This window comes from Globicephala melas, chromosome 13, assembly GCF_963455315.2.
Source record: "Globicephala melas chromosome 13, mGloMel1.2, whole genome shotgun sequence".
NCBI classification, from domain to species: domain Eukaryota; kingdom Metazoa; phylum Chordata; class Mammalia; order Artiodactyla; family Delphinidae; genus Globicephala; species Globicephala melas.
Genome location: NC_083326.1, coordinates 42,660,952 through 42,805,130, shown reverse-complemented (window position 1 = coordinate 42,805,130; position 144,179 = coordinate 42,660,952). Strand labels below are relative to the sequence as shown.

Below are 144,179 nucleotides of genomic sequence, written 5' to 3'. Positions count from 1 at the left end.
GTCTGAATGCAATAGGATTTGATGAATCCCAGGAAAGAATCATACCAAAATTTCCTCTTACCTGGGTCTGCTATGATGAATGGATTTTCCACTCTGAAAGAAAAATTATTTTTGTTAAAATGTTGTCCTTTTTTAAAATGTAAAATATCCCAAGAAAACTAACACCAAGCAAAGATCCAGATTTAATACCTTAGTTGATCAATGGTAACTGACAGAAGATACTGACTGGATGGAAAGATGCCCATTCATGCTTTATACCTGGCTAGAGTAGGGTTTCTCCACCTTACTACTACCGACATCTGGACCTGGATAATTCTTTGGAGTCAGGTGCGGGGAGGGAGCTGTCCTTGAAGGACTAAACATTCAGCAGCATCCTTGGCCTCTAACCACTATATGCCAGTAACAACCCACACAGGGTGACATCCAAAAATGTCTCCAGGGAATCCCCTGGTGGTCCAGTGGTTAGGGCTCGGCACTCTTACTGCCAGGGCCTGGGTTCAATCCCTGGTCGGGGAACTAAGATCCCACAAGCTGCACAATGTGCCCCCCCACCAAAAAAAAATGTTTCCGGACATTGTTAACCGTCTTCTGGGGGCAAAATTGCCCTTGATTGAGAACCACCAGACAAGAGTTTTAGACGAAGTAAAGTTACTGATACATGCAACAACATGGACGAATCTCAAAAACATTATGAGTGAAAAAAGCCTTGCCCGAAAAGAGCATATATTGTGTAATTCCATTTATATGCTGTTCTAGTACAGGCAAAACTAATCTTTGGTGGTAAGAAGTAGAAGAGTGGTTGCCTGTAGGTCACAGGGATTACTGGGATGAGACATGAGGTAAATTTCTGAGGTGAAAGTAATGTTCTATATCATGATCAGAATTTGGGTTATACAGGTGTATGCATACTTAAGATTTGTGCATTTCATTTTACGTACAGGAAAAATAAAACTAAAAAAAATTGAACTAATGCTATGTATGCTGAAGTATTTAGGGGAAACTATTCAAATGTCTTCAATTTACTTTCAAATGTGTCAAAAAAAGATGATTGATGGATGACTAGAAGATGGGCAGAGAGATGTGTGATAAAGCAAAATGTTGGTGGTAGAATCTAGGTGGTGGTATTGGTGTTCATTGTAAAATTATTTCAACTTTTGTAAATGTTTAAAAAAAATGATGTGGCCGGTTAGTGGTGTCAGATGGCCTAAATCAGCAGCTTCATAAATATTCATGCTGATAAAGCCAGTCCTTTGCTCCCTCACTGCATTCAGGTCTCCACTCAAATTTCACCTTATCAGAGCTCTCTCTGACTCTTTCTGTAAAAATAATGCCACAACCCCTCTCAAGCCCCTAATGCTATCTTCTGCATTATTTTACTCTATAGTTCATATTATAACCTGACATACATTTATTTCCTAGTTGCTTATCTCCTTCTGCTAGAACATAAGCTCCATGCAATCAGATTCATTGTTTTATACGCTACTGACTCCCCAAAATCTAGAACAATGTCTGACACATAGTAGCAGCTCAATAAATAGGTGTTGGATGAAAAAAATGCTGAAAGAACCAAGATTTCTCATGTGCAATTGCTGTGTGCAAGACGCTGGGCCAAACATAGCAAGTAAGACTGGCTATCATCCCTCTTCTCAACAGATCTTCAGCCTAGTTGGATGTCACAGGATAGTAATAAATACAATAATAGCAATACACAGTGGCAAATGCAAAGTGCCCAAGGAAAGCTAAACAACAAAACAAGAAAGGGCCTCTTGGAGATGAGATTTAAGCTTTGTCTCAAAGAAACAGTAATGACTTTTTGGTTTCCTTGGAAGGTACACCTGTCACTCTAAATTAATACATTGGGATGCCACTTTTCAGGATTGTTTGATATATCAGTTCTCGTGAATTCACTCAACTTCGCAGATGTTGACATAATTGAGCTTTGGGGAATCACGAAGCTAGAAAAAGCCAATGAAAGAAAGAATTTGAAGACAGGAAATAACTGAGAGAACCGGGTCTCAGAAGAGGGATTTACCTGGGACAGGAAAAAGCATTTCTTGTCCTGAGCCTGGAGGGAAAGAAGTTGTTTATCAGTATAGAACTGAGTAGATGAAAGACAAGAAGGTAATGGTGCTTATGCTTTCATCATCTCTTTGTAAGAGAGGACCTTGGTCAGAGCCCAAATGTACAGGAAACAGAGGCAACGTCACATAGTGATTAAGAGATTCTGCAGACAGGATGCCTACATTTAAATCTTAGTTCTGGTACTTAGTAGTTATGTGACCTTGAGCAAGTTATATAACTTCTCTGTGCCTTAATTTCCTCATCTATAAAATGAGGTGAGAAGTAATAATTGTAGTATCTACCTCCCAGGGTTGTTATGAGAATTAAATTTAAATGACTTAAAACATAAGAAGGGTTTGGAATAGTGACTGACACATATTAAGTGTATTATTATTTGCAGACTTAAGGTTGGTAAAGAGCTACTGTGAGAAACCAGAGCAAGAGGTAGGTAAAATGAAATTCCAGTGATGCTTAAATGAGGTTGCAGCTGATGGGTTGATTGTTGTATTAATCTAAAGATGTTTAGGGAGGGATAAATTGGGAGATTGGGATTGACATATACACACTACTATATGTAGATAACTAATGAGAACCCACTGGATAGCACAGGGAACTCTACTCAATGCTCTGTAATGACCTATATGGGAAGAGAATCTAAAAAAGAGTGGATATATGTGTATGTGTAACTGATTCACTTTGCTGTGTACCTGAAACTAACACAACATTGTAAATCAACTGTACTCCAATAAAAATTAATTTAAAAAAATAAAGATGTTTAGATTTTCTCAAGAAGAGCTAAGCTACCTAGTGCTGGAGAAGAGAAAGTGAGCTTTAAGACATATCCAAGGTCGAGGGCCTACAAAGTGAGCTGTATGGGGCCACAGTGGATCTACAAGCTGAGACTGGTAGTGAGGGAGTAGTCCAATGGGTCGACCTGGTTGTAAAGATGTGAGTCCCGGGGGAGAAGTGTTCCACTTGCTGAAGTCACCCACGGTGACAGCATGAGGAAGGGTGGGGTCAAGGCCGGACTCTGGGGTGAGCGTCACCATGTGTAGGGGAGCCTCCTGATGCTCAGTCAGTGGTGACAAGGACTGTATGGGGAGTTGATGCGGTCATAGAGAAGGGTCATTAGGGAAGGGTTGTCTAGGGAGAGCAGTTGGTTTCTTTGGGCCTCACAGAGAGGTATTCCTGGGGTTGCGGGAGAGAAGAAGGAGGGTATTGTGAACAAAATTGTGCCCCCCAAATTCATGTTGAAGCCCTATTACTCAATGTGATAGAACAGAATTTGTAGACAGAACCTTTAAAGAAGTAATTAAGGTCAATAAGGGTGGGGCCTTAATTCAGTATGATCGGTGTCCTTTATAAGAAGAGAAAGAGACACCAGGGGTGGGCGCACAGAGAAAAGGCCGAGTGAGTATACAGTAAGAACACAGCCATCTGCAAGCCAAAGAGAGAGGCCTCAGGAGAAACCAAACCTGCCAACACCTGATCTTGGATTCTCAGCCTCCAGAACTGTGAGAAAATAAAATTCTGCTGTCTGAGCCACCCAGTCTATGGTACTTTGCTCTGGCAGCCAGAGCAGACTAATATAAGAGGCTATGGACCCAGATCACACCCTCAACCCTGCAGAAACAAAAGTCTGATTTGTTCGTGTGCACACTAGATAATCATTCAAGGACTGACTCATAGGTAGCAAACTCATAAAAGGTTATTTTATGGACCAGAAGAGTAATATTGACTAACAAGCAAAATAAAGCCTGCAGGAGAACTGGAATACATATTACTACTACTACCAGTGTGTCCTCTCCCTGTTGGCAAATCCTGGGGAAGGTAAATCATTATTTAAAGGTCACTCGGTGAGCATGGCTTTAGGAGAAAGGGAAGTGGAGGGTGTGAAAGACACTGCCGCAACTCCTGTTGCCAGTGACAAGGGCCTGTGACCTCAGAATGGGCTTACATCTTTGTTTATTCAACTCATTATGATTCAGACATCCACAGGCCTGCTTCCTCCAAAGTGCCTTCCTAGCTATTTGCTGGCGTTTCCAAGGTCCTGCCTCAGGGGAATTTTACCGCAGGTGCCCCGGTTTCTTCTTAACCTGCAACCCTGATGAGTCTTGTGAAGCGGCCCCCTAGTGGGGTCAGCTGTCCCTCGTGCTTGCACTCGGTCCTCAGCTTGGGGATCCTGTTGCCACTAATGCCCAGAGAACAGCTGAGACCAGATGGCAGCTTTTATTAACTTTTAGTAAAGTGGGAATACAGAAAAGGATGCTGAGAACACTGTGTAACTGCTACAAACCTAACCTCTAGACTTGCTTAACCGACTTGCAACAGACCTCCTCCTGCCAGGAGCAGGCCTTGCTCCCCAGTGGGAATCCAGGCATCTCTAAGCAACCCCACAAATTGACTCCAGACCCAACTCTACCCCAGATGGTGTCCTCCCTCCTCCCATCCTACCTCAGGATGATTAACAGTAGAAACATGTATTCTCTTCAGCGGAGACCTCACACACACACACAACACACACACACAACACACACACAACACACACCACACACACTCACACACACACACCACACACACACCACACACACACAACACACTCACACACACAACACCCACACACACACACACACACACACAGCGTGGTGTGGGGTCCAAGGTTCAGCCAGTGCCACGGCAACAGTCAGCAGTCCCCCAAGTCCAAAATCCCTCCTTTCGTGACATTTCCACCTTCTGATAATGACACATATATGGATGGGACTGTGAAATCTCCCCCAATAAATTTTAAGAAAGAGATACCATATTAACCCCTGAGTGTTAAACCAGTGGATTATAACAGATGTGGTTCAATCTGCTCAAAGTTTCTCTTATAGGTTAGCGTTTCTCCCAGGCCATGAATGGGAAGAAAGGAGAAGAAAAGCCACTGATGCTTGACTGAACACAGAAGGAAACCAGCTTTATCACGGCCACAGGAGTATCTGAAGAGGGAACAGGTGAGCAGAGGAGGTCATCCGCAGGGAAGGTAATACATGGGTATTGAATGATGAGAAGGAATTCCTCAGGGTTCAGCCAGGAAGAAGAAACATTGAATCTGAGAAACTCCATCACCAGAAAGTACTTTTTTGGAGGCTGTGGTTTATGGAGAAACAGGAATGCAGGCTAGAGAAACAAGAAGAAAGCAGAGGAAAGCTGCTTCCTCATTTCCCAGAGGGGGACCCACCTCAGCTCTCTTTGGCCTGTGGCTCTTGTTAAATTAGACAAGGAGGCCATTAGACTGAGATGGCTCTGATACCCTGCCATCCTCCATTAGCAAACAGTGTTACAGATCAAAACACTAAGGCCACAAACAGCCACGCAGGCTTTAAGCTGTAGCCAGTCAAATACACTAAGTCCCCTACATACCAACCTTCAAGTTGTGAACTTTCAAAGATGCGAACATGCTTTCACACGTCCAATCACGTAAGTCAGTTCACGTGTCTGGCGTACATTGTCATGTGCATGCATCCTCCACAAAAGGTTGTGCTACTGTGTACTTTACTGCACAGTATGGTATAGAGTACAGCAGTACAGTATCTTTATTTCAAGCCCAGCATGTCCGGAAGCAAGCGTAAAAGCGGCGGTGATGTAGCTGGTACTACTGTACTTTTCAAGGTACTGTATTGTAAGGTAAAAAATGTTTTCTTTATTTTTTGTGTTTGTTTTTTATGTATTATTTGTGTGAAAAGTATCATAAACCTATTACAGTGCAGTACTATATGGTTGATTGTTAGTTGGGTACGTCGGCTAACTTTGTTGGACTTATGAACAAATTGGACTTACAAATGCACTCTCGGAACAGAACTCATTCATAGGTAGGGGACTTACTGTAATTTCCCTTCTGTGAATTTTCTCTGACTGTCCCGCAGCTCCTTGTCCTTGGATGCCCCTAATCACTTCCAGTTTACCGCTGCCTGATTCTCATAGATTTTTGCTCAGATAAACTCAACATTTTTAATATGCCTCAGCTTAACACTCTTGAGAAGTCCTATTTATTTGGATTCTGCTGTACAGTTCACAGAGGGTTTCATCTGCATCTCACTGACTGCAATCTCCATGAGGGGAGCAAAGAAGGTGGTGTCAGGCTCCCCTTGCTAAGAGGAAACAGGCAATACCATTGCTAGTATGCAGCAAACTGATCTAAAACCGATCTTCAGAGTCCAAGTCAAAGAAACTTCCCCTGTAGGATTTTTGACCCCAAAACAATGCTTGCCTCCCCAGATATGCCCTTTCTCGTCAAGCCTCTGTCATTTCTCTTTCCTGCTTGCTGCTCCATCCTTCCCCTTTACGTTCCTCCCAATTTGTGCCTCTTGGTGGCGCTGTGTCTAGACTGTTGTGAGGACCACGTAGAAACGTCGCAGCAGCGCCACTCTCTCCCCTCACTCTGTGAGGCCACCGCTCTTTGCCTTGGGATTTTTCATTTAGGTAATAACTGAACTGTAAATTACAAGCCCTATTCTGTCCTCTTTTAGCAAGGAGTCCTAAGGCAAGGCAACACTAACCTGGACGGGTTCTGGGAAGAGAAGATTGGGAGGAGAAAGAAGAAAAACAGCCATTTATCACAATCTGGATTGTTAAGTGGTGAAGCAAAACGGATACCCTTTGTCCCCGCAAATACTTGTTACAGCTCATGAGATGCAAAATAGGTGGGAAATGGACTACTACACTTTTAAAAGATTATGTTCCTTGCTTATTTTCTTGTGTGTCCTTGACCCTGAAACTTAGGGAAAAAAAACTTTCAAAGTTGAGGAGATACCAAAAGGTGACCTAACCAGAATGCGAGAACATCATTTACGTCAGAAATCATCTGCTAGTCTTTACTGTTAAGCAAAATCTGTTAGCCTGGTTTAACAGGGATGGCTCGGTCTGAATGGGGTGAATTGTGCTGAAAGAAAACATTATGCATTTATCTTCCTTTCCTGTGGGTGTAAAGCTTGTTCTGACTGTTATCTATGCAGGGAAAACTGACATTTAATGACCTTGTATTTGCATAATGACCAGCCTTTGCAGCTTTTGCTGTCCCAGCTAATTGCCTTAGAATACTTCTGCTACATCTGTTGGGTTTGACCAGTTTCTAATAGAATCAAAATCCTCAATCCCAGCCAAATCCACACCACTTATATACAAATTTTGAAACAGGCGGTTGTATGAAACATTCAGAATTCATGTGATTTGCCTGCTGACAAGATCACGCTCTATCAGAAAGAAGGTCACAACCCAGAAAGGACACACAGTCATCAAAGAAAAAAAAAATCAAAATCCTGTTTTCTATGTCCTCTGTACCTCACTGGAATAAGCTTTGAACAAACTTTGTTTCCTCTCATGATAGAGTTATCTTCCTACGAATAGAATCCAAGATTCTACACACCAGGCGGTTCTCGGGAGCTCAGTGGGGTCTCTTTTATAAGATCACTAATTTCATTCGTGAAGGCTCCACCCTCGTGACCTAATCACCTCCTAACACCATCACGCTGGGCATTCGGATTCACCATGTGAATTGTACAGGGGTGCAAACATTCAGACCATACATAGCACTTGGTGTGAGGACGCTTTTCATTTTCTAATGAGGAAACTGTACTTGACGTCAAGGTCAATGACTGGTGGGATTGAGGCAGGACACAAGGGCACAGGTCTGGACGGGGTGCCCTCTCTCCTAAACCTGTTTGGGTGGGTGCTGCCAATGGCTGGTTCTTTGGGAACAAGTTTTATAGGTTTCAAATTGACCAAGCCACTTGTGTTTCTGCAGGCTTTCTCCAAAGAAGGCATCATATAACTTGGTTTTCCCCTTACTAAATTATAATCACTTTGCAGTCCCTTGCTTTAGAGTAATCTAGATTGAAGGATTAGATATCTGTAGGCTTTTCAGACACATTATTTATCTACAGTTTACTCCCAAATCTCCTATCCGAAATCTTCTTCATGGAGATTGATATAGGTCAGTGAAATTAAAGATTCCAATCAAAAAACTCCCCTTGCTCTGACCCTACACTCTCCAAACCACATTTGGATGATAACTTGACTCCTTAGTAGCTTGTCCGCATGAAGCCCAAGGGGAGATCTGACAATGTAAGCGTTCTGATCAATTTGTCGGTGCTGTTGTTTTTGTAAGTTAATAAATGGGTGTACACGATACACTCCCCTCAGTTATTATGCATGTGTCAGGGCAGGGCTTGTGTGCCTACCTCAGTCTATACAAGTATTGAATCTTTTTCTCGGTTTTTGTCAAAGCCAGATTTCTGAGAGTTGGAGGCTTTGGAACATCCCTTCAGAGGGTGTGGAGAAAAGGGAACACTCTTGCACTGCTGGTGGGAATGTGAATTGGTACAGCTACTATGGAGAACAGTATGGAGGTTCCTTAAAAAACTACAAATAGAACTACCATATGACCCAGCAATCCCACTACTGGGCATATACCCTGAGAAAACCGTAATTCAGAAAGAGTCATGTACCACAATGTTCATTGCAGCTCTATTTACAATAGCCCGGAGATGGAAACAACCTAAGTGCCCATCATCGGATGAATGGATAAAGAAGATGTGGCACATATATACAATGGAATATTACTCAGCCATAAAAAGAAACGAAATTGAGCTATTTGTAATGAGGTGGATAGACCTAGAGTCTCTCATACAGAGTGAAGTAAGTCAGAAAGAGAAAGACAAATACCGTATGCTAACACATATATATGGAATTTAAGAAAAACAAAATGTCATGAAGAACCTAGGGGTAAAACAGGAATAAAGACACAGACCTACTGGAGAATGGATGAGGATATGGGGAGGGGGAAGGGTGAGCTGTGACAAAGCGAGAGAGAGGCATGGACATATATACACTACCAAACGTAAGGTAGATAGCTAGTGGGAAGCAGCCGCATAGCACAGGGATATCATCTCGGTGCTTTGTGACCGCCTGGAGGGGTGGGATAGGGAGGGTGGGAGGGAGGGAGACGCAAGAGGGAAGAGATATGGGAACATATGTATATGTATAACCGATTCACTTTGTTATAAAGCAGAAACTAACACACGATTGTAAAGCAATTATACTCCAATAAAGATGTTTAAAAAAAGCCGTGAACTGGCTGAGGCGAATACCACCTGTGAACGCTCTTGGGAGTGGCAGCTGGTCTCTGCCAGCGACAGACACCTTCCTGCAACACCTGGGCATGTATCTTAACGTTCAAAATGGCAACAGTATAAGATCCTGTGTGTTAAGAACATTTAACAGGTGAAAATTTGAGCTTCATTTAAATCAACAAATTAGAGAACTTCCTTTGTATAAAACCTCATCAGTTCCAACCAAATAGGGACATTGTTTTGATTATTGCAAACAATTCTAATTTTCAGAATAACTATTTCTATGAAACAGTCTCTGAATTAATAAATATACACATATATGTATTTTAATATTACAAACAAGAAAATGTATATCACACACACACACTTTCTAATTCACAAATTGGAGCACATAGAATTTTGATTCCCAAAGCCACAATCACTTAAATGTTGACATAAAGTTCAGAGTTTAATTTGCTCAATTAGAGTCAGCTTGTCTCTTTCTTTCTCTTTAAAATTATATTTTTTCTATCATATTATTCCATCACATAAAAAATGAAAGAATTAAAAATACTACAGAATATGAGAGTTGTGATATTTCTGTCATAAATAAGGAAAAGGTAAAGCTACATTACTTGGCAAGAGTTAACAGTCCTCTATGATATCACCCCATCTCGTATTGGGGAAGAGTTATGCTAAATACAGAACATTTGAATGCATGCAAGGCCAAACTGGTGAATAAGAAAAAGGAAATAACAAGCTGTGGACCAGGTGCCAGCCTCCCCAAATAGAAAAATTTGTGTGAGTATCAGGAACCCTGGAATTGCTTTATCAGTCATTTGAGGACAGACTGTAGAACAACCGTCTTCATCTGCAAAGAATTCCTGATTAGGATCAGATTATTAAGGCAAGATACCAAGAAATAAATGTCTAGCACAGATTTTTGTTTATGATGGAACAGAAGAGGGTATAGATATCGTTTCTAAGGCTATCCATGTTCCTCGGTTCTTGGCTAGCAATCCCAACAATTTCTTGATAGAACCTGTTCCTTGTTCTTTTAAGATTACATGCTGAGGTGTAAAAGTGTTTTGCTAGTCTTAACATTACTCAGGAAACTCCTCAAATGTTCAAGTAGCCTCAAGAGACAAAATGCTGCTTTCTGGTGGGAGACAGCTCTCCACGGGGCTCCTGCATTTCTACTTGTCTCGTGAGCCGAAGCATCGCGTGGCCGTTGGTTTCAGACTACCCTTTCCAGGATGTGTAGTGAACAGCCTTGTAAGCTTAGCGTCCAGGATAACCCTAGTTAATGACCCTCTCTGCAGTCAGGTTCAAGCAGGTTGGCTTATAGCCCATTATAAAAGGTATCTTACAAATGATGAAATAAAATTCATATTTTACGGCAAGACAAGAAAAATTTAAACATAAAAGTTTTCTCTGCCCGTTTAGGCCTCCTCCCTCTCGTCTAGTGTGTATTGTGCATCGGCATGAACCAGCCCTCCTAGGAGATAACCTTACTTCTTAATCTCGTAAGGGATCACGATGACCTACTATTTGCTTTGTACATGCAGATCTGGATTATGTAAACTGTGAGTGCGCTATTTAATGTATAATCTTTTGTTTCAAAAACGTACATAACTATGCTTTGATCTCTAATGGGCAGAACAGCCCTCAGAACTTTCTGAAAGACTATCTCTTGGGTTGGCTCGAATAAAATTTTCCATTTCTTTCTTAGATCAACTATTGATTAATTTTTTGTTGGAATAAATATTCTATAAACAGCCTTTTGAACTTATGTTGTCCCATAAATCAGTCAGTGAAAGCCCTTTGAGAAAAATGGATTGATGAAGACTGGACTTTAAACTTTTGTTTAAATTAGGAAACTTGGCCATTTAGGCAATTTCACTCCATTTGAAAACAGACCCTAGTTTGTGTTCTTGTTAACAGTAAGCCTTCAGTGAATTCTTGTTTCAATGCTACAGCTTAGTAACAGCTGTCCTTTGAGGACTTAATCAAGGGCCCAGGTTGGCCACACTTGGGGCAAAGCAGCCTGGGAGAAGCTGCAGCTGAAGAGAAGCCTGTTACCTTCCCAATGGCCAGAGGTGGCCCAGAAGCCAGAGCAGCAGCTGTCCTGACAAGCATTACCAGGATGAACATGAGGCAGGAGATGGGCTCCAGGTTAGAAATTTACAGCCAGCCTCCTGTTTATACTTCAAGATAGAAATAACAACAGGAACAGGGTAAACAGCTGGACTTTGTCTCCTGTGGACACTTTAAGAAAATAGTAATGGCAGAGACAGAGGGGGGCTAACCACTGCCTGCATAAGAAATCAAGAGGTCACATATTTTTCATCCTTGGGGTCACAGAGATCTCGACTGCACACGAGTAGAAAGGCTCCTCGGGGATCAAAAAGGGAGGGGACGCCAGACCATAATAAGTTTTGCTAACTTCCCAAAGGTCCTTGCACTGAAATCCATCTTGGCTAAAGGATGCATGCACACATAAGAGAGGGTCCTGAGTCAAAGAACAAAGCAAGACGATTGGCCAGAGGAAAACAAAGACCTGGAAGACTGGTCCCTTATAAATGATTTAAACTTCCCAAAGGCACGACTTTCTCTCCGAGCTCCCCCGTGCATCTGTCTGCATGTACTCTGTTTTTCTAAAACAACGCCTTACTTTCCTTTCTACCTTCTGTGTCCTCGTCTATTTTTTTTCAAGGCATATGAGAACTGGGACCCAGACTCTAGCCACTGACCCGCGTGGTCTAGTGTTTAGGACTTAGCACTCTCACCACCAAGACCAAGGTTTGATCCCCAGTCAGGGAACTAAGATCTTGCTTCAAGCTGCTACTCACTGCAAGCTAGCACTCACTGCTGTCTCTCCAAAATCAGACTTACAGTAGGGTAAACTTCCTTGGGAATGGTGAGGGGAATCTGGTCAAAGACTAGACTTTAAAAGGATGAGTCTGGGAAATGGAGAATTAGGGGGAATAACTGGTTAACAATAGCAATGCTAACCTCAACCAAATTAACTGCTGTATTAAAAGTTGGGTTTAAATAATAAAATATGGGGGACTTCCCTGGTGGCGCAGTGGTTAAGAATCCGCCTGCCAATGCAGAGGACACAGGTTCGAGCCCTGGTGCAGGAAGATCCCACATACCGCGGAGCAACTAAGCCCGTGAGCCACAACTACTGAGCCCATGCGCTCTAAGGTCTGTGTGCCACAACTACTGAGCCCGCGTGCCGCAACTACTGAAGCCTGCGCACCTAGAGGCTATGCTCTTCAACAAGAGAAGCCACCCAATGAGAAGCCCACGCACCGCAATGAAGAGTAGCCCCCGCTCACCGCAACTAGAGAAAGCCTGTGCGCAGCAATGAAGACCCAAAGCAGCAAAAAAAAAAAAAAAAAGCAAAAATATATAAAGAAATAAAAATTAAAAAAATAAAATATGGCACACCAAACCAGCCTGCCTCCATAAATCTATCGGAGTGATCCACTCATTGGACAAATACTTCTGAGGATATAGTTGCCGGCCAGCACTATGCTAAGATGCAGAGGTGCAATGGCGAACATGATGCGTGCCCTCGAGGATCTTAACTGTTAAAGGTAACAACACATCTTACTGACAATGGCTACACAGTTTTATTATGTTTTATTTAGGGTTATGTTCAGTAAAAAGAGCAATGGCTTAAATAAAATTAAGGTTCATTTGTGTTTCACCAAAGTTCAGGTAGATAGGCTACTACGTAGACTCCACAATCACTAGGACCACGGGCTTCTACTAATTGGTTTCTCCATTCTCAACACATGGCTTCCACCTTGTGGCTGAGGATGGCTGTTCTAGCTTCAGTCATCCCAGCCTGTGTTTCCTGGCCTTTAGCAAGGATGAAAAGAGAGAAGGAAGGTATACCCCCTCCCTTTTGGGACACTCCCCAGAAGTCCCACATAATACTTCCAATTACATACCAGAGGCTGGAGTTTAGAAACGTAGCTACATCAACTCTACCAGAGAGTTCCTTATTCTGACCAGCCATGTGCCAGCTAAAGATGTGGGGCTCTACTATGTGAAATGAGGGGAGATGACCAGCACCGCCATAGCTTGTATAACACAATGCGGTAGGCAGCCCACTGGGAGCTATGGGAACTACTTCTGGGATTTAGGGGACCTTTGGGGAAGAGATCTAACTGGAATCCTGAAGGACAGATAGGCTTGTCCTGAAGGCATGAGTGGGAGGGTACATTGCAGGTAGAGGGAGGAGTTTATATAAAGACCTGGAAGTGAGAGAAAGCACAATGCATTAGAGAAGCTCAAAGTCCTTTTGAAAGCTGAGCACAGAGTGCAAGGTTGAGGCGGGTGTGAGATGCAGCTAAAATCAAACTCACAATGAAGAGCTTGCTGGGAGTTTAGATTTTCTTTTTGGAAAATGAAGGGGGTCAAACAGGGAAATAACTTGATCACCTTTGCACTTTAGAAAGAGACTCTGGCTGCAATGTGGAAACTGGATTGGAGGTGGGGTAGCACAAGGGTTAGACACATTAGGTCACTTTCGTAGTAAACCAGACTAGCCATCACAGCAGCCTGGAGTCTGGGAGTAGCAAGGGAAAAGGAGAAAGGAAGACAAATGCACCTGGTAGGAGATAGTATCAAGAGGACATGGCGGTTCATTGGATGTGGAGAATGGGGGCGAGGAAAAAGTTAGGGACAAGTCTACGTGTCCTGGCTTTGATGTGGCTGATGGCGGTGCCACATCCAAGACAAGGAAGTTGGTAGGCGCATCAGGGTTTGGGAGGGTTGGGGAGCTCAGAACATGCTGAGGTCAAATGTCCAGGGCTACGGCTCAGAGAGAAATTTTGGCGAATAGAGAGAGAAATTTGTGATTGACCATCATGTTCAAAATGGTGGATCTAAGCTTACATTTTAAATTAATTATAACTGACAAATGTGTGTTTGTGGAAAGTATCCAATTCCAAATTCCTATATGGTAGACCTAAATTTACATTTTAAAAGAATTATAATAGGCAGATGAATGTTTATGTAAAGTAGCCCCTTCCAAGTTCCTGTATACAGGAATATAGGAATTACTACATCACATTAATTGTATTAGGTTATTACATTAGCAATAATCATTTATTTTTAAATCATACCTGAATTGCAGTTATCCACTTTCTGACTGATTCAACATGAAATATGCATCATAAAAATTTAACTGCTAGGCAGATGGTCCCAATTTTTTAAATATTAAACTTAACAAGGAGTTTTCTTTGGGGGGGGGTTGTAAAATCAAATACATTTTATTTTGCATTTTTAGATCCTTTTTAAAAATTAAGTTGATAACTTCCATAAATATTTTGTCTGCTGGTGGCTTGAGTCTGTTTATTTATTTAAAAATTCAGTTAGCTTTGGCTAAGTGAATAGTTGTACCTCAATTAAATGACAAGATTCATCAATTATAGGGACACGTGGCCTGCATGTCATGGGTGATCTAGGATCCTTAACAAGGAGTTTTGAATCTCCCCAAACGGCAATTCATTTTAGACTAACAGACATTTCCTAGATTTTAATTAACTTTCCTTGAGTCTACAATTCTGTTTTTCATAACAAAATAATAACTTTCTAAAGAATAGCATTTATTATATAAGAATATTTTTTAAATTCGTTTTATCTCATTTCTCTGGAGTGTTTTTCTATTATACAGCAATTTCTCTGTTGTCTTTCTTATTAATTCATCTAGTCCTTGAGCACTGTTGATTTTTAAATGCTTAATTACGCACCCTGAAAATTCAGGACAAAGGTCACTTTCCCTATGATTTTCTATGCTTATTAACCCCAAATCCCAGGGAAGTGTGGACATAAAAAATAGGAGTAGAATCAAGCCCCCCCTTTTAATGGAAACCTCATTCTGTGCCCAAACCAGCTCACTCTTTAAGAAAATAATTAGGCCTGTGGAAGTGGTTGAAGAAAGGAAAACGAGCTTAAAAAGGACACACAAACGGAGCATCAGATTTGCCTGAGGAAAACCAGAAGGGTGTTCTAACATAAAAGTCAAGATGACAGTCTCTCCTGTCTCAGTTTGAATCTGAAGAAAAGCAGAGAAGGCAGGGCTGAACTAGAAATTACACTGACCAGCCATTTTTCTAAGAAAAATCTTGCAGTGAGGCAGAGTGCAACCCTGCAACAACTTCTGCAGCTATTAATCCTAGTTGGCTAAAAAATAGCAAAGCCTAAAATTATCTATCTATCTCTATCTATAGAAATATATATATAATAAAATTATCTATCTATCTATCTATATATATATATATATAAAACCCTCAATCATAAGGAAACTACTGGGACACAACAAGATCAAACATAACACAGCCCTCTCTCCATGGGCTTCTTGCAAATGGGAACAATAGGTCGGGGAACTCATTTCTTTTAAAGATAGGTTTAGAAATTGGACTAGAAAATATATAAAAAATACTACAAGGAAAAAGGAACGACAAGAAAAATTATCAGAATAATGTTGACACAGAGCAGACAGAATATGCAACCAAAGATACTGATACACCCATCAGATAAAAAAACAAACACAGGGGCTTCCCTGGTGGCGCAGTGGTTGAGAGTCAGCCTGCCGATGCAGGGGACACGGGTTCGTGCCCCGGTCCGGGAGGATCCCACATGCCGCGGAGCGGTTGGGCCCGTGAGCCATGGCCGCTGAGCCTGCGTGTCCGGCGCCTGTGCTCCACAACGGGAGAGGCCACGACAGTGAGAGGCCCGCGTACCGCAAAAACAAAACAAAACAAAACAAAACAAACACAATGAACCAAACCCCTCTGTAACAAAAGCACAAGGCAGAGAGATACAAGATCACAAACACAAGACGTTGAGAAGGAGTTTTAAACAGCTACCAAGACCAGAGTGCCCACAGGACGTCAATGCCAGATTCCCACAGCACCAGGGAGGGAGGACAAATTCTGGGAGGTTCCGAGGCAGCCAGGTATACTGAGACAGAAGAGGCAGTGCCCACGATAGAAGAAGGGAGGTTTGGCCACCCTCCTCCCTAATTTAAGGCTTCCCAGCAGAAAGCTAGAGCTTTAACATTATGACATTCAGAATGCTGGTTGTTAAAGTGCTTAGAAAATTTAATTATTGAAATCGAGGCTGTTCTTAAGATTTAAAGTGACAGGAGCACATTGACTGAAAGAGTTACCAACATTTCATTCAATGTTTCTGGGTGGGTTTGGGTGCATGTGTTGGGGGCAGGGGGAGGGAGGGAAAAGAATAGAATTGTTTTCTGCTGCATCCTATGAAGTCCTGCTCTTTCCAGGTAACAGCTACACAAGACAGGAAGACTGCATTTCAGGAGGCAGTGCAAAAGGGAGACACGTTTGGGAGCCAGATGATGAGATGGAAACTGTGTGAAAGTAGGTCAGTGGGAAATGATGCCCAAGGATAAGGGTTGTCAAAGGACTTCTACCTAGATGTCTGGTTTTCAGTTTTCACTTGCTATAGGGCTGGCTTCAAGGTAACAACCCTCCAATGCCACAAACCTTCGAGCTTCTGTTACACATAGAGTTTGGGTTATTGGTAATTCAGAGAGTGAAACAACAGAGCATTGTGTGAGGAAATGGGACATGTTTTGCCCATGAGTGATGTAAAGTACTTCTTGAGAATCTCTGTGAGAACATGCCACTCCCTCGTCAACAAGGGGAATTGACCCAAAAACATCAGTTAGAGGCAAAAAAAACCAGATTATTATGAATCTAGTTAATGTGAAAACTACAGCAATTAACAGCAACAACTGGTAAATATTGATACTACGCATTCCTTCAGGAGGTAATTCTAAATTCTATCGTTACACTCATACCAATGACAAATTCCTGAGGAAACCTAAAAAGTTAACTTTTTTGTTGTTAAATATGTAAATTCATGATTTCCTACTCACAGCTGCTTAATTAAACGTTGGAAATTAGCTTTTAAGTTATTTAGTTTTAGTTATTTCAATTTTTAAAATAAAGATATTTGCCTAGTTTGAAATATAAATGGTGACAAAGAATATGGAGTGGAAAGCAAGTTTCCCTCCCACTCCTGTCCCACTATTATCAATTTTCCAGTCTAGAGGCAACCACCATGACTTGGTTTTTCTGTAACCTTCCATAAATATAATCTAAACATCATGCAGTTTTCAAAATCTGTATTTAAATAGTAGCAACAACCAACTCCTGTGGGCTTAGAAGTCATAAACCATTCAAATTTTAGAAAGCATATTGTAACCTAGTTTTTTTTAATAGGTAGTAACACTCGTGATGCTTCGGGAAACCATATTTTTTTCTTGACAAAATAAAATTGTTGGATTTTTTACTTGTTTTAAGGTAAAATACTATATTTCAATGCAAGAAACCAAGAAATAAGAAAGTAGCATCAAACTGAGGCTAAGAGTAAAGGCATGATGGCAGAATTAAGTCATATGCTCCTTGATATATTACAACAAGGTTTAAACCTCTAATGAAAACAATGATTTTCTTTATAAGCAAAAACATACAAAGAGAGTCCTCAAATATCAAGAGATGACAGGATTTATACAGCATAACTATTACAGTACAAACAGCAGGTACCCATCATATTAACAAAAAAATTTTTAAGTGATGACTATTAGAGAAATGTTAATTAAAACCACGAAGAAATGCTAATTAAAACCACTAACCCTGGCGGTCCAGTGGTTAAGACTCTGTGCTTCCACTGCAGGGGGCGCGGGTTTGATCCCTAGTCCGGGAACTAAGATCCCCGCAAGCCACATGACACAGCCAAAAAAAAAAAAAAAAAAAAAGCTAAGAATTACCATACCTATTAGAATGGCTAAAATAAACCGACAATATTAATTGCTGGCAAGAATGCAGAGCAACAAGAACTCTCATTCATTGCTGGTGAGAATGCCAACTGGTAGAGCCACTTTAGAAAACAATTTGGGAGTTTCTTATCAAGTTAAACATATACTACCTGAACAGTATGTGACACAGTACTCCCACTCCTAGGAAATCACTAAAAAAAAACAAATCAAAACTATGTTCATATAAAACCACGAATGTGACTGTTAATAGCAAGCTTATCTGTGACCTCCAAAAACTGGTATTAATTCAACAATGTGTATGAATCTCAAATGCAGTATACTAAGTGAAAGAAGCCAGAGACAAGAGTCTATACTGTATAATGCTACTTACATGACTTTCTGAAAAAGGAACAATTATGGACCTGAAAACAGGTCAGTGGCTGCCAGGGATGATGGTCGGGGTAGTGGTTGGCTACTACCACTTGTAGTGTAGGAATTGTGTCCCCCCCCCGACCCCAGTTCATATGAAGTCGTAACTCCCCAGTACCTCAAAAGGTGACCTTATTTGGAAATGGAGTCACTGCAGATGTAACTAGCTAAGATGAAGTCGTACTGGAGTAGGGTGGGCCCTTCGTTTGAAATGACTGGTGTCCTTACAAAAACGAGAAATTGGGACATGGACATGACCACAGAGAGAACCCATGCGAAGATGGAGGCAGAGATAGGATGATGATTCTACACAGCAAAGGATACCAAAGATTGCCAGCAAACTGTCCGAAGGGAGGGGAGAGGCATGGAACAGATTCTCACAGCTCTCAGAAGGAACCAGCTCTGCCAAACCTTGATCTTGGACTTCTGGCCTCCAAAACAATATGAAAATGAATTTCTATTGTGTGATTCAGCCAATTTGTGGTTCTTTATTACAGCAGCCCTAGGAAACTAAAAAGGGGTGGCACAAGGGAATTTTGGGGGTGATGAACTCTTCTGTCTCTGAATCATGATGGTAGTCACATGATTACATGTGTTCGTCAAAACTCAGAAGTGTATACCGAAAGGAATGAATTTACAGTATGTAAATAAAGTGAACAAAAATTTTAAGGTAGTAGCTTGAAAAATGTAATCAAAAGATTTCATTGCTTGGTCTAGTAAATTCACATAGCAAAACACTTTCCTGTAACTTTCAAATATGAAATTCTGATTCTTCACAAATGTACTATTCATATAGTTGCTGTCTGAAGGGTGCCACACTTAAGTTAAAAATACTTTTTTTTTTTTGGTCCCACCGGGCAGCATGCAGGATCTTAGTTCCCCGATCAGGGTTTGAACCTGTGCTCCCTGCTGTGAAAGCGTGGAACCCTAACCACTGGACTCCAGGGAATTCCCCCCCACCTCAAATTCGTATCTTTAAATTAACATTAGCTATTACTGCAGCCAATGCCCAGGATCGTCTTGCTAGCACCTAGAACAGTGCCAAGGCAAAACCCTATTAATAACTGTTGAACGAATGACCCATTAGAAGTTCTATACTTGAAATCACTTTCAGTGAAAATGTTAGCAAAAAGGCACAATACAGAAGCAAACCCAATGTTTCCACTTCTCTAAAACCCTTAAACTTTTTGTCATGAATAAAAGACTCAGTTATTCTTGCTGTTTTCTTCCATTCTTTTAACAGGAAAATGAATTCATATGAATGCAAGTATGCAAATTCAGTTTTAAAAGCTCATTTTTATCAAACTAAATGCCAGGATTATGAATATTTCTCACTTATAAAGCATTACACGTCATATTAAAGTCATTGAAGAGCTGTTGCCTGTTGGCACTGCGAATCACAAGATTCATTGCACTTGTAATAGACCAAAGGTAATTTAATTCTTATATTCAACTCAACAAGAATTTCTAGCATGTGTCCCGCACCGTTCTAAGTATTAAGGGATGATATGAAGGGAGCAAATCTCATAGTTGATGTGCATGAGGCCTAAGCCTGCAATCAAAATAAAGCCTATAATCTTGAACAAAATTGGAAACTTAAAATAGTGTGGTGGCTGCTATAGATAGAATTATGGGTTTATGGCTCATACAGCCATTTGAAATGGCATCTATTAGAGGAGCTTACAAAGAGCATTCTTAAATGGGATTTAAGTAAATCATGTTTAAAAATAGCAGATTATTGAGTGTTCACTACCAGTCAGTCACTGAACTAAGAAATTCATGGAATTTAGTCATTTGATCACCACAATGACCTAGTCATATGGGAACTATTGTTGTCACACTATACAGATGAGAAAACTAAGGTAGTTAAGTTACCTTTACTTTCCCAAGGTCTCGCATTTGGTAAGGAGCAAAGCTGTGGATTCAAATCCATGTAGGCTTAGGAGCCATTGGTATTAGATCTTCCAAGGCAGTCTTGTCTGCAGAGATTATGGTCCATTATCCACAAGTAAATTCATATGCCCCGAATCATAGCCCCTTACATTTTTGCTCAGAAAATATTACAACCTCCCTTTAAATATCAAAAATACTTAAGTATTACACTTGACATCTCGATCTTGGTATTGATTTTGAAATCAATGTTTTAGTTTATAATATTGTAACTTCTGTTACAAAATTTGAAAGATTATGCAAGCCAACTTCTTAACAGCCCCAGATTGTGACTTTTGGGTAACTGTGTGATACTTTAAAAAACTGCCCAAATGACTGAATTAAGCTGGTAAGTTTTCCTGTTCTCCACAATGCGTGGGCATTCTTCTGGTTTGAGTCATCTTGCCCTATAACGTCATATCCTGCTGGGAGGAATTCTCCAGGTACACTGGTAGCTCACCAACACATGATTTAGCCAGCATGCACTGGACACCAACCACGTTCTAGGAACTTTAAAACCCATTATCTCACCATATACCATACAAGAATCCTGTGATATAAGGAAAGAAAAAGGTTAAGAGGTGTGTCCATAGCCACCAAGCAGGGATGGAAGAATTCTTACCCACATATTTTATCAGAATTTTCATTGATTTAACAATGTTCCATTTTAGCCTCCATTTTAAATTGCACTATGACAAATTGACTTTCTGATCAATAAAACTTTACAATGTCTGAAAAGATTAAGTTTCAGGAAAATCCATCTATCTTGATTCTCTGAATGAAGTAAAGACTACTGAAAAGTCTGCAACAGTTTTTTTTTAAAAAAATTTATTTATTTATTTAATGTATTTTTGGCTGCACTGGGTCTTCGTTGCTGCATGCGGGCTTTTCTCTAGTTGTGGCGAGCGGGGGCTACTCTTTGTTGTGGTGCGCGGGCTTATTGCTGTGGCTTTTTTTTCCCCCCCAATAAATTTATTTATTTTATTTATTTATTTCTGGTTGTGTTGGGTCTTCTTTGCTGGGCGCCGGCTTTCTCCAGTTGCGGCGAACGGGGCTACTCTCCGTTGCAGTGCACGGGCTTCTCATTGCGATGGCTTCTCTTGTTGCGGAGCACGGGCTCTAGGCACGCGGGCTTCAGTAGTTGTGGCGCACGGGCTTAGTTGCCCCATGGCATGTGGGATCTTCCCGGACCAGGGCTCGAACCCGTGTTCCCTGCATTAGCAGGCGGATTCTTAACCACTGCGCCACCAAGGAAGCCCTGTGACTTGTTGCAGAGCATGGGCTCTAGGCGCACGGGCTTCAGTAGTTGTGGCACGCAGGCTTAGTTACTCCACGGCATGTGGGATCTTCCTGGACCAGGTCTCGAACCTGTTTCCTGCACTGGCAGGCGGATTCTTTTTTTTTTTTTTCTTTGACATCTTTATTGGGGTATAATTGTTTTACAATGATGTGTTAGTTTCTGCTGTATAACAAAGTGAATCAGCTATACATATACATATATCCCCATATCTCCTCCCTCTTGCGTCTCCCTCCCACCCTCCCTATCCCATCCCTCTAGGTGGTCACACAGCACCAAGTTGATCTCCCTGTGCCATGCAGCTGCTTCCCACTAGCTATTTTACATTTGTGGTGTATATATGTCCATGCCATTCTCTCACTTCGTCCCAGCTTACCCTTCCCCCTCCCCGTGTCCTTAAGTCCATTCTCTACATCCAGCAGGCAGATTCTTAACCACTGTGCCACCAGGGAAGCGCAGCAGCAACAGTTTTAATTATGAGGTATTTCCTGAGTTAATATCGTAACTTTAGGTTGGTAGATTACCATTAACTTGCCTGATTCTAATTCTCTGTAGCAGAAGAAAAAAATGTCTAATGTGAAACCCAACCCCAATAAGTGTTACCTCATAAAATGCTAATTGCAATATTTTACATGTAAATAGAATGGCACTGATGCAAAATTGCACTTCTGGTGCCCTCCAGTGGATACAGTTGGTTTCAAGAATCACTTGCTAGGTTTTAACAAGAAACCTGCCTTAGAAAGGAATGAGGCATCCCTTCTCCCTACAATCGATCCTCTCCTTTCTCCTCTATTGTCTAGTCTTATCCAGGTTTCCAAGATATGCTGACAATGTCATTCAGTGCTAAAGCTAATATAACTTTATTTACAGAAACAGGTATTTACAAAAATAGCCACACCCACATATTTGGCGGCTTTTGCGCTACAGCTGGAATAGTTAAGTAGCTTCAACAGAGACTGTATGACCTGTAAGGCCTAAACTACTATCTGCCACTTTGCAGAAAAAGTTTACCAAGCATGTCACCAGTTATGAAAGAATGTCACCAGTTATGAAAAATGCTTTGTCTGGGAAGAGCTGGCTGGTCCCTATCAATATGTTTGGGAAACCCCCCATGAATGCACATGAGCAATAAAGAAACCTCTTTAATTTCATTTAATTCCACATTTCCCTAATTTGTTTAGTCAGGGAACTCCTTTTTCACCTAATACCTATTAACATCCTATTCAGTGAAAGGGAAATACTATTTTATAATATTGTGCTTAAATTTAAAATTCAAGTCATTATTACTACACTTCTTCTTGATATAAGAGGAAATTCTGTCTTGGAACCTTGTACCTTAGGAATCAAATGTTATACTGAGTATAATTTACTTTAAAATATTTCACCAAAAACAGTGTGATATATATGTAAGGTAAGTTAGTTTTAACCACCTAGGAGTAATTAAAAAACATTTCAAGTACCTAACCCAGGAGTGGTTATTTAGCCTTTGAAAAACTCTGGTCAGTCCATAATCCAGAAGCGGCTACCAAAAGCCTTTCAAATATGAGCTATCTCAGCAAATATTAGCACTAACAAGTTTGCAAATCAACATAAAGGACATGTAAGTGGTGTTCAAGATACGATACGTGTACTGGCTAAAAATATTGTACAAGCTCCTTCACACTTGAATGAAAAGGGTTTAGGAATCTAGTTAGGCGAGTAGCCTATACTCATTGCAGTGGCATTCTTAGCCCAGGGCTAAAATTCAGTCCTGGTTCCAGGCATTAGGTAACCAGAGGATTCTGCCACCGGATTCTCATCTGAAGGTTAGCTGAATCTTGCCACTCATCATCACATCTGAATTGAGTGAACATTTCTGCCCAAAAAACAGGGAACTAGGACTCCCCCAAACATCTAAGGATAAGCCATACGACTTTCCTGAATATGCAGTATTTGTATGTGTAGCAGAATTCACTGTAACATACCAGCCAGCAGAGAGCCTAAGAGGAGAGCTGAGGCCAGTATGAACTCACACTCCAGCGTGTCTGGAACACACCGTAATTGTTAAAGTGCCCCCTTTCACTCTCAAAATGCCTCATTTTGGGTGAAAACTTCAGCAATTATCCTATCTACAGCTCTCATCTACCTGTACCTAGTAGAGACTACAAATATCTGTCCAAAAGAGCCTAACCATCGTGAATGGCAAAACGGACAATACCAAAAGCTAGTAAGTGGTAGCAGTTATGATCAATGGCCAAGAAATAAAACTGACAGGCAAGCTGGGATTGAGTGTCAATCCCAGCCTTTAGTGTGTTTAACTAATTGAGCAAATGAGTTATTGTAAACCCAATTTTTATTTCAACTGTCCTTAAGCAGAAAATTAATCTTTGAGCAATTTGCCATGTCTTAGGGGCATATATTCAAAACACTGGCACAGCCACCCAGAACTTTTAAAGACTAGTAACGTTTCCATGATGTGCCTGAAAACTTGATAGAAACAAACAAACTTTATAAAAGTCTGCTGCTAGACACAGTGCTTCTAAGGCTCCCCAGGGCAACGTTTCCCAAAGTGTGGTATCTAGGTCTTCTCTTCTGAGTCAGAGCTTGTTAAAAACCCCACGATCTAAAAACAACAAACGAAACAAAACCCAACAACAAAAATAAGATTCCACACTCAAACCAGACCAACAAAAACTGATCGAGGCAGGTAGACCAAATTGCTGGGGAGGTAGCCTCTGGAATTGCATTTCTGGTAGCTACCCCAATGATCATGCCCATACATTTCGAGAACCACTGCTTTATGGGGTCCTAATGGCTGGAAGATTCAGCAAGACACCTTACGTCTTGGCTAAGAGCAACGTGGATATCAGGACACTAACTTTTTCATGGTCTATGCTCATACCCTGAGGTGTGCTGATAAATGTTTATCAAATCCTCTCCAGGAAAAAAACTTTTTTTTAACTGATATAGTCTTTGTAGCACATAATTTACAAACAAAAATAAAATATGCAATACTCAGGCTTCCCTGGTGGTGCAGTGGTTGAGAGTCTGCCTGCCGATGCAGGGGACACGAGTTCGTGCCCCAGTCCGGGAAGATCCCACATGCCGTGGAGCAGCTGGGCCCGTGAGCCACGGCCGCGGAGCCTGCACGTCTGGAGCCTGTGCTCCACAACGGGAGAGGCCACAACAGTGAGAGGCCCGCGTACCGCAAAAAAAAAAAAAATATATATATGCAATACTCTTTACTGCAAATTCCATATAGCCTATTGATTCTCACAAAGGACTTTTGTTGAGTTTTGCCGAGCTCTTGGATAACCAACCTGGGTTCCGATTCACAAATGAGAATAATTCCAGTATGATGCTGGCTGATATTTTTGTTTATGCTAAGGAGGAAGAGGAAAGTGAGACGGCACATCTGCTCCTGTTCACCAATGACATGAGCAACTTTGCTGACCTGGGTAACAGTTTTTGGACACCAGAGGAATATCTTCTCAATTATTTGTGCTATTCATAATGTGTTGCCTGCTACAGGCAGGCAACGCTTTAAAGTTTAACCTGCATTAACATTTTCTGCATGACTTTCTTAGTTTGAGAATAAACAGCAAAAATCAATACAGCAAGCCCCGATGTTCAGCATTTGATTTTTCCAGAGGCCAAAGTTCCCACTCTGGCCAATTTCAAGCTCCCAGAGCCAGATAACATGGAGTTGGGAAGAGATGGGATTGAATGCAGAGTTGGGAGGAGATGCGCAGGGGCTCCCCATTAGGTAGTATTACATAACTTGATTTTTCAGTAGTGTCTGTGTTTAACAGTCGGTTCACAGAAGTCCTGAACATTAATAACTGGCCCTCCTGCGTGTTGTGAACGTGTTTCTGAGACAAGAGGGAAGGGGGCAGGGTACAATACACAGCCCTTGAGAAAAACTGGATAGACAAAAACCGGTTAGAACTGATTAGGCCCAAGATGGTGGAAGAGTCAACCTCCACTGGACCTTGAGCCTCATTATGCGCTCACTGTAATATATTAGCATATGCTAAATGACACACCCACAGGTGCCAGGGCAGTTCCCAGGCTGACCATAAAAGGCCAAAAAGTGTGCAGTGGCCCTATTCCTGGAAATCCCCTTCCCCTCCCCCAAATAGTTGGACTAATCCTCCCGCTTGTCAGCCCATAAAAACTATCCACCCCATATTCTGGGGTCGCTCTTGCCTTCTGAGAGGGGCCGCATTCTGCCTATGGAATGTGTATCTCTCAATAAGCTTACTTCTTACATATCACTCTGCTGCTTGCTGAATTCCTTCTGCGCTGAGACATAAAGAACCTGAGCTTCATTAAGTCCTCAGACAAGTTGTGTGGATTCAGTTGGAAGATGGTGGGTTCCAGTCCCATCTGAGGTGTACGGTGTCACCTCAGCAGTGACTACACCTCCCTCTCACTCTCAAATTTGCTCTCTTTGCTGAACATTTTTTGCAAACCATGGCCCTAAACTTCCAGGAAAGAAATACGTGCCCCCAAATGTGACCTTCCTCTCCACCTTGCCCTACACGCAGGGAAACGCAGGGCGGAAGGCGTGGAGCAGCAGAAGAGATGCCCACGTGAGACGTGGCAGGCACAGACCAGCAACCCCTGCTCTCAACAAGAGTTGCTCTGCACCCAGGCTTTGAATCGTCCGTCTTTTTGAACCTGGAAAATGGGGTTTATTGATCTTGCCTCACTTTCGTGCAGTTCCCCTGGAGGGTTGCTGGGATGCAGACTGGAACAGACCCTGGAGTGGCACAGGGCTCGGGCTCCCGCAGCTACCCTCTCGCCCACAGCCCTTCTCCTTCAAGGACAAGAGCCTCCCTTCCAAGCACTCTCCTCCCCTTCCTCTGCGCTTTGCATTAAAATTCCCTATTGCTCCCTCTTGCGGCCAAATGCCTCTTCTCTAGTGCAAAAAGTTATTTTTAGAGCAGACTTTCTAAGCAACAGATTATTAATAGTCTTCAAAAGATTTCACGTTGTTTTATATACTACATCCTGGTGGAATGTTAATTCAACTAAGACATACCATTCGTTAACATGTGAAAAAGAACACTCGTTTTTGCCTTTTCACAAACATCCTGTTACCAGACGCGTCCTTTCCTGCCACCAAGTACAGCATACTCAAGTAGGTGAGAAACTGAAAACTGTTCCAAGTTAGGAAAGCTGACATCTATCATAGCTTAAAAATCAAAACAAAAACACAGGGAGTGGGACTTCCCTGGTGGCGCAGCGGCTAAGAAGCTGCTGCCTATGCAGGGGACACGGGTTTGAGCCCTGGTCCGGGAAGATCCCACATGCCGCAGAGCAACTAAGCCCGTGCGCCACAACTACCGAGCCTGCACTCTAGAGCCCGTGCTCCCCAACCAGAGAAGCCACTGCAATGAGAAGCCCGCGCACCGCAACGAAGAGTAGCCCCCGCTCGCCGCAACTAGAGAAAGCCCGCGCGCAGCAACGAAGACCCAACACAGCCAAAAATAAATTAGAAAAAAAAACAACACAGGGTGTAGGGACAGACGACACATGACATGCAAACTTTTCTCCCGAGGTGAAAACCTACAGCCCGATAATCCTGAGGAACAAGGGAATACTACCAAACAGGGTTGACCCTAAGCAAGATTATGAAACGGGCCAAGTTTTCCTTCAGCAATCTATCCCTTCCTCCTTCCCCTCTCCCCATTTCCTGCTCCTCCCACCAGTTCCCCTCACCTCCCTTCTAGACACTGTTGTGTGTCCCATTCCATTTCAAGGCTTGCCTCACTCTTATAGGCTGCCTGACAAATCTTAACATTTTAAAGGACAATGAGGGTGAGTTATTAGGGTACCTACAGGCAGTTGCATTTTAATGGAGTCTTCTGGAACTCAGCCCTAAGGGTATGAAGCTTTAATGGAACAATTTCACTTGATTCGGGGTGCACAAACCTCAAAATACTCAACACTCTAAGTAGCCGACTTATAAGGTAATTCCTATTAGGATGTATTTCCTTAGCTGTGTGATAAATGGACCCCGTTCCTTTCTGCTCCTACAAGACCCCACTGCAAGGTCTCAAGTGCCTTGCCTGTCACCAGGGCTCTGATCTACCAGATGTCTTGTACTTTTACAGTCAGCATGACTTTCTTTGTTTAGAGTGATTGCAGCTCACCCTTAAGCCCTGTCCTCTTATTTCCTTTCCACAGGGTCTTTCTGGATTCCGGTCTTCCCCACCTGCATCCACTCTGTACAAAGGCTTGACATAGATGCTTGACATAGCCAGCTGGAATTTAAGGCTAAATTTTCCATGTGCAGATAATTTGAAGTTAATATTGTCTAGTTATGCTAAACACACGAGCTAGGTGTGGTTTCACTTGCTCTTGTTGATTTGTATACTTATTTGGAGAATGAGTGGAAAGATTTAGATTTAGGCAGATTATCCTAGAGTCACCTGAAGTAAACTCTCTGGTTTTATTTGTCTGAAAATGTCTTTCACTTTCATTCTGAAAGGTATCCTTGCCATTTAGAATTTGGGCTTAGCAGTTAGTAGAGCATCTTCAAAGGGTTGAAAGAAACTATCTTCTGGCTTCCATTATTTTTGTTGAGAAGTCTGCCATCAGTTGAATTACTGCTACCACTCAAGTAAGTTTTGCCTTCTGTACTCAAGACTGTTTCTCCCTTTGTCTTTGATTTCTAGCAGTTCCACTATGATGCATCTGTATATAGGTTCCTTTACATTTATGTTGTTTGGAATTTACTGAACTACTTGAATCTGTAACTTGTTGTCCATCTTGGAAAATTCTCAGATTCTATACTGCTTCTGCCCTATCCTCTCCCCTTTCTAGGACTCCAAATAAATACGTAAGACTTTCTCACTGAATCCAGGTTTCTTACCTTTTTTTGGCCTATTTTCCATCCTTTTCTTCTCTTTGCTTCAGTTTTAGTTATTTCTCCTAACCTATACTTCTTGTCTCAAAATAAGTCAAACATACGCTCTGCCTCTCAGCTGCTTCTTCCTAAGTGGGCAAACCTCCCAAGGCAAAGTAGGCCCAAATATCCTCTCTCTAGACTTTCTTCTACTGGATTTTGGTCCTCTAATAACGGACTATATTGATAACACTTTGTTTTTAGTAAAACATTTTCTTCTATTTTGTTCTGACTTTTTACTTTTCTCCAGCAGGAGGGCTAAATTACCTAGTCTGCCATAACCAGCATAAGAGTCTGCAATGTGGTTATTTACAGTAGGGTCAATAAGCATAGATCTTCCTTTCTCCCAGGATATAAAAAGGTTATCCAAAATTGTAACTGGGTATCAGACATGAAACATTTAAAAACAAAATTCATTTGTTCATGTATAACACGGCCACCAAGGACTATAGGAACAAAGATTGTCATTCACTTTTAGAAACAAAGATAACGCTTTCTCAGGAAATTGATCTGGCACCTGCTATAATAATATGGTTGGCATTCTTTTTTTTAAAATATCCACCTACCCATCTATTTATTCGACTGCATTGGGTCCTAGTTGTGACGTGCGGGATCCTTAGCTGCAGTGTGTGGGATCCCCAGCTGCGGCACGCGGGACCTTCTAGTTGCAGCATGCAGGAACTTTAGTTGCGGCAGGTGAACTCCTAGTTGTCGCACGTGAGATTCAGCTTCTGACCTGGGATCGAACCCAGGCCCCCTGTGCTGGGTGCACGGAGCCCCAGCCACTGGACCACCAGGGAAGTCTTGGATGACATTCATTTTCAATAATATGTTAAGTTCTCAGAATTTTTTAAAAAAGGCATCTAATAAATCTATACAGTGAATAGCATGTCTTTATTCTATTTACAGTACATTTGTTATAAATATAATACATTTTTGAAAAGCTGATTTTTAATTAACTTGAGTAGATTTATATTTTAAACAGATCATCTCAATTGTTAAAGTTACATAATAAAGAATATGATAATTTAAATGACAAAAATCTCATATTGTGAAATAGTGCACTGTATGCTGAGATGAATGGGGGGGAGTCAAACTCTTTCCAAAACTATAATCAAAGCATCAGAAAAAAAAGTTCTTCTTTTTACAAAGTTATGTATAAGCCATAGGAACAACCAGATACTGAAGTATGAAGACCCTATAACCAACGTTCAAAACTGATTTTAGAGAATTGTGTGAAGCAAGACAGCAAAGTCTGTATTTAACACTCTATAGAACTTCACAGTAAAGCTGGAATTTATAGACTAATGGCTTAACAGGAATACTGCCAACAAGGCCTTTTCTTCCTCAAAATCATCTCCTAATGTTCATATACCATTGATAAGTTGTAACAGCAGACTTAGACACTGGTTTTAAGTGGGGCTTAATAAGGTGCATGGATATGCTGAAATTCTGTATTATGAGCATGTAAATTATTACCAGGGGTTAAAGAAATACAAAAAAAGAATTTAAGTACTCTCAGTCCAACGTGCTTTGCATCATCAACAAATTGACAAATCAAAAGTATTTTACAATGATCTAACACCAACCTCCCAAACAAGTTAGGTATTTCAAATACTGCTGTAAAAACCATTCAGTAAAATAAAACTGATTCCTGTGGATTTCAGTACAAATTTGAAAGTTATCACACATTATTGATGATGATCAGGGCAGGCATGGAGCTCTGCTGACTTGTTTCAAACACTGTAACTTGGTCCGATAACTTGGCAAATACCCTAGGAGTTCCAAGGTTATAAACACCTGTATGGACAAAGCATGCTTTCAGCTGCAAACTGTGAAGCTCCTGGCTTTTAAGATGAAGTTTATATTGTGTTTGTCCAAGCCATGTAAATGATCCATGGATTTCCAATGCTTCTGGGCTAAGGGAGGAGGCAAGTAGTAAGTTGGAGAATTTTTTTCTTCATAAATTTTTTCCCAAAGTCCCAATAACACATCCCTTTCATCTAGCAATTCTATTTCTAGAAATTATTTTATGACACCAACTGTATTAATAACAATAACGGCAATAGCTAACATTACAATTTCTATAATAGCTAAAATTTATTAACACTTACTATGTTCCAGGCACAATGTTAAGAATGAATTATCTCACTTAACACTCGCAACAGCAGCTAGTAAATAATGGAACCTGATTTCAAACCTGAGCTTTTAACCACTTGGTTATCCATACATAAAAATAAATGTGCATATAAGAATGCTTATAATATTGAAATTGTTTATAATACTGAAAAATGGAAAGCAACCAAGGGTCTACCAATAAGGCATTAGCAAATTAATTTATGATACACATAATCATACACAAAATGTTTGGATTTCACACAGCTAACCCAGATCCTGTTTGGAGTGTTATACAATAATAATCAGTATACGCTTCACACTGCTTTTCTAAAAACCCCAAAATTTCTGAATTCTGAAAAGCATCTAGATCTTGGAGTGCCAGTATGGACCAGCATTTTCGTTGTTGTTGTTGTTAAGCATTATTTTATAAATCAGAAAACAGACAAAAAAAACTTCTATTCTGAACTTGCTGATTTTCAATTTTAGAGTTCTTTATCACCAACAAACTTTTATAAAAATTGTTGTCTCTGGTCAAAATAATTTGCTGCTTTTGGAAATTGCTTTCCATTTGCCACTATTGAAATTCTAAGACAATCTTCGTTAAGTCTTCTCTAACACTTCTTAATACTAAACAAAAAAATAAAGGCATGCCTGAGTAAACTTTCTCTATGTTAGGTAATTATTTGCATAATTTCAAAATATTAAATTGCTTTCAAATCAATCTTTAACTGCAAAATAAACTTGCCCTGAATAAATCTTTACCTTGTTGTTTTATGCCTAAGATCAACTATTACATCGACGTCGGCCTTTGAACAATTGGAAAGTAAAAGAGTCACTGGTACTAAACAAAGGCTGTGGAAAAAAAATAAATAAAAAAGGTTAGCAGGATATTAAAAAACAACAACAAAAAAACCCCACTTTCTTGAAAATAAAACTTAAGAGTACCTAATAGCATAAGCTCCTCAAAAACAATTAGATTCAAGTAAGGAAAAAAACTGAATTCTAAAATCACTCAAGCCAAATTATTTGCATAAACAAGAAGTAAAACATATTAATACAATGCCTGAATACTAAATACCAGAATATATACATCTACAAAACCATTTTATTTATATTTATTAAAGCTAATCTGAAAAAATAACCAAAATGTTTCTAGGTGGTTATTTCCCAAAATGCAAAACAGAATAATCGCAACTAAGAAAGATCAACGGAGATAAAAAATCATGAAAATGCCAACAACTAATCCTGTTCTCTATGCTTCGTGAAAATTACTTAATTTTGAGAACTGACATTTGCTCTTCTATCAAATTTGCATAAAAGCCATCACGTTCGGGAGAATATGATAATTATTTCTGTACAGCAAGTTATGAGGAGAGCCCTTTCAAGTAGACACATTTGCTCAGTTAACCTAATTTCTGATCTCACTTTATAATTAGTAAATCACTAAAGCATAGGAGAAAGGACATGGAGTGATAGAAGAGGACCTAATGAACAGACTGGTGCAGATTTAAAATCAAGAACATAATAAATGAACGTATCTATGCACAAATGGTTACATACTATTATTGAAAATAGTTTACTCTATTAACACAAAGAACAAAGGGATAGTAAAAAAGAAAAAAGTAATTCTATAAGCTCCCACAAAATTAACTTTAAAATTCTGCTCAGATAATATATTTTATGCTTTCAGAAATTTTATATCCTCTTACTAAGAAATACTTTCTGAACCATACTGCAAATAACAGATTTCCCTAAACAAAAACTAAGATAATTTCAAAGACTTATTCTTAGGTTGTACCGGTGCTATGCCCTTACCTCCTCCACAAACTTCTAACAAGGAAAAGAGGACAGCAAAGACTACCGAATAGGTTTCCAGTCTAGAGCACCCCATTAAGTTAAATTCCAATCGCATAATTTGTAACCCAAAGCAAAACCTCAGAAACTTTGCTATTCTGTTACCATTTGGGGCTCAAATTCTCCATGCTTTATCTAAATGCTTCTAGTAAAAGAAGAAATCAGAACATCTGGATGTTTCTTAGCCCCAAAATCATTACCTTCATTCCTCTTCTTCCTCCATTCACTGCTTCAGTGAATAGCACCCCCATCTCCCCAGCAAACCTTAGGCATCATACTAAGTGTTAATAAGTGGGAATGGGGGCTACTGCCTCACTAGCCCCCATTCCCAATTTTCTACTATTCTTCACAAATTCCTGTCAATTTATTTGATTCATATCTTTGTTATCTCTGGTCACCTGCTGTTTCTCATATTCTCATTCCTCTGCTGCCCTGTGTTCCACTGCTATGACCAAACCTCTTCCCTGTCCCATCCCTCCCACATTTCTATATCATGAACAACACTCCTCTAGATCCTCAGTCTCCTCTCTTTATATGTCTACATCTTACTTTAACTGAAATTTGGCTGAGTACACAGCTTCCTCTGCAGTCCTCTCAATAACACATGCTGTTCTTCTTCCAATATCTTCCATATCTCTAGCCAGAATGTCTCATTAATATAGTTAATACCACTTCTTGAGTTCTTCCTCCTACCTCTCCTATAAAAACACCTCATTTTTTTGGTCATAAACTACTCCAAGGTTTTTATTCTTTTTTTTCTGTCCCCATACTGACAAACTAATACCAGTGACAGTAACTCAGTACAGCAGAGATTCTTTGGGGGAGGGGGATGGGATGAGTCTTTCGAAATATCTGCTTCACCCTCTTCCCCCCACCCCAAATTCATCTAGTATATCTGTCAAGCAGAGGCCTACCATCTAGACAGGAAACATTGCTCAAGATTTTTCTTCCATATCATCTTATTGGCTTCATTTATTAAAAGCTTCTGGATGAGTTTGCTTTCTTCTTTTCAATCCTGAATTTTGTCATCTTTTTGGAGAACTTTACTGTCAAGGCAGACAACTCACTCAACTCCTTCTCAAACCCTTGATCTGTCACCTCCATGACCACCAATACTATTCAAAACTCAGCCATCTAACTTCCATGACCATACTGTGAAATTTGTTTTAGTCACCTAAAATAACTGCCTCTGAAATACTACTGAGATTCTCCACTCTCTGACCACTATCTCCAGCTCTCTCACTCAATTACACTTCTGATCTTTAGTTTCACAAGGATGCCCAATCACTTGACCCTCTACTTCACTGATTCGCAATCCTGGTTACTGTGATAATAATGGTAATTATTGTTTAGCAGTTATTCATTCCCCTCACCTCCCACTGTGCAACGGTGGAGCATCCTTGTTGATTGTGAAGGAGAGGCTATTTGGCAATGGAAGATTAATGACTCTGATGCAAACAGAAGCCTTAAACGTGCTACTGCAATGTGGCTCACTTTTTGTACTCCAGAGATATGCCATGAGAAGAACATAACCCAGCTGGCTGCTGCCCATTTGGACTGACCCCAAATGTATGTGGCACAAACATGAACCCAACCAACCCACAGCCTGAAGCAGAGCTTCAGCCAAACTGTCATTGGCCTGCAGACCCATGAGCGTGGGAATAAATGCCTTGTAAACTACTGAATTCTGTAGTGGGTTCTTACGAAGCATTATTTAGCAATAGAAACTGATACAGATTCACTCTGGTATCATCTGAGGATTTATTTAAAATATATAGACACATAGGTCCTACTCCCAGAGATTGTGATTTAACTGGCCTAAGTATCAGGATTTTCAAAAATTCTTCAGGTGATTCTAATGTGGAGCCAAAGTTGGAAGAAACTGCCATATCTTATCCTTCTCAAATCTGCCTTGTTTTCACATACTTCCGTGCACAGTTTTAATTCTATGATGCTTTATTTTAGCCCACTGCTCTCCTTTTAGTTTGATCAAAACTGTCCTGTTTCACACACTTCCCTGAACTGCCTAGAGTCTATGATGCTTTTTACCCTAATAGAAGCACATGGAGAAGTCCTACATATCCCAGCCTCTAAGGCATAGCCAGGGTTTCAACCACTAAGCAGCACCATGGCATCTAAGATATTCAGGAAGTACGTGAAGCAGGACAGGTTTGATAAACAGGGACAAAGTAGAACGGTGGGTTAAAATGAAACATTATGGAATCAAAACTGTCTATGGAAGAGTGGGAAGATAGGTTCACTAGGGATAAAACAAGAAATTTTTTCTCAGCTTTGGCTGTACATTAGAATCACCTGGAGAACTTTAGGTAATCTAGATGTCCAGCCCCCAACCTTCAGCCAATCGAATCAGAATCTCTGGGAGTAGGACCAAAGCATCTGTATTTCTTAAATTTCCCCAAGTGACCCCAGTGTGCCTCTGTCAGTCAAAGGCATACAGAATGACTACTGAGCAATTAAGACCTAGACAAAGATTTAAGACCAAAAGTATTTAAAAATAACTTAAATGGCTAAAATCTTTAAAAGTGTGACAACAGAAAGTGTTGCTGAAGGTTATGAGCAGAGGGAACTCCCAAACACTACTAGTGCGATATACGAATTAGTAAAACTACTTTGAAAAAATTCCTAGATAAATGTGGGAAAAAAAGAGGGGAGCAAACACACATGCACCAGGAGATATATACAAGAATATTCAAGAGCATAAAGTTGAAATTTGAAAATAATCCAAAAGTTCATCAACAATAGAGTAGATAAACTAATTCTAATATGTTCAAACATATTCATTTGGCAATGAAAATTCCACAGCTTCGTCAATGGCTGATGAATAACATAATATTAAGTGAAAGAAACTGGACGTAACAAGAATATACTCTGTATAATTCCATTCATAAATAAAGTTCAAAAAAACCCACAGGACTTCCCTGGTGGTGCAGTGGTTGAGAATCCACCTGCCAATGCGGGCGACACGGGTTCGAGCCCTGGTCCAGGAAGATCCAACATGCCATGGAGCAACTAAGCCCATGCGCCACAACTACCAAGCCTGCCCTCTAGAGCCCGCGACCCACAATTACTGAAGCCCACAGGCCTAGAGCCCGTGCTCCACAACAAGAGAAGCCACCACAATGAGAAGCCCGTGCACCGCAATGGAGAGTAGCCCTTGCTCGCCGCAACTAGAGAAAGCCCACGCAGAGCAACGAGGACCCAACGCAGCCAATAAATAAATTAATTAATTATATATATTTTTAAAAACCATGACAATCAAAATACAGATATGTAACACTTGGTTGGAAAATTATAAAGAGGAGCAAAGAAATGACTGTTAATACTGGGGATGGACAGGGGAGTGACTGGAAGGGAGTACACAGGGGGCTTCTGAGATTGCTAGCAATATTCTAATTTCTTCCCTAGATGTGATTATTTGGGTATTACTTTTGTGAAAAATAATCACTATGGCCACAAGTTTTCATTTTTGAGCACTTTTCTGTGTGTTATATCTCACGATAAAAGGGTTTAAAAATGGTTAGCACCATTTAAGCTACTTTTTAAATATTTCCGATGCTAAGTCAACATCTTAATTTTGCCCAGCACTCCTTCTGTGTGTCCTTGGCCAGCTCCTCATTCCTCTCAGTAGCTGTTCTCAAATTTCACTTTTAAAAATTCTCTACCCTTTATTCTCTTATTTCCTAGATTACTTTGAGTACTTAACCGTGCTTCTATAAACTTCCGAAAAGTGAAGGCACTCCAATAATGTGTAAACTTGTTAAAATTTCTCCCTACTTTCATCTTTCCCCGTTTCCATAGTAAGGAGGTCCGTTCTTCAGTCCAAAGCTAATCCTGCCACTCTTTGGTGTATCTTTCCATCTATTAAGGATTCTGTTGCCCTTCCTGTATCCCATCATTTCCTTCAAGACCATAAATACATCCATATCTTACCTAGTAAAACAATAATATTGCATGGCTATTCCCTGATCCCCATTCATAGCCCAGCTTCTTGAAAGGGTGGTCTACACGAATATCTTTACTTACTTCCTCCCATTTCTCCTCAACCTACTATATCATGCTTCCACCCTCACTATATAATAACATTCTTCTCAAAAGCATGAGCAATTTCTTTACTGTCAGAGCCAATGAATGACTTTTCTGCAGCATTTAAAACTGTTAACTGCTCTCCCTCCTTGAACTGTTCTCACTCCGCCACTGTGATGCCACTTTCTCCTCATTGGTCTTTTCTTCCTAATTGTTTGATTGCTACTTCCCAATCAGTCTTCTTCGTGGACTTTTTCCTTAGCTCATCTCTCAAACACCACTGTTCTATAGGTCACCATTCTCTTTTGTTCTATCCCACCCCATCCCTACCTCTATCCAAGGTGACTTCACCAAAATTTATACCTTCAGTTATAATTCACAGACTGGCTCTAACAGACTTCTCTCCATCTTCTTTTATATCTATAAACCAGCCACTTTTTGAAGTGTCATCTGACTTAGCACTTTTTATTTTAGAACCTTAAGTTTATATGATCAGGCTATTTACCAAAGTTATAAATACATCAATCCCCCAAAAGTTTAATACTTAATAAATCTTAAGTAAATGATGCTATCTAAATTTAAACTGTTTGATGAGTCTATACTATAGTCATGTCTTAGATTTAATTTCTGTACTTAAAACAAAAACAGAATGACGGTATTTTTTCCTTCTTCTTGACTTAATGATAAACCTGCTCATCAAAAGAAAACTTTTTTTGGCGGTATGCAGGCCTCTCACTGTTGTGGCCTCTCCTGTTGCGGAGCACAGGCTCCAGACGCGCAGGCTCAGCGGCCATGGCTCACGGGCCCAGCCGCTCCGCGGCATGTGGGATCTTCCCGGACCAGGGCACGAACCTGTGTCCCCTGCATCGGCAGGCGGACTCTCAACCACTGCGCCACCAGGGAAGCCCCAAAAGAAAACTTTTGACAACTAACTGGCTGAGGAAATACCCATCTTTTAATTACAGCAGCAACATATGGTAATCATAGTAAAGGGTAAATTACTTAAGGGCAATTTCTACAGACTCAATAGTATTCTAAATTGTTTCTTCAATATCTGGGTTAATGCTATTAATAAATGTGTGTATGTCTGTGTGTGCATGCACACACAGGTGTGTATATTGTAGAAAAATGTTAACAAAAATACATCTCAAACCTTTTTTGATGAAAAGGATGACTAAATGATTCTGGATAGTGAAGACTCGTTCTAATCAGATTAGAAAGCTGCTCTACTGATGGTCTTGAGGAAACTGTAGTGTTTTCTGGTCTGAAAAATTTTAATAGTTCCATTTCTGGTGGCTCCTGAGAAAAGAAAAAATATATGACAATAAAAACACTGCCTTGTTAAAATAAAGTATAGCACACACAAACTAAAGAAGTTAAAACCAGTAGAGATAAAGTAAAGCACGGACAATACTTTTTCTGCTGTAAAAACTAACAAACTAACAGTTGAAATCATATGCAATACATACAACCTAGGATAAAAAAACTAGGATCTGTAATCATTTATTCATTCTCTATTTATTATGTGCTGGGGTTAGACTTGAAATCCAGCAACCTCACATATTAGCTCTGTGATCCTGGATAAGTTATTTAATACTTTAAGACAATTTCCTCATATGTAAAAAAGGGGTTTACAATAATAATAATTTCAAAAGTTGCTGTGGTTCTCATCTAATAAAATTGCTGAGTACTTAGGCTGTAGATATTCAATTGTATAGCATCTGTTTTAATAGTTGAAAAACTAAAATTGCCTTAAAGAGTCATTTTTGAAAATAGCTTCCTGAGTTTTTACAGATTATAGTGCCTCAACTATATTAACTGAAGGTTAACATACATGTAAAAGTCTCAATATAGCTAGTGTGAGGCACACTGTATAAACATTTCAATAAATATTATTATTGTCTAAATGAAAACAGAGAATCATGTCCCACTTCTAGTATTATTATTTCTTTCTTGATAATTTTTTTCTCCATTTTCCTTCACCGTCCAGAAAATTTTGATTTTTTAATTTCCTGCTAGCCTAGCTGGATTCTGATCTACACCAAGGACTGGCAAACTACAGCCCATGGGCCAAATTCAGCCTGCTTCCTCTTTATGTAAAGAAAGTTTTATGGAAACAGAGCCACATCTATTTGTTTACACACTGGCTATGGTTGCTTTTGGACTCCAAACAACACAGATGAGTAATTCTGACAAAGACTCTGAGCCAGCAAAGTCTAAAATATTTACCATCTGGCTTTTCTCAGAAAAAGTTTGCTGACCCTTGATTTATACAGCTGCAAAAGCAAGAATTAAAACTGCTTTTGACCTATGAGTGAGAGAAAAGTGACTAGAGGTTTACTCTGGAGGAGGGAAGACTTGCGCCTGGAAGCGAGCAGGAGCAAAACTTCTGGGTTCGGGTCATGTTCTCTTTCTTGATCTGGGTCCTCCTTATACTGAAGTGTTCTTCAATTTGTGAAGAGTCAATGACCTAGTCACTATTCTGCATTTACGTTACACTTTAATAAAAAGTCCAAAAAATGTACTATTATTATAATCTAATCATCTAAGAAAAATAAGCTGTTATTTGAGACTTCTAAATTATACTAAATGAATCTCTACATACTACTTACCAGGAGGAATACACACGAACAACGGCCAGAAAAGGATACCAAAAACCTGAAGCTAATTTACTGAGGGAATGTTTAGAAGAGCTTCCCTCTCTTCTACCTTAAAAGCAACAACAGGTATTTTTGCAATGAGTGCTGGACAATTTGTACAGTAGTTTTATAATAAGGGTTTGATTCAACCTTATGACAGACAGTCCCATCACAAGAGAGGCAAGGTATAAAGTACTATTACCCGTTTTATATGTAAGCTAAAAGTTTATCAAATTATGCGAGTAACTTGCACTAGGCCATCAATCTGAAAGTCTCTGGGCTCCAAATATATTATTCTTAGTATGATGAACATGCTGCATCTCCCAACTCAGTTAATCATATAAAGAGAATATAAAGTATTTCAAAGGTGAAATACAGAGGAAAAAAAGGATATGCCCTACACAGTATTTTAGTAAAATGGGACTATAACTTGAGTGAATTTTATAGAAATCACTTTGTTTCATTTTCTAAGTGAAAAACCTTGCCTTGAGATGTTCGAAATTATCAAAATATGACAATTTGCAATTAAAACTTGGGACTTTTTTAACTAATCAAATCAATTTGAGAAAAACAATTTTCTTAAAGTAAGAAACAGATTTGGGTTTAAATATTTACACATACTATGAGAACTTTTGGTAAGAGTAAACAGTATTTTAGGAAAAGTAAGTAAATAAACAGTATTACCAGCTTCTGCACAACTCCAGAGGCCATCCTTTACACTCTATGATAGGCCCCATAGAGTTCTGCAATGGTATGGGCCTGTTAAACAACAAACAAGATAATATAGAGAATATGGTTCCCTTCCTCTCAAGCTAACTGTGAGTTCTAGATTCAATAAAGAATATATCTTAGGAAATCCCAAGATCACAAATGCATCTCAATACTCTTATGAAGTGCTAGTGAATTTTAAAATCAATTTATGTTCATTTCTAATTTTAATCAGCTTTCTGCCACCAAGCCCCAACTCAAATTCCAATATAAAAGCTTGCACAAACCAGATACCTTCAAAAACACAAAAAACAACCAAACAAAAAACCCCACAAGTTCACAGGAAGGCCCCAAAGCAAACTCTGTCATTACCTGTTTCTGAGGATATGAAAAAGCTTCTTTTCCTATAGTGCGAAGAACAACATGGTGCTGACCTTCCAAAATAAGCTGCTTACTGTCTTCCACTACGTATGCCTAAGAAGTACAAAGCACAAAAATGTTAGCCTGCTTGGCAGTAACCTCAAAAGTAACCAATGCAATATCTGATGGAAAGCAGAGGTATTATGGCTAATATCTATCAATTACCAACACTCATGGCTGTGTCAACCTTTCTACTTTTGTTCATTCATTCAATCAATTAAGTATCTGTCAAAATCTGCTCTGCCTCAATATAAAACAGTTGGCCTGGATACGTGAGAGACACTTCTTGAAATATTTTCCAATTTTCTCTAGAGCGCTTAAGAAACTAGTCCAAAAGAACAGTGCCATACCATAACACAAGTTTTCTTCTTTACTGGACTGCCAATATACAGGCAAAAGGCTTTTTCTTTTTTTTCTTTTTTAAAAATATATTTATTTATTTTTGGCTGCGTTGGGTCTTCATTGCTATGTGCAGGCTTTCTCTAGTTGTGGCAAGTGGGGCCTACTCTTCGTTGCGGTGCATGGGCTTCTCACTGCAGTGGCTTCTCTTGTTGCGGAGCACAGGCTCTAGGTGCACGGGCTTCAACAGTTGTGGCTCACAGGCTTCAGTAGTTGTGGCTCGTGGGCTCTAGAGCGCAGGCTCAGTAGTTGTGGCGCGTGGGCTTAGTTGCTCCACGGCATGTGGGATCTTCCCAGACCAGGGCTCAAACCCATGTCCCCTACACTGGCAGGCGGATTCTCAACCACTGAGCCACCAGGGAATTCCCAAGGCTTTTTCTTATCGTCTTGCTTCTGAAATGTACCAGGGTTTATCATATAATGCAGCAGAATCAGTGAGTACAATCATAAATCCTAGAAGTGGAAATGCCATGTCCTTGGAGATCTTAAATTTAAGTATTGATACATATGCTTAAAAGAGAAAAAAAAAAGTTTTTTTTCTTCCTATACAATGAACTGATCTCATCTAAATTAAAACACTTACTCCAGCACGTAACTTTTCTTCTTGAACTTCTTCTGTGTTGGAGAACATAAAATCTGTACATGGCTCTGATATACTGGTACTGTCACACTATGCAAATACAGATGCTTAATTTTTTTTTTGATAAGCCCAATTTCTTTTACTATTAGATTCAACAGATTCAAAATTACTCAGTCAGAATGCTATAAACACTCCTAAATGTTTATTTTCAATTTCTATACTTATCATGAGTGACAATTTGCCATCCATGGATCACACTTGGAGAACTGCTGCACTAAGGCAGAGGCAGGCCCAGGACCTGCTCAGCACCCATCCATGCACAACCCAGAAATGCAGGAGGAGTTAAATACTCGATGGAGTGACCTTTAATCAAGAGAGGATGACAACTGATAGATAACATCCTGAGACAGGTCACACATCTTTTCCAATGGTCTCAGGGACCAAACAGAAGTCACCCATAGCCATGTATAACCCTATAATGCATTCTCTTTCCTGCACAAAGTCTTAGTTTTTCAAAACAAACCTTTATTTTTGGTTAAGATTGGTTATAAGTTATACTATACTCCCTTACCAACTAAATTTTTTTACAAAAATGTTGTCCAAGGTCTTAGTTTTCTCCTGAATCATAATTTTTTAGAGTACTATGTTCCCTATGCATCAACTCCACAACTTAAATGACTTGTCAAGTTTTCTTCCGTTCAAGGGGTCCTTTGTGCACTATCTAGAGTCTTCACTAAAGAAAATCTACTAGTCACTTCCTCAAATGAATTGAATAATAAACTTATCATAGCTACTAGCCCCTACCAAATTTAATATCCCATCCTGTAATCTATTCAAACTTCCATTTTCTAACTAAGGAGTATCATAATCTTGGGTAGTGTTCTTCTTCTTCAATGATAATCAGCAATACTAGTAATTGGTTTTTATTCAGGGTGATTTTTTGAAAGATAACCCCTGGCCGCCCCGCCCCCACCAAGGTTACTGTGGGCTCAACGATGAGTACAGAATACAGCACACATAACTCAAAATCTTGTCTCACGAATATTACAAATTGTTACATGGCAGGAATCTGTGGAGTTACAGCTACAAATGCTAAAGGTCTACCATACATTTAATGGATGGGTGGTTTACATTAAGGGGCAATGCTACTGAGCCTGAAAACAGGATTCTCTTTTTTTTTTTTTTTTTTTTTTTTTTGCGGTACGTGGGCCTCTCACTGCTGTGGCCTCTCCCGTTGCAGAGCACAGGCTCCGGACGCGCAGGCTCAGCGGCCATGGCTCACGTGCCCAGCTGCTCCGCGGCATGTGGGATCCTCCCGGACCGGGGCACGAACCCGTGTCCCCTGCATCGGCAGGCGGACTCTCAACCACTGCGCCACCAGGGAAGCCCAGGATTCTCTTGATTCTGAGCTCCAAGAACATTTGATTTCAAACTAATAACGTGTAACTTATCTTTTTAACATTAAACACCTTCACCTTCTATAGTCAACAAAAGTATCAATTTGCTTAAGCAGTTTTACTGGAATTCATGTAAAGCCAGCTTGGTTTCAAGAAAGTTTACTTAAAAGTGTACAGTTTAGTAAAAAGAACACTTTAGAACATCTGAATCAATTTAAAATAACATGTTCTAATCATCTACTATGAGCATGTCTCCATGTTAGGCCTTATATCAGACAGTACAAAATCAAACCTCCTCACATAGTTCAGGTGAATATCCCTGGGCAAGATCCTAAATTTCACTGTAGAATCATTTCTACAGTGGAAAAAAAAAAGATACATACTTAAGATACAAAAGGGTGTACTGTGAAAAATAAACCTCTTCTGCATTACAGTTAACTTTAGGGAAGACCAATGCCTAAACAACCTCATTCTGGTCTGCCATGTGTATGTGCAAATCTTAGCTGAATCTGATTTTTTTTAATTAAAATATTTTCAAATAATCTGAAAAATTTCAACACAGACCAACAATTAGATAATTGTAAAGAATTACTGTTAATTTGGGTGAGATAGTAATATGGTGGGGTTATATTAAACAAGAAAGTCCTTATCTGCTAGAAGTACACATAAAAGCAGATGAAATATGTCATTAAAACATATATACTGCAGCTAAAAAATAAAGGAAGGTAAAAATAAAACAAAGTAAAGGAATAGGTGAAAACGAACAGCAGCAAATTAGTGGCTGTTGGAGCCTAAGTAATGGGTACTTAGAGGTTCATAGTGCTATTTTTCCTTTTTCAGAGTTTGAAAATGCTCACAATAAAGAGTTTAATAACAGCATTTTTGCTTTCATGGAGCTTATCATGTCTACAATATTCTCAGTACCTCTTACAAGTAATAAGTAACACAGAATAAAGTCATCTAATTTGAATGAATTCTTCCCTTTAGGCAAAAAAAAAAGTTATTTTGGAACTGCTGAAAAACTTATAAAACTATTTCAATATTCAAATTGGAAAATTTAAGCAGAGAAAATATAAAGAGCAGCTTACATTTACTCTTCAGCTTAAGAATCAAGTATAAGTGAGGCTTGCTGAAATAATTTAACAACACATACCTTCCACAATACAACAATATTCAAATCCACCTCATTGCACTTCTGAATTAATCTCATAGTGTCCTCTATTGACTGCTTTTCTGTATGCAGAGAAGACTGGGCTTGTGGTTTCTTCAATTCAGAGGATAAACTTCGATAAAAGAAGTCTGCACAGGGGCTTGCTGAACTTACTATCTGTTAAAAGAAAATCGTTTGTCTGTATGTGTTTTCAATTAGATATACCCTGCCAAAATTTAAATTTCTACAACTTACATATACCCAAAAGGCTTATTCAGTAATTTCTTATCAATTTGGTTGAATACAAGGAGGCCACCCTAAGACTTGAATACCTAAAATATTTGGCACAAATTACCCTGAATCTTAAAGTTTGAAGCTCAAGTTCATAAATCTACACTTCCATGGCACTGGCTTTAACCTTCTAAGTATCCAGGGAGGGTAAATGGGTATCTCTAAGAAAATGAATAAAAAGTGAATTGTTGAGAATCTGACAAACAACATATATATGTATAACTGAATCATTTTACTGTACACTTGAAACCAATACAACATCGTAAAATAACTATACTTCAATTTTTTAAAAAGTAAATTGTTAAAAGGAAATTATGATTTTTTTTAACTATTAAAAATAACAAATATTTCCCATTCAAATACTTGGAAGACTAAGTGATATCCAATGAAACAGAACGAATGAAGCCACTGGCATTAACCTGGCTTTTATACTTGAAGGGAGAGAACAAGAGAAAAGATTTTTAAACAGACTCAGAACTACAGAATTTCCCTTAATTAATGACTACTGTGTTTCATAGTAAAATCTCTACACTTAACAATTTCCTGCATTATAAACTATATTATATAGCTGTTAAGCTTCAAGTTAATTATTAAATATTAATAAATACATATATTTTCCCCCTTAGACATGAACTTTTTCTGGTAAACCATTGTCCACATAGTTATCTCATCAACGTGTAGTGCCTGGTGAGTTCTATTTACTCAGATTCATCAAAAGGGAAAATGTCTTTGTTTATGCCATCTGCAGTGCTCCTATACAAAATTATTAACAATAAATATAATAAAAATTACAACCTTAATATAATTTAAGGGTCCTGATGATGTTTCTAGGGAATGTTTTTAAAAAGACACAAACAAAACAAACAACTTAAGTCCAAAAAGCTAAAATTCAACCATTCAGGAAGCAAGGAAGCACAGTGTCCAAAAGTCATACTCATTCTGGAATTATTGGACTTTTGGTGCTCTGGGATATTTCTAAATAGCCGCTTCCTCAAATGGCCAAAAGATAGTACAAAGAGTGGGTCAGATGAAGGCAAATGATAAGCACAATACAAAAGTCTAAGTATGTTTGGAATTATCAAGGAGAAGAACACAAAGAAATAATACTAGTAACAGCACAAAACGACAGGGAATTTGGCCCGTATTTTTCAAAGCAGATCCCCAAATCACCTCTTCAGATTATCTGCAGAGCTGGATGAAAATGTGTATTCCCAAACTCTACCCAAAGTATGAGCCAGAGCTTTAGAGGTGGGACGGCAAAGCTTTCATTTTTATAAAAATTCTCTAGATAAAAAATAGTGTGCAGAGCTTCCCTGGTGGCGCAGTGGTTAAGAATCCACCTGCCAATGCAGGGGATATGGGTTGGAACCCTGGTCCAGGAAGATCCCACTTGCTGCGGAGCAACTAAGCCTACACGCCACAACTACTGAGCCTGCGCTCTAGAGCCCACGCACCTAGAGCCCGTGCCCCGCAACAAGAGAAGCCACTGCAATGAGAAGCCCCACGCACCACAACAAAGAGTAGCCCCCACTTGCCACAACTAGAGAAAGCCCGTGCGCAGCAACGAAGACCCAACACAGCCAAAAATAAAATAAATAAATTAAAAAAAAATAGAGGGTGCAGACTGATAACCTCAAGATCACCTACCTCAAAGCTTTAGCAATTCAGAGCCCCAGGTCTCATCCAGTCCCACTGACTGAGAATTTGCATTTTAACAAGATCCCCAGGTGACTTACATGAACATTATTTCAAAGTTTGAAAACCACTCTCAAGGTGGTTCTAACATATAATTATTGGGAGTATCAGTGCCCTAGTCAATAATACATTTAAAATTACAAAACAGCTTATTATTTGGGTCATAGAACCATATGATATTCCCAAATCCAGAGGGTTATCATCTATTTGTTCCACTGTGACCACGTTCCCAAATAAACAGGTTCCTTCATATAATCCTGTTTCTTTAATCCCAAGGACTAAACTTATTTCATGAGTATCTTACACTCTAAAAGAAAGTTAAATTTAAATAACTAATTAAAATGCTATATTCCATATAGCATTTTTGTTTGCTTTGGGGCATGAAGACAAGTTGCAAAACCCAACAAAGCTGACATGTTCATCCACCAAAGAATTTGGGGATTACTAAAGCAATAGTTTTACCAAAATAGTCAAGATACTCCAGACTGTGACTTTTTATTAAAATCAAACGTTATTGTGCTTATTCGCATACCTGTTCATTTCCAAAGATGATATCTGCAAAGGTATATTTTTCTGAGGACTGTGTAGCAACTAAAAAACAGGAGAGAACAAACTAATCATATCATTGGCATGAAATACAAAATAACCATTTAAGAAAGTGTGACAGTAAAATGAATTTACCTTCTTCCTCCTTACATCGTATTGCCTTGAAGCAAAATTTTCCCTTCTCCCTATTCGCAAGTTTGGCATCTAGGAAGAGAAAAGAGAAAATTTCAAGTATCTTTCTCAGTTTATAACATGGTAAAACCTAATTCATTACTCAGACTTCTTCAGTCACAATGGAAAATATTTCATAATTATAAATAGTGTTTAATGAAAAGCATCTTTGCTTTCCTCTCAATAAAGCAAATCTCATTCAGCTCCTTAAAAAGGTAAGATTAAATTTTCTTGAAATGCATGTTCATATGCACATATATATTCAGATATGTATGACATTATAGATAAACAGAAAATTTGAAAAATTAGAACTTGGGAGCCAGGGAGTCCACAATTCCCCCACTCTATCATTTCTGCATTTCCTATCAATATTTTTTCATATGGATTATTTATACCAATATTACTATATGCACATATTTGCTATGATGCATTTCCCCACTATTGTGACGTATTTTAAAAGCTTATATATTTTAATGACCACAAAATAATCTGAGTTGTAGCTTAATTCACATTAAAGCTCCATTTGATTTTTCTCTATTGAACATAATCTTACAACAAACTGCTCTGAATATATGGATCTTCTTATATTTTGAATTAATTCCTCTGTATAAATTCCAAAAATAAGAATTACTATGAGGCTAGATAAGGGTTTAAACATTTTTTTTTAATCTTTTAAAATACATTGTACAATTCTTTCCAGAAACAGTAAATATTTTGCCAGCTTCGATCTACTCTTACAAGCACTAAGCACTTTCATACTACTAGCAGGATGATAAAATGATGGAAATATTTTGGAAAACAATTTGACAGTATGTATCACAAGTGTGCATATTCTTTTGTTTCAAGTTATATGGGTATGCAAATACACAGAAAAGCCACTCAACACACAAGTTTGATTACACACAGAAAAACCAACTTTCCAATAGTAAAGGAAACAAAGAGAAACTTACAATTCTAGTCTATGTGTTTCTGTACTGTTAGAAATTTTGATAAGTGACCATGTATTCAGGCACTGATTTTACAACTGAATTTTTTAAAAAAGAAAAAATATATACAAATAGAAAAGATGTGGAATAAAAAGATGGGAAAGAATCGATTAACACAGTAATTTCACTTACAGTCATGTAAAGTAATGAAAGCACAATTTAATGCTTACAAAAGTTAATTATAAGAAAGTCATCAACCACCTAAACAAGCTCCAAAGATGGGTGCAAGCTGTGGCTATCAGCACAGACCCCTGAGAGGGGCATGAGACGCTAAGGCTGCTGCTGTAGCCACCAAGAAGCCTGTGTGCAAACACAGGTCACTATCCATACCATCCCTGCTAGGAGCCTGTGCAGCTCGCCACTGCCAGGGTCCCATGATCCAGGGACAACTTCCCCAGGAGAACATGGTGCGCCTCAGGCTGTTGCAACGTCAAGTCACGCTGTCCTCTGCCGCTGCAGGCTCGCCCCACATTCCATACCCCTCCCTCCCTCCCCCCAGCCTGAGTGAGCCAGAGCCCCCTAATCAGCTGCTACTTTAACCCCATCCTGCCTGGCAAACAGACGCCCTCAGGCGACGTACACACACAGGCGGAGCCAAATCCAAAGCTGAGCCCCAGGAGCTGTGCGAACAAAGAAGAAAAAGGGAAATCTCTCCCAGCAGCCTCAGGAGCAGAGGATTAAATCTCCACAATCAACTTGATGTATCCTGCATCTGTGGAATACCTGAATACACAACGAATCATCCCAAAATTGAAGCGATGGACTTTGGGAGCAACTGTGTTTGCTTTCTGTGTCTAATTTGTTTCTGGTTTTATGTTTATCGTAGTTTAGTTTTTAGAGCTTATTATCATTGGTAGATTTGTTTATTGATTTGGTTGCTCTCTTCCTTTTTTTATTTTACATATATATATATGAGGGTTTTTTTTCCTTTTTCTCTTTTTGTGTGTGTATGTGTATGCTTCTTTGTGTGATTTTGTCTGTATAGCTTTGCTTTTGCCATTTGTCCTAGGGTTCTGATTGTCCTTTTTTTTTTTTTTTTGGTATACTTTTTAGCACTTCTTATCAATGGGGGATTTGCTTTTTCGTTTGGTTGCTCTCTTCTTTCTTTCTCGCTCTCTTTTTAAATTACTTTCTTGTTTTTTTATTTTTAATAATTTTTTTCTATTTTAATAACTATTTTATTTTATTTATTCATTTTTTTTCTTTCTTTCTTTTCTTTTCTTTCTCTCCCTTTTCCTCTGAGCCGTGTGGATGAAAGGCTCTTGGTGCTCCAGCCAGGCATCAGGGCTATGCCTCTGACGTGGGAGAGCCAAGTTCAGGACACTGGTCTACCAGAGACCTCCCGTCTCCACGTAATATCAAACGGCGAAAGCTCTCACAGAGACCTCCATCTCAATGCTAAGACCCAGCTCCACTCAACGACCAGCAAGCTATAGTGCTAGACACTGTATGCCAAACAACTAGCAAGACAGGAACACAAATCCACCCACCAGCAGAGAGGCTGCCTAAAATCATAATAAGTTCACCGACACCCCAAAACACACCACCAGACATGATCCCGCCCACCAGAAAGACAACATCCAGCCTCATCCACAAGAACATAGGTACCAGTCCCCTCCACCAGGAAGCCTACACAACCCACTGAACGAACCTTACCCACTGGGAGCAGACACCAAAAACAACAGGAACTACGAACCTGCAGCCTGCAAAACGTATACCCCAAACACAGTAAGTTAAGCAAAATGATAAGACAGAGAAATACACAGCAAATGCAGAAACAAGGTAACAACCCACAGACCAAACAAATGAAGAGGAAATAGGCAGTCTACCTGAAAAAGAATTTAGAGTAATGAGAGTAAAGATGATCCAAAATCTTGGAAATAGAATGGGGAAAACACAAGAAACGTTTAACAAGGACCTAGAAGAACTAAAGAGCAAACAAACCAGGATGAACAACACAATAAATGAAATTAAAAATTCTCTAGAAAGAATCAACAGCAGAATAACTTAGGCAGAAGAACAGATAAGTGACCTAGAAAATAAAATAGTGGCAATAACTACCACAGACCAGAATACACAAAAAAGAATGAAAAGAACTGAGGACAATCTCAGAGACCTCTGGGACAACATTAAATGCACCAACATTCAAATTATAGGGGTCCCAGAAGAAGAGAATAAAAAAGGGACTGAGAAAATATTTGATGAGATTACAGTTGAAAACTTCCCTAATATGGGGAAGAAAATAGTCAATCAAGTCCAGGAAGCACAGAGAGTCCCACACAGGATAAATCCAACGAGAAACATGCCAAGACACACATTAATCAAACTGTCAAAAATTAAATACAAAGAAAAAATATTCAAAGCAGCAAGGGAAAAGCAACAATTAACATACAAGGGAATCCCCATAAGATTAACAGCTGATCTTCTAGCAGAAACTCTGCAAGCCAGAAAGGAGTAGCAGGACATATTTAAAGTGATGAAAGGGAAAAACTTACAACCAAGATTAATCTACCCAGCAAGGATCTCATTCAGATTCGATGGAGAAATTAAAACCTTTACAGATAAGTGAAAGCTAAGAGAATTCAGCATCACCAAACCAGCTCTACAACAAATGCTAAAGGAACTTCTCTAGGCAGGAAACAGAGAAGGAAAAGACAAACAAATGCAAAACATTAAGAAAATGTTCATAGGAACATACATATCGATAACTACCCTATATGTAAATGGATTAAATGCTCCAACCAAAAGACACAGACTGGCTGAATGGATAAAAAACAAAACCCATACATATAGTGTCTACAAGAGACCCACTACAGACCCAGTGACACATACAGACTCAAAGTGAGGGGATGGAAAAAGATGTTCCATGCAAATGGAAATCAAAAGAAAGCTGGAGTAGCAATTCTTGTATCAGACAAAATAGACTTTAAAATAAAGACTATTACAAGAGACAAAGAAGGACACTACATAATGATCAAGGGATCAATCCAAGAAGAAGATATAACAATTGTAAATATTTATGCACCCAATATAGGAGCACCTCAATACATAAGGCAAATGCTAACAGCCATAAAAGGGGAAATTGACAGTATAAGAATCATAGTAGGGGACTTTAACACCCCACTTTCACCAATAGACAGATCATCCAAAATGAAAATAAATAAGGAGGCAGAAGCTTTAAATGATACATTAAACAAGATGGACTTAATTGATATTTATAGGACATTCCATCCAAAAACAGCAGATTACACATTCTTCTCAAGTGCTCATGGAACATTCTCCAGGATAGATTATATCTTGGGTCACAAATCAAGCCTTGGTAAATTTAAGAAAACTAAAATTGTATCGAGTATCTTTTCCAGCCACAACACTATGAGACCAGATATCAATTACAGGAAAAATATCTGGAAAAAATACAAACACATAGAGGGTAAACAATACACTACTAAACAACCAAGAGAACACTGAAGAAATCAAAGAGGAAATCAAAAAATACCTAGAAACAAATGACAATGAAAACACGATGACCCAAAACCTATGGCATGCAGCAAAAGCAGTTCTAAGAGGAAAGTTTATAGCAATACAATCCTACCTCAAGAAACACCTCAAATAAATAACTTAACCTTATACCTAAAGCAATTACAGAAAGAAGAACAAAAAAATCCCAAAGTTAGCAGAAGGAAAGATATCATTAAGATCAGATCAGAAATAAATGAAAAAGAAATGAAGGAAACAATAGCAAAGATCAATAAAACTAAAAGCTGGTTCTTTGAGAAGATAAACAAAATTGATAAACCACTAGCCAGACTCATCAAGAAAAACAGGAAGAAGAATTAGAAATGAAAAAGGAGAAGTAACAACTGACACTGCAGAAATACAAAGGATAATGGGAGATTACTACAAGCAACTCTATGACAAAAATATGGACAACCTGGAAGAAATGGACAACTTCTTAGAAAAGCACAACCTTCCGAGACTGAACCAGGAAGAAATAAAAAATATAAAACAGGCCAATCACAAGCACTGAAATTGAAACTGTGATTAAAAATCTTCCAACAAACAAAAGCCCAGGACCAGATGGCTTCACAGGAAAATTCTATCAAACATTTAGAGAAGAGCTAAAACCTATCCTTCTCAAGCTCTTCCAACCTATAGCAGAGGTAGGAACACTCCCAAACTCATTCTACGAGTCCAGCATCACTCTGATACCAAAAACAGGCAAAACTGTCACAAAAAAAGAATACTACAGGCCAATATCACTGATGAATACAGATGCAAAAATCCTCAAGAAAATACTAGCAAACAGAATCCAACAGCACATTTAAAACATCATATACCATGATCAAGTGGGGTTTATCCCAGGAATGCAAGGATTCTTCAATATACACAAATCAATCAATGTGATAAACCATATTAACAAACTGAAGGAAGGAAAACATATGATCATTTCAATAGATGCAAAAAAGCTTCTGACAAAATTTAACATCCATTTATGATAAAAACCCTCCAGAAGTAGGCATAGAGGGAACTGACCTCAACATAATAAAGGCCATATATGACAAACTCACAGCCAACATTGTTCTCAATGGTGAAAAAGTGAAACCATTTCCACTAAGATCAGGAACAAGACAAGGTTGCCCACTCTCACCACTATTATTCAACATAGTTTTGGAAGTTTTAGCCATAGCAATCAGAGAAGAAAAAGAAATAAAAGGAATCTAAATTGGAAAAGAAGTAAAACTGTCACTGTTTGCAGATGACACGATACTATACATACAGGATCCCAAAGATACTACCAGAAAACTACTTGAGCTAATCAATGAATTTGGTAAAGTTGCAGGATACAAAATTAATGCACAGAAATCTCTTGCATTCCTATACACTAATGATGAAAAATCTGAAAGAGAAATTAGGAAACACTCCCATTTACCACTGCAACAAAAAGAATAAAATACCTTGGAATAAATCTACCTAAGGAGACAAAAGACCTGTATGCAGAAAACTGTAAGACACTGATGAAAGAAATTAAAGATGATACAAACAGATGGAGAGATATTCCATGTTTTTGGATTGGAAGAATCAACACTGTGAAAATGACTCTACTACCCAAAGCAATCTACAGATTCAATGCAATCCCTATCAAACTATCAATGGCATTTTAACAAAACTAGAACAAAAAATTTCACAATTTGTGTGGAAACACAAAAGACCCCCAATAGTCAAAGCAATCTTGAGAAAGAAAAAGGGAGCAGGAGCAATCAGGCTCCTGGACTTCAGACTATAATACAAAGCTACAGTAATCAAGACAGTATGGTACTGGCACAAAAACAGAAATATAGATCAATGGAACAGGATAGAAAGCCCAGAGATAAACCCAGGCACATATGGTCACGTTATCTTTGATAAAGGAGGCAAGAATATACAATGGAAAAAAGACAGCCTCTTCAATAAGTGGTGCTGGGAACACTGGACAGCTACATGTAAAAGAATGAAATTAGAACACTCCCTAACACCATACACAAAATAAACTCAAAATGGATTAAAGACCTATATGTAAAGCCAGACACTATAAAAGTCTTAGAGGAAAACATAGGCAGAACACTATGACATAAATCACAGCAAGATCCTTTTTGTCCAACCTCGTAGAGAAACGGAAATAAAAATAAACAAATGGAACCTAATGAAACTTAAAAGCTTTTGCACAGCAAACAAAACCATAAACAAGACCAAAAGACAACCCTCAGAATGGGAGAAAATATTTGCAAATGAAGCCAACTGACAAAGGATTAATCTCCAAAATATACAAGTAGCTCATGCAGCTCAATATCAAAACAACAAACAACCCACCCAATCCAAAAATGGGCAGAAGACCTAAATAGACATTTCTCCAAAGAAGATATACAGATTGCCAACAAACACATGAAAGGATGCTCAACATCACTAATCATTAGAGAAATGCAAATCAAAACTACAATGAGGTATCACCTCACACCAGTCAGCATGGCCATCATAAAAATATCTACAAACAATAAATGCTGGAGAGGGCGTGGAGAAAAGGGAACACTCTTACACTGCTGGTGGGAATGTAAATTGATACAGCCACTGTGGAGAACAGTATGGAAGTTCCTTAAAAAACTAAAAATAGAACTACCATATGACCCAGCAATCCCACTACTGGGCATATACCCTGAGAAAACCATAAAAAGCCATGTACCACAATGTTCATTGCAGCTCTATTTACAATAGCCAGGACATGGAAGCAACCTAAGTGTCCATCGACAGATGAATGGATAAGGACGGTGTGGCAATATATACAATGGAATATTACTCAGCCATAAAAAGAAACGAAATTGAGTTATTTGTAGTGAGGTGGATGGACCTAGAGACTCTCATACAGAGTGAAGTAAATCAGAAAGAGAAAAACAAATAACATATGTTAATACATATATATGGAATCTTAAAAAAACCAAATAAATGGTTGTGAAGAACCTAGGGGCAGAACAGGATTAAAGATGCAGACATAGAGAATGGACTTGAGGACACGGGGATAGGGAAGGGTAAGCTGGGATGAAGTGAGAGAGTGGCATGGACATAGATACACTACCAAATGTAAAACAGATAGCTAGTGGGAAGCAGCCGCATAGCACAGGGAGATCAGCTCGGTGCTTTGTGACCACCTGGAGGGGTGGGATAAGGAGGGTGGGAGGGAGACGCAAGAGGGAGGAGATATGGCGATATATGTATACGTATAGCAGATTCACTTTGTTATACAGCAGAAACTAACACACTGTTGTAAAGCAATTATACTCCAATAAAGATGTTAAAAAAAAGGACTTTGATATAATGTAATATATGATATAATTATAGCAAAGTATATACAGATATTTAAATGAGTTAAAAAAAAGAAAGGCACCAATAATCTTATGACATTCTGGTACTGTTCTGAAAAAAATAAAATCAACGAAGGAAGATATCAGAATTTATTATGAAGAGGGAAAAAGGCACAAACCTTTGTTTTCAGAGAGATTTACAGATTTCTGTAACTTCCAGTGTTTGCTACTACTTGATACTTGTACTATATGGAATTCCTTAACACCTGCTTCACTCTATCAAAAGGAAATAAAAGAGTCATTCAAGATTTAGGAGCACTAACGTAAAATACTCTAATGAGAATGACACTGCTACCAAAGTCAGTATCAATTAACATAAGATGAAATTTTTATTTTGAAATAAATTAACAATACATTTCAGAAATGTAAATTATTTAAATCCCTCTATAAACATTCTTAAAACACGTAAGTCATCATCTTATTCACAAAATAGATTTAATTATAATATACTCCCAGTGGCAAAGTTTTAAATATTGAAAGGCATTCAGTTATTAGAATCTATTATAATGAGTTATTTAATATATCAAAAATTATTTGCTGCCAATTTTTAATCAAAACCATAGCACTTTTATTTCTTCTGATCTTTCTCTCACATTCCTGTTAAGGCAAAAAGCAACAAAGAACAGAATACCAATATACAGTCAATGTACATAAAATTATTTAAATTGCATATATTTTTTATTCTCCTGAAAAGGAGCTAATTTGAAATTATTCAAATGTTCTTACTCTTACAAATATTGGTTTTTTGGGAAGATCACCGAAGTATCAGCACATTGACCTTAAATGTCCTAAAATGAAGTGACCATACAAATTTATGAAGCTAAAAGACATGACAGAAATAATAAGTAACATTTCAAACAGGTATCTAAACTGAATCAATATGAAGCTAAGATTCTACTTTAATAAGATCACAGTTCCTTCTTGAAGAATATTCATTTTGATATTTAGAGTACATAAACAGGAAAGATAAAATGTTTAAAATGCTTTATATAAAGGAAATGGTACTGCTGGAAATGTATAAGTAAGGGGTTATCAAGTTAATACTGAATGTGAAATCCTAACAGAACTTTGTAAATTTAAGCACATCAAAACACATCCTCGTCATTTTCCTCACATCCTCGTCATTTTCCTACATTGGGCTGGTAGGCTTCCGTTATCATACAGGTGACTTCCCTTCATCCCATGTTTTTAATACTTTTACACCTGGAGATCTTCACCTTTCTCTAAGCTCTTCTACCTAGATTCTTAAGCCTGGACTTTTCCTACCATCTATCTAGCTCTTTGGTTTTCTCCCTCTCCTTCAATTCAACAACATGAGTGTGGACCCAGCTTGTCCCCAAAGCCTGCGTGGCCCCAAAGCATCCAATTCTAGGGAATCTTCACCAATGCCTGAGATTTACGGGCCTGAAGAAAATTATGTCCTTGCAAATGTCATCTGCTGAGACCCACGACATGGAGACTGTCTCTCCTCTTCCTTCCTTCTCCATGGATCTGCTTATTCAGGACAGTCCTGATTCTCCCACAAGCCCCAGAGTAAAACTAATAGCCACGGCTGCAGACAAGAGCACAGAGAAGAAGGAAGAGAAGGTCCTGGTCAAGAAGCAGAAGACCAGAACCGTGTTCTCTCAGTCGCAGCTGTGTGTGCTCAATGACAGATTTCAGAGGCAGAAATACCTCAGCCTCCAGCAAATGCAAGAACTTTCCAACATCCTGAACCTTAGCTACAAACAGGTTAAGACCTGGTTCCAGAACCAGAGAATGAAATGTAAGAGGTGGCAGAAAACAACTGGCTGAGGAATAGCAACATTGTGACTCAGGGCCCAGCAACTACAGAATACCCAGGCTTCTATTCCTACCACCAAGGATGCCTGGTGAACTCTTCCGGAAACCTGCCCACGTGGGGTAACCAGACCTGGGATAACCCAACTTGGAGCAACCAGAGCTGGAATAGTCAGTCCTGGAGCAACCAGAGCTGGAACAGTCAGACCTGGTGCCCCCAAGCTTGGAATAACCAGACTTGGAACAATCAATTCAACAACTATGTTGAGGAATTCCTGCAGCCCCAGATCCAGTTCTAGCAAAATTCTCCTGTCAGTGATTTGGAGGCCACCTTGGAAACTGCCGGGGAAAGCTATAACATAATACAGCAAACTGCTAAGTATTTCAATTCCCAACAGCAAATCATGGATTTATTCCCAAATTACTCCCTGAACACACAGCCTGAAGATTTCTAACGATGGCTGTATTATTCAATCTTAATTTGAGCTATGACTGTTATTACTTACCTAGAAGTTTTCTTTTACAATTACGTATCTCTCTGCCTTGACAAGCTGCTTTTCATTGTACCTTTTGTGTCAATTTGGGGGTGTATGATTGGTGTCTACTCAAAGAGGTTTCACAAGCATTGGCTTCTACGGACATCATGATAAAAGATGACAGGCGGCTATAGATAACTAGGTTATAATACTATTTTTTGGATATCTTTAGGATCTAGAACCTAACCTCAAAAATAGGGAGCAAAAGTACAAAGATGTGTAATGAAGGATTATTCACATTTTCTGGGATGGGGAGGCTTTACTTGTTAAGAACCTCAGTTGTTAAGGTGAAGGGTTAAGCTACAATGTGCTTCACTGATTTCCTCTACCCCTTTTTGCTACTTTACTACAACCCCTAATTTTTTCCACCAGTCTAGTATTTGTAGAAAGATGTTTTAATTTGTCCACATCATAATACTACCAGTTGGCTGGTTCGTTTATAAGTACCAATAAACAAAAAAATCACCCATTTAAAAAAAAAAAACACATCCTCAATGGTGAGACTAGAAAGCACTTTATGAGATCTTTTTTGGGTTGAATTACTGGTATACGGCCATATACCATATGATTATGTATCATATTAATACCACTAATACCACTAGATCTTTTTTTTTTTTTTTGCGTTATGCGGGCCTCTCACTGTTGTGGCCTCTCCCGTTGCGGAGCACAGGCTCTGGACGCGCAGGCTCAGCGGCCATGGCTCACGGGCCCAGCCGCTCCGCGGCATGTGGGATCCTCCCGGACCGGGGCACGAACCCATGTCCCCTGCATCGGCAGGGGGACTCTCAACCACAGCGCCACCAGGGAAGCCCAATACCACTAGATCCTTTTATTTGAAGTACTGAGGGATAAAATTACGAAGCAAATTGAGAATTAACATGTTTTTACATTCCATTCTATATGAACATCCCTAAATTCCTAGCTTATGCTGTCTTGTGAAGGAAAAAAAAATCATTACGAAAAACAAAGGATACACTTAAAATATAATTAAAGACAAAATTTAGTTTTAAACCAGCTTACGGTATTGGTATTTTCCACATCCACAAAGACTAGCATATTGCCTCCTCTGCCCTCCTCATCTTCAAGAGAATTACTTCTGCAGACAGTGGCTCGCACATTCAAAGATCGACTGGTACAAATGACTGCCGTGTGTCTTAATATTCTGTGACTAAAGAAGTAAAAATCACAAATTTAATCTAAGACTCTCTCCCAATGTTATGATTCTCTAATTCCAAATAAAGCTTTTTAAAACCTATTCACCCTCAGGACAATTTATACTCTAAAAAAACCAAGACAGATACAATAAGGTAAAATTATCTAGTTAGCCTAACATTAGTTCAATTCTTTATTCTCAGTTTGGAAGAAAACTATTAGTCTCCTTTTTTCCCTGCTCATCAAACTCAGCCACAGTATAGTACATGAAAATAATCATCATATAGTCATGTCTTGATTATACCTCTTCTGATAGTAGTTCCAAAGTTAATGACTGAATGCCTACCAAGTAAATGCCAAACTTTCACCTGGCATTTAAGGCTCTCCACAATAGAGCTTTTACAATTCCACCTTTATTCCCCCTTTATACATTTTATACTGTAGCCAAACTAACTATATGCAGTTCATATTTCCCAAGTTGGAAATTTTCATTCATATATACAGTTACTTCCGGGAATACCCACTACTCTCTTGCCTATCCCCTTTGATCCAAATTCTGAAATCTTTACTTTCTTTGGAAGCTCATTTTACCACTACTACATTCTACAAAGTCTTAATGGATTGCTTTGGCCAGAGAACTCTCTATCATCTTCTTAAGGGGAATTAACATTTACCGAGGACCTAAAATGTACCTGTCCTTACAAATATTATATCTTTTGGTTCTCATAGTAAGCCTTACAAGATATTTTATTAAATTTTAAAATGTAGCACAATTATTCCCGGTTAATTTTGTAAAAATGACAATGGCATTATCATAAAATACTCTATTGCGCTACAGGCTACAGATCCTTGTATAAGCCAGCTAGGTTTGATTTCTTCAGTGATGCCCATAACACCACCTAAATCATGTGCTCTGCAAATACATACATTTTGGGAGGCAGGGGAGGGCACTAGGGAAAAGGAAAAGGAAAACAGAGTAATCTTCTTTAAAAAGGATGACTGTAGGCAAGTTGTCTTCATATACAAATGACACCCTGTTTTAATACATGATACCTGTGAATTTCATTATTATGTGATAACGTTGGCCATAGTACTTAGTTGTATCGAAGAATCATGAAGTTTATAGAAAGAAGCATGAAAAAGATTAATGCAGCTTAATTTTTTCCACTTTTGGCTGCTTAGAACTTACGATTAGATTAGGGACAACCTCAGATACAAACTTCATGCATAATTTGGAAGGGAGTAATTTCTTAGTAAACTATGACATATGTTAACAAATATCAAAATGTTTATTTGAATGGGTGTATATATATCTATATATATTAGACGCAGAGGTTTAAACCTAAAAAGTTTTATAATACTCACCGTATTTTAGGCTGCTTTTTAACACTTTCATAGTAAAACAAAAAGTTAATTTCATGGACACCTTCTTCATCTGGCCCACGTAACCACATTGGTAGCTGAACTGAAGCTCCAGGTAGAAGAACAGTGTCAGGAAGGGGAACAGGAATCACCTCTGGCTGACTTCCTATGCCAATGCCAAAGTCTACAGAAGAAGCTGATGATATGAGTGCTGTACACACAGAGGTAGAATCTGTCACAACAGTCTTGTAAGCACTACAGTTCTCAGAAGCTGAGGGACTTAGTGGTGTTAGAACAGCTGTGTTACCACCAAAAGTAAAGAACTCTGGACGTTTAGAAACAACCTTCAATCCAGTAAGAGGACATTTGCTGACATTGACAAATTCTACATATGCTTTTCGGATTTCTCCACAGAGAAGCCCTGTAGGAAAATGTATAAAGAACACCTGCATTGGAGGGAAAAAATATTATTATATTGTCTGTTAAAAATTCTGAATTCTAATTAATAACACTTTAAGATGCTGTATTTCTTTACTACAGGTTTACAAGTATTTTATTAATTCTCTTTGATATCTCCCTGGGTATGTGGTATTAAGAACTCCATTTTAAAAAAGAGGATGAGACAGAGACCAGTGTTACTCAGTAGCAGATTTCAGAGTTATGAATTAAAGGTACAGTGTCAATAACTACAGGGCCACCGGCAAAACTTTCACAACTGTGTAGATTATGGACAAGAGAAGCTATAAGTAATTTAGCATGGTCACATGAACAATTATCAGCTGAAAAACCCTTAACATTGTCAACTTAAAAAGTAGCTCAACTATCTATTTATACATCATTAAAATGAAAAGAGGCACAATAAGTCTTAAAAGGGAAAAGCATATAGATGCGTGATTCCATATGTATAATTTAAAAAGCCGGTATCTTCGAATATCCTCAGGCTTTCAGTAAGCTGTGTGGAAGCAAAACCTGATCTGACAAATGGAGGTTCTTTATAGCCTTTTCCATTTAGTGTGATATTCATGTGGTTCACTCAAGCCACATTAATGTGCTTGATTACCAGGTGCTGCCACAAACCCAACAGGGGTCACATAACGCTTTAGATAAAAACACACATGTATATGCACAATTTCTAAAAATTAAAAAAAAAAAAATTGACTTCCAACACATGCCTGGCCTCAGGATTTCAGATAAGAGATGGAAATACGGGCTAACAAAATCATCCAGTAAGTCATCTGCATTTAAAAGATCCAGAAGAATAAATGTCAGAAGTACTCTGACAGCATCTAAGAAAGGAAGAATATAAAGGTAACAGTATGAGGATTAAAGTTACAGCTGGCTGTCCCAAAGGAGTTATGAAAGTCCGGTGGAGGCTTCCCTGGTGGTGCAGTGGTTGAGAGTCCGCCTGCTGATGTAGGGGACACGGGTTCGTGCCCCGGTCCGGGAAGATCCCACATGCCGCGGAGCAGCTAGGCCCGTGAGCCATGGCTGCTGAGCCTGCGCGTCCGGAGCCTGTGCTCCGCAACGGGAGAGGCCACATCAGTGAGAGGCCCGTGTACCGCAAAAAAACAAACAAACAAAAAAAAAACGAAGTCCAGTGGAAGTATCTGTCTTTTAATCTTAGTTTGAATAGGACTTCATTATGGCCATATTCTTAAGGAATCAGATAAAATTTGGGGAAATCAGAAGCTTTAAAAATGGACATGAGAAAATAAGGGATTAAGGCAGAAATCCAAAACACAGATTAAGAAGATGGGAAAAAATAAACCAAGTATAGCATTATACTGAAGACACTGATGATGTACTAATTAGCTAGTATCAAATAAGCTTAGTCAAATAAGCTAAAATTTGTGAGGGAATATCAATTTTCAGTTGTTATATCAAAAACAACTGCATGAGTAACAAGTGAAACAGAGTACTGTAAAGACACACTAAAACACACACCGATACCCAGATACCATCAATAAGGCTACAGCACTGGTAGAATGGGAAGGGTGATGGAATAAGACCAGTGATACACCACTTGTAGGATACTGTGTAATATACCTTCAGAATAAAGGTTTTACTAAATACACTATGTTGACTCTAAGGAGAACCAGTGTATCTAGCCTTTACTTCAAATGCACTGTTGCTGAAAGTCCTTTATTTTATTTATTTTTTGGGCGGGGGCAGCTAGATTGGGTCTTAATTTTGGCACGCAGGATCTTTTCATTGCAGCATGTGGACTCTTGGCTGCGGCGCACAGGCTCAGTAGTTGGGGTGCGCGGGTTTAGCTGCCCCATGGCATGTGGGAATCTTAGTTCCCCAACCAGGGATTGAACCCACGTCCCCTGCACTGCAAGGCAGATTCTTAACCACTGGACCACCAGGGAAGTCCCTAAAAGTCCTTTTAAACAGGTGGTGTTTTGGACAGCTTCAAATTTTAATGGAAAATAAGACCAAGAACCAGGAGTGTGACTTCTACTAATTTATCCTAAAGATATATGTGTGATATGCATATACATAATGTATAAAACTGATATGCATAAGGTTATTTATTGTGGTTTTATCTGTAACAGCAAGTGATTGGACACAAGTGACAGACAAGTCTGGTTGAATAAACTACATGTACACAACTTACTGCCTATGCAGTGAGAACCTGAAGGGGCCTGCTCTTCTTTCTGCTATTCTATGTTAAAATTTATCCTAACAAAATGTTAAAAATTAGTAAGTGAAGAAAAAGTTTTGGAATGATACCATTTTTTCTCCAACAGAACTTAAATACAAAATATTTCTAAGTAGATACAGCTCATAGTTCACTGTTTGCTTTCAGTATGCTATACACATTAGAGTTAACACATGACACTTTATTTTCTCAATGAGTTTCTCTAATTTTCATCCTCAATCTTGTTTTGATAAATATATACTGTTAGAGACTATCTCATCAGATGCTGTAGATTGATTACTTCTTTCACTACTCCCTTAAACACTTCAAACTCTACAAAATATTTCTGACATAAGATATTAGGAATGGGAATATTCTATGATTTTTACTAATATTAATGTATACTACTGTTCATCCAAGTATAATATAAGGTCTCTTAACTGACTTCCATCATACCATGTCTGTTGGATTAACCAAATTCTCTAGTATTTCAATAGAAAATACTAAGTGATGTTTATGGAACTGAACATTAGTAGCTTTTGGTTTTCTACTAAACCCACCCTCTTTTATACCTTAAAGTACAACTTTTATCTGCAGATAAAATCTAGACATATACTGTACTTAGATTACTTGACAATTTCCTTTAGCTTCTCACTCTGAAGAAACCAAAACTGGACACTTAAAATGTCAACTTATGGATGTGGAAGAATGCATGAAAGATGAAATGAAACTCATATTAGGAAACCCATACCAACACAAAGAACTCATAGAAAAGGTCTCTAACCTAAACACACACCCCCAAAATAGTAAATAAATGGATATTCGTATGTTTTCAATTAAGGTAAAATGTTTAGGGTATGGATTTATTATGGTTTTTTTGGTTATTCACTTTACAAGCTTTTTTGTTTAATCAACCAAACACCAGTTGCTGTATTATGTAGAACAAGAGGTCCTCTGCTCTAAAACACCCTCTTCAGGGAGAACTGCATCTATAACAATAAAATTTTAAAAACAAAACAAAAACACTATGGTATGCAAGAGGCAAAGTTAAGGACAGAACCAGCAATATCGGAAACAAGATGAATGTAAATTTAAAGACTGTTGAGTTAAACAGAACTTAAAGTCAAACATCAACTGGTTCAACTTCCCTCATTTTATAAGTGAAGAAACTTTCCAAGATCATATAATTAGAGATGGGCTTAGACAGAAGCTGAAAAGCTAAGCTCTATCCTTAACAATGTGTGCCTGAGAAGCACTGCACTTAAAAACCATTGGCACATTTAACAGTCTTAATAATTGAAGAACATTTAACTAATGTGGTATAATAAAAACCATAAGCTAGGAGAATCTATAAAAACTGAGTATTTTGGTATTCTCTACTGATTTATCTCAAAACTTAAACCAGAGAGGTCAGAATCTCCCCTTTTGCAAGTAAGCTCTAGCAAATTCTTACATATACAATCCTAAGCAAAATGTTTATTAGTTAGTAACTTCTAAACTACAATGGTATTGAATAGCCCTAAAATAACATTTGGATCCCAACTCATTTCATCTTCAGTCTCAAAACTCCTAGCTATAGCAATGCAATTGTAATAAAAATGCCAATTTTCATTATTGTATTATTGTGGGAACTTGACAAACTTGGACAAAAGTGGCACAAGTGTAAGAAAAAAATTATTATGAGCAGGCCTCGGCTTGCCAAATTAAAAAAAGATGATAAAGCAAGAGTATGGAAATGACACAAAAACAGAAGAAGAAATGTCAAGGAGAATAGGTATCATCTGCATAACATACTTTCAGGATATTAGTATATTAGGAAGATGCCATAATAAGTTGCCAATATTCAATTAATGGTAATTGGGACTAGAAACAAAGTTTGATCCCTACCCCCTGACATTCAGAGAGTATATTCCCTTGGATTTCAAAGCAAAGACACTAAACAATAAAACTATAAAAGTTTTGACTAGGGAAGTCTCTGTAAGTAAATATAAAACTTAGAAGCAACCAAGTAAAGGACTATCAGTTAAGAATGATTTAATAGAAGTTAAAAATCTTTAAGTGATGAAAGACACCAAATCAAAGTTAAAGTATGTGCAAATATTTATCAACCAGAAACTGGCACTGCCATCAGTCTTTAATGAGTCTTTTATTTGCCCTACACAACTCTTTAAATGCAACATAATTAAGCAAGTGTAAAATCTGGGCAGAATACATGCAGCTCAACAATACCTTTCCCTTAACACACACACATCACCGTTTCCATGAGCATGTTACCTACCCCACCACTACAGGATTAGTACCCATAAAATCAGCCGATGAGAAAAAGGAAGTAACCCAATTAAAGGGTATCATATGGACTTACAGAAGAAACAAATCATACAGACCAAAAAAATGAAGATTGACTAACCTATCAGTTATCAAAGAAATACCATTTTGATTTGCAGAAGTTAAAAAAAAAAAAAAACCTGATAGTATCCATTATGGCACAGACATGAAGCAACGGGCACTCTCATTCTGAAGGAAAAGTGTCAATTCCTACAGCCTTGCTGAAGGTAATTTTATAGTATATTGCATGATTGACCCAACAATTCCATTTCTAAAAGCCTAGTCTAATCTAGAACATGAACAAAATATGTATATAATAATAATGTTTACTGCAGAACTGTCAGTAATGATGAAAAACTAGAACCACACCCATCAATACATAAATGATTAAAGTACATTATAATGTATCTGAATAAAGGAACACCTTATCTAGCTGTTAAAAAAGAATTTTACTGATTGTGAACAAAGACCAAGTTTTGTTGTTAAAGACAAAAAGCAAGTCACAGGATAAAATGTGCAGTATGATTATTAAAAATATATATAAGTGTAAAACGAAAGGTCTGAAAAGAGAAACACCTGTTTGGAATCACTGGCGCTTTCTGAAGGTGAATGACTAAGCTTCTAACTCCCCTACTAGGGAAACATGAGGATGCAGGAGGAAGGCCCTCTTTCCAGTGTTCACACTTATACTTCATGGCTGTGCCACTGGCCTGCCTTTCAGGTAAACACCTGACTCAAGGTGGGCCATAGTTCTTTCCTAGATTTGTAATGAAGTGGCACAAAGACCAGAAGTTGTAAGACTGAAGTCATATCAAAAGTAATGCTTTCTAAAGGCTTTACGAATTCCCTGGAGCTGCTGAGTCCTTATTCTTCCTTGAGACCTACTGTTCTGTGATACTTTAGTTTCCATGAGATATTCCAAAATCCTTCAAACTAAATAATATTGGTGGGGGGAGGCGGGTTATGCTACCCAGCATCAGTTTCTATCTTTTGCAACTAAAAGATGGCATGAAAGTATGACAGGGTGGGATACAAAGAAAGTGGAGGGAATATTGGTTTTATTCATATAAAAATTATCTATATTGTTTAAATTTTTTACAAGAATTAACTCCTGTTATTTTTATATCCTACCCAGAAAGAGCCATTGATTTAAATAACAACCAAAGTGTTCTTTCAGAAGGTTTTTCTCAACTTCCATTAGTATTTTGAGGATTGTATCTTACAACCTGGCTGTGACTTAATGCTAATTTGCATGATTATCTTATCTTTGTAAATTACATCTGTTCAGCATCAGCTTTTTTTTGGCTGCACCACACAGCACACGGGATCCCAGCTCCCAGACCAGGGACCGAACCCACACCCCCCACAACCCCACAGTGGAAGCGCAGAGTCTCAACCACTGGACCGCCAGGGAAGTCCTCAAGAATTTAAAAGTGCATTTCAATCTATCAATAATACCAAAGTCTAAAATTAACCTACCCAAAATATCATCCTCACCTTACAGATAAATTATTAAGTGTATGCAATTTTAAAAAGTGAAATACCTCCAACAGTGGCATTTCCTCAGTGATTATGGGATCTAGACGTCGATCAGGACCATATTTAATAGATGTTTTCTCTTCTTTTGTGTTGTTAAGTCGAGGACCTTGAATTTCTAAATCCTGTCTCCCTCGGACTGACATACTCAAGGAATGCTTTCCTGAAATAAAAAACAATCAATGCCCTAAAATAATTTGGTATGTTAACTGACATCAATTTAGCTTGAATATATGAATACTGTATGTTTCAGATTATTTCTAGAAAAATTCTAGACAATTACTAATTATCATGGTTAATCAAAGAATTAAGCACATTTTATTTCCATGCTTAACAACACCTATTTTATGCTGCTTAATTTCTCATTTTATTAGGATTTACTTACTTTACAGAAGGACTACTAAATAGGAAGTTTTTGAAACCTACATTTAACCATAATGGCTATTAACCAAAAAGAGCTATCTGACAGAACAGCTACTCATATTCAGTATATATATACTAATTTGAATTATTTCTGGATTATAAATAACTACATCTTCTTAATAGAATGCACAAAGAAAATTAAAGATAGTATAGGTAGCTTTCTCAAAATTAAACTCACTTAATAATCATGTGAGATTTTCCTCAAAAGCTTCCACACATTGCATGTAGGTGTGAAAAAAGCCAGGGTGTACAACTTTATTTCCTGCAGGAATACTTAGAGTCTTTAATGTGCTGAAGATCAATGTGATACTCCCAGACCAGACACACAATGTAGCATTTCCCATACCTCATCTGACCCAGATCCCTATTAGCATTTTACATAGTAAATAGAACTACACTAAAACTTCATAAAAATTCTGCTATAAGATGCAATTTAATAGTTAATTCAGGTTCTCCTCCCACTGTCATAAAATATTTATTAATGCATATATTCGGTACCTTAAATGAAGCAATTAGCTATAATTTACTGACAACCGTAACTTTGTGGTACTCGATTAAAATCCTAGGTAGGTACAGTGGGAAAGGAAAGAAGCTTCAAAAAGTTTTTAACACTCAGTTTACTTACTTAAAATATTCAAAAATTAGCAAGATTATTTATAAAAGAATCTTGTCTGGTGCTTTTCAACAAGAATTACACATATAGTACTAAAATGCATAAACGCCATACTCAACTTTAGTGTCAATTACACAAATAGTACTAAAATGCATAAACACCATACTCAACTTTAGTATCAATTTTTTCCTTATAATTTTTGAATTCTTACGGATTCATTCCACTTCTGTATACTTTTTAAAAAAATGTTTTATTGAATTATCCTAGATATGCAGGCAAGTAGAAATATCCAACTGAAGGTTAAAAGCACCAACAAATTTTCCAAGTGTTCCCAAAGGATTTCCCAATATAATCAGCTTTTGTAAATGCTAAATTCAAGTCTGCCAATGACCATAATTTGTTAAAAAAAATAATAAGGGGCTTCCCTGGTGGCGCAGTGGTTGGGAGTCCGCCTGCCGATGCGGGGGACGCGGGTTCGTGCCCTGGTCCGGGAGGATCTCACGTGCCACGGAGCGGCTGGGCCCGTGGGCCATGGCCGCTGGGCCTGTGCGTCCGGAGCCTGTGCTCCGCAGCGGGAGAGGCCACAGCAGTGAGAGGCCCGCGTACCGCAAAAAAAAAAAAAAGACTTAGCTACTAAAATTAAGAGATAGAAGTGATAGATTTTATAGTAAACTCTCTCTCTAGCATCTTGTCAACTTAAACTCAAATAACAATTACAAGGTAATATAAGAAGGGTTCCCTGAAAATTAAAGGGCAAAAAAAAAGGCAAACCATGTTAAACATATATATCTAGTAGTTTTACTCTTCAAAACTTTGTAAAACTTATCATCTGGGACACCAAGAATATCAGCTTAACTCTAAATCCTACTCTTTTTACAAAACAGGTGACAGAATTTAAGGTGTTTCACATCCAATGATATGAAAACACTGGTCTTTAGTTTTCATATTCAAAAAATAGAATATATTAAGACAATGTTTTTTTGTACTGGCAGCAGATATCTCAACCAATGGTTAGAATATGTTTAGTTAGAATTTACTAAATTTGGATCAATAACAAAAAAGAAAAATACATAGGGTAGAACCAAAGGATTATCAAAAATATGTCAGAAGGGAATAAAGTTGTTTTATTTTTGAAGCAATGGCAGAGTTAAAAATAATCCAAATTATCCATTCTTTCATTTGATTAAATGCCTTATTAAATGTACATTAAACTTATTTTTAAAATACCTCATTTTTCATTTTATTCTATGGAGATTTAATTATTAGTTTCTATAGCTTTACCTGTGTGACATCCAGGAAGAGCACCAATGCCATCTACTGTCATGGAGCCCTGAATAGTGCCAAGATTATAAACAACTCCCAGAATATGCAGCTCCCCTATGTGATGGGGAAAGAGCTTTAGCCTTGCCTGTGGAGATATTTAAGTCACTCTTATTATCTGTTTTCATAGTCTCTTAAATAGTGCAATACCTAAATTCTGTAATGTTGCAGAATTTATATTTAATATCAATATAATATCAATAATTTAATATCAATATAAACTCATGAACTAAACTTAACTATCAATTGATTTCTCTTACTAGAACGCATTTTCTTCAAAAGAAATTTTCTAAATTCAAAAGTTATAGGCCTGGATCCTCATCAATACTTTTAATAAAAGCCAAAATATTCTGGTCAACCAAATATCATATGAAATTACAATACTCATCCCAAAAAGAAAGCAAAAACTTTTTTCACCAGGCTTCTTAGGAAATTAACAAACTAAAGACCACTGCAAACCTACTTTCCCAATCTCCCCCCGTGCAATTCCACTTTCCTAATATTCCAAATTTTAGTTTTTAAGAAAACTGGAATATAAAACAAACTGAATAAATGGATTTTTAAAATTTGTTTTCATCTTACTTTTAAAGACTTGACAGAAAAATAATGAAACAATTACCACTTTAGATTCTTCACTATTAATTAAGAATTCTGAAACAACTTCAGTTCCAATCATTTCAGGTTCACCTTTTACCTGAAAAGTAAATTATGTAAAATATACATTCTAAGGAATAAAGTAGCAGATTATTAACATTTCTATGTATCAATATTTAAGAACAATAACAATAGTTATAGTTAGCATTTATTAGCTTTTCACCATGTGCTAAGCAATATGCAAAGTCCTTTGATTTCACACCGGCAGTAAAGTCATGCAGTAGTAGGCACTTGATTTATTTTATTTTCATCTCATTCAGTCCAATTCAACTGCAGAAGATAAGTGATCTACTCAAAGTCACAGCCACCAAGAAGATAAAACCTCAAGAGATACAAGTTCAGTTGCTCATCGTAAAAAAAATGGCCAAAATGGCCATTTAATTTAATCTTGCAACAAGAGCAAATTTTATCTTCTTTTACTCCGACCAGCCTCTTTTTCCAAATTGGCCAATTACACATGGAAAAAGTAATAACAGCTTAAGTAGGATACATAAGATTCGTGGACAATAAGGGCAGTGCGGAAGAGCAAAAAAGTCCTGTCTCTTCCAAAAGCAGGGCTAAAGTTGGCTCACACTGGGGTAAACTTAATCCTCATAAACCCTGTTTAACTTTTACCATGAAATTAGTTAATTGACACAAGAAATAAAAATTTCATTTCCCTAAATTCCAGTTCAGCATCTTAGTCCATCACCAGTAGCAGCTCATGAAGAAACCCAAAGAGTTTGAAATTTACAGAAAAAAGTGCAACTTCATTATACACAATGACAATTTTCACTTAACTTTAATAAACCTCCTTTAAAACCTAACATCTTGAATGGACTAACATATATCAAAAACTAATAGATCTTTTAAAGAAACTTTTCCAAGAGTGAACAATTTATACTCTTCTAATTTGTATTCCAGGCATCCAAAAAACATTAGAAAAATTACTGAGGTTGCTAAAATTCAAGTCAGAATAGAGCCCGGGAAACCTCAATCTTTCAAAACTATTCACAATAAGTGTAAATAATCACAAAATGTCTTCAATGAATTTAAGCAGCAAGACTTAAGACTTAATAAAGCAATCTTTAAAAAAATGAAAACACTTCAAGAGAAATAGTTTAAAGTTAGTATAACAGACATCTTCTTTTAAGTTCTCCCTTCATAAATCAGCACCAAAATATTGGGATATTTCTCAATTTAAAAATAATTTTTACCACATTATTAAAGCATATAGCAAGGTAGTATAAAGAAGTATAAGTAACATAATAGATAGTGGTGAATAAACAAATAAATAACTAAGTAAAAAAATGTACTTGCCCAAGTTATTTCTGTTACAATCAGCTGGGTAACAAAATTTCCTGCCTCAAAAATAACTATCTTAAATATATAAAGAAATTATACAGACATACATAAGAAAAAAGATAAATGTAAATGAAAGTTATGACAATTCACAAGAGAAGAAATACAAAAACAAGAACTTCAACTTCACTAGAAATCAATGAAATGGAAAATGTAATAGTAAGACAGCATTTTTCTTAAACTATAAAATCGAGATTTTTTAAAATAAATAAGAATACTTAATCTTGGAAAGATGAGATACCCAACCCCATATACTGCTGGTGCAAAGCTTGTTGGTATGACCTTTTGGGAAACCAAGAGTATTAAAATATTTATTCCCTAAAATATTCTAACTTCATGCCTAGGAATTTTTCCTACAGAAGTAATCAGGATAAGAAACTATGTACTCAAATTTTCACCAATGAATTATTATAATAGTAAACAAATGAAAACTTCCAAAACTACTACCAATGGAGAGAGTAGAATAGCTTACAGACCATTCGTGTTATGGAATATTATACAAAAATGAAATATTAATATATTTAATACCAAAATATGCATATAAATACACAATTAAAAAAGCAACATACATAATGAGACTCCCACATAGAGGAAAAAACATACAAATGCAAATGATTAGAAAGGCATACAAAAGTGTTAAAGTAGTTATTTCTAAATACTGATAAGACAATGATATCTAAGAAGCAAAACAAATGAACAAACATAACAAAACAAAAACTCATAGATACAGAGAACAAACTGGTAATTGCCAGGGGGTGGGGTGGGAGGAAATAGATGAGGGAGATTAAGAGGTACAAACTTCCAGTTGCAAAGTAAATGAGTCACAAGAAATGTACAATGTGGGGAATACAGTCAATAACTCTGTAACATCTTTGTATGGTGACAGATGACAACTAGACTTATTACGGTGATCATTTTAAAATGTACAGAAATAGCAAATCACTATGTTGTGTATCAGGAACTAACATAGCATTGTAGGTCAATTATACCTCAAAAACAAAAAAACAAATGAACAAACTCATAGAAAAAGAGATCTGATTTGTGGTTATCAGAGGCAGGGAGTGGGGAGAGGGGGAACTGGATGAAAGAAGTCAAAAGATACAAAATTCCAGTTGTAAGATAAGATACTAGAAACGTAATGTACAGCATAATAAATATAACTAACACTGTTGTACGTTATATAAGAAAGTTAAGAGAAAATCCTAAGCATTCTCATCACAAGGAAAAATATTTTTTTCTATTTCTTTAATTTTGTATCTATATAAGATGATGGATGCTAGTAAACTTACTATGATAACCATTTCTTGAGGTATGTTAAGTCAAATCATTATGCTGTACACCTTAAACTTACACAATGCTGTATGTCAGTTATAGCTCAATAAAACTGGAAGAAATAAATGCTGAGAAGACAAAACAGTTTTACTTCTATCCTTATCTTCTTCTGTACTCTCAATTTTCAATAAGCATATCTCATACTTTTTGTAACTAGAGAAAATAAGCATAAAAGAAGAGTAACTTCAGGGCTTCCCTGGTGGCGCAGTGGTTGAGAGTCTGCCTGCCGATGCAGGGGACACAGGTTCGTGCCCCGGTCTGGGAAGATCCCACATGCCGCGGAGCGGCTAGACCCATGAGCCATGGCCGCTGAGCCTGCGCGTCCGGAGCCTGTGCTCCGCAACAGGAGAGGCCGCAACAGTGAGAGGCCCGCGTACCGCAAAAACAAAAAACAAAACAAACAAACAAAAAAGAGTAACTTCAGCTCACTGAACAGAAGAAGTTGAAATGCTATTACAGCATCTGTTAAGACTGTTACTGAAACATGCTTATTACAAATACCTTTTAACAACTTACTAGTTCTTTAACTTCATTTTCCTTTCCACTGACATCTTTAGGTTGAAACTTCCAGAGCAATGACAAATCAGTCAACAAAAGTGGAACTTTCAAAGGGTTTCTAAAAGCCACTTCCACTGTTATTGGCTCTATAAAAGAAAGGCCTAAATTAATAACTCGAATAAACCCCATACATCACCCTATGCTTCAACTCTCTGAACACACCTTGCTTTCACAGCTCTGCATTTCTGCCTATCACCTTGTAAATGTCCATTTATTCAGGATTCAGTTTAAATTACCTTCTCAAGAAGATTTCCCCAATTTCTCTGTACCAAAGAATGTCATTCTGTCTTCTATATTCCAAAAGCACATTGCATATTCCTGTATTAAAGCCCCCACTGCATGGTTTTATAAATGCAGCTCACTACATTATGAGTACTCAATTTACTTTTGCATCCCCAACTTCTAGTCATATTTGGCATGCAGAACATTATCTTGAGGGCTTCCCTGGTGGTGCACCAATGCAGGTGACACAGGTTCGAGCCCTGGTCCGGGAAGATCCTACATGCCACGGAGCAACTAAGCCCGTGCGCCACAACTACTAAGCCTGTGCTCTAGAGCCCGCGACCCACAACTACTGAGCCCACGTACCACAGCTACTGAAGCCCGTGTGCCTAGAGCCCGTGCTCCGCAACAAGAGAAGCCACCGCAGTGAGAAGCTCACGCACGGCAATGAAGAGTAGCTCCTGCTCGCCACAATTAGAGAAAGCCCACGTGTGGCAACAAAGACCCGACACAGCCCAAATAAATAAATTAATTAAATTAAAAGAAAAAAACCAAAAAAACCCACATTATCCTGAATACACTGTAAACAAAATAAAAGCTGATTCACGTTGTTGTACAGCAGAAACTAACACAACATTGTAAAGCATTTATACTCCAATAAAGATGTCAGGGGGGAAAAAAAAACATGAATAGAAATTCAAGGGACTTCCCTGGTTGTCCAGTGGGTAAGACTCCACGCTCCCAATGCAGGGGGTCCAGGTTGGATCCCTGGTTGGGGAACTAGATCCCGCATGCATGCCACAACTAAGAAGTCCGCATGCTACAACTAAGAAGATCCCGCATGCTGCAACTAAAGATCCTGTGTGCCACAACTAAGACCCAGCACAGCCAAAATAAATAAATAAAAATAAATAATTAAATAAATAAATATTTTTTAAAAAGAAATTCAAGTATATCACCTTCTACAACTGTGAGCGGAAATCTTGAATTATCTGAGTAACTGTTCAAACAGTACTCTGTGGGGTGGAAGTTGGATGGAAGTACTCCTCTGTTGACCACAGCCACAACGTGTTCCTCAAGTTCTCGCCACTGCTGAGAGGATTCAGAGTCATATTCTTGATCAAGACTTACATGAGTAGCTGCTTGCTTTTCACCTTAAAAAAAAAGAAAAGTGTCACTATTAAATACGCATATTTATTAACACCTGCCCTCAAATGAAATATATTTAAAATAAAGGTCTAAAGTATCCAAATAAACACATATACCATTCTTGCCTATTTCCAATTATCTGAGAGAAAAATAACCTCTTACTAATTCTAGCCTGACTGGAACTTAACTTATAATATTGATGCTTTTTTCCTTCTGACTCTGAAAGAATACATCTTCCTAGTTGTCTACAATTTTATATGAAATATTTCAAACATACGAACAAAGCATGGAGAATAATATAACAAATACTTGTATATCAAAATTTAACAAATGTTAACTTTGTTATATGATCCCAAATTTTATTTAAAAATAAAATAAATGTTAGAGATAGAGTTGATGTCCTCTATGTCACCCTCCCCAATCCTGTCACTCTCCTTCATCTCCTCCACTGGTACCACTTCTTCCCAGAGCTACTCTGAAGCATAACATTCACACTCATATTTTTTATTTTTTTTATCTTACCAAATGAGTGTATACATAAACAATTCATAGAGTTGGTTTATATTTTTGAAATTTATATACATGGAATTACATTTCAGCCATCATTCTGCAACTTTTTTCACTTAGCTTTATGCTGGGGGTATTATCCATGAAACCATTATATGAATGTACCAAAATTTATCAATTCATTCCCTGCTGTTTTACTTTTCTTGCTACTAAAAACAATGCTGCTATAAGCATCCTGATAAATATTTTTAAATAAATTACTAAATTAGCTCTTAAAAAGAAACATATTAAGCTCCAATTAAGAAGGCTTAAAATTACAAAGTTTACTTTAACATGCATGAAGACCCTTGATATATTTATACTTTTGGCCCAGGACTGCCATTCTACAGCTCAACGCTAAGGAAATAATCCTATGTTTTAAAAAAGTCTTACAATAAGAACAGCATAATATTGGCAACTGTTCACTGCATCTGTATACATTTGAAATTTTCCATAATAAAATGTTAAGACAAGTTTTATCCACAAAAATGTCTATTACAACTTAGATTTTATATAAGCAAAAAGATGGAAACTATAAAACAAGCAAATGTTACAATACTTTATATGCACTGAATGGAATATTTTACAGCCATTAAAAATGTTTATCAAGATTATGTAATAACATGAGAATTCTTTATATTATATAAGAAAAGTCATTATAAGTACGGCTATTTTGTTGTTATTGTTTTTAGTTTTTAAAGCTGGAAGGAAAACCCCAAAGTAGTAGCTCAGGTAGCAGGGTAACAGATGATATGGTATTGCTGTTTATTTTCAAATATTCTTTAACAACTACACATTATTTTTTAAATGGAAAAAGATGAAAAAACTTAAACAAAAAAAGTCAAGAGGTAACAAAGCCAAATTAAACTTTACTAACCATCTGCTGGTCGTCTGTCATGGCCAAAGAAAACCCGTGTTGCTGAACTGTTAATATATGGTAAAGGAAGCTGCGGTAAAGGACCATCTGGTGATAGCTGACTTACATTCTAGGAACAATACCAAAGAAAAGAACAATTTTTGAGAAAACTTCGTTATCTTCAAAATGTGCTTCCTCATTTTTTAATACACAAGATATTAAAAACATGTTAAACAAGAATATTAATTACTAGTTTTACTTAATATTTTAGAGTCATAAAATTTTATAACTGGGAAGAACTTTAGATATCATTGATTGTGGTCCAGGAGAATCTCCCTAAGGTTACTCCGCTAGTTAGTTCTCTCTGGATGTTATACCTCCAAATATTATTATTATTATTTTTATTTTTAATCACACCACCACCCCTCCCCCACCCCACCGCTTCCCCCCTTGGTGTCCATACATTTGTTCTCTACATCTGTGTCTCTATTTCTGCCCTGCAAACTGGTTCATCTGTACCATTTTTCTAGGTTCCACATATATGCATTAATATACAGTATTTGTTTTTCTCTTTCTGACTTAACTTCACTCTGTATGACACTCTCTAGATCCATCCACGTCTCTATAAATGACCCAATTTCATTCCTTTTTATGGCTGAGTAATATTCCATTGTATATATGTAACACATCTTTATTTTTGTATGTTTTTTACCTGGACTCATTATAGCATCCTCTCTGCCAAAATTCTTACCCATATGATTGCAAATTAATAAAGTATAAAAGGGTAATTATATTTTGCAGGACAGATAAAATATTTACTATTCATGGACCCTGAGGAAAAAATTACAACTTTCCATTTCTCCACAAAACAATGCTTTAAAGTTACTATCCTCCTGTCTCAGTGAAATATTTTTTCTTCCTATTAATTCTACTGCATTACATCAAATTAATCTACCTCCCACAGATCCGTATCTCCTTATCTTTCATAGGAAAAAGAGAGGAATGTACTTTCCAAATGGGGAGATAACCCAATATACTGTAAAGCCAGTTATAATTCAAAAATACATATTGAAGAAACAGTCCAGAAAGCTCATGGCATCTTTTTTTTAAAGATTCCAAGTACAGATACAAATGTTTACTGGAATATTAAAATTCTCTTTTATGAGAACTGTGGAAAGGCAGCACAACTCAGATCTATGACCAAAAAGCCTAGCCTGCCATATTAAGACAGATAATTGCATATATTCTAATAAAAACACTTATAAGACTCCTACTAGCTAGTACTGAATGTGCTTTTTGCTGAAAATAATGACAAATATAATTTTAATATACACTCTTGAAAATAAGTGTTCACCTTGTAAACATAAAGATATTCTCTGAGGAAGGCCCCTTGTTGAGCAGCAGATTGTTTACTTTCATTGATTAAAATATGCCTAAAAGCAGACACAGCATTGTCCAGTTGCCTAAGAGTATAGGACTGACGTCCAATGGTGAAGTTAATGTGATCCTCTGCAAGAGACCAGCCTTTTCCTTTGTAAACTTGCATGGCTTGACAATAGCAGCGTAAAGCATGTTTCTTCTGTAAGAAAATATACAAAACAAAGTATTACAATCCAAATTTCTCTTGGACTGGAAAAAATAACACACACACACACACACACACACACACACACACACACGAAATCAAGTAACTGGTAATTAGTTCTTCCTCTAATAGACACTGGGATGATGAGGAAAATGAAACTAACATTTATGAAAACCCCTTTGTAATTACTGCTAAAAACCAAGTGGTCCTGAAGCAAACAAGTAACTGCTCTGTCCAAGGGCAAGAAGTCTAAGAAGTCAGGGCTAATAATGACTTCATGAAAAACCATCTGGGAGTTTCCAGAGCAGTAGCACATGGAGTCATGGATCAGTTAGAGACTTGCCGTCGTTAGCTTCTAGCTGAGAACTATCTTGTAAAGTCTAAATTTTGTTATGGTCAGCTCTCTATACCACCGCACTGGGCTGAACAGTAATGTGCATTCTAATACTGCATATATGAGTATATGGTATAAGTATGTACTTATATTTATTGGTCTTGTTTGTTTGGTAGTGATAGAGTTTGGCATCCTTTTCTTCTGCCCACCGCTGCATCCTGCCACACCCATGAGCAGATATTTGGCTTTAATTATATATCACTGCCACCCTCTGAACTCAGACAAGCTCCATTCTAAAACTGGGATTTGGTACCAAGAAAAAGGCTTCTCTCCACCTAACCTTTTGCTTCAGACTAAATTCTTGTAACCACTCCCCTCTCCAGGGCAGATTTACAAATTCTGTACCATGTTTAACCAGAATTGTTCATTGTTTTAGGAAATGTTTTCTTGAAAAGAGATAAGGAAAGCAAATCAAAATCATCTGCCACTTGATAGCATGCTATAAGAACAGTCTCTCTTTTGTGATATCCTTACAAAGATACCCGATTTGAATCTCAGGATGAGGAAACATCAGATAAGCCTAAACTGAGGGACATTCTACAAAATAACCGGCCTATAATCGTTAAAAGTGTCAATATCATAAATGTCAAAGTATCCTTCTGAACAGGATCCTTCACTATAAAGGACATTTAGGGGGCAACTATCAAAACCTGAATGGCATCTAAGGATTAGATAGTAGTACTGTATTAGTACTAAGTTCTTGATTTTCATTGTTGTTTTATGGTAATACAGGAGAAAAAAATTTGTTTCTAAGAAACAGGAAATATGTCCTAAAGTACTGGGGGGTACTGGGGCACCAGGCACACAACTCTCAAATGGCTCAAGTAAACAAAAGTTTCTGAACTGTGCTTGTAACTTTTTTATAAGTTTGAGATTATTTCAAAATAATTTTTAAGTGATGTTTCTTTAAAAAACAAAAAACCCAATCTCTGTACTGCATTTAGTAAAGGAACACAGTTACTGAATCTTACAAACTGAGAGATAAAGAGAAACAAAGGTGTCTAGAAATGTCACGTTCAAGTGCATTTTTTAGGATCTCTTGAAAAAGCATCTAAAGAGATTTAAGAGGTAACAAGGATTTAAAGTCTGCCTTTTGAAGTAAAAAATAGAAAGATTGTCCAGGGTATTCTGGGCACAAACACCTTCTCCAGCACTTTCTTAATTTTTTTTTTTTAACTGTAAAAGTCTCTTATAATGTCAGTTCTCTAACTTTAAATACCTTATACGTGTTCATATTCTTAATGAAAAAATTGAATTATAAAAAATTTCTGGGGACAAGTAATTCAACATGAACTCACAGAGAGGACTGAGAAATGACATTACTATATATATATAATATCCTCTATGCTCCTCACTCATCCTTCCCAATACACACACCTGTTTTTAATGGAAATGTTATAAAAAGTTGGTGCTTCTCAGAAACAACCTGGCCTCAGTCAGAATTACGTGCCCTATGCGTGCCCTATCTTCCAAGGAAGATACTGTTCTTGACAAACTTCAAAGGGACATATATTTGCTTTTCCAATAGGTCTTCATTACCAGTTATATTTTCAAGTTTCTACTACTTGAGAAAGCAATTCCCTGGGTTCAAGGTATACACAGTGGTCACAAAACAGCAACCTACCTTGGAATCATTAACTCCATGAGATAACTACAGTTAAAGATGATTATTAGGCCAGATAGCAAATGTATGTCAACCTACCACAATGTAGTCATTTTTAACTTGCTATGCATTTCCTAGAAACAATATGCCCTGTACTTTTAGAAGGTAAATACAAGATCCAATGACATCATAACCACAAATGAAACCATTCACAAAAGTGGACAAAGATGTGGAAAAAGGATAACTTACTTTTAATAAGAGACACAATCATTCCTAATGGGGCATATAATTATTCTTCTAAGGAAAGGAAACCACATGCTTAACACATTTTGTAGATTTTTGAATAACACTTTTTAAGCAAAGATAAACAATGGAATAGCACGTTTCAGATGCATTTTATACTTACTATGGAAAAAAGCTGTGAAAAATCAGAGCTTTTTTACCCCCACTTCAGAGCCTGAGAAATTCTAATACATGAAGTACATCAAATTATTATAAAGACTTTTAATTTTATAAATTTTTTACAGTTTTGTATTTAATATAAAGCAAGGTCACATATTTTCTAACTTGCCAGTTTCCAAAAATAGAGGGAGGAACCCAAATTTTGAAAAGTTGGTTTTTAAAAATCACGGCATTCTTACATGAAATTGAGAATAATTTTAGAACATCTTTATTTCTTTGTATCTTTGAAATAACATGTAATTTACAACACTGGCATGTTCTGGTTATCGCAGACTTTGAAAAATGTATGTTCATAAAAATTCTTATTAACTAAATTCAAAAAAATCCTCACACTCCCTGACTAGATTAAAAAATTCCTTAAGAGACAAGACATGTTAGTTTTACGGGTGTAAGCTCAGCTCCTAGCAAAGTCCCTGGAATACAGAGATGATTACTCAACCCACACTTCTATCTATATTTACAGTAAACCACCATATCTCAACTGCTGTTACCACTCTAGAAAGTGGTAACTGCCTCTAAAAAGGTCCCTCCAGCTAACGCTTAAAAGGACAACTGGGGCCAGAGAATCTCTCTAAATTAATAAAGATCTTTTCCAACCCAACTGCTCCCAGGGACAAGAGACAGAAGATTTCTACCCATTAAATATTTAGTAAATACCATTAAGAGACATTCTGAGAGAAAATAGAAGACCAGAGTTGAAATAGGGAGGGTTTAATCACCTTTAAGAAGAATTAAAATTACTTAAGTGCAGTATATCTGGCCTTCACATATATGATTTAGTTTAACCTCACAAAAATTGGGGCAAAATTACAAATTTTATAAATTAAAAAAAAAAAAACGGAGGCTCAAAGACATAACTTTAAAAAGTCAAGTTGTGAGTAGATCAAGATTTAAACTCAGATTTGTCTAAATCCAAATCTCATGTCCTTATCAATATAACACATTACCTCAGAACAAAATTTAATTCCATCTTTAGAACTTTAAATCAAAAAATTGACAAATAACATACCTCTATAAACAAATTATAACAAATAAAAATTAAAATAAATAAATAATTTTCTTTTTAAAGCAAATGCACTCACCTGCCCTGCTTTACTAAACCGGTGGCCTGCCAGTATCATATGAAACGCGTATTTTCTAACCATGGGACTCTTCATGTTTATAAAGCAATGTGCCGCCTGTTCCAAAAGAAGTGCACTTCGAAGATCAGAATCCTAAAAGAAGGTTAACGTCACAAAATTAAAAGTAAAGAAGTAATTAGTGAAAAAACATTTACTTTCTTAAAATAATATATAGCATACGCAATATTTAACTTAGGAGTATCTGAGGGCAGTGATCAAGAGACAATCCAGTCTTGATGATTCTTTCTTCCAATAAGCCAAATTTTAAAAAAGTCCAAAAAAGTCTCTATCATGAAATATTTTCTTTTGCTTTTCATAGAGCCAAATGTCTGGTTATGATATGCCCCATGTAATAAATCTGTGAAGAAATGCAATCTCTTTTCAAATGGCAAAAAAGAATATAAACTGGGAATTTAATACACGTATACTGATTTAAAGATAAACCAGAAAATGGAGTACAGAAAAAAATAGATTCACACTAATCTAATTTCTTCTGGAAACTGATCTGTGACATACAATAGCATACTTCCATCCATCCAAGAAAAAAGGAAAGATAGAATGTGTGTAGATCATGACATTATCTAATTTACTACTCTGTCCTCTATCAGGTTTTACTGTACTTAAAAGGAATTCTCAGTTTTTGCTCTAGTTCAAGAGGGTCAAAATGACTGATTTGCATTAAAAAGTCCAGAAGGCTTCCCCTTCAAAGATTATCACCTACTGTTAGCATATTAGTTAGTAAATGGTATAACTCAAATTAGTTTCCACTTCAACTGACTTACAACAGAGTCTACAAAGACCACATACTACATTTATAGCCTCACCCGTAAGGACAACCTTTCAAATGACAGAGCCATCGTCACTTTACAAATAACTGAGAAAGTACTGAAGGTTGCTGATCAAGCATCAACAACATTTTCACCAAACTTTCTCTAGTTTTTCAGCTGTTCTCAAGCTGAACTTACCATGCCCTTCCATGTGTTCTGCTGCCATTATTTTCCCCAGGGAAAGTTGAAAACAGAAAACATTGACTTTAAATGCAATAATTTCAACAAATTATAGTTACATCAAAAAGTGTTCATAGACCATTGATTACTGTAACTATCTCTGTAGCAATCATAAAATTATATTAGAGTGGAAAAAGACCTGAGGAGACACTCCAGAAAGCATTCAGTAAATGGTAGATATTATTAATCTATTTCAACCCCCTCATAACAAAAACTAAATGATCAGATGATTTTCTTAGTTAACTAAATCCAAAAGCTAGTGAGTGGGAAAATTAGGAATATACAATTAACAAGCAGTTCTTAACCAAGGGTTTAACCAAGGGCATCGGAATTACCTGGGGAAGCTAGGGAGCTTACTTCTTTATTTTTTTAGGAAAATGCTTTCTTCTTAAAAAATTATTAAATACAGCCTCTTTTTTTCCTTAAAGAATAAATGTTTGAAGAAAAAAAGTGAGTATCTTTCTTTCCCACCTCATTCCTCATCCAATTTGCCAGAGGTAACTACTATTACCAACATGGTGCTCGTTTGTGTCGTTTCTCTCCCTCCCTCCCTGTACTTATATGTTAAATACAACAGTTTAATACTCATACTTCCTTATACATTAATCTTATTATACAGAGTATTATCTTGCATTTTAACTTAATATCATGGACTTCTTTCCAAAACATCTACATCTCTCATTTCTTTTAAAGCCACATTGTATTCCATTATATAAATGTACCATAATTTATTAATACAGTCTCCAACTGATTGATTTAATACTGCCACATACTTTAATTACTACAAAAATGCTTCAATAAACATCTTTACAAAAAATTTTTGAGTAACTATACAAATATTTTTATTAAACAAGTTTTTGGATGTAGAAGTGCTGAGTTAATGAAAGCGATGCATATACTTCAAATTCCAATTAATATAGCCAAACTGGTAAAAAAAAAAAAAAAAAAAAAGCCATACCAGTAAAAGTTCCCATAAGATAATAAGAGTTCATTTTCCACTCAGCCAAAAATCATTTTTTTTAATTTTATCACTTTCATAAAAGAAAAATAACACTTTGTTTCTCAACATACATTTCTTTAATAGTAAGGCTATTCATCTTCCATATGTTTATGTGTCTTTGTATTTTTTCTGTGAATTGCCTGTTTATGCCCATTTGTGAATGGGTTTTTGTGATTATCTGGTTTGTAAGAGCCCTTTGTACACTTAATTAATATTAGGCCTCTGTCATATATTTGCAAATAGTATTTCCCAGTTTTGACATGAAAGAGTCTATTCTTTAGTAGTCAAACATACTATATCTTCGCTTCTATGGCTTCAAAATACTGTATCAAACTAAGAAAGAATGTTATCATTCCTAGATTTTAAAAAATGTTCTCCCATATATTCTTCCAAGTTGTTCATTTTTTCATATTATAACTTAATCAAGCTATAATTATCATGTAATGAATAAGATAGGAATCAGCTAGTTTGATGTCACAACACCATTCAGTGAATAACCTAACATTTCCCACTAATATGACAAAATGACAGCTACTTATATGTAGTATTTAAATTCTCATTCTATTCCATTACTCTGTCTATTCTTATCATTGTAAACAGTTTTAACTTCTAAAGCCTTATAATACATTTTAATATCTAGAACAGGTAGATTCCCTCTAATTACTTCTTCTATTTTTGAATTTTATTTAGGTTTCTCAATAGAGTCAGTTTAAGTCCTATAAATTTCTTAAGTTTATTCTTAGCATGCACATGCACCCACACACACACACACATACATGCACACACACAGCATAAAAACATTTTTTTAATTGCCTACAAAGCTTCATTAACCTGCAAAACCCAGATGGGCTGCAATCCTGGACATTCTGAATAAAATAAGGAATATACCCTAGATATCTTTGATGGTGTGTAAATGATTCTAACGTACAATTCAATTGAGAACCAGCACAGTAAACCCTCAGCATTCTGAACTTTAATTTGACTGACCAATTCAAGAGAGACCCGGAAGTCCACAGCATATATTAATTTAACTGAAGCAAAATTTGCCTCCTGCATCCAGTGAAACTGTTTGCTGAGAAAGAACTGATTTGCAGAGCTAAACACTCTGCACTCATATCTCACTGCAGCCTTTGTTCTTCGTTTAGGTCCTGTCTTACAGTGACACCTAAAGTAGAAAAAAAACACTGCTTTGAAACCAAAAAATGGCCCTGAAAAGAATGGTAACTGCCATCTGTGTTGATGGAAGAAAAATGGAAGAATTTCACAAAGTGATAATTTTATCCAGAAAGCAGAGGCTTTCTTTGAATGAGCTGAAGAATAAAATTTTATTTTAGTGTTAGTTCACATCCACGCTATGACAAGTCTATCATATATGCTCTATAAGGAACTAAGGAAAAAACCCCATGATACCACTGCAACAAGAACTCCAGCCTGTGAACTTTGCCCACAGCCAAGATATAATTTTAACAAAAGCTGAAAAGGCAACACTAACTTAAAATATGAAGATAAATATAAGGGAAAAAATCATTTGAGGTAGAGGTTTCCATAAACACTTCCATTAAAAAAAGGCACCCGCTGCACAAACTTAACTGAATCAAATCTCAAGGATGGCATGGCACTAAGATTTTTTTTCTTTGCATAATTGTGAAATTAACAGGAAAGGTGCTAGCAGCTGAACAACTTACCACAGGAACAGTTCCTCCCAAGCTTGAGAAACTTATAAAAAACTGGTGCTATTACTATATCCTTGATAAGGTGATTTATTGTATTTAAATGGAGTAACAGACAAAAAGGGTTATATGACCAGAATAAATGTTCAACACAGAAACACAGACACAAGGAAGGGGAAAGCACCATGTTTTAAGCACCAAATTTAAACACTACCTATGTGCTACTAAATGTGACATGTTTCATCATTAAACTGGGTTTGCTCTGACATGCTGAAAATCCCAGGGCATAACACAACAATAAGACCCACTTGCCCATAAACTTACAGTGCAAAAAATAAAGTCAAAGCACAACTCTTTTCATCACAGCTATCTTTTGCTATAATGGGATTAACAAAAATCTAGGAGAAACAATTCATGAATGTCAAGACTATGTAACTCAGTTCCCTACCCTCAGGATGAGTACATTTTTCATTTTAAACAGTCTTTCTAGTTAACAAAATTACAATAAATACAAATTATTAGTTAAAATTTAATAACCTTAGACATATTATGCCTAACAGTCTTTACTTTCAAGTTATCTCAAAGAAATATCTGACAGGTATAGTAGAAAAGGCCTGTGAAAATCACAATTTCTGGGGAAATATATCACATTCACCCCCATCTGTCACCCCAAAGCAGTAAATGACAATGATAAATTTCCTAGAATTTCATGACAAAATAAATCATCCAGGTTTGAAAAAGAAAGGTAAAAACAAAGAGTTGGAAAGAAAAAGAATAATGAAAGAAAATAATAACGCTACAATGCAGATAGAAGAATTTGCTCTAAAGAAATTGTACTCCAAGCTCCTAAACCATAAATTCCTTTTACATTCACTGATAACCCCTAGGTTGAAAAACTCAGCAACATATTCAAACCCAAGTTAAGATTATTTATTATAATACAGAATATCAACACACTCAAGAACCTATATTCAGCTCTAACAAACAGTTTCTGACAACTGTTCATACGGGTCAGTGTCCATGCAGTATCAATTATTAAATATTTTTAAAATCATCCCTTAGCCTACTTAGTTATAACTGACAGAAACCTTTTTAGAATAATTAATGGTTCAGTTCAACAAACATCTGTAAATGATATACCATGTGTCAAGCCCAGTGTTAGGCACTAGGGATAAAAATGTAGAAAGCAACCCAGTTCCCTATCCTCAAGAAGTTAACAGCTTAAATATAATTTCCAATATAATATGACAAGTCAGGTCTCACAGCATATATGAAAAGACAGGACAGAGACACTTAGAACAACCTGGGTACTACATACAAATATCTGAAGGATATGACTGATAATCAGGACTACTAAATTAAGGTGAGGAAAAGGGCCAAAGTCCAAGAGAAGGACATTAAGGACATGAACCAGGACAGTAATAGGAGGGATTTTAAAAAGAGAAAGAGAGATAAGTAAAATATGTGAAGATATAAAAACATGTTTAAGAAGTTTAAAAACAAAAAATCCCCTGGGACTTCCCTGGTGGTCCAGTGGTTAAGAATCTGCCTTCCAGTGCAGGGGACATGGGTTCGATCCCTGGTCAGGGAACTAAGATCTCACATGCCGTGGGGCAACTAAGCCCATGTGCCACAACTACTGAACCTGCGCACTCTAGAGCCCATACACCACAACTAGAGAGAAGCTTGCACACTGCAACAAAAGATCCACATGCCACAACGAAGATCCTGCATGCCACAACTAAGACCCGATGCAGCCTAATTAATTAATTGATAGATTAAAAATCCCCTAATTGTGTCACTGACAGTATAGAAGAATATAGGTACATCTCAAGTAGTTTTTGCCTTGAGCAAATAAGGAGCTGGCTGGTTATAATTTAAGATCAAGATCTATAAGGTAAGAAAGTAGAAGTTTAGTTATTGCTATGTTGACTCAAAGGTGCATTGGGAACACTCAAGTAGGTTAAGTCTAAAAGGCAGTTGGCCTTTCAAATCTAAAGCTCAAGGAGACATCAGGGCTGGAGACAGATTTGAGAGTGAAAATCATAACTGTAAATAGATTACCTAAAACATGTATGAAGTAAAAAAGTACAACGGTCCAAGGATTAAAACCCTAGGGAACATTAATATAAACACAAAGGTGTTTGATTTTGTTTTTTCTGTTCTTGAGCATTCATCTAAAAAACATGTCTTTAACCATACTGACAAAGAATTACTGCCATTCTTTACAAGCCTATAGTCAATACAACTTAATGTCTGTTGGAAACCTTCAACAGCAACTATTTACGTGAATTTCTTTTTCTCCCTTTTGAAATATTCATAATATAGATTTTAAAAATGCGTAAGATGATTTTTTAACAAGTTCATAGGAATGAAAACAAAATTAAAAATTCCTGAGTAATTACTTTTTAAAGTATCAATTTTATATTAGGAAAGATGTATATGCATGTTGCCTTAAATATTGTTATCCATAAGTCAAAACTTAATTCATAGAAGACATACAGTGCATGTCTGTGGTTAATAATCATGCAGGCTTAAAATGTGTAAATAAAATAAATTCAGTTTACAAAATACTGCATTTAAAATTAATTCAACAAATTACTAAAGTAGCCAGGTTATAAATTCCCAAAGAGAGATACCCCTCTAATTTTGTTTTGCATACCCTCTCAAGAAAAAAGAAACACTTAAAAAAATATATGAAACAATACTAATTAGAACAAATACTACACAGTTTTAGTACCTCACTGGTCAACCGTATTAGGAGAGCTGCAGCCTCTGAATATTTGCTTTGGCTTTTTAAGATTTCAGCACTAAGCAATACACATCTTTCAGCCAATACCATATTCCTAGAGAAAAAAAGGCAAGAAAAATATAATTAGCACTACAATAATATTTTAGTACATCATAGTAACCATGTGTTCAACAAAAGTTTCCAATTCTAGTTTTTAAGTAAAAAGAAATACATGTCTTTGTTCTCTACTTACCAAAAAAGGTTAAAAAAAAAAACTTCAAAGAATTCTCGTAACTCATCAAACCTTTTTAGCATTGTATAGTTTTGTAGTAAGACTACAATACAAAGTCACATTTCCTGTATGAAAAAAGCTAGAACTCAACTCGTATCTCTGAATCAGCAGTTAGTTAACAAAACTTGCTTTCAGACATAAAGGAATATAAACATTTCACCCAGATTTCTTTTTCCTTCCTTACTGCAAACTCTGGTCATGTGTGTTTCATTTTACTGACTACTTTTAGGAATAATTAGGCATTTTCTCTCTGGTTAGTACTATTGAAATGTTTCACTTGGAGATAGCATGGAGCCAGTGTTGCCTGACTGTTACTGAGAAAAATCTTCTTTGTAAAAACACAAAATCAGTTGATTTTTCTTGTGGACAACTATCATCAAAAATCTAGAGTTAGATTATTTATTCTTGAAAATAATAAAAATAAATGAAAATATTTTTTACTGTGTAATTACAAGATGGAATCCTTTTGTTGAGAAATACAGTTGACCACTGAACAGTGCAGTCAAAAATATGCAGTTGGCCCTCAGTATCCACAGTTCCACATCCATGGATTCAACCAACTGTGGATTATGTAGTACTGTAGTATATATTTCTTGAAAAAAATTCATGTGTAAGTGGACCCGCAGGACTTCCCTGGCGGTCCAGTGGTTACGACTCCACGTTTCCACTGCAGGGGGAACAGGTTCAATCTCTGGTTTGGGAACTAAGATCCCGCATGCTGCACATCATGGCCAAAAAAAGAAATGGACCGACACAGTCCAAACCTATCCTGTTCAAGGGTCAACTGTAGCAGCAAAGTTTTTCTCATTTTACTTTCTAATTCTTATACAAAAATATACCACTTGACCTAAAATTACAACCAAAGACTACTAACTTGAAGGTCATTCTGAACAGTGATATTTTAAAAATACATTTCACTACTTTCAAAATTACTGTAGTGACCTGCCATAAACTTTCTACAGATCATGATTTTTTTTAGAGGGTTGGTATTTATGAATATCTGAGAATGTTTTAATGAACACAAAAGACTAACTCCTCCTTACCAGTACCTACTCACATACTACAATATGCTCAAATATGCTCAGTTCTTAAATCTTCTTAAGTAAACTTTACAAATCTTAACACAATTGTTTTATTTTTATCCTCAGCTATTTCCCCTTGTGATCAGCTATGAAGTCACAAGGCTACCAAGTTCAGGACTTTATATTAATTTGTTTATTAAAGCAAGATTTTAAAAAGTCATTTGTGTCAGGCAGTGGAATTACTAAAGATTCAAGTGTTTCTATGACACAATCCCTATCTAAACGCAGAAACTGACATAAAACAGATAATGAACAGGGTACCATTGATTTTTATTATGATTTGGGGAGATAAAGGAGGGAAGGGAAAGCTTCAAAAAAGAAATGTATAAATAGGATTGCATCAGTTAAAAAGTAGAGCCTGGCATTATAAGGGCATTGCAAAAGTAATATTGTATATCCTGTACTTAAGAAAATTTATTTACATTTTAATATTTCTGAGACCAGGGAGTTTCTTAAAATTGATATGTATAACTAATGTAGTATTTTCTAATTTATCCCAAAATATCTATTAAATTGTTGATAAACCTTACCAATTATGGTAACTTAGAAAAAAGATTTTAAGTTAAACGGATGTCAGTTAAGTATGTATTTAGAAAAAGCATATAGTCTGCTATGAACAGGAAGACAAAACTGGATTGCTGCGGCTTATTTGGCTATCTGGGTCAATTGGTATTTTCACTTTTCTTTTGCACCACTCCACGTGCATCTCTCCAAAAGCTCTGTGCTTCATGAAGACAAGGAAAATCTTTTCAGAGAAAGGACTTTACTGCTCTGGCTTCCTTAATGCCTCATTCTCATAGTTCTTCTACCTTTTGAATCTCACTTTTTCGGAATCCTTCAAAGGTTCCTCGTTCACAGAAGGCTGTTTCTCCTGTCAGAAACTCCAAATATATTCTCAAACAGATTATACAAAGTATTCTATACAAAGGGCAGGATTTGATACTGGCTCCACCATTTATTAACTGCATACCCTTGGGCAAGTTAAACTCTTTAAGTTTCAATCTCCTTGTCTATCAAATGGTATCCACCATTTCACAGGCTTGTTGTAAAGATTAAATGAGCATGTAAATTACCTTGGCATAGTGGTAAATGCTGAGCACTAAATAAATGTTAATCATTATTACTAGTGTTGTGTTGTAAACACATTGCTATGACTACTACTTCTACTTCAACATTATAGGACACAAAACTGCCTTTGTGTCTCTGACTGTAACCCATCCATTCTATATAGAAAAGTCATATTAATCTTTCTGAAAAATAACTTTTATTATCAAGGCTCTACTCAAATATTCAGTAACTCCCCCATTTACTACTATACAAATCTTAACTACAGCTTAAAAATAATAATAAATGAGAGTTAATGCTCCCCCACGCTGATTTCTCTCAAAACACCTTTCCATATATACAAACCCTCTAACCTAGCCAGGGCTCTATTCCTTTTCAGCAGTAATGCTGTATCCAAAACATTGTTCCTGCCAATCACAATTACTAAAATGTCTTTGTGGCTATCAACTACCAACCAACCTTTCTTTCAAGGTCTATTCCTCAAACATACCGTGACACCTTCTCTGGACCAGTTCATAGTCTCCTTTACAGGTGGTGAGTTCTAACTCCCATAGAGTTTCAACAGAACTCACTATGTGTACAAAACATTTCTCATTTTCTTCCCTGGACCATTATTTAACTCTCTGTGTTTGCCTATTTAACAAGGAAAGTTCAAACTAACTAACTCCTGGCTTAACAGTGGCTAAAGTTAGAGATGTCCCCAAAATATAAATCACCCTCAACAGAACAAATAACCTCAACATTACATATAACAAATTCCTAACCACATATCCAAACAAAATTGGAAAGGAAAGGAAAATGTAGTAAAACCCTAGTTTTAAAAGATCATCTCACCTTATCTATGTCTATATTAACTTGATTTGGGAGCTTATTTAAGTTTAAAGCATAAAAAACAAAGAACCATTTATATCTAATAACCATATAAATGTCAAATTTACCTCTAAATGGATAGAACATAAATATTCTAGTCACCTACTTGCAGATATCCCTGTATGTCTGGATTGCTGTATCCATATAATGTGCAGGGTATGGCCTGGGTGCTCCTGGCTGAAGGAACGCTGACACTGCTGCCATTTCCTAGAGGAAAATACATTATTTATAGTATTTCAAAAGGAAAATATTATTGTAGTTTAGCATTCAGGAAGTCTAAAAACTGGAATGAAGTTTGCTGAGTTTTTTTATGTATCCACATATATAAATCTGATAGCCTAATGCAGACTTGGAAAATATATGTATATGCTTTTAGTTTCAAAATTCTCTAGTCAAATTCCAAAGTCTGTCATTCAGTATTTAAATGAGTTTTTTCAAGAAGACCTAGTAAACAACTTCAGTCATGGTATATATATAACTTACACTTTCAGTCATGGTATATATAACTACCAAGTGAGCCTAGCTTAAGATTTCTGCTACCACCTCCTCCTCGTTATTCCCTATTCCTTAATGACTAAAGAACAGACCAATGACAGAACCATATAGAAAGAAACAAAATAAAGTGCGTCTCCTTCCAATGTACTGGCTTCAAAATTTGAAAACAGAGCTCGTAACAGCTTGCACTATGCATCTTTTCAGCTACTTATACACTCTATAGTTTATATCCTATATCATACAGAAGGCACAGACACCATTTCTGAGACCTATACTACTGTCAATTTTCTAGGACTTCTTATTTCATTTTAAAAACCCATTCCATTGTTAATACTTCAAATAATATACAATAGTGCTGAAGAATTTTGAAATGAGATGAGAATGAAGGTTTTGGCTTCTTAGTAAAATATTCTATTATGACCATACTTGTGGTCTCATATAGACCAAGTTTTAATAATTTAATTAGAAATAAATGAAACTTTCATACACTGGGGAAAAACTTGTTAATGGCAATCCACTCTTAGGACGAATAAACATTTTTCTGCAACAGTTTTTAAAATAGAAAAAAAATACAGAAATAATTTAATTATCTAAAAAAAAGAATTATCTAAAAACTGAGATGATTAAAGCCTTTAACCTGACAGACTATATAAGTTCCAAGACAGTATGAACCATATCTGTTTCAGAATACCTCTGTATCCTTAGTACCCAGCAGTGTGCTGCTTTACTGAAGAAACTGAATGAAAATATGTGATTTTCACATGAAAAAATTTTCTACAGCTCTGAAACATCATGTTTTCTTAACTAGTTTATATCTTAACTAATATACATAATGATATACATAGAGGTCTATATTATACCAAAAAATCTAGTATATATTATATATGGTATATTATATAAAAATACATTATATTTGCTATATATGAACTATATATACTGCATATATATACATCAATAAGTATACTAAGAAAAAATCCTGTAAGAAAAATAGGCCCCAATTCTAAGTTATTTTCTAATTTCATTCTACAAGAAATTACAAATCAACATACACACAAACCGACAATTTCTAAGGATACGGTGAGAACATTCAGAATGATCACCCCAAGTTACTGCACGATCTTCAATAATCAACCATTAAACCATTTCTTATAGTCTACAATAATGGATTAATACATTTCACAAAGACATTCATCAAGAACTGGAGTGATCTACTTACCCTTCAGCTAGTTATGACAAATTTAACTACAGAAAAACCATATTTCTCCAAGAATTCCTATTATTGGTTTCACCATGATACATCTTTTAACTTTATAGTTAAATAACTAAGTATCTTCTTAATTATCATCGAAAAAGCCAGGCAATATAGTCTGTTATCAATTAGCTACTATGTGACTGGTAAATAGGAAAGAGATATTAGCTCAAATGAAATTTTTATTCATTCAAAAATAGTTTTTCTTAGGCAACAGGATCAAATATAGCAAATATAGAATTATAACCTACAGCAGGAAAGGAAAAAGCTCTGAGCTTAGCTGTTGCTCAAGCAGCTTTTTTTAATCTGTATTTTAAGAAAATATAAAACGAATGACTACACTTCGTATCTGTGTGTGGTTGGGGGGGCTGGAGGGGGCCTCTCTAGAGACTTATGCTCCCAGCCTTGCACAGTTCTTGGTTTAAGGCAGGCTGCGCTTCCTTCCACGCTCACCTTCATTGCAATTACACTGGTTACAAGTTCCTCTTCCCCACCCCAGTGTTCACATATTGTTTTTGCATACTTTTTTTATTCCTTGAGATAAGCTCCTGCCATGCTAACCTGCCTCACACAAACATTTTATGCTCTGGTTACAAACATACATAGGTTTTATGAGACTCTCCCAGCCCTATTTTTCTCTAAGGCCTATTATTTTTAGGGCAGCTATTCTAGACTACAAAGATTTTTAGGTATGCATATATTATGCTACAGCAGCTATGCCTTTATTTTCCAGTGTTAAACTACCTTCTCTCATATAGCTGCTACTAATATGCCTCCATCTAAATGATTTAAATGCAGTATTTATCAGATGCAGATAGAAATGAAAAAGTTTAAGTACCATAAAATCATAGAAAGTTTTTGTCATACTTTCCTAAGATTTTACCAAACTTGCAATTTGCAGATGCATTGTGTACAATTTTGAAATTATAAACTTATAAATGATGAAATAACATTTGTTTGTGATTTTATATTAGCTCATACTAGATGACTATAAGACCAGAGACTGTCTAACCAAGGACAATTCACATAATTTTTCAAACACTCTTATTCATAAAGGTAACATATTTTCAGTTCCTGAAGATTTCTTAGACGTTAGCTGACTTTTTAAAATTAAAAATACTAAGAAATAAGGCTTCCCTGGTGGCGCAGTGGTTGAGAATCTGCCTGCCAGTGCAGGGAACACGGGTTCGAGCCCTGGTCTGGGAGGATCCCACATGCCGCGGAGCAACTAGGCCCGTGAGCCACAACTACTGAGCCTGCGCGTCTGAAGCCTGTGCGTCTGGAGCCTGTGCTGCGCAACGAGAGAGGCCGCGACAGTGTGAGGCCCGCACACCGCGATTAAGAGTGGCCCCCGCTTGCCACAACTAGAGATAGCCCTGGCACAGAAACAAAGACCCAACACAGCAAAAGTACATAAATAAATTAAAAAACTCCTACCCCCAACAACAACAACAAAATACTAATAAATAAAAAATAGTAATGTAATTTTGCTATTTTAGTTTTACAGTTTAAAATCACCTATTTTATTTTTATAGACATAGTATTAAAATAAATGCAAAAGAGATGGCAGTTATTAAACAAGTATCTACATGCTAATTATCAACGAAGTAGAGTTCTTATGTATTTTTATTCTTTCCACTTTTGTTTATAGCTTGCTTGTCTTTAAAAAGATTACGTAGGGGGGCTTCCCTGGTGGCGCAGTGGTTGAGAGTCCGCCTGCCGATGCAGGGGACACGGCTTCGTGCCCTGGTCCGGGAAGATCTCACATGCCACGGAGCGGCTGGGGCCGTGAGCCATGGCCGCTGAGCCTCCGCGTCCAGAGCCTGTGCTCCGCAACGGGAGACGCCACATCAGTGAGAGGCCCGCGTACCGGAAAAAAAAAAAAAAAAAAAAAAAAAATTACGTAGGCACGCAGCGTGTGGGGGAGGGAGCTCACGAGGGGCGCGGGCCCTCTCCCTCCTCCAGGACTGCCGCTCCGACTTCTGCACTGCTTGTGTGCCCGTACAGGGCAGACCTCGTTTGTGAAAAGACAGCTGAGGAGACTCCAGCGCTCGCCATGGCCAACGAAAGCGGAAGGAAGGAGTCAAGACTAAGAACGATCATATAAATTTGAGGGTGGTGGGGCAGGATGGTTCTGAGGTGCAGTTTAAGAGGCATACACCGCTTAGTAAACTAATGAAAGCCTATTATGAACAACAGGGGTTGTCAATGAGGCAGATCAGATTCTGATTTGACGGGCAGCCAATCAATGAAACAGACACACCTGCACAGTTGGAAATGGAGGCTGAAGATACAATTGATGTGTTTCAGCAGCAGACAGGAGGTATCTACTAAAAAGGGAACCTGCTACTTTACTTCAGAATTCTGTTCCTCCAGACCAAGACTTTCTCAATTAGAAAACTGCAACTTGGTTCCACCACATCCTGACTACCACAATACAGTTTCTCTACTCTTTCATCTTCCCCTTCCCTATTCCTTTACTGTACATAAAGTAACTGGTGTATGTGCAAAAGCATATTGCATTTTTTTTAACTAAATGGCCAATGGTATGTTTTGATCGACATCAAATGGAGATGGGATAGCATACTCAGCAAGTTATTTTGCTCTCACTGTTCAACAACAACAACAAAACCCCATAAAAATCCTTGCATACCTTGTTGCAAGGAGAATTTTAATATTTTTCATTTATCATTGTAAAACCAAGGACAATTTTATACCTTTTTTGTACATAGCTATTATATGTAGGGCAATCTGTCTTTAAATAGGGATAAATTACTCTAAAAGAAATGAATCCTATAGTTTTTCCTTCAACTTAAGCATCTTGTTTAAATAAACTTCTTGTTTAATTAAATAACTATGTAGAAAGTAACAGTGCTAGTTTACTCTTTTCTAAGCACAGAAAGATTATAAATATATTTATGACAACTTTTCAATTACATTAAAAGGTTATAAGGCAACAAACACAGAATATTCTTTCTGAAACACCCAGGTTTTATACTGATTACAAAAACTAACATAGCCAATGCTTACTGACAGCTTATTATATATATTAGATAGTGTGCTAGGCACCTTACAAACCTTATACCTTATCTAACCCTATGCCATTAGGATTCCCATTTTACAGATGAGAAAACTAAGGCTTAGAGATGTTCAATAACTTGCCTAAGATGAATTTTATTTGCACTGATATCTCTTTCCTATTTACCAGTCACATAGTAGCTAATTAATAACAGACTATATTGCCTGGCTTTTTCGATGATAATTAAGAAGATACTTATTTTAACTATAAAATTAAAAGATATATCACGGTGAAACGAGTAATAGGAATTCTTGGAGAAATATGGATTTTCTGTAGTTAAATTTGTCATAACTAGCTGAAGGGTAAGTAGATCACTCCAGTTCTTGATGAAATTCTTTGTGAAATGTATTAATCTATTACTGTAGACTCTAAGAAATGATTTAATGGTTGATTACTGAAGATTGTGCAGTAACCTGGGGTGATCATTCTGAATGTTCTCACTGTATCCTTAGAAATTCTCGGTTTGTGTGTATACTGATTTGTAATTTCTTGTAGAATGAAATTAGAAAATAATTTAGAATTGGGGCCTATTTTTCTTACAGGAATTTTTCTTAGTACACTTTTATTGATGTATACATATGCAGTATATATAGTTCATATATAGCAAATATAATGTATTTTTATATAATATTATACCATATATATAATATATATTAGATTTTTTGGTATAATATAGACCCCTATGTATATCATTATGTATATTAGTTAAAATGTAAACTAGTTAAGAAAACATGATGTTTCAGAGCTGCAGAAAATTTTTTCACGTGAAAATCACATATTTTCATTCAGTTTCTTCAATAAATTTTTTTTTTTTTTTTTGTGGTACACGGGCCTCTCACTGTTGTGGCCCCTCCCGTTGCGGAGCACAGGCTCCGGAGGCGCAGGCTCAGCGGCCATGGCTCACGGGCCCAGCCGCTCCGGGGCATGTGGGATCCTCCCGGACCGGGGCACAAACCTGTGTCCCCTGCATCAGCAGGCGGACTCTCAACCACTGCGCCACCAGGGAAGCCCTCTTCAATAAATTTTTGAGCAGACACTGCTGGGTGCTGAGGATACAGAGGTATTCTGAAACAGATATGGTTCATACTGTCATGGAACTTATCTAGTCTGTCAGGTTAAAGGCTTTAATCATATCTCAGTTTTTAGATAATTTATTTTTTTTTTAGATAATTATTTCTGTATTTTATTTTCTATTTTAAAAACTGTTGCAGAAAAATGTTTATTCATCCTAAAAGTGGATTTAACAAGTTTTTCCCCAATGTATGAAAGTCTGTCTCACACCAAAGTACATGTTCTTAACCAATATATAGGCTTAGATCAGAAAAAAACATTTCAAACAATTTTAAATTATTGTAAGAGATCAAAAAGCATCTTCTAAAAAAAAGTTATTATACTGTGAATACAGTGAAAACTGTAATTCAAATTAAATAGAAAGTACTAATCAAATCTAAGAAACCAACCCTCACATATGACCATGTTTCAATGCACTAGTTTAAGAAAAATTCATCGTTATCATAAATGAATTCAAAACCTATAAAGCATTGTATGCTATTTGAGTACAACTTATCCCTAGGTAGTTTGCTTGCCATTTCATAAATAAAAATTTCTAAGTCATTTATGGTAGCAGAAGCAAGAAATTATAATACTACAGAATACCAACCAAGGCACCAGCTGCATAAAGCATTGCTTGATCATTAAGAAAATCTTTCTTTGCAGTATGATAGCAACTGTAAGCCAAATCATAATGCTGCACCAAAAAACATAAGTCAGCCATTTTCCTGATTTGAAGCTCTGGAGCTTCTGGTGGATACCTGTAAATACAAATTAAGTTAAGAAAGGAATTTATAATTTATGACCTTTAAACCATTAAATATTATAAAATGTCTAAAAAGATGCCCAACTGTCCAAAACATGAGAAAAACTGATCCTGTATGATAAGAATTCTACCTCCAAGGAGAGAGCGTCATTTCTCAAAGATATTTGGAAACAGATAGTTACATCCTTATTTATATAATTTATATCCCTATACTGAGAACTTCTCAACAGGAGGCAAGCATTTTCTCTATTGTCAAATTATGAAGTAAATAAATGATCAATTCCATGTGACTCACCTTTATGTACAGCAGGAAAAAAAAGAAAATCTAAAATGGATTTTATTTTCTCCTAAAACAGGATTTTATATTAAACAAAATTTCTAAATATATGCCATGTCTTAGAATTATTAGACCTCAATACTTTAATATAGTTATTAATGAATACTTAATCTAACTCCATCTTTTTACAAATAGGAAAATAGACCTAAAATAAAGTGACCCTCCTTATTATTTTTAGATATCCAATTACTTATAGTTTTTTAATTTAATATAATTTACTTATGGTCACTATTCTTATCTACCCCAGCTTTGACCAATATGAAACTAAAGAGACAGTCATTTTTTGCAGAACATCATATAGTCAAACACTAATCAGAGTTAAATACAGAAAAACTAAAAACAATAATATTTTACTCACAGCAATCCAGATGTATTTTTTAGCTCATTAATGCTCTTTTCTGGAACTTTACTGCCACTAAACCATTTTTTAGTTGCAGAAAATAAAGATCGACTCAAACCTTTTCTTGATATTAGCTAAGAGAAAAGATTAAACATATTGACAAATATAAGAATTTAGTATTTTTCTTTTACATACAAAAGAAAAAACTCTAAATAACTAAAGTTTTAAGAGTGAGCAAATGTGCATTTTAAGATTGATTTAAAGAAAACTGTCCAAAATGCTGACGAAATCCCTAGTGAAAATAAATAAGCCTCTTCTAGGATTTAACAGAATTTCATCACTGATAGTAATGTTAATAAACCCTAATATTGGTCTATTTTTCAAACAAAAACTTCAATTCTTTAAATAACTTATACTACTATATTCTCAACTTTACTATTTACTGAAATTTTTTAAAATACTAGTGCAAATAATTAAATCTTACCTGATCATTTAATTGCCGAATTGTTTTCTCTATATGTGGCAAGAGGCCCCGAAATGTGAACTCTTGTATAAACTGTCGAATTCTATCATGATCAGTAAGGGTTAAACATGCACCATGAATAATTCCAGCATTTGCTTTCTTTGTTTCATGTAATGATGAAGCAGATTTTACATGATCTGGGCCATCAATGCTGTTAGAAGAGTCACCAGATGGGTCCAATTGAAGCGGGTGAGTTCTAAAGTTGTTTGGTAAGCCATCTACTGAAAAACAGATCTTTCTTTTACTCTCAGAAAACAACAGAAAATTGTGATATTACTACTATATTACTAAAGAAAAGAAAGAATGTTGGAACTGTTTATCTTTCTGTATTTCTTAAGAAATCTAAAACAATAACATTAAAGTGTTCCCCCTAAAATTTTAGGACCTGGGTTAATACCTGTTACATGTAATAGAAATTTTTTAATTCATGTAAAGAAATGAAGAAAAATAATGTTAAAATATAAAGAATTATTTTTAAATAGCATAACTAACCAATAAGAAAATTTATAACAAAAAATTTTTAAAGCTATCACTGTCTAAACTGTAATTTAAAATACAAAAATAAAGCTCTCAAAATCATGTGAATTGGGGGAATTAATGCTACACATAATATCTGCCCTTGCTTTCTACCCAAAAAATTTTTTATGAAGCCTGATATATTACTCTTAAAAAACAAATTTTTAAATGTCAAAAAACATCAAACTCAAATAACTCAATAAAATCTTCAGAGGAAAAGCTAACCTGTCCATTATCTTTTTTCATCATGAAAATTCCCCCATCTTTTACGTATAAAGATTTAACAACAGTGCATATTTTCAATCAAAAGAGAAACTTAGAGAAAGTATATCAAGACCTTTGACTTCGTTATCTAATCCATCCAATGAAAGCAAGTTACTATCAGAATTCTTATTTGAAGTTATAGTACAAGGGCCATCTTCATATGATTCCTATCAAAATAAAATTTAAACAGCATTAATGGTTATATTTAATCATGTTTAAGATACCATCAAATTCATCAACAACTATGGTAAATCTCATTTTTTTTTGCTACAGCAACTCTTTTCTTCCAATCCTCCAAATTCTTAACTTCTTCCATGTATCATATTCTATCACTTCAATCCACACCTACTATATTCTTAAATTCTGTTTCACATGCAACCTACTATCCTAATTCTTCTGAATTCGAGTTACTTCTATCTCAGTTTTTCTGTTTATATGTGATATGCACATGCTTATATGAAACCTCTATATATATCTATGTAAGGAATAAATGGCAAGACAGATGGACTACTAGAGTCAAGCGGGGTAAAAAAAGAAGGATGGTATGGAATCTGCTGGATCACAGATGCAGCGTTAATAGGTTGGAGTGCATTCTGAATACACAGAAGTGTTTTGGAGAAATATCCAATGCAAAAAAAAAAAAAAAGAAAGAAAAATATCCAACGCAATGTTTACTTGTAAAAAGGGCACTGATTTCAGCCAACAAAAAAACCTTTAAAAATACCCAGACTACTCCATAAGACCACTAATACTATGAGGTATTATTCTGAGTGCCAAATTTTGGGAAAAATATGTAAACTAGAACTTAATAAGAGGAACGTGATCAGGACAAGAAACAGTCTAAAAACAACATTTAAGAAAGAGTTGAAAAAACAGTATATTTAGCCTAGAAAAATATTTTAAAAGACATGAAAGCTATCTTGTATAATTTGAAAGTTGTCTTAATGGAAAACTGATATGGTCCCTATAGGATTGAGTACAAGCAAAGGGAGAAAAATTCTGGTTGATCCTCAAGCTGCTCAGACATGGAACAGGTCACCTGAGAAGACAATGAGTACTTTTACTAGATGAGGTCATTTATAGGTTTAAAGGAAATTAAAGCATTAGAACAGGGGTTGGATTTGACAACCTTTAAACTATCGTTCAATCCTGGGCTTCTAGGATTCTAAGCTGTAGAATTTCTATAGCTCTGTCTTCTATTAAAAGTTCTCCAACTGGACAATCTTACTTATTATGTTCCCTTTCCCAACCTAAGATGGCTGGATTCTAAATTGAATATTTCAATACTATTCCTATTCTGAGTGTGGCCCTGAAACATCATTTAAAGTTCCTTCACATCCAACTGGTTCTTTTCTCTCAGACACCTTTCCCCAGCATTATCTTAAAGAAGGTCAACAATTATCTCAATATTAAAGTGAATAAAACTGGATTAAAAATTCCATATATAAGAGAAAAGGCAAATAAACAGATTATTAAACAATATTTATATTAGAACATCAAAAACTACATGAACTTTCTAATTCATATTTCTTAAAATAATATCACATCAAGTACACAATGTAGTTTAACTGTACAAAATATAAATATATTTTCCATTTACTTAAGAAATCCTCTTTCTAAACAAAAAAAAGTCAACTCTTGATTATCTGAACTAAGCATAGGAACTTGGCATTTGACCACTACCAAGTGCCATAAAGTTCTACCTTAAAAGTTGGACAGAATGTGAAACCTTACACCCACACGCATTAGCCAACAGACAACAATTAACATTAGTCTAGAACTCTATATTAGAAGAGTTGATTAGGAAGAAACAAAACTTCCTGGAAATTCAAAAGAAAAGAAAATCAGAGGAAAGTTAGGGAAAAAAGCCCACCCACCTAAAAAGTATGAGCTCCAAAAGGTGGCCATAAGAACAGCATGTTGAAAATGAAGGAAGGCAACCCCAGAGCATGTGGATAATAAAGAATTGACTGTAAGCATTCATAATGAATTAAATGTACAAGCCAAAAATTCTATTCTCTACATGTTTGTTTAGTCAATCTAATTCAATTCTTAATGTATAATTCACTTTTCATCATTTTTTTTTCTCTTTTTTTTTTTTTTTGGCTGGGCCCCGCGTCATGCAGGATGGGATCTTAGTTCCCAGAGCAGGGATCAAACCCACGCCCCCTGCAGTGGAAGCGTGGAGTTTTAACCACTGGACTGCCAAAGAAGTCCCCACTTTTCATCTTTTAAGAAAACAATCAATTAACACTGATATTATATACCTGAAAGGTATACACATAAGGGATTACTGCTGTTGGTTAAAAACAGCTTCTGAACTACTGACTTAAGAGCTCACATACTGATGGATCAAAACTAGCCAGATTCCACAAAATAACTATTAGTAATTCTACAAATTCTACAGTGATACCATTAGCCATAAAACTGAAATACAGCTTTTGTAGTTTGCTTCATTGTTGTTTTTTACATATACCTGGTTTTGAATACTATTTTTCTGGAGATACTGACTCCAAGGATCTGGTATCTGTTCATCTGACGCTCGATTAGGTGTTCGAGAATTAATTTTAAGTAAATAGCAACCCTGAGTTCCATATTTCTGTTTCATTTCTTCATAAATTGATTCAGCTCTAAAATAAAAAATGGAAAAGTTTGTAGCCAATGGGGAGCAGACCTTAGGCAATAACAGATATTAAAATAATACAAAAACCATGAAAAAATAGTCCCCCCAAAAGAACAAAAAGTTAGAGGTAGAATAATTTAAAAAAACTAAAAGTTCATGATCCTAACTGAAATTTAGCTAGCTTGGTTATCACCTTAAAGCACAATTACCAAAGTATGCGTCATGGAATAAAATTTTGCAGGATACTCTTGTTAGTCAAACAGAAAGTTTTGGTGGTCAAGCTAGTTTGGGGAACTACAGTAAGCAAGCCAACCAGTTTCTTTTGCAGCAGACCACCTCAGAGCCTTCCATTTGCTAATATGTACTGTGAATTTCCAAAGAGTGGCTTCAAACTTATAGATCAGAAACTCTTTCAACTATGTGAACTAGTCTGCAGGAAATACAACTTTGCGAAATTCTGTCTTAGAGAACAGACATTTATCAAAAAATGTAAGTGCTAACATAAAAAAGTATAGCACCCCCCAAAAAATCACCTTTCACTGCTAGAGTTTACCCTTCCCTTAGCTGTCTCCAAAGGGACACAGTTCAGAGGAAGAAAAACGAGAAAACGCAAGAAAAGCAGCCAAAATATTTACTATATAAAAATCCTTGCAAAATTTATAATAGCTGGATCCATGAGCTAATCTCAGATACAACAAAAAGCACTTGATTTCCTTACTTTTAGTTAACTAGACTTGCTAGTTAGTGGCAGACAAGATACTTCAAATGGTAAGTCAGCCTAAGAATCAAACAGTACATTCTGATGGAAAATGAAATTTTGGTACATAGAGCTAACCTAATTTAAATAGCCTTTTTTTTTTTTTTTAACCAAAAAGCACATGGATAATCCTATATCACATTCAAATGAAGAAGCTAATACTATACAAATAACAAGCCTAACAAATAATTAAATCATATTACACACTATAAAATGAAAGCTGGATAAATAAAATAGTTATAAATTTGTATAAACACAGATATAAGTATACGTGTATGTATATACACTCAAGTACAAAAAACTAAACATCTACTTGCTTTACCAATGACACTGCTAAGCATAAGAACCACTGATCTAATACTGCAATTATCACTTAAATATCCTAGTTATAACCATCCAATGTGGAAGATATATACCATATTCAAATGATAGAAACTAATTTCAATAGCCAGTTCAAATTATTTCTATTTATATAGTACACTTTATCCAATAGGCTACAGATTGTTTATGATGTCAAAAAAATTCTAAAGATTAGTAACCCTCAGAACAATTCTGTGGTCTTAGAGAGGAAAATTTATTTTAAAACGATGGATTGTGCTCATAACAAGGGCAAGAAATAATTATTTAATTGCATATCCTAAACAGCATTGAGATATCAGAGTAACAGTTTGAAACAACAGATTAATTTGATCCACATCTTGAACCAAAATTCAAAATAAACTGCAAAGCCACAAAAGTAAAATTGTTTTAATATTATCTTATTTTTCAAGAACTCATCTTTAAAGATATCTATTCTCTTATCCCAAAGATAAAAGGACTATGGCAAATCACTAATAATGAACATTAAAGGGAACATAAGAAAGAAGTGCTTGGATGTTTCTCAGACTGTGAAAAACATCAAGGCTAAATATATAGTGATGAGAAAGTGAAGAGTGGAAAAAGCAGTGCCTATAAGCCAGGAAGTGAAAAGTCAGAGGAAAACTGGGAAAGAGAAAAGAGAAAAAATGAGAAATAATATTATACAAAGTAAGAAATAACAGTGAAGACCTATAGGTATAAAATGGCAAGCACTTGTGGACAAAGATTACAATAATAGAGATATACATTGAAAGAAAATTTTGGGTAAGCATATGAAATCTAACATAAAATGATGTAGCTGTTGAATATAACTCCAAATAAGAGATATAGTTAAATGTTTTATTAATGAATTTTTACTTTCTTGGATGAAAAATATATCAAAAACTTAAGCCATGTCCAAATCAACATTAACTCATTTAACAGGAAATTATTTAAAATTTAAAAAATAAAAAAAGCTTACCTCTGTTCATCTCCTGCACTTACATCATGTAAAAGTACATAATATTTAAGTGTATTTGGTATAAACCACTTGGGGTAGGAATAATCATTGTTGTGCTGAATTCGATGCTGTTCTTGTGACAACTTTGAAAACTGTTCCATAGGTTCAGCTTCACTAGACGATGTCACCAACATACCTTGTAAATCATATTAAGGTAATTATCACTTATCACTTAATAATAAATATTATCCTATTAATATAAACTTTAGGGAGATATTTTTTGAGCTAAAAAAATCTGATTTTACAGGTTTTCCTGCAAGCATAAAACATTGATAATTTCTTCAACATTTCTAAGTAATTCAAGGTTCTAAATAGTAAAGCTATTTTGTTGGTAGTTTTTTAGATCATTTATATATGTAATAAGGAAATCCATGAAAAAATGGACAATATGAAAATTGTGCAACTATCAACATAATGAAAAATTCTGCTGAATCTTGCTTCTCTCCATTCCATCTCACTGTGATCTCATATTCTATCCCATCTCAACTTTTCACTGTAACTGCATTAAGGAAATGAAAGTCATAACTGTCAAAGTAGGTTAACAGCTATAAAACAGATTACTAAAAAAAAATGGATAACTTTTTAAATATGAGCTTTTGCATAAGCGATTAATTTTGAGGCAATCAGCAAAAGCAGTTAACACCGACAGTTTACATTTTTTCTTTCTAAAATAGCTTAAAAACATATTAAGCATGAAATTTTCAAGTTGGGTGATAAAGAAAAATAACCAAGCCCTTAGTATTCTTATTTTTTAATCAAAAATTAGTTACACCAGTCTTGTATCTAGGATGCCATTTAACAAAGAAAGCAATAAAACTTGTAGCATCATCAATAAAAAATAATTTCTCCATCTCTATATCCTCTCAACAATTTTGCCTTCATATAACTCTTTCTGAGATTAATAACTTCCAAAACATTTGATTTTAAGAGAACATAAAAGTCAAAGGATACATGCTAAATAGTGGTTCAGAAATTCATGATCTGATGCTGGCATCGACTGAAGAAAGGTCTCTCTGTAAGACTCAAACCATGGAGTAGTAGCTAAAATTAACAATAAATAAACCAGTTAAAAGTCCTCAGTAGAATCAGTTTACAACAGACAAAATTTCAAGTCCATTTTCCTAAAAGATATGAAACATCATTTCTAGCAATACACAAGCATTTTTCACTTTTGCTTTAAGATGCATATGTGATGTATGTGTATAAGCCATACACACAAATATATTCATACATGGCAGTATATATATTTGCAAAAATAAAACTGACCTATTCCTAAACCTACCCAATGATCCCACAGCTTACTTATTAATGCTTTCAATATTACCTACATGAATAATCAGATTTTAGAACTAAAGTTTTGTATCCCTGCCACTAGTCATGTTGTCATAAGTAGCTCCTTTTCATAAATGGTATTATTTCCGAACAGTGGTTCTCAACCAAGAGTGATCGTGACCCCCAGGAAACATTTGGCAATGTCAGGAGATACTCTGAGCTGTCACAACTAGGGATAGGGAGGGGGTGCTACTGGCATCTAGGGAAATAGGTCAGGAATGATGGAATGATGCAGTACAGCCTACAATGAGGAGAACAAGACAGCACCCCCCGACCCCAGCAAAGAATTATTTGTTCAGAATGTCAACAGTGGTGAGGCTGCCAAACCCTACTTTATAATTTGATTACTTGAGTATGATAGCAACTAAACCTCTTCAAATGGAATTTCAAAGCATACTTACCTTATAATCAAATACAAAGACGTGTGTTTTCACTTTTTGTATACATGTATATGATGTTGATTCTTAAAATTTCAAATCTCTCTTGCTCCATGCTATGCATTTTACATTAAAACTATTCTAATGTTAAAAATTTGAATTTAGTTAAACTTAGTCATTTCATTAGGTTTAAGCAGATTATCTAAATCACAGTTTTACTAAAAGGATACTCCATTCCTATTTACTTATGCTGACTATAAAACCTTGTGTACTTTTTTGTCTTATTCTTAGAATCACTGAAAACACAGCAAGTATATTTTCTGTTTACATTATAATACTACATTAAACGACTGGGAAGGTTGAAGAAAAAAGCTATTCATTTTGACCGAATAACGTATCCAACCTGGTGCCATATATACAAAAAAACTTTAATTGCAAAAATGCCTATGAGAATAACCCACATATTGTTTAGGAGGGCTATTACAAAAATCTCATGTTCATTGCTATAAAAGAGGAAAAAGATTCCCAGAAACAGTACAATATATATGAAAAGTGGCAAAAATCAGAGAATGAATGACAAGGATTAGTCTTTTAAAACAGGAAAGCAATTTTCTTACCAACCAGTAAATATATCTTCCCGCCAAATGAATCAAAATTAGTCTCTAACTTGAAAATTAGTATTAATTTTCATTTAATCCAATGCCAAGAAAATATAAAGATTAGGTAGTGAAAATTTTGGTTAAAGAAGAAGGAATCTCCACAGATGGGGGAAATGACTTTATCAGCTTTGATTATTTTTCTGTTTGTTGCTTCAATGATGCAACATTAACAAATTATTAACAAATTAACAAATAACAGTAAGTTGTAGACATATGTAGACAAACAAAATGTAGACATATGAAAAGGGGTTTGTTTCACGGTGGGCTGGGGAGTTCTGAATAAACAAATTAGGTCTTCCAAAACAGCTATCCTTTGCAACACTATCTGGAATAAAAGACTAGAAAACCTACATGTCCATCGGGGGGGACATTAAATGGAGGCACTATGCAGCTTTAAGAGAAAGGGGAAAATCTCTATATATTACTATGAAGTGCTCCCAGAATACATTAAATGAAAAAAGACAACAGCAGAGAAGTATACATTTTTGTGAAAGGGAAGAAGATACAGAAAGCCACACATGTATTAGCTTATATTGTCAAAGAGAAATAACAGAAGGATAAATGCCACCAACAAATGCCATCATGTGTCAGAGAAAGAAGAAAGAACAGATAAGAAAGGGGAAGGGCCTGAACAGAAGGTAGACCTCTGCAAATGTACCTTGTTTCACAGTTTTGACTTTGGAACAATATAAATGTCTACATAACTAAAATTAAAAAGAAAAATAGCAAGTACACACATGCAGGAGTTCTTAAACGGAAATAATACTTTCTAAATACTGGTGCAAGAAAACACTCGGTACTCAACAAAGAATATAAGGAGCACAGGAAAATCTTCTAAATGTATATGGCAGAAGTGGGTTTTATCCTTCAGGTAGGTCACATTCAGGTTGATGAGGTAAGTTTTTCCCTCAGCCACATGTTTCCTTGAAGGGCTAGAAGTCTCCCTTTATTTTTCTTACATGTCAATAAGTCTAGGGCATCCTTCTTTTTTGCTTTTTCTAGTGACATTTTTGAAGAAAGTGGAAAAAAATAGTTTATTAATTTTTTTAATATTAACAAAAGACTAACATTTAGTGACAATTCTCTTCCCTTAAAAATTCTCTTGTACTTATTTTGGGATGAAATTGGTATTTTGCTCATACTCCTTTCCATCTCTACATGTTCTTTGGTTGGAATTGAAACAGCAACCATGTTATCCTACCAGTTCAAGTTTCTCTATGCAGAATGTACTTTTCCCTTGGTAAGAAGGGTAAGGAAGGCAGCTAAGAGCTGAAAAACAACATAATGCTCTATATCCTCCACTCACACTCATAAAATGCAGCCCTCTCTCTCTCCCCATTTCTTCTTTGTTCCCTTCTTAGTGCCAGTAGCTTCAGACACAGTTACTAGTGTTCCAATACATACCTAACAAGGGCTGCCGGCAGTGAGCTAGACCTAGAGCAACTCTGGTCCTCTTTCTACTGAAACCAAATACTATCACTAGAAATCCCAAACCTGCCAGTGAAAAAGACTGACTACCCTAAACATAAATGTCACCTGTAAATCACATATTTTCCCTTTCTAATCATCCACAAAAGTTGAAAGTACCAGAAAACCACCATTCAGACTAAACAAAATAGCACTAAGAAATATTACAAATTCCACACAATGTTGTCACTTAAGATTATAACTTTAGATAAACAGTGGTACCAAAACTTAGTATATTTCAGAATGAAACTATTCAAGTAAGGAAAAGAAATCAGATAATTAGATGCTGTATAATTATTTAATTCTTTAAAATACAGTTTCAAGGTCAAAAATACTTGACAACACAGTGATTATCAGAATATATGGTTTAATTCAGAGTATCTTAGACTACAAAAGCACCAACAAACTAAAACCAGAACTCATATAAAATTTATGAGCATTTTGCAAATCAAATAATCTTAAATAATATGAAGAGCTAAGAAATACTAACCTTGTATTTTAACAACAACCTTGAGAACTATCCTTGAAGAGAATATTTCTAATCAAGTGTTTTCAGAAAAATCAGCAAAAATCAAAGTATTCTAAAGAGATGAGAGTCATGATTACTTATGCCCAATTATTAAATTTCTCACACACCACAGGAGAAGACTTTTTAAAACAGGTTGTCCTTTATTGAAACTATATTCCTTTTAACCCTCAGTATATCAGGAAAAATAGTCACTGCATTTACTATCTGGATCTAACTGACCCTTGATATTTTATTGTATCTTTAATTCAGTTTACAAATTATTTACAGAATTAAGAGTAAAACCATAACAAACTTTTTAATAAATTTTAGTAAAGCGAACTCAAATTGTATTCCATATATTCCCCATTTTAAAGATACATGCCTCAGTTAGGCAACGTTTTTTGAATGCAACTAACTGTTCATCAACTATCATGCACAAAGCTAGAAATTCCAGATTCAAACACATCTCTAACAACTTCTAGTTTATCATTACTTCTGGTTCTTCTTGCACTTGCATAGTCAAGGTGCAATATTTTGGAAAAATGTGATGGCTCATATTCGCTGAAAAGAAAAAGGTCATTCTATTTGCTCCATCACTGCAAAACGTTTTCATTCTTTAGACTTCTAAACAGCAAACAGAACGATCAAGCTAATAAATTTTTTACTTCTACATCATCTAATTCTTTCAGATTACCTTCATACACATACCTGCTTTCAGCATTTGTCCACTTACAAACTATCAAGTAAATTTTGTTACACAAACTTATGATCATAAAAGATGAAAGAATACGGTCACATGTCCTTTAACAAAATGGGATGGTCTAGGTTATCATCTCAAAATATTGTGTGAAGTCTTTTCTGCTAAATTAGTGATTAGCTGGATGAAAATACTGTATTTTCTTTTTGTTCTTAGAAATACATTGTTCACTCATCAGTTCTTGAGCTTGAGGAAAATTGTCCTGGATATTGTCATCTGAAGACTCATAGACTGGGATTTCTGTATATGATCAATTTCACCATTGTCATCAGAGTCCAATAAAGTAGGTAGCCACTAGCCACATGTGGCTAGTGGGCACCTGAAATGTAGCTTGTCTGACTGAGGTGTGCTGTAGGTGTAAAATACACATAAGATTTCTAAGACAATATAAGAAAAAGAATAAAATTTTCCATTTATTACATTTGAAATGATAATTTTTTTGTGTATATATATATATATAAACTGGAATTAAATTAAATATATTATTAAAATTAGTTTCACCAGTTTCTTTTTACATTTTTTTTTTTTCGGCCACAATGCGCAGCTTGTGGGATCTAGTTTGCCTACCAGGGATTGAACCTGGGTGCTCGGCAGTGAAAGCACAGAGTCCTAACCACTGGGCCACCAGGGAATGCCCCCTTTTTACATTCATTATTGTAGCTACAGAACACTGAAAATAATGTAAATGGCTTACATATTTCTATTAGACAGTGTTAGTCTAAAATGCTATACGTCCGGCTTCCCAGATGGCGCAGTGGTTAAGAATCCACCTGACAATGCAGGGGACACGGGTTCGAGCCCTGGTCTGGGAAGATCCCACATGCCGCGGAGCAACTAAGCCCGTGCGCCACAACTACTAAGCCTGCACTCTAGAGCCTGCGAACCACAACTACTGAGCCAGCGCACCACAACTACTGAAGCCCACGCACCTAGAGCCCGTGCTCCACAACAAGAGAAGCCACCGCAATAAGAAGCCCACACACTGCAACAAAGAGTAACCCCCGCTCGCCGCAACTAGAGAAAGCCCAAACGCAGCAACAAAGACTCAACACAGCCAAATATAAATAAATAAATAAGCAAATTTATATCTAAAAAAAAAAAGAGTAAACACAATAGGGACTTCCCTAGTGGTCCAGTGGATAAGAATCCGCCTTCCAATGCGGGGGATGCAGGTTCCATCCCTGGTTGCGGAACTAAGATACCACATGTCGTGGGGCAACTAAGCCCACGCAGCGCAACTACTGAGCCTGCACACCACAACAAAAGATCCTGCATGCTGCAACGAAGATCCCACGTGCTGCAACTAAGACCCAACGCAGCCAAATAATAAAATTTAAAAAAAAATTTTTAATTGCCTTAAAAAAAAAGTAAACACAATAGACAGTAGGTGATAGGATAGATAAAATTATCTCCGTTTTAGAAAAATGAGACAGAAATGCTAATAATAGCAGTAGCTGAATGGAAAAAAAGATAATAGGCAAGGAGTGGAGTGTAAACAATCTGGAACAGACCACCACAGGAAATAACTGTATATAATGAAGATTCTTTCAATTCCATCGTTGTGTCTTTCCAATTACTGTACTAAGGAACACTAGCTTTAATTGACCAATCTGATGAAGAAAACGTGGCACTGTTAAGCCAAGCTTATGAGGTAAATATCTAACATGTATTTCATAAATAGAATGCATGAAAAGTATGATGACTCACATTAATGGTAAAAACTAGAAGCGTATTTCTAGACAAACAGAGAATTAATCTTATTTACAATGGATAAAACCACTCTCATATCTCCAAAGAGAAGTATTCTGTTATAACAGAATCTTATTAAAATGAATTCAGTCCTTCATATCACATTCCCAGTCTTCAAGACCAACATAAAAATAAAGCTAAAGGGAGGTGCGTTAAGTAGCAGGGAAAAAACTTGAACAAACTGTTTTCTTCTGTAGTTTGTCCTAACCACTTGGAATTCTTTTTTAAAACCTGCCTAAGGAGTTCAGCTATAGTAATGCCTCCACCCACTTTTAAAAGCAAATGGCACTGAATCTTTCCTTATGTGGAGATGTTGGCAGGGACCTGAGAATGTAAGTAATATAATTAGATAAAATTTCTCACAACTAAATCATGACCACATTGTTCCTATAAACTATCTATACCAAACAACTTTAATAAACTATAAAAAAATAAATATGCCAATCCCTAATATACAGCCAACCAGACATCGGATTTGAGAATCTTTCTCTAAAGATAATTAAATGACCCCAAATAATTCATAGTGAGAAGGGACTTCCTTGGTGGTCCAGTGGTTAAGACTTCGAGCTTCCAATGCAGGGGGAGTGGGTTCAATCCCTGGTCACGGAACTGAGATCCCGCACTCTGCGCAGTGCGGCCAAAAAAAAAAAAGAACTGTGAGTAATAAAAACTGGGCAACTCTCAAGCCTATTCACAGCCTTACCACCCAATAAAGAAGTCCACAAGATGACAAACTTTTTTATGCCCAATCAGGGTTATAATACCTCAATTTGAAATAGAAAATAATGCCAAAGGCTCACCAGACATTTAAGGAAAGTTTCCAACATGAAAAAGAGAACAAAACAAACTGAAAAATAATACAAATGAAAGAAAAAGCATAGGATAGAAGAAAACTTAAAGACTTAAAAGAAGCCAACAACAATTTACTAATATCCTTTTCAGACATTCATTCCTCAAAAATTTTACCTTTCACACAACTTTTCTCAGGAAACCGCTGGAGATCCTTCACCAAATCAACAAAATACACCAAAAAAGATATGAATGAGAGGCTACAGAAAAGGGAAAGAAATCTCCAGAAAGGCAGCAGTGGAGCAGGCCTTGGAAAGCAACCAGACCACGACTGAGTAGAACAGTGTTTTGAAACTTTTATTTCATTATCTCCCCCCATGAGCCTTTTTAGACATTTTTCTAATTGATCATTCTCCCCAAAGAATACTTAAAAATATTGTTAGATACTTAGATATACTGTGTATCCATTTACAGACTGTGGTCCTTTGGAGAGCCACAAACCATTATAATATCTAATATTTTTGTTCCCCAAGTACCAAATTTTCACCCCATTGAGGGATGGTATCATTCCCCATAGAAAATGCCTGGAGTAGAAAGAGAGAAGACTTCAGGAAGGAGATCTTAATAAATGGATTATCTCATAAATTAATCTGTCAAGGGGAAAGTCTTACTGAGTGAGAGGCTATTAGAAGTCTGAGGGACTAGTAAAAAATAGAAAGAACTCTGGGCAAGTTGTTTTTAAAAAGGCAATTACTAAATACTGGAAAAAAAAAAAAAAACAAGAGCTGTATAAGAATGAACTGAAAGCCCAACATTCGGCTCAGCAGTGAAGAAGTGAATACTCAGTCACAGTACTGTAAACAGTGAGTATTAATCAAAAATTATAAAAACTGCATTAGGGAGATGGAGGAAGGGGAGTAATTAAGCTAAATCTTCATCAATTATAATGAGAAATCAATAAATAAAAATTTTAATTAAGCCATAAATAGCCATATAAAAATATTACTTAGAAACACGAAATGAATACCAGAGAAAAGATTTGGTGGGGCAGGGGTGCAGAGAGCAGATCAACTGTTGCTTGTTCCTCTCAAGTCTTTTTAGCATTATGTCTCTGTGTATATATCATTCTGATAAATTAAATTTTTTTTATGTTAAAGGTATATAAACTTTGGAGGTTAGGAAAATATTTTCAGTATAGAAAAAGATAATTTTTTAAAAATATGATAGTTAATCCTTCTCTGTGTGCCCCTCAGCACTTTGGCATATTGGATATGCCATATCTCTATTACAACATATTGTCATCTTAAGATACTATAAATTCGAATGTATTATAATTATTGACCAGATATATGACTAATATATGAAGTTATATATAGCATCTCATTCATCTCTGATCTCAATGCAAAGCATACAGTAGGAAATCAATAAATATTTGTTGCATGTATAATAAAAATGTTAAAGTCCCTATAAAATAGAATCACAGGATTAAAGGTCTAGAAGAGGCCTTAAGACGTAATCTAGCCAATTCCTCTTGTTTTCAAAGAATAAAACTGATTCTGAATAAGTGACTTATTCAAGTTATCCAATTAACTACTGGATAACTCTGGCCCTTGATTCATTGCCCTTCACATCTCAACATGAATTTTCCATTGATGACAGAAATAGTTCAAATTCCACTGCTTTCTCCCAGAAATCTGCAAATTTTGCCTCATGTTGAAAACATGTTATGCCAGGAACTGCTTAAAATATGTATCCTGAAAATGGATTCTTTTGATTTACAAAGATAACCATAATCTTCTAAACTTAGTCTTATTAAGTTAACTTGCCTTGCTGGAATTAAAATGACAGAGAAAGAAGAAAAATTATAAACATTTAAACAAAATAAATCTACAAATACTTCTAACCATACAAGTGCAACCAACTAACTTCAGGATTTAAAACACACCACTTAATTTCTCTTTGTATGTTTGGAAAAATCTTTAAATATGCAATTAGGAGGTGTTAAAGTAATAGATTATGAGTTATACTGATCTAAGATTATTTTATTAGGCTGCTAAAATATCCTAATTAGATGATGTACTTCTCTTTTTTTTTTTGGCCGCACTATGCAGCATGCAGGATCTTGGATCGAACCTGTGCTCCCCTGCAGTGGAAGCGCACTGCCCTAACCACTGAACTGCCAGGGAACTCCCAGATGATGTACTTTTAATCTTTCCCCTCTAAAAATCTATCCCATGTCTCCCCATTAAGTCTTTTTCATACTGAAAAAGAGTCACACCAACCACTGCTAACTCACTTTACAGAGTATTACATAATTTTACCTACCAAGCCTATTATGAAAACATTTATCTTTCAAATCAGATTAAGATCAAATATTTATTTATATATTATAAACATTTCCTCCACTTAGCACTAAGCAAGATAAAAAATATAATAAACTTAATGCTTTTTATGTAATCACAGTATTACTTAATGTCACAAGAGAATAGTTTTTTATCTACTGTTAGTTCTTTCATTCAAGAAATATTTATTATGCTTATGATCTAGGCATTACTTTAGATACTAGGAATAAAATAAAGAGCCAAAGTTCCTGCCCTCAAGGAGCTTGTATTAACTTTACAATTAGAACTACAAAAAAAATTTTTCATTATGAAAAAGTAAAGTGAAATCACATAATTCATAGTTATTTGAATGGCTGCCCGCTTACTTGACTGTAACCTCCTTAAAAGCAAGGACTTTTTTTTTCAACATTGTATTTCCAGGCTCTAGCACTCAGCAAGCACTTAAGTGTTGAATGATTTCCAAGTTATAGAATTACCTTTTCTAATAAAAAGAAAACGTCATTTTAAAAATAATAATAAACCTTATTACATACCACTGATGTTGAGGTCGTAATCTCCTGCCGTAATCACATTTGCTACTAATCCTTCTGCTGGCTGACTGCCAGAAACAACATCATTCAAAAGCTTCCGAATGGCTCCAGGCTGAGGTGGTTGGGTGATAATGTTGCTTACTGCTATCTTCAAGTTTTTGATTATGTGAAGCTGATTATTGGGATCTCTCATATGAACTTAAAAAGAAAAAAGAGAAAAACTTGAAATTACTTCTGTACAAAGCATAACAGGCCAACTATTACAACAATAATAAACTGGGTTAATGGTTTATAGAGGATGCTCAATTTGGAAACCAGAAATTCCAAGTGGGACAGTCTTCGAGAATACAACCAACTTACAACATTCCATTATACACCAAAAGGGCAAGCTAAACAGTCTAACCTTCCTCTCCCACAATGCTACTGCTCACAACTACTCTACTCTAGGTCCTTTCCTTCCTCTTATGTTAGAGTTGCCAGGGACCAACTACCATCCATACCAAATGTCTAATTCTCACCTCACCCTAAGGCTGGTCCACGGCAGTGTGAGGTCTATGGTATCAACACTGAAAATAGGAAAAGGGAAGAAAGGGAATTAAATGCTGTCTGCAGGCTTCCTCTGCTTCTCCGATAGCGATGCCTCCATTCTCAGCCCCTATTCTAGTATCATAAAAATCAATGCCGCTCTGGTGCCGGATGTTGACAGTGAGGGGAGGCTGTGCGTGTGCTGGAACAGGAGGTATATGAGAACACTCTGTATTTTCTGTTCAGTCTTGCTGTGAACCTAAAACTGCTCTAACAAATAAAGTCTATGAAAAAGAAAGAAAGGAAAAAAAAAAAAACAATGCCCAGATCCCTTCTCCTAACCCAATACCTCCTGCCTCCTCTCTGCCTTGGCTCAGTCTATGGGATTTATAACCAGTGGTTCAGGGCTTCAAGGCCAAGGAACAGGTTCTCAGGCAACTGTAGCAAGACAGTGTCCACGGTGCACAGAAGGAAATGTGAGCGTATTTTTTCTCATAAATATAATAAGACAAGATGATTAGTTGCCATGGTACTATAAGAAGCAGTCCACTGTATTGATTAAGGGCCCAACTTTTGGAGTCAGACTTTATTTGAAATTCCAACCCACCACTTATTAACTGGGTTACCCTAAACAACTTTTAATCTTTCCCATGCTCAATTTCTTCATCTATAACATATAAAGAAAGTAATGTACTTCACAAGGTTATTTGAAGGATTTAGGTGAGATATTCTTAGAAGACACAGTAAGTGTAAAGCACTCAGCACAAGCCTGACACATGACTGTATAGTTAAGATGGAGGCAGCACGTACAACATACTCTATTTGAAGTACATCATGGATCATATACAAATACGAGGCACTTTTTGGAAAACTGACTTTGGGTACCTACCCATTAAAAATTGACGTTATTTTCACCAATGGAAAACACTTTATACCAAACTTTTAAGCTCAAGCCCGCCTACATTTTAAATAAAGTTACATCTGTTAAAAACTGTCTTCCTAAATTTCCTGTGTGTTCTGTTGACTTCTAAATCTTTAATTAAAAGACATTAAACAAAAATCTTTTTAAAATACTACATGTGGCATGAATATGTGTACTTGTATTGCAAAACTAAATATATGTACAGAAAGTATACACGCAAATTCCATTATAATGATTACCTATGATGAAAGAAGGAAAGAAATGGGACTGAGGAAGGGTAAAAAGGTGAATTCAGCTCTATCTATAATGTTTCTTTTTAAAGGAAAGGAAAAGATACAAAGCAAATATGACAAGATTCATTGGCTCTAGGTAATGAGGACCTGGATGGTTCTTGTATTCTCTGCATCCGTCTGTAATTGTTTTCTAAATTATTTAAATAAACATATGCAGGCCTCTCTCCCTAATGAAACTTCTCAGCTGGTCTAACTATGAAACAGAGAGACCAAAAAACACAAAGATACTATGGTACATTTCTGATATTTTTAGAGTGTACTGTACAAGTAGTTTCCTTGAAGGGTTGATCCATAATTATCAAATAACATAAGTAGCCATGTATGTATTAAACCTCTTTCAAAATTTTAAATTGACTCTAGTATCCGGAAGTGTTAACACAAAAAGGTTATTCTAGTTGTGCCCTATATTCAGAACGGGTTAACCAGTTATTACGTTATTAGTTATTGGGTAATCTTACTAATAATCCAGAAATTAGTTATTATGTGTGGCAGCCAGACTCTGAAATGGCACCCAATGATCCCGGTTATTTCCTGGTATATACCCTGGTGGAGTCCCCTTCCACATCCCAGGACTGGTATGTGTGACCAATGGAACACAGCAAGAACAATGGTATACTACTTCTGAGATAAGGTTGTAAGAGTTCAGGGCTCCCCTGGTGGCACAGTGGTTAAGAATCCACCTGCCAGTGCAGGGGACACGGGTTCGAGCCCTGGTCCGGGAGGATCCCATATGCTGCGGAGCAACTAAGCCCATGCGCCACAACTACAGAGCCTGCACTCTAGAGCCTGTAAGCCACAACTACTGAGCCCATGTACCACAACTACTGAGCCCGCATGCCACAACTACTGAAGCCCACGTGCCTAGAGCCCGTGCTCCACAACAAGAAAAGCCACCGCAATGAGAAGCCCATGCACCGCAACGAAGAGTAGCCCCCACTCGACGCAACTAAAGAAAGTCCGCGTGCAGCAACGAAGACCCAACGCAGCCATAAATAAATAAATAAATTTATATATATATATATATATATATTTTTTTTTTTTTTTTTTTGCGGTACGCGGGCCTCTCACTGCTGTGGCCTCTCCCGTTGCGGAGCACAGGCTCCGGACGCACGGGCTCAGCGGCCATGGCTCACGGGCCCAGCCGCTCCGCGGCATGTGGGATCTTCCCGGACCGGGGCACGAACCCGTGTCCCCTGCATCGGCAGGCGGACTCTCAACCACTGCGCCACCAGGGAAGCCCCAAAATTTATATTTTTAAAAAAAGGGTTCAGCCTCCATCTTGGGTTCTGATCACTCCCTCTGGGATAAGCTAATGTCATGGGGACACTCAGGGAACCTATGGAGAAGCCCACATGGCAGAGAATTGAGGTCTCAGGCCAGCATCCAGTGAGGAAGTGAGACTTGCCAACAACCATATGAGTGAGCTTGGAAGCGGATCCTCCAGCCCTAGATGACCACAGTCCCTGCTAACAGCTCCACTGTAACCTCAAGAGAGAACTGTCCAGCTAAGCCACTCCCAGATTCCTGAGAAACTGAGAGATAATAAATGCTTTTGTTTTAAGGTGCTAAGTTTGGGGGTAATTTGTTACACAACAATAGATAAGTAATATACTGGAATAGCACAAAACCATCTTAGTAAAGAGAAAGGCAAAAGCTAAGAATGACTGAGAAATGCTCTTAAATCACACACAAAAAATCCAAAGGTTCAGAATTAAATAATTATATTAAGGCTTCATTAAGATTATAATGTCACAAAAGGTGATGTTATGTATCATATAACATCTCAATTTCAGGGTGAAATTCAGCTCTATCATTACCTTACTTTTACAGACTACCATATAAATATAGTTTCTTGAATACTGTACTATGAAGCAACATTCCCCACTGTGCTGCCCATGGATTACCGGTTGCTCAAGATAGCTGTCTGAAAAATCAACTCCATGTTCAAATAAATTTGGGAAGTACTGGATTAAGTTTTTAAAAGGTCTCTTTACAGCAGGTGTTCCCAGAACTCTCCATATGCTGAATGACACTAATTCTCCCAAACACATGCTATATTAAGCAAACTTATTTGACCACAAAATTTTTCCAGGAAACATACAACTGGTGTACTACAGAACATATTTTGAAAAATAAAATAATGATATCTTTTGTTTTTATGTAGCACACACAAAACTTTACTGTACTAAAAAAAATTTTTTTTTAAACTCAATTGCTTATAAACCACACCAACTCCCCCAAAACTCCATACACTTGCTTAAGAAATCTGTGAGTGCCACATATTTACCATTAGATATGAAATCAAAAATTCCTTTCCTAGAATTCAAGATCCTTCCTTATCTAGGTATTTTCCCTTACTATCCTGTACTCAATAGGGACTTCTCCCACTGTTCCCCCCCAACCATTGAATCATAATTTATACCTTTGCCCATACCATTCTAACCTCATCCCTGTCTTCAACAGGGAATGCCCACCCTCTTCTTTTCCACCAACCGTCGACCTATTAAAGTCCAACTCACTATACTCCTCCCTTAAATCTTTTGCAGTCTACACAAGGAAAGCAGAGTACTGATTTCAGCCTCTATTCACTGCACTGTCCAATACAGGAGGCACCAGCCACATGTGTCTACTGAGTACTTGAAACATATCTAGTCCAAACTGAGATGTAATATAAGTGTAAAATGCACACCAAGTTTCAAAGACTTAGCAATAAAAAAAAATGCAAAATATCTCATTAAGATTTTTGTATATTTACTACATGTTGAAATGGCAACATTTTGGAAATATTGGGTTAAATAAGATATTACTTAAACTGCTTTCACCCATTTCTTTTCACCTTTTTAAATGTGACTACTAAATAAAAGTTATACATGTGATTCACATTATTTTACTACTGGACAGCATTGCTCCCTTGTGTGAATAGGTGATTCTAAATATTACCAGCAGATAAGACGACTTGATTAAGAACACCTTGTCTTGAATCAAATTGCCTGTTTTTAAATCTTTCCCACCTGTAAGACTGGACAAGTTAACATCTCTGGGCCTCAACGTCCTCAAATTTAAAATGGTATTAACGGTATCTACCTCATAGGACTCAAGGAGGACTCAAAGACAAATGCTACGTAAGTAGGTATAGGTGTTTGCATTATTATTCTTTATTAACAAAGCAGAAAAGAGCACACAGCTCAAAATCAAACGCACTGTTTTGTCTTTTAAGAATTTAAGAATGTAGCGCGCTTTATTGTTTTTATTGACTTAGGACAATACTGGAGGAGGTGAGATGGATGGCTAAAGTACATGCTGAAGAAAATCCAAGAGTTCCCAATCTTTGCTTTATTGGATAGCTCTCTCTCTCTCTCCTTTAAATACACAAGTGAGGGCTTCCCTGGTGGCGCAGTGGTTAAGAATCTGCCTGCCAATGCAAGGGGCACGGGTTCAAGCCCTGGCTCGGGAAGATCCCACATGCCGCGGTGCAACTAAGTCCGTGCGCCACAACCACTCAGCCTGCGCTCTAGAGCCCATGAGCCACAACTACTTAACCCACGAGCCACAACTACTGAAGCCCGCACGCCTAGAGCCTGTGCTCTACAAGAGAAGCCACCGCAATGAGAAGCCGGCCCACCGCAATGAGAAGCCGGCGCACCGCAACAAAGAGTAGGCCCTGCTCGCCGCAACTAGAGAAGGCCCGTGCACAGCAACGAAGACCCGACACAGCCAAAAATAAATAAATAAATTTATTTTAAAAAAATAATAAATACAAAAGCAAACTTATAATGGAGATATTCTCCCAAAGAATACACGTGTGGCATGTAAATAAATAAATTTATGGCGCAGCATTTTTTTGTGTGAAGTCATAACCAAAAAACCATGGTCGTTGGCTTGACACAGCTTTATTATAGAACCTTTTTATTTTAAAGTTCTTAACACAGAACTTTCCCTATACTTTACTATGTTCTGTTTGCAAAGTACAGGTAAAGATATTGGCTAAACCACACTTGACTATTATTACACTTACTTTTCCCTAATAAAGAATCTAAAGGTGGAGAAAACAGGCAGCTCTTCTATAAAAGATATTTCTCCCGTTGATTAAACTTTTAACTGAAAAAAAAATTCAGGACTTTTCCATCCCTATAAATCATAACTCCAACTATCTCGATTAAATTAACTACAACTTGTCCTTATTTCCTCGTCCATTAGGCAAAAAAAGGCTGCTGCAAGTTTCATTAATTTTATAATTCTTTTTATTTTCTTGAGAGATTAAGTAAAATACTGGATCCCTAAGGAAATGTTTGAATTCTCAAAAGAAAAAAGTAAAATAACTGAACAGAACGCTTGAAGGGGATGCACCTCACTGCTAAAGAATATAATACTCAAGACAACTTTGAAAGCCCGGTTTAACTCCCAGGGGAAAATGATTCGTCGTCTTCCCCCTAAGACCTAGTCGTCTAACAGGGAGCATCTTCTTACCTTGCCCTACCTTGCAACTTCCTAATTCCCTCCCTGTGGCGGCTGAGAACAGTCTCAATGCCCGTCTCTGGGACTCACATTTTTAATTACCTAACAGTGTGGCTGGTCGGGGAAGTGCCTAGAAAAACTGGAGGTTAGGACCATGATGTCTTGACCACCTCACGGCCCCTCCTCCTAAGGCCACCGGAGACACCGCGGGGGCCCAGCCCAACGCCACTCTACCGGCTCCGGGATGTAAACACCGCCCTTCTCTTCCCTGCCCGCCCCCAACTTCCCTCTCCCGGCCCCAGCTTTGCCGGAGCTCAGTGAAAAGGGGAGACCACATACCCTCAGAAGTGAGGCGAGAGAAGGGCTTAAGCAACTCCGCGAAGCTAAGGTGATTGAGACGAGTGAGCCGCTCGGCTTCGTCGCTACACAGCGCGGCGACACAGGGGACGAAGGAGTCCGGGATGAGCTCCTGCACTGATTGTACACACTGGGCCATCACCGCGGCAGAGGCAGCAGCGGCGCCCGCCCTCCGGCCCACTCTCAGAGGCTGATCCTGCGGCTGCAGCAACTACTGCCTCCGCCCGCCGGCCTGGCCCGGCCCGGCTCGGCCGGGCGGGGCCCGACACTGAAGCCTTGAGACCAACAGAACAGACGCCGCCGCCTCGGCTCCCGGGGCACCCGCCACCGACCCCTCTCCGTCACCGCCGCTCCTCAGCGCTCGCCCCGGCGTCCTTGCATTCCACCCTGATAAGTGGAGACGCCGACAATCGCCAGTTAATCCTCCCGACGGCAAAGCGTTCGTCGCCGCCCGACAGAAACCGCCATGTTGGGGCCGAACCCTGACCCACCGGCGTACTTATCCCAGCAGCCCCCGCGCTCGCCCCTCACGTGACAGTGTTAAAGAAGATGGGGGCGGGGGAAGAAAGCCAGGAAGAGGGAAGTAAAAAGCGACCGAGGCCGGTCTGGAGGCTGGCGCCGGAAGTGCGACGGGTGGGCCCCCGCACTACTGGGCAGGGCTGGGGCGGGGCTACGAGCGCGGTGGGCGGAGCCAGGCGCGGAGGCACGCGGGGGTTGGCCTGGTTCTCGCGCACGTCCTTGGCAAAGCCCAGCGAAGTGTGACGTAAGGGTCGGTAGGCCGAAGCTCGTGGTCTGTGCTGTCACAGTGGTGCAGGCACCCGTTCGTCTTCCACGCCCACTCGACCCTCCTGGGAAACGGTAGGTAAACCATGTGGCTGTTCGAGCTGCCTTCTGCCCGCCCGCCCTGCCCTTCCCACGCTCCTGGTGGAGCGACTGGGGGCACCCGCTCAGCGGAGAGAGCGTGCTGCCCGCCGGGTGTTTGGATGTTTCGCTGGAGCCGGCCTAAACAGGCCACGTATCATTTAAACACAACCATGCTTTCAGAAAGCTTTTAGAAAGGACTGCCATGCATGTGAACTCAACCAGTGAGCAGAAATGTGTGCCGTTGTGGGCGCTGCAGTTAGCCCGAGTGTAGGAGAAACTACTGCGTTTTTGTTGGTCTCACGGAAAGGATGTGCCCAACCTCCGACCCGTTCATCCGCTGCCGCCTTCCTTTTACAGTCTGCTAGAGTATTTACTTTATCGTGATGGAGGTGTGGGAATCCAGTAATTACGTGCCGAATAAATAGAGGCCTGAACTTCTATTCCTAACTTTCATTTTTATAGATTTTTCCTCTAAATATGTAAAAGTGAATGAAAGGAATTTTACTATAATATTATTCAGCTCCTTCTGAATTAAATGACAAAAATATAAGACAAGGAAAAAAAAAATGCAACACCCATAAAGCCAACATCATGGCTTTATGGTCCTTGATTTAAAGGAGGCTTCCCCAAACAAGAGTATCTCAAATTGTCAGATTGGCACCCTGAAGTTTCTACCCTGGTAAGAATTTATTACAGGTGAGTATGCCTTTCTCGTATAAATTGAAAAATGGGAGGTAGGAAAGGACAATAGGACATAATGACATGACAACTTAGCCACAGATCAATCTAGAAAAGATAACACGTGGGAGTTGAGGATGTGGAAATTCATTTCCTTAAAACTGGCTGTGCCTGAGGACCTCTTGGAAAGCCTTCTTTTAACCCCAGGGGTATACATGTTACCTTTTGAATACCTCTAATATATCCCTTACCCTTTATAATGTAAGAATCTCACACAACAGAGCGTGACTCAAGTTATAAGATATACTTTTTGGTAACAGGGCTCCTTAATGCAAGCATACTACTTTAGTACTCAACTCAAAGTTAAAAAGGCAATTTATTTTTTACATTGAAGGTAAAACTAGCTGTATTAGGCTCTGTGAGAAGGACTTTCAAGGGTAATTTAGCCTAAATGGATTTTTGGAGATACAATTCACATACCATAAAATTCACTCCTTTAAAGTGTACAGTTCAGTGGGTTTTACTGTACTCAGAAAGTTGCACAATCATTACTGCTAATTCCAGAACATTTTCATCACCCCAAAAAGAAGCCTGGTGCCCCCTAGCAGTCAGTCTGCACCGCAACACCCCCTCTAGCCCCTGGCAATCACTAATCTACTTTCTGTCTCTATGGATTTACTTATTCTGGACATTTCATGTAAATGGAATCATACAATATATGGCCTTCTGTGTCTGATTTCTTTCACTTAGCATAACTTGCAAGTTTCATCCATATCGTAGCATGAATCAGTACGTCCTTCCTTTTTATGACTATGCCTAAATGGATTTTTGTCTTATGCATTGCCTTTACAATCTAACACCACATGCATGCACTGTTTCCAGTGAGTGACAGCACTGTAAAACACTATTTCTCTTCTAGTTTATCCTAAACTATCTAACATGTTCAACTTCTAAGGTATTGTCTTCCCCTAAAGATTAAAGCTGAGTCACTGCCACATTTGCTTTTCAGCCTACATGAATGGGGAAAAGAGAATGTAAACGTACATGACTGATGGTTTCAGATCAAATTGTAGAAATGGCATTCAGCAATTTCACTCACATCCCACTGGCCCCAGTGTGTCCAAAGGAGACTGGAAAATGTAGGCTTGAGGGTTCTGTTGCTAGATGAAGAGGAGAATGAATATGGGGTGACAGTCAACGGTCTCCACCCCACTTCATTAGGAATGAGGTACCTTGCAGGATGTATCGATATTTGCCTGAGGTCTAAGATATCACACGTCTTTCATTTCTCTGACTCCTCTGGACAATGACCCTTTTTGCATCACTTGTCCTCTGAACCATTTACTCTGTCCAGGAAACATGAAGTGTTATGGTTGGCCAGGCCTTGGCCATGTGCCCACCCTCAAGGCCAAGCAGACAGGGTCTATCACTTAAAGAGAGGAAGCTTGCTGGACAAAATAGTAATAACACAAGCAACTAAGGACCTCTTTTCCAAGTATTGAAGATAAGGCCCAGCTTCCTACTCTCCCCAGAATCAAAGAATCCCGTAAGTCGTATGCGATGCCAATTTTGAAATAGTGTGTTATCAAACATTCATGGATTGTTTTATTTTGCATGTGTGATACTGCTAGTCTCTTCTGATGTCTGGTGTGGTCAAGAATACAGACACTGAAGTCAAAGAAGTCTGAATTCAAAACCACTCCACCCCTTGTGAATAAAAATAATATCACCATTATTGTTCACCATATATCAAGCATGGCACTTCACATATATGTCTACTACATATATATTCTGCTTCTCACACAAACCCTGAGAAGCACATGTGTTGCCAGTTTTCAGATGTAGCACCTGAAGCACAGAGCAATTAATTAACTTGGCCAAAGATAGCACTGGAGCAGAACCAGCTCGGTTCTTAATCCTAGAGACTTGATCACTGGGATAAATTGTTTTTCCATATGTTTCCTCGCTTTGAAAGCATCTACAGAAATTTTAGCTTGCAATAGCTTGTAATACAGTTTTAGCAAGAAATCTGTGACTTTTAACAAGTTACTTGTCTTGTGAACCTCACATTCTTTTCATTCCAGTATGAAGATACGAGAATCTATTATTCTTTCCACTATTATTAAATTTCACTGTGTTAACAGTAGATCGTGCTATTGAGTATTAGCTTCAAAAGCCAATAAAAAACCGGTTCTGATTCCTGAGTACATGGATCTCACATAGGAGCTAACTACCTGTACATCAGAGCATTGGAGGTCAGGGGATGCTGAGAAAATTTGTACATTAAAAGTTTCTTAAGCTTCTGTGGAATCTAAAAATGTAAATGTATATACAAAACAGAAAAAGACTCACAGACATAGAAAACAAACTTATGGCTATCAGAGAGAGGGCGGGACAAATTAGGGTATGGGACTAACAGGTACAAACTACTATGCGTAAAACAGATAAGCAACAAGGATTTACTGTATAGCATAGGGAGTTATACCCAATATCTTGTAACAACCTATAATGGAATATAATCTGCAAAAATCCTGAATGGGTATGCTGTACACCTGAAACTAATACACTATTATAAATCAACTATACTTCACTTTTTAAAAAAGTTTTGTAAGCTCAAAGATTTTTATGCTATGCTACTTTAAAACACTAAACAAAGAAAGATTTAAATATATAATACACATATTGGCCCACACTTTTTATTCTGTTTACTGTACTGGATTTTTTTGTTGTTGTTTGCATTGGGTCTTCATTGCTGCGGCAGACGGGCTTTCTCTAGTTGCAGTGAGCGGGACCTACTCTTCCTTGTGCGTGGGCTTCTCATTGCAGTGGCTTCTCTTGTTGCAGAGCACGGGCTCTAGGCGCTCAGGCTTCAGTAGTTGTGGCACGTGGGCTCAGTAGTTGTGGCTCGCAGGCTCAGTAGTTGTGGCGCATTGGCTTAGTTGCTCCACAGCATGTGGGATCTTCCCAGACCAGGGCTCGAACCCGTGTCCCCTGCAGTGGCAGGAGGATTCTTAACCACTAGGCCACCAGGGAAGCCCCTGTACTGGATGTTTTAAGTATAGTTATTATCATTAAAGTTCTGACTAAAACAGATGACATCCATTTCCTGGTTATTTTAAGGATGAATCATAGCCACAATTTTGCTCATAATTCTATTTTATACTTATTATAGGTATTTAAGCCCCATATAAATCCTCCTCTAATTTAATCTGCAGCAAGTAAAAATCTTTTATACATATTTTCTCCTTTATGCTTCTAAGATAGGGAATAATATTAGTGCTTGGTTTATAATCATATGTAAATACTTCCAAAAACAACTGGATTTGGATAAGAAAAATGTAGATGGGGGAACGGTGGGTGAGAATGTTGAAGATCTAAACTCTAAACAATTCTATAAACATTAATCCTCAAGATTTAGGCTAAAAATAAGTGCACATTTGCATGCCATATTTCGATTGGCTGCATAAACCCATGACTTTCCGTTTAGGAAAAATTATAATATCGTTTTAAATGTGAGGAACAGTCCTAGAGAGATAAAGTAATTTCCCCAAGGTTATATGCCTAGTTAGGTGCAGAGCTAGAAAACGCTTCCATTTCCTGACTTTTAGTTTCAAGCACTTTTCATTATACTTCCTCGGTTTACATATTAACTGAAATGTTTTTACTTATTTGTCCCTCCTATTTCAGAAATTATTTAATGCAATGGATATTGTTTTAATACATACTTCTTTATAAATGCTTTTAATGTCAACACATTAATAATGATTTTTATCTCTATAAAAATAAAAGGAATAGTTACAGCTGCTAAGCAGTCCCCAAAAGTCATGTACTTTTTTAGCTAACTTGCTATGCAACTTAAAAAAATATTTGCAGTTTGAAAGAAATGAAAGACCTGAACACATGAAAAGACATCTCATGTTCATGGATCAGAAGACTTAATAAGATGTCAACACTCCCCAAATTGTTCTACAGATTGATATCAAATTACCAACTGGCTTCTTTGTAGAAATTGGCAAGCTGATAGTAAAGTATATGTCAAAATTCAAGGGATCCAGAATAGCCAAAACAATCTTTAAAAAAAAAAAAACAAAAAAACACAAAAAACAAAGTTGGAGGACTCAAACCAGCTAATTACAAACTTATTACAAAGCTACAGTAACCAAGAGAGTGTGATACAGGCAGAATAAAGCCTCGCATTTAAGGGCAATTGAATTTTTTAAAGGGTACCAAGACAATTAGAGGAAAATAAAATAGTCTTTTCAACAAAAGGTGCTAGGTCAACTGGTTATCTACATGCAAACGAATGAAGTTGGACCCCTACCTCACACCATATACACAAAAATTAACTCACATTTAAAGACCTAAATGTAAGATCTAAAACTATAAAACTGTTAGAGAAAAACATAGGCATGCATCTTGATAACCTGGAATTAGGCAATGGTTTCTTAGATACAACAGCAAAAGCAAAAGCAACAACAACAATGACAACAAAAAGAGAGAAACTGAACACCACTAAATTTTAAAACCTGTGCTTCAAAGGACACTTAAGAAAGTGAAAAGACAGCCCACAGAATGGGAGATATTTTTTGCAAATCACATATCTAATATCATTTGATGAAAAACTGATAAATTTAAATACTGCCAAAAACTGGTTTTGGATACCAAAAGTGCAGAAGTACAAGGGAAAAAAATCTAGTATATGTAAAGAACTATTATGACTCAATAATCAGAAAGATAAATTATCCAATCAAAAATGTGCAACATCTAGTTAACATCCATCACCATAGATAGTTACAAAAATTGTTTTTTCTTGTGATGAGAACTTTTCAAACCTACTCTCTTAGCAACTTTTTGGTGACCATTTCACAATATATACAAATACTGAATCATTACCTTATACACCTGGAAGTAGTATACCATTATGTCAATTATAGCTTAATAAAAATGAAAGGAAACTCCTAAACTCCTAAATAAATAAATTTATTAAAAAAAATTATATAGTGGGATAAATATATAGCACACCTTCATCATATTTATGTAGCTGTCCATCTCTCCTCCCAAAAGTAGGAGGCAGGACTCATATTTTCAGCTTCTCTTATAGCTAAGACATAATCATTTGACTTTAGTTTTGTCAGCTAGACATATATGTGCAAGAATCCTGTCTGAAAGTGAATTATATGAGGAAACATATTTTGGGAGAGCTTTCATTTATGCTCTCATTGGTAGTGAGAGACACCATAAAGCTGTCAGTTCCACTAAAATTAATCCAGAGGTTCAGTGCAATTCAAATCAAAATACCCACAGAGATTTTATGGAATTTGACAAAGTAATCCTCAAATTCATACTTAAGAGCAAAGATCTAAGAATAGTTAAGATAATTTGGGGGACTTTGCTGGTGGTCCGGTGGTTAAGATTCCACACTCCCAATGCATGGGGCCTGGGTTCGATCCCTGGTTAGGGAACTGGGTCCCACATGCCTCAATTAAAGATCCCACATGCCTCAACTAAAGATCCCACATGCCGCAATTAATACCCAGTGCAGCCAAATAAATAAATAAATAATTTTTTTAAAAAAAGATAATTTTGAAGTTAAATAAAAAGATAGAGGAATTTGCCCGACCAGCAAGCAAGATATATTAAAGTTATAATACGGTTATCAAGAGACAGGAGTAGACAAATAGGCCAATGGAATAGAATGGAGAGCTGTGGGACAGACCAACTTGAAACATAAACAAAGTGATGTAGAACAGATTATTTGATAAACAGTACTTCAATAATTGGTTATCTCTATGGAACAAAAACCTGATTAGTTTTCTATGTCATGGCATACAAAAAAAATCAGGTCAGGTAGAATAAAGATGCAGACAGTAATAACACTTACTTGTTGCTTATCTTGTGCCCAGTACAGTTTTAAGCATTTTATATATCCCGATTCATTTAGTCCTCATAACAACCCTGTGAGTAGGTACTATTAATATCATTCCCATTTTATAGATGAGGAAACTGAAGCAAAAGAGATTAACTAAATTGTCCCAGGCCACAGTACCACAAAGTAAAACAGCTGTGATTTGTACTCAGGTAATCTGCCTCTTGAGTACCCATTTTAAACCACTACACTAACACTGCCTCCCTTTCATGAAGGAAACAGGGACAGATTTCTTAAACAAGATTCAAAAAGTGCAAACCGTAGCAGAAAAGATTGATAATCGAACTACATTAAATTTAAGATCTTTTTATCAGAAGATCACAAAGTAGTGAAAATTCAAGCTACAAATGTGCAAAGATATATATCTACCATAAAGAACTCCTATAATTAATAAGAAAAAAGGCAATCTGTATACAATTGATACTGTATAAGTACCAGAACACAACACAATATGATACAAGTGACAAAGTCCCAAAAGAGGAAACCTGAATGACCAATATATAAGTATTCTCAAAGTTTTAAAAAATGAGCAAAGGATATAGACAGTTCTCCAAAAAAAAGATGTACAAATAGGCAATACACACATGAAAAGGACTTCACCATAATTAACCATTATGGAAATGAAAACCAAAACCATAATAAAATACCACTTCACACCCACAGGATAGCTATAATCCAAAAGACAATAGCAAGTGTGACAAAAATGTGGAGAAATTTGAACCTTCGTATACTGCTGGTGGGAAAGTAAAGTGTTGCAGCTGGTTTGGAAGACAAGCTGTTTTCCAAACTGTTAAACATAGAGTTACCATATGATCCAGCAATTTGCCTCCTAAGAGAAATAAAAACATATGTCAACACAAAAACTTGTACCTGAATGTTCATAACAGTGTATTAGTAACAGCCAAAAAGTAGAAACAATCCAAATTAACTGATAAATGAATAAGTAAAATGTGGTATAGCCATGCAATAGAATATTATTTAGCAATAATAAGAAATGAAGTACTGAGACTTCCCTCGTTGTCCAGCAGCTAAAACTCTGCACTCCCAATGCAGGGAGCCCGGGTTCAATCCCAGGTCGGGAACTAGATCCCACATGCCACAACTAAGAGTTCACATGCTGCAACTAAAGATTCCACATGCCGCAGCTAAAGGATCCCACATGCTGCAACAAAGATCCCATACGTGGCAATGAAGATCCCGTGTGCTGCAACTAAGACCCGGCATAGCCAAATAAATAAATAAATATTTTTAAAAAGAAATGAAATACTGATACATGCTACAACATGGATGAACCTTGTAAACAGGCTAAGTGAAACAAGCCAGTCACAAAGGACCACATATGAATCCATTTATACAAAACATTTAGAATATGTACATCTATAGAGAGAGAAAATAGATTAGTGCTTGCCTAGGCCTGGTGGTAAAGATGGAGATGGGAAGAGTAGGAGAGTTTGGAGGTTATGGCTAAGGGGTGCCAGGTTTCTTTTTGAAGTAGTGGAAATATTCTAGTAATGATTGTGATGATGATGCACAACTCAGTGTATGTGCTAAAAGCAATTGAACTGTATCATTTAAATGGGTGAATTGTATGATATGAGAGTTATATCTCAATAAAGCTGTTGCCAAAAAAGGTACAAGTGCAATGTTTTGCAATTTTTAAAAAATCAGAGATGAGGAAAACTATTACAATTTTTGTTGTAAGTTTTGGTAACAGCAAAACCATAAATGAAATGAAATTCTAGTCATGGTTCTTCCACTGCCCACTTTTAAGACCTTGGAACTAGTCACTTAACCTTTCTGATCTCAAGAATCATCACCTGTAGACTAAAGATTGTATGATTGCTAATAACTCATGATTCTAAGCAATGGTCCTTAATGTTTAGAATAACAGATCTCTTTGAGAAGTTGATAAACATCAGAAGCATTCTGATGAAAATCAGAAACAAGGCACTATTAATTACTATTAGTATTTAATGTTCTGAAAATTTGGGTTAATGAAATAAAAATAAGTATAAATATTGGAAAAGAAAAGCAAATTATTACATACTCAGAAAGCTCAGATAAATTTGCTGAAAAAAATCGTGAGAATTAATAAAAGTATTCAATAAAGAATTCTAAATTCATAGTCAATAGCAATGAATAAGAATAATTCAATTAGAAAAAAATTTTTTTAAAAAGATACCACATTCAAATCCATACTCCTAAATTTGAATGTTATCTCAACCAATGAAAATTTCAACACCATATATGACAAAAACAAAACAAAACAAACAAAACTTAAATGTTCCTGTAAAAATGCTACAGTAGGGCTTCCCTGGTGGCGTAGTGGTTGAGAGTCCACCTGCCGATGCAGGGGACACGGGTTCATGCCCCAATCCGGGAACATGCCGTGGAGCGGCTGGGCCCATGAGCCATGGCCGCTGAGCCTGCGCATCCGGAGCCTGTGCTCCGCAACGGGAGAGACCATAACAGTGAGAGGCCTGCGTACCGCAAAAAAAAAAAAAAAAAAATGCTACAGTAACAGATAAGATCACAGTTACAGTTAATGGTCAGTTAAATTACAAATAAGCACTACTTTAGATGCATTCCACAAAATTTGATATGTTTGTTTTTCATTTTCGTTTGGTTCAAAATACTTTCCAAATTCCCTTTGCTATTTCTTTTTGTACCCATGGATTATTTAAGAGTATGTTATTTATTTCTCAAATATTTGGGATTTTTCAAATGTTTCTATTATTGATTTATAACTTAATTCCATTGTTATCAGAAGGTACTTGGTATGATTGAATTATTTAAAATTTATTGAGAGTTCGTTTAAGGTTCAGAATATGGTCTATCTTGATAAATTTTCTTTGCACATTTGAAAAAAAAGATGGATTCTATAATTGTTAGAAGGATGTTCTCTAAATGTTAATTATGTAATATTGTGTTCTTCAAGTCTTCTATATCTTTGTCTTGTATTTTTATGTTTATCTGTACTAGTTTCTTAGGGCTGCTCTAACAAATTGCCACAGACTGAGAAGCCTAAAACAAGAGAAATTTCTTTTCTCGTAGTTTTGAATTCTAGAAGCCCAAAATCAAAATGTCAGCAGGGCCAAGCTCCCTTAGAAGGCTCTAAGGAAGAATCTTCTTCCCTCTTAGAGCCTGTGATGGATACTGACAATTCTTGGCATCCTGTGGCTGGTGGCAGCTCCAGTCTCTGCTTGCTGTCACTTGGCCTGCTTCCCTATGTCTCTGTATCTTCAAACCTCTTTCTCCTTATAAGGGCCAATCCTTGGACTTAGGGCCCACTGTAATCCAGTATGACCTCATCTTAACTTGATTACATCTGCAAAGACCGTATTTTCAAGTAAGGTCACATTCATAGGCATAGGCATTAGGAATTCAACATATCTTTTTGAGGGATGCAGTTCAACCTACAATACTATTCTTTTTTTTTTTTTTTTTTGTCTGTGTCTCGTGGCTTGCGGGATCTCAGTTCTCTGACCAGGGATTGAACCCAGGCCACAGCAGTGAAAGCCCGGAATCCTAACCACTAAGCCACCAGGGAACTCCCCTACAATACTATTCTTGTATCTAGTCTTATATCCTTATATTTATCCTCATAGAAGGATATATCCTTCTATATCTTTAGACTAAAATTTTGACTGAGTTTTGGTGTACTACTATTAATTATTGAGAGAGAAGTATAGAAATATCTGGTTATAATTGTGGATTTGTCTTATTTCTCATTTCAGTTCTTATCAGTTTTTGCTTCATGTAATTTGAGGTTCTTTATTAGGTACATTAACATTTAGTAGTGCTAACTTCTCTTGATGAATTAACTCCTTTACTTAACAATATCTATTACTACTCCTATTCAGCATCATACTGGAGGCCCTAGCTAGCATAATAAGGCAAAAAAAAAAAAAAAAAAAGAAAAGAAATATCTGGTTTATGGATCAGAAAGAAAAATAAATAAATCTTTCATTATTTGGCAGGATAATATATTCTACATAGAAAATTTATTTTAGTATCATAGAAAAATTATTTATAACAGAAAAAGAATTCTGCAAGTTTGCTAGATAAAAGATCAATATACAAAAAAATCAATTGTGCTATTACATATCAGCACAATTAGAAATTTGAAAATAGATGTTTTAAGAGGTACATTTTTCAATAACAAATATTTGAGACTACTGACAAAATATACATAGTAATACATATAATTATTTTTAAAACTTGGAGGTATTTTGTGAAGAAAACTACAAAACTTTATTGAAAAACTCAGGAATTTAAAAGAATGCTTAAATAGACAGAGAGATATACTTTGTTCATGAGCTCAGTACAATAAAGATGGTAGATCTTCCCCAATTAACATGTGACTTCAATTCTAAGGTTAATATTAAAATCACAATAGAAGGAATGGGTAAATTTTACTACTTCAAAACTTAAAAACTATTTTTTTTTTTTTTTTTTGGCCATGCTGCGTGGCATGTGGGATCTTAGTTCCCTAGCCAGGGATAGAACCCGTGTACCCCTGCAGTGGAAGCGTGGCATCTTAACCACTGGACCACCAGGGAGGTCCCTAAAAGTATTATTTGATCAAAAAAAGTAATAAAATTTGGGAAAACAAAAACACAGGAGGAAAAATTTATCATACATGTAACAAGAAGCAAATATGTTTTTCATATAAAGGGTTTCTAATAAAGCCTTTTTATGAGAAACATGTTTTCTTTTTGTTATATTTATGATAAATCTTTCCTTCTATGTTTTTGTTCTTATACATCTCTCAAATCAGTCCCATTTCTTCTTTCCATCCTCAGTTATTGTCTCACTTTAGCGCTTCATTATACCTCACCTCAATTTTTCAATGGCCAATTAATTGCTCTTTCAATTTCCAGTCTTGCCCAGTTCCAATTTTATTCACCAAAGTGAACTCTACAAAAATGCGTATGTAAATATGTTACTCACTTCCATAAAAATATTCAGTGACTCCCCATAGCCCAAATCCCTGGCACATATTAGGATATACCTTGACATGGTCCTTGTCCTCCCCCCAGTCTTTTGCTTCTCAAATGCAAAATTTTAACAATATTTGAAACACTTGATGGGACTTTCCTGGTGGTCCAGTGGTTAAGACTCTGTACTTCCACTGCAGGGGTCATGGGTTCAATCCCTGGTCGGGGAACTAAGATCCCGCATGCTGTGGGGCCAAAAGAAAACAAACAAAAGAAAACCTTAAATTTTCTTAAATCTATCAACTCTCTTTAACTATAATAGAATTTTAATAGAAGTTCCTTAAGCCTTTAATTACAGAAAAACTGAGACTCACTCAAAATAACTCACATACAATGCAAAGTAAAGTAAATTGTTACAATATAGACTTTTCATTAAATCCACGGATAAGAACTGAAATATAACAGGGCTTGATGCAAATAGAAATAGAAATGCTAGAGCCAAAGCTCCTTCCTCAGTCAGGGTTCTTAATGTCCTTTTCATCTCAGCCTCTTTTCTGTTATGGAGTCTATGCTTTCTCTAAGCCCCTCTCTTTCCTCTTCTTCTTTCTCTTCTTCCTTTTCTTCTTTCCCTCCTCTTTCTCATCCTCTTCCTCCCCCTTGTCCTCCTCCTCTACCCTCTTCCTCTTCCTCTCCTTTTCATTTCTTTTTATTCCTCCTCCTCCTCCTGCTCCTCCTCCTTTTTCTCTTCCTCCTTCCTCTATTTCTTACATACACACACACACACACACACACACACACACACAGAAACACACCTTTTTCTCTTTACTCATTTTACACGATACTTAATATAGTTGTCCAAATCCCAATTCTATATGATGTAATAAAGTATTTCCTCTGCTTCCCTGTTCAATTTATTAAAACAGATAAAATGGTTAGTTGTTTTTAGGTGTCCATCCTTGCTTTAATTAGCCATGGTCAGTGACAAGCAGTCATGAATTATAAAAAGTGTTATGAGAAGGGCAGGCAATGAAAACTTCCCTTTAATCCTACTACCACTTCTTCATCATTCTCTTTTAATGTGATTAATTCTTATTCTTTCAACATTAAGTTCAAATTTCACCTTCTCATGAGACAGAATTCTCTGACCTTCAGATCTAACCATAAGCTGTCCCTCTATGTGTCTCATAGCATATCTTAATAAAGACTGTATCTCGTAAAATAATCATTTGTTTTCTCATCTGTTCTCTTATTTAAATTTTGAGCTTTTAGCAAGCAAGTACACATTAGGCACTCATTTCATCCCCCACATAAGATAAATGAGTGAAAGTTATAAAGAGAGAAATCTTAGAAGTTTTACTTGGTGGCTTTGTAAATTGACATCCCACTTTTGAAAAGCAATTTGAAGAGTATCAAGAGCTATGAAAATGTTAATAGTCCTGCACAAATTTGATTTCACTATGGAGAATTCATTTCATTTCATTCAATAAATATTTATTGACTACTTTTTATAGATTACACACTGCTGTAAACTAAGATTTAGAACAAGGCCAACAAAGACCTGCCATAATCATATCATGACCATTGGAAGTTTGAACCATGAACACTGCCCTCCATGGTTCTGAACAGTACTTGCCATTCAGGACACAAGTCTAGTTCACTAATATCTCCTGTGTAATCTTACACCAGAGTTGTGAAGCAGAGTGGGGGAAGAGAGAATAATAAGAGAAAAATGTAGAAGACAGAGGAAGAGAGATCATTATAAAGGCATAGCCACTTAGAGAGTCTTGATCAACCACTAGGATAAATAAGCGAATTTAGTAAGGTCACTGGATATAAAATAAGTATATTTAGATGGGGAGTTAGCTCAAGATAGCAGAGTAGAGGACGTGCGCTCACCCCTTCTTGTGAGAGCACAGGAATCACAACTTCTGAGCAGCCATCAACGGAAAAAAGCTGGAACCTACCAAAAAGGATACCCTACACAAAAAGACAAAAGAGAGGCCACAGTGAGACAGTAGGAGGGGTGCAATTACGATAGAATCAAACCCCGTACCTGCCAGGTGGGTGACCCACAAACTGGAAAACAATTATACCACAGAAGTTCTCCAGCTGGATTGAAGGTTCTGAGCGCCACGTCATGCTTCCCAGCCTGGGGGTCTGGCAACAGGAGGAGTACCCAGAGAGTCTGGCTTTGAAGGCCAGTGGGATTTGATTGCAGAACTTCCACAGGACTGGGGGAAGCAGAGACTCCACTCTTGGAGGCACATGCAAAGCCTTGGGAATAAAAGGACCCAGGGAAAAAAATCAGTGACACCATAAGAGACTGGGCCAGACCTACCTGCTAGAATTGGAGGGTCTCCTGCAGAGGTGGGGGCAGCTGTGGCTCACTACAGGGACAAAGACACTGGCAGCAGCAGTTTGGAGAGGTACTCTTTGGCATGAGCCCTCCCAGAGGCCACCATTAACCCCACCAAAGAGCCTGTAGGCTCCAGGACTGGGTTGCCTCAGGTGAGCAAACAACAGGGAGGGAACAGAGCCTCACTATCAGCAGACAAGTGGATTAAAGTTTTGTTGAGCATGGCCCTGACCACCAGAGGGACAAGAACGAGCTCTACCCACCACCAGTCTTTCCCATCAGGAAGCTTGCACAAGCCTCTTAGACAGCGTCACCCACCAGAGGACAGACAGCAGAAGCAAGAACTACTGTCCTGCAGCCTGTGGAATGAAAACCACAATCACAGAAAGTTAGACAAAATAAAACAGCAGAGGATTATGTCCCAGATGAAGGAACAAGATAAAACCCCAGAAAAACAACTGAGTGAAGTGGAGATAGTCCAGAAAAAGAATTCAGAATAATAATAATGAAGATAATCCAGGATATTGGAGAAAGAATGGAGGCAAGGATTGGAAAGATGCAAGAAATGTTCAACAAAAACCTAGAAGAACTAAAGAACAAACAAACAGAGATGAACAAAACAATATCTAAAATGAAAAATACAGTAGAAGGAATAAATAGCAGAATAACTGAGGCAGAAGAATGGATAAGTGACCTGGAAGACAGAACGGTGGAAATCACTGCCATGGAACAGAATAAAGAAAAAAGAATGAAAAGAAATGAAGACAGTCTAAGAGACCTCTGGGACAACATTAAATAAAACAACATTCACTCTGTAGGGGCCCCAGAAGGAGAAGAGAGAGAGAAAGGACCTGAGAAAATATTTGAAGAGATGATAACAGTTGAAACTTCCCTAACATGGGAGAGGAAACAGTCACCCAAGACCAGGAATCACAGAGAGTCCCAGGCAGGGTAAACCCAAGGAGGAGTATGCCAAGACACATACTAATCAAACTGAAAAAAATTGAAGACAAAGAAAAAATATTAAAAGCAACAAGGGAAAAATGACAAATAACATACAAGGGAACCCCCATAAGGTTATCAGCTGATTTCTTAGCAGAAACTCTGCTGGCCAGAAGGGAGTGGCATGATATATTTAAAGTGATAGAAGGGAAGAGCCTACAACCAAGAATACTCTACCCAACAAGGCTGTCATTCAGATTTGACAGAGAAATGAAAAGCTTTACAGACAAGTGAAAGCTAAGAGAATTCAGCACCACCAGATCAGCTTTGCAACAAATGCTAAAGGAACTCCTCTAGACAAGGAAGAGACAAGCAACTTAAAACAACTTTGTACATATATAGACTGCTATATCAAAACCTCATGGGAACAAGAAACCCAAAAACTACAGTAGATACACACACAAAAAAGAAAAAGCAACCCAAACACAACACTAAAGATCATCATCAAACCACAGAGAAGAGAACAAAGAGGAAGAGAAGAAAAAAGACCTACAAAAACAAACCCAAAACAAGAAAAGGGTAATAGGAACATAAATATTGATAATTACCTTAAACGTAAGCAGATTAAAAGCTCCAGGGAAAAGACATAGACTGGCTGAATGGATACAAAAACAAGACCCATATATATGCTGTCTAGAAGAAACCCACATTAGACCTAGGGACACATACAGACTGTAAGTGAGAGGATGGAAGAAAGTATTCCATGCAAATGGAAAACAGAGGAAAGCTGGAGTAGCGGTACTCATATCAGACAAAATAGACTTTAAAATAAAGACTGTTATAAGAGACAAAGACACTACATAATGATCAAGGGATCAAGCCAAGAAGAATATATGTCAATTGTAAATATATATACATCCAACACAGGAGCACCTCAACATATAAGGCAAATACTAACAGCCATAAAGGGAGAAATCAACAGTAACACAATAATAGTGGGGGACTTTAACACCCTGCATTCATCAATGGACAGATCATCTAGACAGAAAATCAATAAGGAAACACAGGCCTTAAATGACACATTAGTCCAGATGGACTTAATTGATATTTACAGAGCATTCCATCCAAAAGCAGCAGAATACACATTCTTCTCAAGTGCACATGGAACATTCTCCAGGATTGACCACATGCTGGGCCACAAAGCAAGCCTCAGTAAATTTAAGGAAACTGAAATCATATCAAGCATCTTTTCTGACCACAATGCTATGAGACTAGAAATAAACTACAGGAAAAAAAACCTGTAAAACACACAAACACGTGGAGGCTAAACAGTATGCTATGAAACAACAAATGGATCACTGAGGAAATCAAAGAGGAAATCAAAAAATACCTAGAGACAAATGAAAATGAAAACACAACAATCCAAAACCTATGGGATGCAGCAAAAGCAGTTCTAAGAGGGACGTTTATAGCAATACAATCTTGCCTCAGGAAACAATAAAAGTTTCAAATAAACAATGTAACCTTACACCTAAAGCAACTGGAGAAGGAAGAACAAATAAAACCTAAAGTTAACAGAAGGAAAGAAATCATAAAGACGAGAGCAGAAACAAATGAAATAGAGACTAAGAAAACAATAGCAAAGATCAATGGAACTAAAAGCTCGTTCTTTCAAAAGATAAACAAAATTGATAAACCTTTAGCCAGACTCATCAAGAAAGAAAGGGAGAGGACTCAAATCAATAAAATTAGAAGTGAAAAAGGAGAAGTTACAACTGAAACCACAGAAATACAAAGGCTCATAAGAGACTGCTACAAACAACTGTATGCCAATAAAATGGACAACCTGGAAGAAGTGGACAAATTCTTAGAAAGGTACAATTTCCCAAGAGTGAACCAGGAAGAAATAGAAAATATGAACAGACCAATCACAAGCACTGAAATTGAAACTGTGATTTAAAAACTTCCAACCAAAAAGTCAAGGACCTGATAGCTTCACAGGCGAATTCTATCAAACATTTAGAGAAGAGCTAACACCTGTCCTCCTGAAACTGTTCCAAAAAATAGCAGAGGAAGGAAAACACCCACACTCACTCTATGAGGCCACCATCACCCTGATACCAAAACCAGACAAAGATACCACAAAAATATAAAATTACAGGCCAATATCACTAATGAACATAGATGCAAAAATCCTCAACAACATACTAGCAATCCAAATCCAACAACACACTAAAAGAATCATATACCTTGATCAAGTGGGATTTATCCCAGGATTGCAAGGATTTTTCAATATCCACAAATCAGACAGTGTGATACACCACACCAACAAATTGAAGAATAAGAACCATCTGGTCATCTCAATAGATGCAGAAAAAGCTTTTGACAAAATTCAACACCCATTTATGATAAAAACTGTCCAGAAAGTGGGCATAGAGGGAACATATCTCAACATAATAAAGGCCATATACAACAAACTTACAGCTAACATCGTACTCAATGGTGAAAAGCTGAAAGCATTTCCTCTAAGATCAGGAACAAGACAAGGATGTCCACTCTCACCACTTTTATTCAACATAGTTTTGGAAGTCATAGCTATGGCAATCAGAAGAAAAAGAAGTAAAAGGAATACAAATTGGAAGAGAAGAAGTAAAACTCACTGTTTGCAAATAACATGATACACATAGAAAATCCTAAAGACACTACCATAAAACTACTAGAGTTCATCAATGAATTTGGTAAAGTTGCAGGTTACATAATTAATACACAGAAATCTGTTGCATTTCTCTACACTAACAATGAAAGATCAGAAAGAGAAATTCAAGAAACAACACCATTTACCATCATATCAAAAAGAATAAAATACTTTGGAACAAACCTACCTAAGGAGACAAAAACCTGTATTCCAAAAACTATAAGATGCTGATGAAAGTAATTGAAGGTGACACAAACAGATGGAAAGATATACCATGTTTTTGTATTGGAAGAATCAATATTGTCAAAATGACTATACTACCCAAGGCAGTCTACAGAGTCAATGCAATCCCTACCGAATTACCAATGGCATTTTTCACAGAACTAGAACAAAAAAATCTTAAAATTTGCATGGAGACAGAAAAGACCCCAAATAGCCAAAGCAATCTTGAGAAAGAAAAATGAAGCTGGAGGAATCAGGCTCCCTGACTTTAGACTATGCTACAGTCATCAAAACAATGTGGTACTGGCACAAAAACAGACATATAAATCAATAACAGGATAGAACAGGATAGATCAATAGAACAGGATAGAAAACCCAGAAATAAACCCATGCACCTACGGTCAATTAATCTATGACAAAGGAGGCAAGACTATATAATGGTGGAAAGACAGTGTCTCCAACAAGTGGTGCTGGGAAAACTGGACAGCTACGTGTAAAAAAATGAAATTAGAACATTCTGTAACACCTTACACAAAAATAAGCTCAAAATGGATTAAAGACCCAAATGTGAGATGGGACACTATAAAACTCTTAGAGGAAAACATAGGCAGAACACTTTCTGACATAAATCACAGCAATATTTTGTTTTAATTTGTCTCCCAGAGTAATAGAAAGAAAAACAAAAATAAACAAATGGGACCTAATGAAACTTAAAAGCTTTTGTACAGCAAAGGAAACCATAAACAAAATGAAAAGACAACCCCCAGACTGGGAGAAAATATTTGCAAATGATGTGACCGACAAGGGATTAGTCTCCAAAATTTACCAACAGCTCATGAGGCTTAGTATCATCAAAACAAACAACCCAATCAAAACATGGGCAGAAGACCTAAATAGAAATTTCTCCAAAGAAGACATACAGATGGCCAAGAGACACATGAAAAGATGCTCAGCATCACTAATTATTAGAGAAATGCAAATCAAAACTACAATGAGGTATCACCTAACACCAGTCAAAATGGCTATCATCAAAAAAATCCACAAACAATAAATGCTGGAGAGGGTGTGGAGAGAAGGGAACCCTCCTACACTGTTGGTGGGAATGTAAACTGATACAGCCACTATGTAGAACAGTATGGAGGTTCCTTAAGAAACTAAAAATAGAGCTACCATATGACCCTGAAATCCCACTCCTGGGCATATATCTGGAGAAAAACATGGTCCTAAAGGGTACATGCACCCCAATATTCATTGCAGCACTGTTCACAATAGCCAAGACATGGAAGCAACCAAAATATCCATTGACAGAGGAATGAATAAAGAAGATGTGGCATATATATATATATATATATATATATATACACAATGGAATATTACTCAGCCATTAAAAAGAATGAAATAATACCATTTGCAGCAACATGGATGGACCTAAAGATTGTCATACTGAGTGAAGTAAGTCAGAGAGAGAAGGAGAAATATTGTATGATATTGCTTATAAGCAGAATCTAAAAAGAAATGATACAAATGAACTTACAAAACAGAAACAGACTCACAGACTTAGAGAACAAACTTATGGTTACCGGGGGGAAGGAGGGAGGGAAGGGGTAGTTAGGGAGTTTGGGATTCACATGTACACACTGCTGTATTTAAAATGGACAACCAACAAGGACCTACTGTTAAGCGCAGGGAATTCTGCTCAATATTATGTAACAACCTAAATGGGAAAAGAATTTGAAAAAGAATAGATACATGTATATGTATAACTGAACCACTTTGCAGTATACCTGAAACTATCACAACATTGTTAATTAACTCTACCCCAATATAAAATAAAAGGTTAAAAAAAATCCAAAAATAAAATAAAATCAGTATATTAAAAATCACTTGTGTTTCCATATACTAGAAAAATAGATAATAAAATGTTAAAACAATATAACTTTTAATAGCATTAAAAGACATCTAATACCCAAGGAAAAAATTAATGAAAGATATGCAAGACCTATATTCAGAAAGCAAAAATACGTCATTGAGAATAATTAGAGAAGACCCAAGTAAATCAAGGTGTATGCCTTCTTCATGGATTTGAGGATTCAGTGTTTTAAAGATGATGATTCTTCCCATATTGAAGAAACTTTTTGTGGAAATTGAGAATTTAGTGAAACTGATTCTAAAATTTATGTCAAAATGTAAAGGAATAAGAATAAATTCAATATTGAAGAAAAAGGACAAATTTACACTATCAGATTCCAAAACATTTCTAAATAAGGTATAAAAAGTATATTATTGTTTCAAGTGCAGACAAATGGATCAGTGGAACAGAATACAAATTTCAAAAACAGACACCAAAATTCTATGCCAGGTGTCATAGACTTCAGTGTGAAATTAAAAAAAAAAACTTTAAAAATATAACATAGGAGAATATGCCCAAGACTTTAGGATATGCAGATATTTTCTAAACATAACACAAGACACATAATGAAAGAGACTGCTGAATTGGACTTGATTAAAATTTAAATTTCTATTTAACAAATGGAAAAGCAAGTCACAGAATAGGAGATGATATTTGCAATATACATATATGACCAAAAAATTGTATCCAGAATATATTTGTAACTTCTACAAATCAATAAGAAAAAGACAGACTATGCAATTTTTAAATAGGCAAATGATGTGTATTCCTACTTCACAAAAGGGGACGTCCAAATGCCCAATAAGCATATGAAAGCATGCTCCACATTGTTTGTCCCCCACCATAATAGCTAAATTTATGTCATTGCTGATACTCAGTGTTGGCAAAAATGTGGAGCAACTGGAACTGTCATATTCTGCTGGTGGGAGTTTAAGTTGATTCAGTCCCATTGGCTTCAGCTGCTCTTCACACTTAGAATCCTGGGAACTAAATAAATCCATTACTGGCTTGCTTACCTACACCAGGACCCTCTCAGAAACACAAATAAGTCAGTTATATAATGAAGGTAAACATACTTTTATGGACCCAGCAATTCCACTCAAATACATATTTAACACATATGCATAAATATGCCCCAAAAGATTTGTACAAGAAAGTTCATAGCAGTTTATTGACAATAGCTCTAAACTGGAAAAACTCAAAATATCTATTGACAATAGAATGGATAAATTAGGGTGTATTTGTATAATACAAACTATGCAAAAAGAATAAACAAATGCTACATGTGCAAACATAATACTATACGATTCCATGTAACAAAATAAAACAAGCTAAGCTATAATGACGTGTCAGAATAATGGTTAACTTTGGTGGAGGAATATTGACTGGAAAGGAGCATGAGATAGGCTTCTGTGGTGTTGGTAATGCTCTAGATCTTGGGAGTGGTTGCATAGATGTATTCATTTATAAAAGTTCAGTGATCTGTAAATTTAAATTTATACTCTTTCCTTGATATTTTATACTTTAATATGTTAAATTTGCCTCCCAAAAGGACCTCAAGGTGACATAGACTTTTTCCCTATGTTTTTCTCTAGAAGTTTTATAGTTTTACCTTTAATACTTAGACTTATGATCCATTTGAAGTTAATTTTGTAAGTGGTTTGAGACAGAGTGACATTGATTTTTTTCATACAGATATCAAGTTGTTATAGCATCATTTGTTAAAAGGACTTTCATTCCCATTGAATTGCCTTGCCACCTTTGTAGAAAATCAATTTACCATATACCTGAAGGTCTATTTCTGGATTCTTTACTCTGTTTCATTGATCTCTGTCTATCCTTGTGCCAGTACTATACCATCGTGATTACTATAGCTTTATAGTAAGTCTTGAAATCAGGTCAAGTCCTCCAAGTTTGTTTTTCTTGTTTTAAAATTACTTTGTCTTATATCACCTACCAATAAATATTTCTTGAGTGAACAACTTTTTAAAAATTGGTTGGCTGGGCTTCCCTGGTGGCACAGTGATTAAGAATCCGCCTGCCATTGCAGGGGACACGGGTTCAAGCCCTGCTCAAGGCAGATCCCACATGCCGTGGAGCAACTAAGCCCGTGTGCTACAACTACTGAGTCTGTGCTCTAGAGCCCACGAGCCACAACTACTGAACCCGTGTGCTACAACTACTGAAGCCCTCGTGCCTAGCACCCATGCTTCACAACAAGGGAAGCCACCACAATGAGAAACCCACACACTTCAAGAAAGAGTAGCCCCTGCTCACCACAACTAGAGAAAGCCCACATGCAGCAACGAACACCCAATGCAGCCAAAATAAATAAATAAATAAATTTATTTTAAAAATATTGCTTAGCTAATCTAGGTCACATTTTAAAATAAACTTTAGAATCAGCTCATCAACTTCTACAAAAATAACCCCACTAGAATGATGATTGGGATTGTGTTGCATCTATAGATCAATTAGAGGAGAATTGAGATATTAATAATATTGAATGTTCTAATTGATGAACACAGTGTATTTCACCATTTATTTAGGCCTTTCATTTCTCTCAGAAATGTTCTGCACTTTTCAGAAAAGAGGTCTGTATATATTTTGTTAAATTTATTCCTAGGTATTTCACATTTTGTAGTAATATTGTAAATGGAATCTTTTTTTTTTTTTTGATTTCCAACTGTTTGCTACCAGCACATAAAAATATAATTGACTTTTGTATATTGACCTTGTACCTCTTGATCTTGCTAAATTCATTATTTCTAGGAGTTGTTTTCTAGCATTTTATAATCATTTCTAGCATTTTTATACATCATCTGCAATAGAGATGCATTACTCCTTTCTGATTTTTATGCTTTGCATTTATTTTTCTTTTTTTATTGCAATGACCAAGACCTCCATTTCAAGGTTGAATAGGGTATCCTTACACAACAAGGACCTACTGTATAGGACAGGGAACTATATTCAATATCTTGTAGTAACTTATTGTGGAAAAGAACCTGAAAAAATATATATATATATGTATAACTGAATCACTTTGCTGTACACCTGAAAATAACACAACATTGTAAATCAACTATACTTCAGAAAGTTTTTGAAAGGTATATTTTACTTGGTCCTGAACTTTAGAAGGAAAACATTTAACATTTCACCATCGATTATGTTCATGATTCAGATGTTAACTGAATCATGAATTGGTATTTAGATTTGTCTAACACTTTTTCTGCATCTATTAAAATGACATGTTATTTTTATTTTCTATTCCATTACTATGGTGAATACTGATTGATTTTCAAATGTTATATCAACTTTGCATTCCAGGGTAAAACCCTACTTTATCATGATATATTATCCTTTTTAGATATTGTTGGATTTGATTTACTAATATTTTATTAAGAATTTTTGAGTCTATGCTCATGAAGTATACTAGTCTATACTTTTATTTATTTTTTATAATACATTTTTCTGGTTTGTGGTTATGTTGGTCACATAAAACAAACTGGTAATTTCCTTTTCTCCTCTATTTCTGAAAGAATTTATGCAAGATTGGCATTATTTCTTCCTAAAATATTTGATTATTTACCATTGAAACTGGGG

General features: G+C 36.9%; 1 protein-coding gene and 2 pseudogenes across 6 annotated transcripts; 2 read left to right on the top strand and 1 right to left on the bottom strand.

Moving 5' to 3' along the window:
• Positions 1 to 29,391: 29,391 nt before the first annotated feature.
• TRAPPC8 (trafficking protein particle complex subunit 8) lies at positions 29,392 to 120,591 on the bottom strand. Of its 6 annotated transcripts, none has more exons than XM_060283210.2 (30): positions 120,027 to 120,585; positions 113,496 to 113,690; positions 103,934 to 104,023; positions 102,944 to 103,118; positions 100,722 to 100,875; positions 98,319 to 98,412; positions 97,427 to 97,686; positions 96,961 to 97,076; positions 96,110 to 96,260; positions 89,733 to 89,833; positions 86,327 to 86,432; positions 80,875 to 80,895; positions 79,871 to 80,002; positions 76,099 to 76,323; positions 74,766 to 74,874; positions 73,153 to 73,347; positions 71,930 to 72,057; positions 68,706 to 68,780; positions 68,048 to 68,174; positions 65,739 to 65,893; positions 59,229 to 59,671; positions 57,732 to 57,879; positions 54,516 to 54,612; positions 46,485 to 46,553; positions 46,336 to 46,394; positions 43,821 to 43,994; positions 40,244 to 40,345; positions 37,678 to 37,823; positions 31,389 to 31,478; positions 29,392 to 30,427 (listed from the first exon to the last, which is right to left on the bottom strand). In XM_060283210.2, the coding sequence occupies exons 1-30, from the start codon at positions 120,181 to 120,183 to the stop codon at positions 30,193 to 30,195; spliced, it is 4,329 nt and encodes a 1,442-aa protein (XP_060139193.1). In that variant the 5' UTR covers positions 120,184 to 120,585; the 3' UTR covers positions 29,392 to 30,192. The 6 variants fall into 6 exon arrangements, with proteins under 6 accessions (XP_060139193.1, XP_060139195.1, XP_060139194.1 ...); XM_060283212.2 differs by having other exon boundaries at positions 80,875 to 80,892; XM_060283211.2 differs by having other exon boundaries at positions 97,427 to 97,683; positions 120,027 to 120,584.
• Positions 55,710 to 56,630, top strand: LOC115863612 (homeobox protein NANOG pseudogene; annotated as a pseudogene).
• LOC115863613 (small ubiquitin-related modifier 3-like) lies at positions 92,934 to 93,747 on the top strand (annotated as a pseudogene).
• Positions 120,592 to 144,179: the final 23,588 nt, after the last annotated feature.

Excerpts from the sequence above, each read along its gene's own strand:
- TRAPPC8 (XM_060283210.2), bottom strand. The coding sequence starts at position 120,183 with ATGGCCCAGTGTGTACAATCAGTGCAGGAGCTCATCCCGGACTCCTTC. Across the intron at positions 113,691-120,026 it reads CTCTCGCCTCACTTCTGAGG|TTCATATGAGAGATCCCAAT; the intron begins GTATGTGGTCTC and ends TTTCTTTTTAAG. Across the intron at positions 80,003-80,874 it reads AGAACACATGGAAGGGCATG|GATTCTGATCTTCGAAGTGC; the intron begins GTAAGTTCAGCT and ends ACCTTCTTTTAG.